The sequence below is a fragment of the Coffea arabica genome, chromosome 1e, assembly GCF_036785885.1.
Source record: "Coffea arabica cultivar ET-39 chromosome 1e, Coffea Arabica ET-39 HiFi, whole genome shotgun sequence".
NCBI lineage: Eukaryota > Viridiplantae > Streptophyta > Magnoliopsida > Gentianales > Rubiaceae > Coffea > Coffea arabica.
In genome coordinates this window covers 552,934-674,549 of record NC_092311.1, presented here as the reverse complement: position 1 = coordinate 674,549, position 121,616 = coordinate 552,934, and the positions used below count along the sequence as shown (strand labels likewise).

At 36.1% G+C, this 121,616-nt stretch overlaps 10 protein-coding genes and 1 long non-coding RNA gene across 23 annotated transcripts; 10 read left to right on the top strand and 1 right to left on the bottom strand.

Annotated features, from left to right (window-relative positions):
- Nucleotides 1–41,570: 41,570 nt before the first annotated feature.
- On the top strand, nucleotides 41,571–42,722 carry LOC140007330 (uncharacterized). Its single transcript, XM_072050062.1, has 2 exons — nucleotides 41,571–42,257; nucleotides 42,448–42,722. Exons 1-2 carry the CDS (start codon nucleotides 42,000–42,002, stop codon nucleotides 42,655–42,657), a joined length of 468 nt encoding a protein of 155 aa, XP_071906163.1. The 5' UTR covers nucleotides 41,571–41,999; the 3' UTR covers nucleotides 42,658–42,722.
- Nucleotides 42,723–44,706: 1,984 nt separating this feature from the next.
- On the top strand, nucleotides 44,707–47,973 carry LOC140007318 (protochlorophyllide-dependent translocon component 52, chloroplastic-like). Of its 3 annotated transcripts, XR_011814701.1 has the most exons (3): nucleotides 44,707–45,987; nucleotides 47,215–47,282; nucleotides 47,839–47,973. XR_011814701.1 is itself a non-coding variant. In XM_072050048.1 (2 exons), the coding sequence occupies exons 1-2, from the start codon at nucleotides 45,427–45,429 to the stop codon at nucleotides 47,863–47,865; spliced, it is 588 nt and encodes a 195-aa protein (XP_071906149.1). In that variant the 5' UTR covers nucleotides 44,707–45,426; the 3' UTR covers nucleotides 47,866–47,973. The 3 variants fall into 3 exon arrangements, 2 of the variants coding, with proteins under 2 accessions (XP_071906149.1, XP_071906152.1); XM_072050048.1 differs by lacking the exon at nucleotides 47,215–47,282; XM_072050051.1 differs by lacking the exon at nucleotides 47,215–47,282 and having other exon boundaries at nucleotides 47,751–47,973.
- A 1,024-nt stretch (nucleotides 47,974–48,997) lies between these two features.
- On the top strand, nucleotides 48,998–52,268 carry LOC113687924 (protochlorophyllide-dependent translocon component 52, chloroplastic-like). The gene is made up of 3 exons (XM_072050055.1): nucleotides 48,998–49,133; nucleotides 51,099–51,260; nucleotides 51,835–52,268. Exons 1-3 carry the CDS (start codon nucleotides 49,126–49,128, stop codon nucleotides 52,088–52,090), a joined length of 426 nt encoding a protein of 141 aa, XP_071906156.1. The 5' UTR covers nucleotides 48,998–49,125; the 3' UTR covers nucleotides 52,091–52,268.
- A 10,350-nt stretch (nucleotides 52,269–62,618) lies between these two features.
- On the top strand, nucleotides 62,619–65,274 carry LOC140007317 (uncharacterized). Its single transcript, XR_011814700.1, has 4 exons — nucleotides 62,619–62,774; nucleotides 62,906–64,335; nucleotides 64,716–64,864; nucleotides 64,974–65,274. It is a non-coding gene; the product is annotated as an uncharacterized lncRNA (long non-coding RNA).
- Nucleotides 65,275–67,283: 2,009 nt separating this feature from the next.
- Nucleotides 67,284–73,092, top strand: LOC113697576 (flavonoid 8-hydroxylase 1, chloroplastic-like). Of its 4 annotated transcripts, none has more exons than XM_072050042.1 (4): nucleotides 67,284–68,444; nucleotides 72,021–72,208; nucleotides 72,609–72,698; nucleotides 72,805–73,092. In XM_072050042.1, the coding sequence occupies exons 1-4, from the start codon at nucleotides 67,884–67,886 to the stop codon at nucleotides 72,836–72,838; spliced, it is 873 nt and encodes a 290-aa protein (XP_071906143.1). In that variant the 5' UTR covers nucleotides 67,284–67,883; the 3' UTR covers nucleotides 72,839–73,092. The 4 variants fall into 4 exon arrangements, with proteins under 4 accessions (XP_071906143.1, XP_071906146.1, XP_071906138.1 ...); XM_072050037.1 differs by having other exon boundaries at nucleotides 67,288–68,444; nucleotides 72,798–73,092; XM_072050047.1 differs by having other exon boundaries at nucleotides 68,135–68,444; nucleotides 71,933–72,208; nucleotides 72,798–73,092.
- A 439-nt stretch (nucleotides 73,093–73,531) lies between these two features.
- On the top strand, nucleotides 73,532–74,800 carry LOC140020968 (chaperone protein ClpD, chloroplastic-like). The gene is made up of 2 exons (XM_072071642.1): nucleotides 73,532–74,231; nucleotides 74,360–74,800. Exon 1 carries the CDS (start codon nucleotides 73,744–73,746, stop codon nucleotides 74,227–74,229), a length of 486 nt encoding a protein of 161 aa, XP_071927743.1. The 5' UTR covers nucleotides 73,532–73,743; the 3' UTR covers nucleotides 74,230–74,231; nucleotides 74,360–74,800.
- Nucleotides 74,801–77,151: 2,351 nt separating this feature from the next.
- On the bottom strand, nucleotides 77,152–81,691 carry LOC113697505 (peptidyl-tRNA hydrolase, mitochondrial). Its single transcript, XM_027217156.2, has 9 exons — nucleotides 81,435–81,691; nucleotides 80,577–80,715; nucleotides 80,400–80,484; nucleotides 80,210–80,277; nucleotides 79,494–79,544; nucleotides 79,341–79,414; nucleotides 78,041–78,099; nucleotides 77,892–77,968; nucleotides 77,152–77,444 (listed from the first exon to the last, which is right to left on the bottom strand). The coding sequence occupies exons 2-9, from the start codon at nucleotides 80,682–80,684 to the stop codon at nucleotides 77,313–77,315; spliced, it is 654 nt and encodes a 217-aa protein (XP_027072957.1). The 5' UTR covers nucleotides 80,685–80,715; nucleotides 81,435–81,691; the 3' UTR covers nucleotides 77,152–77,312.
- A 1,238-nt stretch (nucleotides 81,692–82,929) lies between these two features.
- Nucleotides 82,930–86,925, top strand: LOC113697494 (uncharacterized). 2 transcript variants are annotated; one of them, XR_011814699.1, is made up of 10 exons: nucleotides 82,930–83,302; nucleotides 83,390–83,595; nucleotides 83,696–83,806; nucleotides 83,890–84,079; nucleotides 84,597–84,655; nucleotides 85,318–85,370; nucleotides 85,469–85,691; nucleotides 85,933–86,041; nucleotides 86,194–86,557; nucleotides 86,667–86,903. XR_011814699.1 is itself a non-coding variant. In XM_027217137.2 (9 exons), exons 1-9 carry the CDS (start codon nucleotides 83,062–83,064, stop codon nucleotides 86,454–86,456), a joined length of 1,455 nt encoding a protein of 484 aa, XP_027072938.1. In that variant the 5' UTR covers nucleotides 82,930–83,061; the 3' UTR covers nucleotides 86,457–86,925. The 2 variants fall into 2 exon arrangements, 1 of the variants encoding a protein (XP_027072938.1); XM_027217137.2 differs by having other exon boundaries at nucleotides 86,194–86,925.
- Nucleotides 86,926–91,366: 4,441 nt separating this feature from the next.
- On the top strand, nucleotides 91,367–101,912 carry LOC113697483 (uncharacterized). The gene is made up of 20 exons (XM_027217124.2): nucleotides 91,367–92,828; nucleotides 93,237–93,440; nucleotides 94,060–94,164; nucleotides 94,265–94,330; nucleotides 94,422–94,586; nucleotides 94,878–94,952; nucleotides 95,039–95,193; nucleotides 96,358–96,493; nucleotides 96,581–96,650; nucleotides 96,786–96,913; nucleotides 97,009–97,065; nucleotides 97,735–97,920; nucleotides 98,019–98,111; nucleotides 98,785–98,870; nucleotides 98,958–99,024; nucleotides 99,196–99,262; nucleotides 99,368–99,504; nucleotides 100,087–100,178; nucleotides 100,296–100,362; nucleotides 101,314–101,912. The coding sequence occupies exons 1-20, from the start codon at nucleotides 91,599–91,601 to the stop codon at nucleotides 101,476–101,478; spliced, it is 3,351 nt and encodes a 1,116-aa protein (XP_027072925.1). The 5' UTR covers nucleotides 91,367–91,598; the 3' UTR covers nucleotides 101,479–101,912.
- Nucleotides 101,913–106,376: 4,464 nt separating this feature from the next.
- On the top strand, nucleotides 106,377–107,553 carry LOC113688436 (ethylene-responsive transcription factor ERN1). Its single transcript, XM_027206253.2, has one exon. The coding sequence runs from the start codon at nucleotides 106,554–106,556 to the stop codon at nucleotides 107,451–107,453; it is 900 nt and encodes a 299-aa protein (XP_027062054.1). The 5' UTR covers nucleotides 106,377–106,553; the 3' UTR covers nucleotides 107,454–107,553.
- Nucleotides 107,554–110,700: 3,147 nt separating this feature from the next.
- LOC113697431 (uncharacterized) lies at nucleotides 110,701–121,412 on the top strand. 7 transcript variants are annotated; one of them, XM_027217094.2, is made up of 8 exons: nucleotides 110,701–110,848; nucleotides 113,718–113,851; nucleotides 116,463–116,568; nucleotides 118,616–118,798; nucleotides 119,531–120,016; nucleotides 120,189–120,248; nucleotides 120,327–120,406; nucleotides 121,213–121,412. In XM_027217094.2, the coding sequence occupies exons 2-7, from the start codon at nucleotides 113,816–113,818 to the stop codon at nucleotides 120,389–120,391; spliced, it is 936 nt and encodes a 311-aa protein (XP_027072895.1). In that variant the 5' UTR covers nucleotides 110,701–110,848; nucleotides 113,718–113,815; the 3' UTR covers nucleotides 120,392–120,406; nucleotides 121,213–121,412. The 7 variants fall into 7 exon arrangements, with proteins under 7 accessions (XP_027072895.1, XP_027072865.1, XP_027072854.1 ...); XM_027217064.2 differs by having other exon boundaries at nucleotides 119,531–120,022; nucleotides 120,330–120,406; XM_027217053.2 differs by having other exon boundaries at nucleotides 119,531–120,022.
- Nucleotides 121,413–121,616: the final 204 nt, after the last annotated feature.

Genomic DNA, 121,616 nt, shown 5'->3' with positions numbered 1-121,616 from the left:
TTCTTGCACATCAAGAATACTACACCTATCAGGGTCTATGTGGGTGAATGCTATAGTTCCCCCTACATATTTTGTTATTGCTCTCCTCACCAACATGCCTCCATGATGGATTTTGAGTACAAATTGAGTATCAACCATGTTTTCTGCATGCAAAGACACACACAACTGAAAACAGTAGCTATGAAAACTATAATTAATATACTTGTTTATGGTTCCAAGTCCTTGATTACATGATCAAATCATAAAATATTATGCTCACGGGACACATGCACAAAGGAAACATTATCTACAAGAACAATAACTTTTTTTTTCATTGGACCATTGGTAAACCTATAACCAATGCATGAAATCAAAAAATCATATTCCCAACACATATGTCTAGATTCACAGCAAAATCGCTTAATCCAAAGCGGTAGCTTCATGCAGACACCATGCATGAAATCAAAAAATTGTATTACCTTTGTCTTGCCTTTGTCTTGATTTCAACACTACTCTTTCTCAGCCTTTGTCTTGCCAACCGATCAAGCTATTCAAACACAGTAAGATCTAACATTTAAATAATAATGCCTTTTTTTTGTTTTTTGATAAAAAAAAGTAGTATTTGAGCATCCAAGAGAAATAAGCGAGTACGACAGAAAACCATAAATACGAATAAGTTGAGGCGGGATAAACTATAGGGTTTCCTATAGATTTGGCTGCTATGGGGTAGTTTTGGAAGTTCAGAAACAAATTTTGGGTAAACCGGTCACATCGTTTCTTTTTGTCTCCTGAGTTAACATGATTTTAAAATGTGCCAAAAATGGATAGTTGAAGGCACTAGATTGCTGCAATTAAAAGTTTAGGGCGCACACTACCATTTGGTGATAGTTCGAAGGTGCAAATTGTTATTAACCCTAAAATTTATGACTGCTGGACTGACGAGGAAATGTGACAGCAGAAGAAGCTTATCACCTAGAAATAGGTGTAGCCACGGTTTAGGTTCAATTAAACTGAAATCGGAATCAGATTTTGAAATCGAAACCAGGGCCATAACTATAACTGAAGGTTCATGTACAGGTTCACCAAAAATTATAATCGAAATCAGAATCGAAGATTTGGGGCCCATTCCAACTGTCTGGAAAACATTTACTATCTAAAGTTAGTTTAAAATTCAATATCTATAGTTAACATTCAACACCAACAACCCTATTTCTAACCCATCAATTCATTATCTCATCTCAACTGCAAGTCTAGACCCCATAACTAATATAAGTTCAAGACGAATCCAATCTAATCAATAATTGGGTATTTTTTTTATAAATTTTGCATCATTTTTCTTTTTCTTGCACATGATAATACAATAAAATTCTTATTATTTTATATATTCATTATCATTTTTCTTTAGAATAAACTTTATAACAACAAATATTTAAGCATAACCAAACACTACAAGAAATTTGACCTTTTGTGACAACATTCACTGTGACAATACAGAAACTTGTCACAATTGAAGACTTTAGTGACGAAAAAAAAATCGTCATTATTGATCGTGGGTTCATCCGTCAACAGTGACAACAAGGAATAAGTCGTCACGGTATGGATGGCGCGAAACTGTGCAGTTTGGCGGGAGATCACCATTGTGATGACTGGAAAAGACGTTGTCACTGTAGGACCAACTTCAGTGACAACGTTTTAATATCGTCACAAAATGGTGATACGTTCTAAATTAGTGACAACGAATAGTCGTCACTGTACAAAGCGTTTATTCTCATCCCACTTTCACTAATTCTACTATGTCACCCTAATATTTTCAATATGGCCCATATGTTGTAAATAAATTTTATTAATTCTAGTAGGACACCCTAACTTTTGCTTTTTGATCCCATATATACCACCTTAATATTTTCAATATGGCCCATGTGTTATAAATAAATTTTATTAATTCTACTATGACACCCTAACTTTTACATTTTGACCCCACATACCGCCTTAATTTTTTCAATATGGCCCATGTGTTGTAAATAAATTTTATTCATTCCACTATGACACCCTAACTTTTACATTTTAGCCCCATATACAACCTTAATTTTTCAATATGGCCCATGTGTTGTAAATAAATTTTAATAATTCTACTATATGACACCATAACTATTACATTTTAGCTCGATATGCCACCCTAATTTTTTGTATATGGCCCATATGCTGTAAGTAAATTTAATTAATTATGTTATTTCGCTGAACTTTTATATTTTAGGTCCGTATTTGATAAACTAATCTCATTAACTCTACCATGACACCTTATCTTTTGCAATTTAGCCTCGTATGTGATAAAGAAAGGTTTTATTAATTCTATTATGGCACCCTACGCTTTTACACTTTAGGTTGTGTTCATCATTAGCAAAATGAGGAAGGTATTGTAAAAACAATGTTTACCTATTTTTTAATTATTCCAAACGTAACTAATACCTAGTTATAAAGTTAAAAAATATCATGAATTCATTATTTAGTTCTCTTGAAAACATATGGAAAATTACTGATTAACATAGTGTGAAAATAATGGTAGAGAATAATAAAATTTAATATGAAATTAAGTAAAAATCTTGACAATTGCATGACTGGAGTTTGTTATGTATTACAATGTACAATAATCAAATTGGAACTATAGTTTATGAATCAATACTTGTATCAAATAGATTTAGTGTTTCATGCATGTATTAGTAAATCATTTTGGTTATTTGATCAACTAAACAGATTGTTTGGTCTTATCAGACCACAATTCGTGCATAATTGATAAAATTATTAAATTGATACAAAAAATATTTGCATTAAAAGATCTTTTTTTGAATCATAAACATATTTTTAATAAGTGTTTTAGTTTTTGAACATTATTTTTGGTAGAGATCCTAATGTTGAGATGCCTTGAATCAATTTTTCGACCTTTGCTGAGCTGTTCACTTGTTTGGTTGCATCTGTTATAACTATTTGGATCAAGAGTTTTTGGAGTGTTTTTAAAAAATTAGTTTTTCTAATATAATAAAAATTTTTAAAAAGTACACTAAAAGATAATCTAAAAATTAATTTAAATTTTTGTAAAATTTTAAAAAATATCTCAAAAAATATTTTAGAAACTCTTCTATTCTTAAATATTCCAAAATATTTTCTAAAAATATTTCAAAATATACTCTAAAAATTCTGCTACTGCAAAGTTTTTCAAAAATACCCCAAAAAATAGCTAATATATGTGTAGCAAATGTTAGTAAAAAAAGAAAAAATTCAAAAATACTAAATTTTTATATTCCAAAGTTTTAATACAACTTGTGAACTAAAAAAGCTCAAAATAATAAACAATGTTAATTGCGCAAACATTGGGAAAAGAAAAAGAGATCGAAGGCGTTATTTCTATAAAAAAAAAGGTTCAACAATTTAGAGAGGCAAGGTGTTCTTTTTTAATCTGCAATAGTGGAAGCAGGAATCTGAAAATTAAAGGAGTAGAGGCGGGGTTCTAAATTAAGCAGAAACGACGTCGTTTGAAGTTGATTTGGAAGAAAAGCACTCAACAACACTTAACCAAATTTCAGACAAAACTCATTTCCCTCTTTCTTTGCCTTCGGACACCATCTTCTTCTCCTTCTCTCCACTGGTATCTTGCTAAAATTACTAAGATAATCACTAAATTGAGCTACCCAAACTGAAATTGCAGCTTTAGTAGGTAGCAGATAGCAAATATCCCTAAGTTGAGCCACCATTTGCATCCCTAAATTGAGCAACCCAAACTGATAGGGCAGTTTTAGTAGAGTGGGAGATAACAAATATCCCTAGGTCGTCACGGCATTTGACCATGAATTTTGGGGAAAAGCCAGAGTTTGAAGACTGAATCAGAAGGAAAAGAAGACCTAAGGTTGTGACGGCATAATTTGAGGTAAAAAATCTAAATGTTTTTCATCTATTTTCGAACAGTTCTGTCTAACGTAGGTCGTGTGCGCTGAATGTTGAGTTGTGAGAGTGAAACGAAGTGGAAGGGAGGGTTGTGAGCTGCATGTTGAGCTGAATCTTGGATTGGGGAGGGGTTGTGAGCTGAATGTTGAGCTGAATCTTGGAAGGGAGGAAATTATGGAGGAAATTTTAGAAATTCTGTGCCTTTGCTTTCAATACTACTATTTGGGTTGAGACCGTACCTGCTGAAATTTTTCCAACTTCATCCTAGAAAGGGAAATGAACATGCATGTGAGATTGGGTATAAAATGAAGAGATTATTGGAGAATTTTCTTGTTTTAAAAGCTGTTGGCTGCTAAAGCCTTTCTAATATGGCCGAGAGAGAGAAACAAAACTTTGTTTAACATTAACTTCGAATCTCTGGCTGAAAATATTATCTTGCAGCTTAAAATACTCTGAGATAAGATAATCATTCCTTGCGTGTTGTGTTGGAGTTAAAACTGAAGAAAATGTGAAGAAAGAACCGTATTTTTAAACTGTCATATGGCTGAAAGTTATAGTTAGCATATGACAGAATTATTTTGAGGTTCATGGTGGAATTACTTGCTTAAATGGTGGGTTATCTGCTATAGTTCAGGCTAGTCAGATAATATGTTGAGTGTTTAGTGTTTAAACAAGTAGAATATGAAACTTTGGGAAAAATTTTGAAGTAGTGTTGCTGGAAACTTTGCCTTGCTGACTGAGAGAGTGAGGAATTGAAACTCTTATGAGATTTTCAAAAAAGAATTGAAAAAAGGTTTTGTTTCTGATGGTACATATCTACTCCCATTAAACGGGTTGCCACACTTGGTGCATTATGTTTGGGTATCTATTTTCTATATATTTCTTCACTAATCAGCTTTTTCATTGGAGCTTTTGTTCAAAAATGATTCTCAGTTTTTTTATTGCCTTTGTTACAGCTGCTTTACACTGGACTAAAGAGACAATTAGGCCCGTTTTTACCGCTGTTCTTCTAATTTCTCATTACGTGTCAGGTAACTTGTTTAAATTATGCTTTAATAGATTGTTTTTTACTTGTGTCCTGGAAAGTGTGTAATTGTCTCTTGAAGAACTGACTTGTTTTTGCTTTAATAGATTGCTTTAAGAGATTTACAGCTTTCCAGTGTAAATCTATTGCTTCATAACTAGCTTATCTATGCTTTTTTGTGGTTGTAATGTGTAGATAAAAATTTGTGACTTATGTTCTGGATTTGTAACTCTAGGAAATGGACAAAAATTGGATGAAACTTGATAATAGACAAGACGAGTCTTATAAACTTGAGGTGGCTGTTTTCTTAAATTTCGCATATTCTGGAAAGGCAAAACATCTTACGATAGCTTGCCCTTGTAAACAATGCAATAACTTCTGTAACCATATAAAAAGTGTGGTGGAAAACCACTTATTTACATTTGAAATTAGAAAAAGTTACACCAGATGGATACACCATGGTGAACAATTTCGACAGGAAATTAGAGAGGATAGTAATCTGGGCAGTGATGAATAAGGGGATACTGACAGTGAGGATTTAAACCATATGCTCAATGACATAGGCACTGCACAATGGGGGGGAAATTGGTTTAGTAGGGAAAATGATGGTGAAGGAAGTTCTGTTAAAATTGATATGTGTTAGTAACTATTAATTCAACCATTTTTTCACGAGACATACCTGACATGAATAATGGATGTTGATGTTCATATTGATGTTGAAAATCAATTGGCTCTGGCGTATAATTAAAGTTGGAGTTATCCCACTATCCTTGATCATACCTGTTTGAGTAAGGGTCATACCACATTTGATATTGAGGTGAAAAATCTCCAAAAGTGTCGATTGGAGCACTCAGGTCATCTTAAAATGTGGGGTATATGTCGGTTGAATGATTTGAGGCAAAATAACTTTCACAATTTGCAACAGCCAATTGATCATTAGAAAAAACATGAGTCTCATAACCCCCTCTAGAAATAAAATTCAGTCCATCGCCAACATGGCGAATTCTTCAGAAAAATTTGTGTCTTCCACAATGGAATCTGATAAGTGAGATTTCGAGTAAGTGTTTACATAATCTTCTTCTGTCCGAAGAAAGGATTCATCGAAATAAAAATAATGAGTCACCATTGATATCGACACATCTGAGATCGCCAAATGTTCGGGAGTTCCTCTATTCAACCCTATCAGATCTCCCCTAATTGACCATGATTGAGCCTAGATTTTTTCTTTGTTTAACAGCTCATTTTGTCACCCTTAACGCCATTGTGTTTGAACCCTCTTTGTTTTTATCCCGTGTCAAAGGAATACCTTGATTTCATTGCATGATAATTTCGAATTGTGTTGAAAGGGGATGATTGAAGTTAGCGAGTGTGTCTATATTCCCATGTAGTTGTGCGTATTTGAAAAAAAAAAGAAAAAAAAAAGAGGAACAAAAAGAGAAAGAATAGGGAGAAAGGGAAGAAAAGTAGCACACCAAGAAAGAAAAAAAAAAGAGAGTTACAATGTACTATTGTCAACATGAGTAATGTTGAGATAGTGGAGTGAATCCCTTGGTTGTGCTTTCACTTGCTAATTTTTGGAAAAATTTATGGGAATGCTTTGGAAAGATCATTGGAATGAAGAAGAAAATTGAAATTCATGCAGTGGGTCAATGATAATTTTTTTGACATAATGAGCCTAAATTACCTATTTGATCCAATCCGTGCCTGAGCCTCATTACAACCCGCATCAAGACCCTTTGATTTTTCCATTAAATTCGGTTTCAGTAGTGGCGATATGATATATTAGCAAGCATATGGTAGCATCATTTTATCGTATGGTGAGAGTGACCCCTTTGTATTTCATGTCGGAGTGGTGAGCAGTCTATACCATTCTATAAGAGAGGGTTAAGTTTTAAAATTTCTGAATTTGATGACATTGTTAGGAGGATGGGACACTTGAGCTCGCATGTTGAACTGTTATGTGTGTGTAGCTGTACTTGTATCTATGAGTTTTGAGATGCTTGAGGACAAGCATTGTCTTGGTATGGGGGGATTTGATAGTGAGACAATTGTGCATTTTATTGAATGGTATTTCGTTTCAATTTTGGCCATTTATTATGCAAAGTAATGGGTTTCTATTCATAATTGGTATTTGTGTCAGTTGCAGATGATTGATGGCAAAAGTGGTGAAAAAAGGCAAATTTTTAGAAAACTATTCATTCTAGAACGTGCCAACGCCAGAGATCGCAGAGTAATATCCAAAAGACGGACCGCGAGACTTATCCCTAGGAGCTTGCCGCTATCCTTGTAAGACATGTTTTGAAGTTGTGTGGGATTAGGAAATATCTTCAGAAGATACCTTTGGCAACAACTCAAGGAGGAAAATAAGGAACCTATCCTTTATGGAAACAAACTCTCGGTTGGCAAAGAGAGAGACAGCACAAACACTTTAAAAGTGGACAACAATAGATTAGGATTTTTTTAAGGTGAGTCAAACATTAGTCGCTCTACTTTCTTTTCATCAACAAAAATTCCATTAAAGCTTTGGATTGCGTCAATGGCATGAAGACAGGCTAAATTTCTTTATCTAATTGAGGAATAATCAATGCTCGGTTCACTGTCAATTGTGAGATCGTTTTAATTGTTTTGCTCTATTTTAAATTCCGCGTTCGTGGATATTTAATTATTGTTTGTTTTAATAGCCTATTATTTTTGGATTTTTTGGATCAATGTGGTCAGTTGTTCAATTATCTGAATAGTATACTGCCAATTAGGACAAGAGTGCGCATCACTTAATTGTCTTAAGATTAGTGGCAAATGGCACAATTTCATCGCCTCGCAAGTGGTTTGATGTGTCGTAGGAATAGTTAATATAGTTTAAATGAACCCGCATGCGTGTTTGTTAACTAGAATTGAGTCTCTCTAATTCCTAAAGTTGTGAATAGATTAAATCTTTCAAGCGTCTCTGGGGTTATCTATTTTACACGGGGGGGAGGGGGTAGTGTAAGAGCGTCTCTGGACTACCATATAATTAAGGAGAGATTAGTAGTTTGGCGGTTGCTAAATTGTTAGAACCAATTTATTTGCGAACGTGTGAATTATTCCTATTATCTATGATCAATCACGTGAGCCGGTGCCGAGATTATCTCTTTGACTAGGTTGTGTCAATTAATTGTTAATTATATTCTTTAGTTACTGCACTGCTTGTGAGTTTTAAGTTCAGTAATCTTACCTCCTCTATTTGTGATTTTGTCTTCCCTCTTAAAACCTCCAAATTATTTGTGTAATAAATCTACCAGTTCCCTGAGGAGACGACCCTACTTACCACTATAATCATTCAGTTTTGGGAGTAGGTCTTGATATAAATTTTATTTTTGGTAGTTTGATAGCCACCAGTCGACCTGGTGCCCGAATGAGTCCTCGGAGTGTAAACCGAATCGTATCATCGTCCCGCTCTATAACTCCCATTTTCTCAAGATAGTCCTCATCCAAAAACTCCATGTCAAAAGCCAGATGGAGATCGTGGTCGTGCAGATTAAGAACCCCCAATTGGATTGCTAGGTGCGTGATATACGACACGAGTATCAAAGGTTTGTTCTTTTTGGCTAAAATGGTCTTGAATTGTGATGCCAACCAACACCCCAAATTCACCTTGATATTGTTCTTCATGCACCAGATAAAGAAGAATTCGGGTCGAAAAAGTATACCCGAGCTATCTTTGTGACCCGAGTAACTATAAGCCAAGAATCGTTGAACAAAACGGGCACTCGGATCCTTAAGGTAAGAACTCCTAGATCGAGATGGGTCATAACGGTCCCCGTCGATAGACATGTCCTTCCAAATATCGGGGTAGTAAGAGAAAAATGGCTCTATATAATCACAAGCACTCTCAGCGTACTTTCTAGTCTCAGCATACTCCGGAGTAATGAATCTAAAAGCTAAATTAAAATGAGTGATAGAGAAATTGAACTCTTGACCCATGAGGCGGAAGTGAATCACATTTGGGGCATCTACAGTATATCTCGTAGGCAAGTCGAACTCAGCAGTGGAGTAAAACTCGCGAACTAATTTGACAAAAGCGGGACAAAAAATATCTAGATGAGGTCTCCAACCAATGGCGGTAAACATCCGCTCAACCTCTTCTCTTATTCCCAGTGCAATCATAGTAATTTTGTCACAATATTTGCAGGGTATGATACGTCACTCACAACACTTAGCATATCGCTGCTGATCGGCAATCCTAGTGAAGTTTAAATGCCTCCCAAAGTGGGAGGGTGTAGCCACATGAACACCTCTACCCCTACCTAAACATGTTCGTACACTCGAGGAGGAGGGTTGGTTGGTAGGTTCATTCACAGGAATGGTGGGTTGGGGTGAGGTAGGCCGAGATTGAGAGGTTCTAGAGTTAGAAGTAGACTTTGGCCTCACCATTGTCGCTAGCAGTCAGCCCAATCAACAAGAGACAGAATGTCCAACAAATATAGCAACCAGCAAATGGAAATTAATAGCAAATCAATAGCCACAGGTGTCTCCCAATTGTCAACTCAATTAGCAAGAAACAGAGTGTCTACCAAGTATATAAAGTAGGGAGACCAGAAGTAGCAGCTATTTCCAATGCAGCAATCAACCCAATAGACACTATTATCCCTCAATTGAACAATGAAACGCACACTTCTAGCAACCCTAAATACCAGCAAATTCCCTAAAATGCAACAGGTCAAATCAACAGGCAGATGACCCCCAAGAATTCGGCAATTTCTAGCAATAGCAATTCAGCAATAACAACTCAGTCACAAACTTTGAGCTATCAAACAAGTACCCAACGAAACAAACTTAACAACCTCTAGTCTAAACTAACTCAACCAGTACCACTAGTGCACCATACAGTGAATGAAAAATCTCAAACGGCTAATCCAAATTTTCGAAAGACCCAGAAAACAAGCGATAGGACCTAGTGCCACTATGATCCAAACAGCACCAAAAATGAGAAGTGGTGAGTACAAATACCTTCACCGTTGTCCGAATAGAGATAATGGAAATGGCAGCGGCGTTCATCAGGATGGAGCAGGACAGCGGCGTGCGTCGACGATGGCCGGCGGACTTGGTGAAGCAACGGGTAGCCATGGGTGCTAGAGGGAGAGAGAGAGTGTGTGTGTGTGTGTGAGGGTGACAACTGATGGGACGATGGCGGTGCGCGGCGAGGGAGAGATCGACGGCGGACGGCGGACGGCGGTTGTGGATGGCAGCGCCGGCTTGCATTTGGCCCGAGTGGCGTCGACGTACGGTGGACTGTGCGAAGAAGAAAGAGGCACGCGGCTAAGGTCACGTGTGTGAGAGAGAGAGAGAGACGTGCTGGAGAAAGAGAAAGGGAAGGCAGTGGAGCGCGGAGAGGCAGCGGTGGATGTGCACGTGTTTTGAAGATGGCGGCTGCGGCTAGGTGGACGCGAAGAGAGGGAACCAAGGGAAATAGGGGAAAAGGAAATGAAGAAAAAAAAGAGGTAGCTTGCGATTTTTGTTTTTTGAATTCAAATGTTAAAATTTTGAAATTCGAAAACCAAAATTGAAGATTAAACGGAGATTTTTTTTTTAGATACCTTTCACTCGAACATAACGTGGACACGTCAAGAAGGCAAGAACCCTTCTGATAAATGTCCGTTGAGTTCCAAGTTACCACGTGCCTGGATGATGTGGACGCATCATAAGGGTGGAAACCCTTCTGATGGAGAGCGCAAGAATTGATCATTACCACGCGCCCTGTTGACGTGGGCGCGTCAAGTCAGTAAGTCCGCTTCAGGATCAAAGGAAGAACTCTCCAGGCAACTCGACGCAGGCGCGTCATGAGGGTAGAAACCCTTCTGACGAAAGATTTAAGAGTTGCACATTATCACGCGCCATATTGACATGGGCGCATCATGTCTGAGGAACACCTACCAATTATCAAAACTAAAAATTAAACCAAGAATTTGGGAAAATCTTAAGAAAACACACTGAAGCGACCAACTAAAACTGAACAAACAACTAAAAGAAATTGGGTTGTCTTCCAATAAGCGTCTTTCTTTAACGTCTTTAGCTAGACATGCTAGGTGTCGTCAATTGGAGCAATTTGGGGTGTCCAAATGGATCATCTCTATTTCTCCACTTGGAAAGCTCTCGTAATAGTGTTTAAAACGATGTCCATTCACCACAAATTTGTTGCCTGTCTTAGTACTCTGGATTTCTATTGCACCGTAGGAAAAAACGTGAGTAACAATAAAAGGACAGATCCAACGGGAACACAATTTATCTGGAAATAGCTTAAACCTGGATTGGTATAAGAGAACCTTCTGACCAATTTCAAATGTCGTTTTAGAGATTTGCTGGTCATGGAACGCCTTACTTTTCTCCTTATCAATTACTGCGTTCTCATACGCGTCGTTTCGGATCTTCTCCAATTCTTGCAAGTCCAACTTCCGATGGGCACCGGCCTCCTCTAAATTCATATTACACTGCTTTATCGGTCAAAAGACCTTGTGTTCAAATTCCACTGGGAGGTGACACGGCTTCCCGAATATCAGTCTATAGGGTGACATTCTTCTAAGGGTCTTATACACAGTCCGATAGACCCAAAGTGCATCTTCCAACCTTTGATTCCAATCTTTTCTATTGGGGCGAACCATTTTTTTCAGTATCAACTTAATCTCCCTGTTCGAGACCTCCGCTTGACCATTGGTTTGAGGGTGGTACGATGTTGAGATCTTGTAGAGTACAACATACCTTCGAAATAGCGCAGCTATGGTCTTATTGCAGAAGTGCGTCCCCTTGTCACTAACAATAGCTCTTGGCATTCCAAAATACATAAAATATTGGATTTAATAAAACCTGCAATCACCTTCGAATCATTAGTCCGGATGGCTTTAGCCTCCACCTATTTGGAAACATAATCAACTATCAACTATATATATATAAGAGCAAATTATCCGGTTGGTTACTAACTTTTTCAATCGTCGAGTTTTGGTCACTCAACTATTAAAAGTCTGGTTTTGGCCACTAAAATGTATAAAGTTAAGACTCAAGGTCATTCTGTTAGATTTAGTCGTTAAATTCTCCAATCTGTCTGTCGGCATGATTTTCAAGACAAAAAAAGGGTCAATTTAGGAAGTTCAACATGCATCTTCTGGATGGCAGAGAGGGGCAACAACCTGCCCCCAAAAACTCCCAACCTCCTTCCCCAAATTACACTGCCTCAATCGATGGAATCTCTCCATGTCTCAAAGACTCAGCAAATGGGTGGCAGAGATTCAAGAGAAGGAAAAATAAAAAGGCCAAAGAAGACGAGAAGGCTTTCATATCATATGCAACGGGTGGGTGGCAGAGATTCAAGAGAAGGAGAAGGAAACAATAAAAGGCCAAAGAAGACGAGAAGGCTTTCATATCATATGCAACGGGTGGTGGTGCTGAAATTTGGAGAGGAAAGGAGAGGAGAGGGAGGTAACCAGAATGAAAGGCAAACTCGAGGGAGGAGATGGCTATGGATGGTCGAAGTTAAGCACAGGTCCTTCGGTTGCTTTGATAAGATATTCCTGATCTACTATTGAAGCTGTACAGAGTAGTATTAAAAGATAAAAGGGATAATTTCAGAAACCTCAAGAGATGTACAGGGTTGTTTGTTTGCATTGAAATGAAATCATCGGCAGCAGCGTAATTACAGAGAGGAGCAACAACCCATTCCTAAGAACTCCCAACCTCCACGCCCCAAATTACGCTGGCCTCAATCCAAGGATCTTCACTACTCTCCCAAAGGATTAGCAATTTAGGGTTCATTCCAGAAAACCCCCTATGGGAAAATGGAACTTGTTGGCACGGCCCTTGGTAGCTTTGAGCTTGGTCCTACTTCCTTTAATCCAAGCTAGACTTCTTCCATTTTCTTCTCTCTTGTAGTTTCTCTGGTACTCTGCCTTCTTTAGGTTTATACAATAAGAAGAAGAAGACGCATATTGAACTTCCTAAATTAACCCTTTCTTTTGTCTTGGAAATTGCGATGACAGACAGATCAGTGAACTTAACGACTAAACCTAACAGAATGGCCTCGAATCTTAACTTTATACATTTTAGTGGCCAAAACCAGATTTTTAATAGTTGAATGACCAAAACTCAACGATTGCAAAAGTTTAATGGCCAACCAGATAATTTGCTCCATATATAAAACCAAACGATGTAGGAAAAGACCCCATAAAGTCTATACCCCAAATATTAAAAATTTCTACAAAAATCACCGGGACTTGGAAAATATGGTTTCTACGGACTATATTACCTACCCTTTGATATCGATCACAGTGTAGACATCAAATTTTAATTTATCTTTATTTTATTTTATTTTATTTTTATTGATAATTATTATCTATTTTTATTTATTAATCTCATGATTTTGTTTTTAGACATTTTTTTAGCATTTGAGATACCAAATTTTTAATTTAGCTTTATTTATTGTTATTTTCATTTTTATGGATTAAATGGTAATTATTATTCATTTTTGCTTATTAGTCTCTTAATTTTTATTTTTAAGACATTTTTAGCATAAAAATTTATCGAAAAAAGAAAATTGTTCACAAAAATATGCTTTATTTCTTTTAGATTCAATTTATGAAAGTTATTGTTGGTTTACCTAAATTAAGTGAAAATTAGGAAAAGTCATCAATCAAAATCAAAATTTTTTTAGCATTTCATTTGATTTGGTTAATCTTGTTTTATTTTCATTTTTGTTGTTAAAATTACTTCATTATTTGTTAAAAAAAAAAAAAGAAAAGGAGAAAGCAAGCTCACGCATGTGGGAGCCACACACGATCTAAGCCCTTCCCCCGCTTCATATCAGAAACCAGATACGTGCAGTACAGAAAAATTGCAGCTGGCTTTTTCTTCCCATTTCATTCGTTCCTCCAAAGGATTCTCAGTACAAGTCCAGCTCACTCCATTCATGAACGGGATCAAAGGGGCAAGAGCAGGCCACATAAACCCATTTTGGGGTTTGAGATCTCAGCCTTCCATCGTAGGTTTAGATTTTGGGTTCCTTTAAATGCTTGAAAACGCAGCTAGCAAAAGGGGGACTCTGGTGACGGCGGAGAGGACAGAAATAGAAAAAAGGCTTTCGGCCAAGAGAGAAAGGGGAGAGGGTGTGACTGTGTGAGGGCAGAGGAAATTTTGGAGAAGAGAAAAGGTGTGGCGGTTGAGGCAAGAAGGGAAAGTGGCAGCTGAGGTTGAGAGATAGAGTAAAAGAGAGAGAGAGACCGAGAGGGAGCTAGAGGGAGAGATAGACTGAAAATCTGGGTGGCGGCTGGAGGGAAGGAAACTGAGAGAAAACTAGAGAGAAGAGAGGGAGTCTTCGGCAAAAAGAGAGAGCAACAAGAAAGGAAAAGCAAGGGTTTTCGGTTGAGAAAAAAAAAAGTCAAGAAAGAAAGGAGGATTCTTGGTGGCTAGGAGAAAAGGTGGAGAGCTGGAACAAGAGGAAAAAAACGAGAGGGAGCTTCGGGATCTGGAGGAGATTGAGAAAAACACAGAAAAGAAAAAAGAAAGCCAGGGGACAAGTTTTTGGGCTGAGAAAGAAACTGGAAAAACATGGAAATGGGGGAAGCAAGCAAGAGGAAGTTTCGGGCAGCGGAGGAAAAACTGGAAGAGAAAGGAAGAAACTTGAGCAAAAGGGAAGATTCTGGTGGAGGAAAAAGAAGGAAAGAAGCAAAGGAGTCGGCGGCTAGGAAAGAAACGGAGGAAAAGGAGAGAAACCAAGCTAGGTAGCTACGGCTGAGGGCGGCTTCCTCAGGTATCATTCAAAATCAATGTCCCAACCAGGGACGGAGCCAGAAATTTATTTTTGGGGGGGCTGAAGTGTATTAAAAAATTTTTTTTGTGACGAAATAAATATATTTAATAAGTAAAATTTAGAATCAATAATTATAAAAATAATAAAAACATATAATTATACATACCCAAAAATTTGTTCTGAATTTTTGGGTATGTAACTTACCCAAATCTACAAATCTACAAAAGAAACAACGAAAACAGCAGGCCTATCAAGATATGTATAGTACTCGGAGGCATAAACCGCTCAAAAAAATAGTTTAAGAATTGCCCATCGCATACTAAAATAGTTTAAAAATTGCCCATTTCATATGAATTTGATAAGTTCTTGGAAATCTCAAAATGCTCCAAAAAAATACTCTAAACTATCAATAATCTATCACTCACCCTGCTTATTGATTTCATGATCAGAATTCGAAATAAAATAAAAAACTAAGGCGGTCAAAAAGCGAAATAGCAGGAAAACTTTGATAGTAATTGCAAATTTAATTCTTCTTGAAGTGCAAGGGATGTCATAAGCGTTAAATCAAGAACTTTTCTAAATTCCAGGAAATACATTTACAGCATTCTTTGTTCCAGAACATACATTTAAAACAGCACCAACAACTATTGTTGGCAAGCTTCTTGATCAACAAAAGAAAGCCCACTCCACCATATAGTTCATGACAGCGATGCACAAAAAATACTTTGCCAACAACCAAACATCTGAAATAAAAAAAAAGGCTATGTTTCCCAGGCTCTATGTTTCCGAGTCTCACAGGCTCTAACAAAGTCCAGAATATATGATGAATAACTACAGAGTTCAGACCTGCTCAAAACATTTTAGGAAAATCCAAGTTATTACATCACCAGCAGGTGAAAACATAAATAACTATTGAAAATTTCAGACAATAATACCAGTATCCTAAGAGACACATAGGAAGAGAAAGGTAGTACCTACCTACCTACCTAGTTACCTACTGCATTTTAGAAGCAAGCATTTGGAATCCCCTATATATAGGGGGTTTTCCGGCGGCTTGGGGGGGGGGCTTAAGCCCCCACCAGCCCCCCCTTAAATCCGTGCCTGGTCCCAACTCATTTCATTTTCATTTGCTTTCGTGTTCCTGGGCCTTGTTTTTTCAGTTTTCTTGCTGTTTTTCTTTTTCCGTAGCCTGCAATCTGTCCGTTTGTTTTGCAATCTATCTTGTCAGAATTCATTGCATGATATTGGGATGGATTTTTGTCTATAATTTGGATATATAAGTCTCAGGCATTTGGGCTTGAAACCTTGAGAAAATGGCCGCAAAGTTGCGGTAGAAATATTGCAGCAGAAAGCAACCCAACGAAGAAGATGAAGTCTTCGTCGGCTTTGCATGCAAATTTCTGAAAAATTACAATTTAACCCCTTAATTTTTGCCTAGCTTCACAGTAGCCTAAAATCTGGAAAAATTGAACTAATTTAGCCCTTTTAAGTTTAATCGTCTGTTTGCATATTTTATGTGACTTTTTGGATAGATTAATTCTGGGATTTAATGCATAATCAGAGCTTGATATTTTTTAGTTGGGTTTTTCTCTTGATGGGTTTTTCATAAAATAAAATGAGGTTTGAGTTGGAATTGTTGGTTGGGTTTGACTAATGGATCGATGAATTGTTTCCTGGGTTGTTGACATGGGTTTGAGGGATAAAGCCCATATATTTTTAGTTGGGTTCTGCTTGGACTTAAGATAAGCTAGCCCGTCTATTTTGCTTGGATTTCAGTTGGGCTAGGAGGGTTTTTGACCCAAACAAATAAAGTAAAGGGCCCAATGGCCTGTTAAGTCCAGAAGTCTGGTGACGATTTTTCATTCTAGCCCCTAACTTTTGATTATTTTCACTATGGCCCTAAAATCTTTTAATTTCTTTCTATTGGGTCCTTAATTTAATTGCAAATAGGTTCCTAAACTTTATTTTTATTTAATTTTTAACCCCAAATATTTGTGATAATTATAATTGAACCCCCAAACTTTATTAATTCTTGTAATTAAGTCCTCATTTGTTTTAATTTCTTGAATGTAGGTTATTTACATGACTTAGTTGATTCAATTTTGTGTTATTTTCATTCCATGTGATTATTTGTTAATTAAAGTGATGCCTTGACATTTTCTTTGTTTTTTGGAGGGTAAATAAGTAATTTCGTTTCATTATGGCACAAACTCAAGGGAGGTACACTCTATCCCTTATTTTGACCTTATTTGATCATATGTGCCCTATGTGACTTTATGTGTTTAATTGCATGCTTTTTGAATGTTTTCATTTTATTTATTTATTCGTTTTATTTGTTTTAATTTTGTATATTTATTTTAGTTCAATTTTGATTATTTGGGAAGGCAATTAAATGCCAAAGTTGTAATAGTTAGGTTATTATTTTATTTATTTATTCCTTCCCCCCCTTAAATTGTAGTAGGGCCTCCCTAATGTAATAATTAGGGTTTTATTTGTTTTATTTGTCTTGTGTGTTTTTGCATGCCTATGTGTTAAGTGTTTACCGCTTTCCTAGGATTTTGCATCTAGATATCATGCTTATGTGTTATGTGTTTATGTGATATTATGTGTTTACATGTTTTTATTAAATTTACATGATTAAATTAGTTATAATTAATGTATGACGTGATATCACACTAGTCCAACGCTAGTTGTGATCCATTTCCCGAATCCACACTAGTCCAACACTAGTTGTAACCCTTTGTTCCGACTTTTCTCACTAGTCCAATGCTAGTGAGAGTTCATAGACATTGCTAGTCCAACGCTAGACCCTTAGGAGCCCTTCGCCCGTTAGATCATGATTGTATAATAAAATCACTTTATCTCATGCATATTTTTCTATTTTTAGGGTTTTTATCATTTTTGTATGACACTTTCCTTTTATCCCTTATCCCATGTTCCCCCTCATATGTATATCCCCTATCCTATATTTTCCTTATATATATGCCCCTTATCCCGTATTTCCCTTTATATAATCCTATGCATAAGACATGACATTAGATTTGCATTTCATATAGGAAAAATTAGAGATAGGATAGTACATTTGCTTGATTAGATTAGGAAAACAACCCTTTGAATATGAGATATGAACGAGTTTGGCTTTTTAACCTTAGCACGCTCGTATTCACTCTATTAAAAGGAAAAATTGAGTCACGAACATTAGTTCCCCGTACCCGACATGATGCATCCCTTTAGAACATGTATATTTGTATAATTATAATTATTTTTTATTATTTTCCTTTCCTTTTCTTAGAGTATCATATTTTTGTATTATTCGTGACTTCTTCGAAAAGTCTTTATTGGGCGTCACAATTAATGTACTTGGTACCAAGTAAGTTTTGAAGATACATTTCGACCCCCCGACACCCTCCTAGGTCTAGGGTTTGCATTCATATAGTACATCCAGATGTGATAAATCTTTAAGTTAAAATAAGAAAATCTTTGACTAAATCGCGCAACTAGCCTTGGTTAGGTCGAAAGGGTGCCTCGGATTTTTATCCTTGCCTTCCCTTTCTTCAAATGTGACTCCCGAACCTTTTTCTTTGATTTACGTAGATTTGGAGTCGTTTAAAAGGGATTTTTCTACTTTTTTCTTTGAAAAATTCATTTTTAGGTGATTTGGTACACCTAACTCAATACCAAGTGGCGATTCTGATTTTTTATTCAAAAATCCTTTTTAAACTATTATTTTGGGTCAAATCGTCGCATTTTCAAGTCCCATTTAGACCCACATTTCCTTTATTCATTTTCTAAAAACAAAATCGTCCACGAAAATTTCAATAATTTTCTCAATATATTCTGAAAAAATGCTCACCATACATCTCTGAAATGTCGCAGGAGCATTACACAACCCGAATGGCATCCGTCTATATGCAAAGGTTCCAAACGGGCACGTGAAGGTGGTCTTCTCCTGATCCTCCGGTGCGATTGCAATTTGAAAATACCCTAAAAATTCATCCAAAAAAAATAGTAAACTCGAGAAGCTAGTCACTCAATCATTTGGTCAATAAAAGAAAGGGGAAAATGGTCCTTTTTCGTGACAGAGTTTAATTTCCGGTAGTCGATATACTGTCGCCACCCGGTGGTTTGCGTACTGGCATGAGCTCACCCTTCTGGTTGACCTCCACTGTCACTCCTATTTTCTTTGGAACTACCTGTATTGGGCTCACCACGGGCTATCTGATATTGCGTATATGATCCCCACATCTAGCAAGTGTAATATCTCTTTCTTTACCACTTCCATCATGAGGGGATTGAGCCTCTTTGAACTTGCCGTACAGGTTTGTCATCTTCTTCAAGCTTTATTCGGTGCATACATATAGAGGGGCTGATTCCCTTAATTTGGCGATGGTCCATCCTATAGCCTCCTTATACTGTTTAAGAACTCGAATTAACATGTCCTCCTGGGTTTCCGACAGTCCTGTTGAGATAATTACAGGGAGTGTTTTTTTTCTCATCCAAATATGCATATTTCAAGTGTTTCGGCAGAAGATTCAATTCTAACATATGTGCCTGTACCGTAGACGGTAGTATATCTTGGTGAGATTTGGGTATGAAAATAGGTACAAACTCATACCTTGTCGTCGTAATTGACAGCGATTGCAACGCCCCAATCGTACACTTCAACTCTTCACTCAACTCTACCTCAGGAGTTGTTTCCAACTCAAGGTACTTGGTTAAAACAACCTCCAACTCATCTCTACCAACAATTTCAAACACTTCCTGCACCGCAGGGTCAATAACACTCACAGAAAAAATAGAATAAAAGTTAGAGTTTGAGGGATATTTCATTGTCTCGAAGATATTGAAATGAATAATTTTCACATCGAATTCCATAGACAAGGTTCCATTATTAACATCAATTTTAGTCTGGGTTATGCTCAAAAAGGGTCTACCTAACAATAAAAGCGAGGGCTCGGGGGAATGATTATCATCCATGTCAAATATATAAAAATCAGTTGGAAATACCAATTCATTAATTTTAACTAACACATTCTCAACCAACCCATCAGGGTATGCATTTGTTCGGTCAGCTAATTAAATTATTATCCCAATTTCTTTTAACGGATCTAGGTTCAGAGAAGCATAAATAGATTTAGGCATTACATTGATCGATACTCCTAAGTCCAGTATAGCATTTCTAATCAAAATATTACCTATCCTACAGGGGATCGTAAACATACTTGGATCCCCGCACTTCGGTGGGAGATTCCTTTGCAGAACCACTGACACGTTTCCCGCCACAATAACTTTTTCGTCTCCCCTCAGCCTTCTTCGATTGACGTATAAATCCTTCAAAAACTTTGCATACTTTGGCATTTGTTGATTGCATCTAGCAGGGAAATGTTGATTTCTACCTTGCGGAATACCTCCAAGATCTCTTTCTCCTTGTCCTACTTTTTCGGTTTCTCTAACCTGTTAGGAAAGGGAGGCGGATTAGTTTTAACCTCAATGATTGGGTCAGGGAGTACTACCGGATTTTTGCTGTTTCTGTCCTCCTCTTCAAGCCCTTTCTCGATCTTTTCTTCATCCTTATCCTTTTGAGTCACGAGTTCGGGTCCCTAAATTTCCTTCCCGTTTCTTAGGGTCATTGCACTTACGTTCTTCGGGTTCAGTTCAGGTTGAGACGATAATTTTCCGTAAACTTGGGATTCCAAGCAATTGATTGCTATTGCCATTTGACTCATCTGACTTTGCATTGCTTGCATCTGACCTATTTGACTTTGTAAGTTAGATTCCGTCTTTTGTTGACTAGCAATTAATTGTTTCATCATTTTTTCTAAAGACGGGCCTGAGCTTGGAGGAGGTGCTGGCTGCCGAGGTTGGTATTCTTGTTGAGACCCTTGCCGTCTATTCGGTGCAAAATTTGATTGCTTATTTCCTCCATAACTAAAGTTAGGGTGATCTCTCCAGCGTGTTCAAGTACGGATCATATGGCTTTCTTGGCGCGGGCGCATGACCAGCCATGTTTACTTGCTCCGTACTCTCTTGCTTATACTTATTTGAAACATTATTTCAGTGCTCCTTATTTTGTTTGCTTTCTGCAGAGCATCATGCTAGTGAGTCTAATTGGATATAGTATTATTTGAAATAATTATTATAACATTTTTTATAATTTGATGTATATGATATAAAAAAATTAAAAATATAAAAAGTAGATTAAAAAATGTGTTTATGATATAACTAAAATATTATTTAAAATAATTGAATACCCAAAGACCCCGGGAGTTCTCTATTTCCGTGCTAGCAATATATTTTGCTTTTTTGCCTAGTTCGGAATAGCTAGAAATTTACAGTGGATGCTTTTGGTTGCTCTCCAGCCACTGGTAAAAGTGCTGCAGTAGTACATTTTGACAAACTTTGATGCCATTAATTGCCATGGAGAAGTTTGCTTGGCAATTTCACTTGGCTTTATTGATCAATCCTTAGCTAGGTATTTCATCTTTTTCTGATTGAAAGCTGGCCGTGGCCTTTGGTTGTGGAAAATATTTCAATGGTTTGTTGGAGTTGTGGTTTGACCCAAATATGTCCCTCCCCCGCCCCCATCCCCTCCCCACCCCAACCCCTACAACCCCCAAAAAAAAAGGTCAACTACAGACTACGCAGCTTATGGATAATACACATGATTTTATTTTGTCTTTGGCAACACTTGAGTTATGCTTCCACTACTGAGTAATAGACATTTCAAAATTGAGTCATTTCACTTCGCACTCTTATAAGCTTTTCAACTGTGCACCTCCAATCTTTACATTCAAACACACTGTCCCCATATATTTCTTTTTCTACTCTTTGCTGGCTCCAGTAGTTAATAGAGCCCATAGAGTTAAATGAAAACCAGCCAATTCTGTCCTAGCGTAATTCAGCCTTTGCCAATTAACGCTTCTGCTTAACAAAGGAGGGGATTGAAATTGTGTGAAACAAAGCACATAAAAGCCATGAAGGCCTATAGCTCCTCGGTTATGCAGTTTTTTGGTATCTTAATGAATATTAGAACCTATTGAATTACAAGGATGATAAAGCATTCATGGAAACTCTGAGCTCCATTTAAGCTCAATCCTTATCCAACTCTATAGACTCCATCAGGTATTGGTCCGAAACACAAGGATGACAAGCAAAGTAGAAATTCCGCGAAACACTAGTTGGTAAACTGTACTTAGTCCATTCAATTTCAAGGAAAAAAAAAGGTCCCTTTTTTCACACCTTATTGAACTATAGGTTGTTCCCTCAAAAGGGAAAAAAAAAAGTACACGTTGGCTTGCGAAATTCCTCCCTCTCTAATTGTAGAATCTAGTACTACTACAATTCAATGACATTTTTCAAATTAAGTCCTTGCAATCCTCAAAAAAATAACTAGGAAGAATAATGGATTGTCAAAGTCCTCGTAATAGGGTAATAATTAGGTTTTGAGCACAATTTCACCATAGCAAGTAAAGTTCCCAACTTTCTTAAAGAAATTCAAAGAACCCTCAAGTATTTGCCAGAATATTAAAAACCCGCAAAAAAAATGAAGTCTTGGATCGGCCCAGAATACTTAATCGCACCAAAATCCATAGAAAAACCAAAATCACACGGCAAATATGAATGCAAATGAGTTGAGCATAAAAACGAAGAGGGCAAAAAAAGTGAAGAAAATGGAAGCATAGTATGGGGACCAATAAGAGTAGCAACCCAGTCGTAGAGATTGTCGCCTTTTGGGCTAGCGACAATGTTTTGAAAATTGGGCTAGACCAGCCAGTTTGACCATGAATCGGTCAAGTTTTCGGTCTAATTCATTACTAGTGTTAACTTATTATAAAAATCAATCAAAATTGTAAAAAAAATCGGTCGGATCGTTCAACCGGATTGAACTGTGAACCGCGGTTATTTCATTTTTGAATCTTTTTTTTCAAATGAACCTAAAGTTTTCAACATAAAACTTATCTATCGAATCTTTTGTTTTCAACCCTAATTTCTAAACGAGTAACCAAACTCTCTCTATTTTTCACCATCAAACTCAAAAATCACTGTTTTCTTTTGTAGTTCTATTAGATTTTGTTTAATTTCAGAAGTTCCAATGCATTTTGTTTAATTTCATAATACGGTTGTGGTTTATGTAGGATTTAAGAATTTTTCCTAGTAGGTAAAATTGAAATGAATTTATTTGTTTGAATTTGCAATTTTAAAATTTGATTTGTGTTTAAAAATATTTAACTTTTTATCAAGTGATGTCTTAAACTGATCCATGGGATAATCTTATTCTGTGCATAAGTGTGTGTGTATGTATATATAATCATCGAATCGAGCTTGAATCAGTCTGACCGGTTGAACCTCGATTCGATCACTTCATCGATTCAATTAACGGTTTGAGTTTCGAAACATTGCGGAGCAATAAGGAGGTGGGTTCATGTTCAGCTCCACCATCTCCCTCTGTATTCTCTTGCCTAAGGTAGAGACCAAAGTTGTTGGCGGCCAAGACCTCCCTCCACCTCCGCAGCGTTGTTGACCGCCAAGACCTCCCTCCACCGGAACTTTACGTGGCCATACCTCCAACGCTGATGCTTGTATTCAGTAACACAGCAAATCTCGAACTCCAAAACTCCTACAGTTTTTCATGTATATCGTTACAGTAAAGTTTTTGAAAAGCATCCCAAAATAGCTAATTCATATAGAGCCCTTTATTTTTGAGTATGCCCACCAAACTATTCTTAACTGAGTAATTCAAGCTCCAAAACTTCTCTATTTTTTTTATAAGCAACAGAAATTTACAAATGTTAAGGACACAGTAACACCCAATGTGTGTGCAATTAGGAAACAATTGAAATGAATAAATTTTGTTTGTTACATACAAAAAATTTATATAAAATTTTCATGGAAGAAATTTGGTTTACATACAAAAAAGCCTCATACCAAAACCAACACTCACACATGGGAACCAGGCAAAGTAGCAGGATGACCAAAATTAGCTCCGCATTTGCTTAGCCACTGGTGTATTAGTTAGAAAAATATTCTGGTAAGAAGACTTCCAAGAACTACGCTTGTACCCCTTGAGGCAGCTAAGTGTGCCAATAAGCACTCCTTTTAAATTGGGAAGTCATCACAAGCAGGCTATTAGATGCTGATATTCAAGGATAAGTAAGAATTGATCTCAGAAAGTTTATCTGTTTGACTAAAATTGTTAGAGGCAAACAAAAATGTTCTATTTAATTACTCATCTAGATGATGCATTGTTGGGTAGATAACAGATTAATATAAGAAAACAGAAAAGAGATTTAGTCTGTCCAATCAACCCAAAAGCGCCAATAAGTGATCATGACTTGATGTGAATGATGATTAAATTAAACTAGAGAGATTAATCACACTTATTAGGCTTGTTGACCAAGCACTACCTACTGATATAATTTGAAATCACTTTCGTTTGTTTTTTTTTAATTCCTACAACGAAAATAATGGAATTTTTAAAAAACTAAAGGCCGCCACAATTGACCAAACTCCTTTCATGATCCAATTTTTTACTCTTTCTTCTCGGCTTCCACACAGATTTTACTTATTTGCTGCTAAAACCTCCCTCCCTTCCTCTGATCTCAGAAAACTTAATCTTAATTCCAATTTTAAGCAAGAAAAAAATGGCTGCTGCTGCTGATGATGATATAACTAGTGGTTTTGAGTTTTGGAAATTGTGTATTCGGATGAAAAACAAATTGGTTTTGACTTATTTATTGATATTTTCCCCTACAACTACGGACTACCCCACCATGATGGGCTTTTTTCGAAGCTAATTCTACGTGTTACAAACACGTGAGATATACATACAATGTAGGACCATTTTGCCTTAAAAGTTAAAATGGAGGACCCCAAATAATAGTCACATGCCCAAGACCCCAAATAATAATTCCGTAGACCCCAAAGAATAATAATTCATTCTTAACTCAACGATGCGTACAATCCAGGAGTGGACCACTTTGTCTTAAAACATGGGACCAGGAGTCTAGGACAATGAAAGCGCAACATCGCTAAACAATAATAAGACAAATAGTTACATGCCGTGGACCACAAACAATAATTCATATTTAACACAGACCAATATGAATAGTCACCCGCATCATACCCAGACCAATAATGATAAACGTTGCACCAAACGTAACCCAACCTTGTCATACTAAATATATATATATATATATATATATATATATATATATATATATATATATATTTATATCAATATTTCTAGTTACTTCTTTTGGTTTTCCTTTTTTTTCATGAGAAATAAATTAGGATAATGTCACTGAAATTGTTTATTTTTAATTAGATATATCAACAAATTTTTTTATTTTTCTCCTCGAGTTGGATGACCTAAATTTGTACGGTGGGAAAAAATTAATTATTTGTTAATCATTGCAATAATAACTATGCAAACAACATTAACAATGGAAAGAGGGAGTAGAAGTTTCAATAATTTAATGATTATTATCTACTTCAAAAAATAAAGGTTCGATTAACTTGAGATCACAAGCTTGATTTTTGAGACACTGAGAAAATTATCATTATGCGCCACTATTTAGAACCAAGAAACGAAATAGCTAGTCTTAAAAGAGGAGGTGTGTTTCTGTTTAGTGATGATAAAATAAACTCAAGTGGGCAAAGTGCGACTTATCCCTAATAACATTGGAGATTAGTGCTAAATTGACCCTTTACTAATTTATTTCAATTTGATTGCAAGGAGCCAAAAACAGTTTCAATTTGTCACAAGTTGTCACAATTTCAACTGGAGTTAGAAGCAAAATCAACCTTTAGTTCATAATATAATTATAAACTTTGACTGAATTTGGATGTTTTGGGAAGGAGGAAATGAGCGCGTTCTTGTGGATTTCAATTTTTACAATTGAATTATTTGCCTATGATATGATCACAAGTTTAACTTAAATGGAGTTGCAATAATAGAAGATTCTCGAAAGAAGACTTCGAAAGGTGGAAATTGAAAATGAGTGGAAATTGATGGGGAATTAACTAGTTATTTGGATACTTGAGTTTTACCTATTTTTGTATCCGATTATTTTATAATTAGTTTTTCTTATAGTTTTTACATATATTTGAATTATTTATTCTTATGGTTCTTCTCTCTTCTAACAATACGATAAATTTGTATAATTTTTTTTATCCATATGGACTAACTTAGTGTTTAAAAACTTTAACTATTAACTGATAGATTTATCAATATTGCTAGAAATTGAATATTTGTTGATGCATAAATAAATTGCTAAATTTTTTTGTACTTAATTAAGTAGGAATATGTAACTATGTCTATGGTTATTATAAAAATTGTAATCATCTAAAAAATATCCATACACAAAAGGATAGAATATCTATTGATTTTTTGATATGTGTTATAATATTTGATGAATATCATTATATTATAATAAAAGTATCTAACGAAGTTTTTAAAAATTAATATGACAGTTAAGTATAATTATTACATTAATTTTATAAAATTAATATGGATGAACTTGTAAGATCATCATTAATTTTTTATTTAAATTATTCATGCTTGCACGAATTCATAATAAATTTTTAAAAAATAAACCATGCCAAGGCACAGGCAAAATAATGCTAGTTCAGATTAATGTTGTACATGTATAGAGTCACAAATCGGTTTGTTGCACTAGCAAATAGAAGGGAACATTTAAAGTATTAGGACAAGTTTTACATTAAAGTGGGAGATTTGTAGAGCAATTGAGGTTGAGGAAAAATTTATATCAATTGCAATACAATCATAAAGCCTGTGACACATTCGTTAAAATGAGAAATATTTATTAATTTGGGGCAGTCTAATAGCAAATCAAGGGAAAAAAAATATGAATGATCCGTAAGGAGGAAAAATGTCATTTTACTTTAAATAAAAGTATGATTGGATAGGGGTTTAGTTGAACAAAAAAATTAGACTAATATCGTAATTTGGTGCAGTCTAATAGCAAATCAAGGAAAAAAAAAGTACTGAGTACCTGGGTTTGGTGAAGCCAAGAAATAATGAGAAAGTGATTGGCTGGTCCATGCACTTGTTTGTATTAGCGGTAGGGTCGTGCAGTACGCTTTTAGCACATTGTTTGTATTAGCAGCACGCTTTTAGCGGTGTTGGAAGAAGGGAGAGAAATGACAGGGCGGTACCATGTGAGCCAGCTACTAGATTGAACAGACTCTTCTTTTTTCCGGTAAATATTTTAGTGGAAAATTTTGCACGAAAATATTTGTCTGACAAAAAAATTTACACTGACAAACAAACATAATTGTGAATTTGTTGTTCATGTTTCTTGGGTAATTATGGTAGGGTGAAAGCGTTCATTGTGGTAGGTGAAGGCGTGCCTCTTACTATCAATGAATGGTTGAAATTTTAAGAGCTACCATCGCCTTGAGTCTTGTTCAGGTGCAGAGATTTGAAAATGTACATTTCATTTATTTTCATGGACCCGCCGGTGGGCATGAAAGCTGCCATGAAACTTGGATGCTATTGTATTAATTGCCAAAATGTTCCCAAAAAAAAAAAAAAAAAGGAAAATGACAATCTACTTTGGCTACATTGTTCAGCCCATTTTCTAGTTCTTGAGAAATAAAATGAGAACATATATCATATTTGGAAGTTTTCAAGCACATCAAACCCAAAGGAATTTAACAACCCAAGAGCAATTAGTTTCTATCCCCGCAGAAATGCACCTTTCTTTATCAATGCTTTGCTGAGGCCTACGTCTGTTTCTGATTGACAGATCTTAATGGCTGGGTTGGAATACTGGTCTGACCCAAGAGGCACACGAAAGTGTTGTCCTTAACTATAAAAATGTACCAAAAAATTTAATAAGTAAAAAGAAAATGACAATCTACTTTGGCTACGTCGTTCAGCCCATTTTCTAGTTCTTGAGAGATAAAATGAGAACATATATTAGATGGATTAATATTTCCTATACTGTCAGTGTTGAATGAATGATAATTATGCAAAATTTGAATTTGAAATTCAATTTCTGCACATATGTCATGAATTCAATGGTGATAATGTATACACTGTCAGTATATGTAAAATTTATTCATATATATTTGGAAGTTTTCAAGTACATCAAACTTAAAGGAATTTTAACAACTCATATCAAGACTATACTATTACTCCAAATTTGAATGCCTTTTCTAATGTCATTGAGGATATTTGTGTAACAACAATGTTGCGGTTTGATATTAAATAGAGAATCAATTGGATTAGGAAGATACTACATAAATGTTCATTTGTAAAAAAGAAAAGTAAACTAAACAAGAAATCTCAAAAACAAGAAAGTTGGTTTTATCTCAAAAAAAAACGCAAAACAAATTTGTGTTAGAAAACATTCATGATTCTAAACTTCTATGAATCTAACTATAACGATGCAAGAACGGATCAAGTCATCAAACATCTACTTGGGGCCTTTCTTGTGAATTTAGACATTTGGTCCACTGCACCGCATTGGGCCTCTCTTGTTTATCATCTTCTTTTTTTTTTTTTTTTGACTTTTCCCTCCTCTAAGAATCAAACATCTACTTCTTTTTTTTTTTTTTTTTTTGGCTCTTCCCTCCTCTAAGAATCATCTCTAAGAGTCACGAACCTGATAGTAGTAGGAAAGACTGTAAAAATCCTCTCTTAACCATTTAACTAGTTCGAGTGATTATCTCTTTGTTTATTACCATAATGATCATCATGCAGTTATGTATAAGCATCGGATGTTAAATAAGTATGATCTTTTGTATAATTAAAGCACTACAATATCACAACCCCACTATTCCATGTTAATTCACTCAAAACAGCCTCTTTCCAAGTTTTTATTTAGTATTATGCAATTCCTGATCTTAGAGCCACCTGTGAGCTAGGATACTCAATCAAAGTAATGAATTGTATGTATTTTTTTCTTATTATTCCTTATGTTATAACAACTCATTTCAAGGCAATTTATGTCTCCCTTTTGAGGATATTGTTTGTTGAATATTTTTTGGTTTAATTGGGTTTAGTTAGGAAGCTCCAAATTCATATATTTGCATAGAAAAACTCAGGTGGAGCTAAAATTAATAACTTAAGATGCTACGGTAGCACTCTCAAGGGTATGCAACTTGAAATTCTGAATTCAAACCTTCATTTGCTTCACCAGTAGAACCAATTTCTACTTCTTATCTCACAATATATGTTTGCAATTTATCATGATTGACCCTTCTTTCTTAATGCAATTCAAAGTCTTTTTTTTTTTTAGCTTTACTCTTCGTAGAATGGCTCAATTAATAATTAACACCACCATTTTATTGCCCCATTTACGGAGCATGAATGCCCGAAGAGCTTTGCCTTGATACAGCTTTTTTGATTGCTAAGGCTTCCTCCACTGTTGGGTTTCCGTCCCTCCTTTCACCTCCTGCCCAAGCTCCAACTATCTTTCCATCCTCCCTTCTGGCCACTACCCCCCCAGCCTATTCTCCTTTCCTTTTGCTCCAAAGCTGCATCAGAGTTTAACTTGATAACCCCCTGTGGGGGTGGATACCATCTACTCGATTCTGCCACTTGTTTTTTCCCATTTTCCTCTGTTTTGTCCTCTCCAACTCTCACTCCGTTATATTCAGCCCACTCATGTACAACTTTATTTGCAGTTCTTTCTGGACAGTTCCTAACTCCATTAAACTGAACTTGGTTTCTGGACTTCCATATCTGCCAGAGGATATTCACTGTCAATACAATGTGATTCCTCCCTTCTAGTATTCCCTTTACTTCCACCAATGCCAAAAATTGTGCCTGAAATCCTTTAACCCATCCCAATCAATTGGAGCTGCCTTCCAGATGTACTCTGCATGACTGCAAAAGAAAAGCATGTGCTCTACCTTTTCTGTCATTTCCCCACAGCACCTGCATTTAAGAGTTCTGATAGTTTTAAGAGTTGTTTTCCTCAATTTTCTTGCGTTTTGTGAACATGCCAACACTTTTTCTTCCCTAAAATATCACCAGAATTTTTAAACAGCCATGTGTTGCATATCACTTCCAACTGGTGTTGCTTTGTATTTGTTAGTAACAGATCCATGAGGATTAGACTAATAACATAATCATTATTTTGATTAGAAAAAAAGGGCTATATTTAAACGAGAAATTAAAACGTGTTTAGACTTTATCAACATGACAAATGTTTTGAAATATTCCAAAATGAAAAGTATGACACTTTTAATGGGATGGAGGGAGAATTAACTTCATATTTTTGACATTTATATGTCACAAACCTTACAAATTTTAATTTTGCTAGATCTAATTCATGCAACTATAAATAGATGTAGGCTTCTTGTTCTCGTCTTAATACATTTTTTGCGCTAACATGTTAAACTAAAAGTCAGTGACAAATACTAACCATTCACTTGGGCATTCTTAAAACTACAAAAACAGTTCTTTATCGATGTCTTTCAAATCAAAAGGACAATAAATAACATAAACAATGTATACTACTTGGTCTAGAATGTTGTTACAACAAATATTCATGGAGGCAAAAACTTGTATATAAACTACTATATATTAATAACCGCTTGATCCACAGAATGACCTTAAGTTTATACGATCATTCATGCATATAGATAAGTTCTTTTGCTATGTATGTTGAAAAATATTTTTATCACTTTGGTTTCCTTATTCTTTTAATGATGAGAAGAAATCTATAGGTATTTGAATTTAAGTATGTAAAGTTATAGGAATTTTCCGCTAGGCGCATATCTCAAATAGTTCAAGCTCATATGGTTTGAATTAACATATACTAATACTACTACATCTTCTATTACTTCTGTAAATATTAAATTCTTTATCGAATGATATGATGTTATTGTTTTTTGTAGGTAAATAAATCGAAAATAAAAAACAAATACAAAAAATTGCATTGCTAAAGAGGAAAAGAGAATTTCCATATGTCAACCATATATTTATCCTAGCATTGAATTTTTTCCCCCGGTTATAATAAGTGCAAAATTTGAAACTAATTAGATAATAATGTCTTCTTTAACTTTACTACAATACTTCCTTCAAAAAAAAAACCAAAAACCATTATTAGCGATACTTTGCAATTGAAAAATGATGAGTTTGTGGGAGAAAGAGTTAAAATTTATACTTAGAAAATGTGGCAATCCTATAATAGCTGAATTTTTAATGGTAAATAAAAGTCTAACCAAAAGCTATCCTTTCTTGTCTACAAATGGGTTCTCCATCCTTTACTCTAATTCCCCATTTTAGTTGTAAGAGAAAATGTAAAGTCTTGAGCTGTGCTTGTTTGACAAATTTGGATGCTTTTGCATTAGCATTTTCACTTTAACTTTCTCAACCATTGTTGTTACTAGGGTTTCATGTTTTGTGATTGAATGCTGGGGCTTTCAACTTTTTTGATTGCGGACAATATCTCAATGGTTGTTGCATCTGCAAAGGACAATTATTAATTTTCCAAGATGAAATTGTTAAAAGCAAAATGAGAACTATAATTGCTCTTTGGAAACGTTAATTTCATTGGTTTATCCTTGGAAAATGAACTTGAAATATAATTTGGTCTTAATTATTGATCCTCGAGAATTAGAATTAAAATGGACATCTTATTTTCTTTGGTTTTCTCAAGAGTTGGGGCCGAAAAACCTTATTTGAATTGTATATATGAAATTAATTGACTAGACCATTTTACTTCGAGTATTTTCATCAGCCAAAACTATGTTTTGTTTTGTTTCTTGGCTCAGTAATCAGGCTTGTGATTTCAAATTACTTTAAACTTAGTGTTTAATCAAAACGAAATCATTTGGCCTTCTAAATGATTATAATAGGGTGGATTTGAGGCGGGGAAGCCCTCTCCATCCCTCACCCGTTTTCCAGAAAGCTCCCCTGCCCCTGCCCTGATACCTCGCCACCCCTACTCCTGCCCCGAACCCGCCCCAACTTCTACGATTTCTTGGCCGAAGGACACATGAGCATATTTGTCAAAGAAGCCCAACTGCCAATTCAGACCGACTGACAAAAAAAATGCTCTATAAATTTGATTCTGGCCCAAGGCCCAGTAAACCAATCCAGTAAATTTGATAGCCATTGGTGTTCACCCAGTGAAATGTAAAATTGGATCCTGGACAATCTGAAAGAAGAAGAAATGATTCCATTGCTTAAACCTGAAAGCGATTTCCTATGCTCAGACATACATAGGTATAAAGCTTCATTTCTTTTATATAAACTCATTATTTTCCTTTGTTAGCAAATCAGCAACCAAACTAAACTCTCCCTCCAAGACGCCTTTACACATTGGCAATTTTAGCACGTCCAAAGCAATAAAACATTCAATTCCAGCTATACATATGGCGGCTGGTCCTGAAGAAGTCGAATAATAAAAATTTAATGCCAAGAATTGCTGATCCCAATACGCATGAAAGATGAATTAGATGGCAATCAGAGAGAAATGTATACACTACCAACTACATGTAATGCGGTGAAATTGGATAGAAAATGGCAACCATTTCAACCCATAGAACCAACTAGCATAAGTAGCAGAAATATGATGAAGGAAGCTGGACTGAGACATACACTTAATAAGCATCAGATAATATAATTCTTAAAAGCTCTTGCAAAATGGCAACCCAAGAAAATTTTGTGCAAAATAAGGCGTGACAAAGTCTGATTAATGCGCTACCAAAGTGAGTTTATCATTGCGATTCAATCATTATTTGAAATATTATTTGGAATAATTAATGTAGCACCTTTTTATAATATGATGTATGTGAAACAAAAGGATGGTTGGGAATATAAAAAGATATATTGAAAAATATATTTATGATACAAGCGAAATATTATTTGGGATAATTTGCTATCCAAACACTCTTAATAGAAGTTGTGGTAGAACTGGAGTTTCTAACATTTGTGGTCTTTGCAAATGAAATTTCACACTCATTAGCAATTAGGTTTAGCGTACCATTATTCTGGGAAGATTGAAGCAAATGCATATTTCAGAGTAGGGTAAAGTACACTTGTAGTAACTAAATTATTCAAAAATTTTAATTAGCCCACTAAACATTTTTTAGTTGTTAATTTGCCATTTAAAATTCTGAAACTTTATTATTTTGGAACAATTTTTTTTTTTTTGGCTTTTGTGTTAATGGGCTTGTGACATAGTTAGTCCGATGGACTTGCGGAAACCGAGCAGAATAAGATGTGCATTTTAATTCTAATTCTCGAGGATGAGTAATTAAGTCTAAATTATGTGTCAAGTTCATTTTCCAAGATTGCCCATTGAAGTAAACGTTGACAAACAGCATTAGATTTATAGTTCTCATTTTGCTTTTCAGAATTTCATCTTGGATGGATATCAATGGCTGTCCTTAGTGGATGGAACAACCATTGAGATGGATCCAAACACAACCAAAAAAGTTGAAGGGCTCAGCATTCAATCAGAAACCCATAACTTCATTTGTCTATTTTCACAGGCGCTGAACGGGCACTAAATTCTCTCATGCTGATAAACTTTAATAAATTTTACACGTTACTCTAATTGAAATTACAAATTGGAAAGGTTGCATTACTTTCCTTTCGCTTCCAACAAATATTTCAGTACTGTTAATGTATAACACGAGAAGTAACCAGAAAATATTCTTAGCTAGTATAAGTTGTTTCTTTTCATACCTTTTTTTCTAGTATAAATTGGAAGAACCATATCCAAGAATTTTTACTTACACTCTCTTCTTTTATACCACACAATTCATCCTTCCCTCGGTATCAGCGGTTTACGAAGGGATAAGTTTATTTATCGAGCAAATATTTTCATTGCGTTTCTTAAAGGGGGAGAAGACTACTTGTTTTGATTATAGTTTTTTATATATTTTTTGTATACACATTTCTCAATTATATTTTAACCTCACATAGATCAAATTGCTTGGCCATGCTTGGATTACTATTTACTAAGGAGAATTTTTGACGTTTTTCATGAACAAATTTTTTTTAATCACTTTTTTACCTCACATATATCAAATTCGTACGACACATTTTTGAATGAAAACTTGAAAAATTAGCAATCCAAACAAAAAATTCTGTATAAAAACTTTAAAAAATAGCAAAATGGTACCTAAGAGCAATTAGTTTCGGTCCCCGTAGAAGTGCACCTTTCTTTATCAATGCTTTGCTGAGGCCTCCATTTTCTGAATGACAGATCTTAATTGCTGCGGCCTTCGGCTGTGGAACAAATCTCAAAGGGTTGTTGGAAAAGTGGGCTGGCCCAAGAGTCACAGGAAACTGTTGTCCTTAACGATAAAATGTACCAAAAAATATGATAAACAAAAGGAAAATGACAACCAACTTTGGCTGCATCGTTCATCCCGTTTTCTAGTTCTAATTCGATTCAGTTCTATATTTTGAGGTGTATATATTTATATGCCAATCATATCCCGGCACTATTTTATTTGGTAGCTTTGCTTGGTCACTGTTCAACGCTTCCCTATATTTGTTCCCGTCATTCAAGAAACAAGGGAACAAATAATCACAACAAAGAGAGGAAAGCAACCAAATTGATCAAAGATAGCGGACCGACTGATTACAAATAATTAACGCCGTATTGCCGCATATCACTACAGGCTTATTACCATTACACAGGCAAAATATTTGTACTTTTCAATTTTCTATTAGGAGGTAAGGTCTAATGTCCCATGTCTGCTAAAGGGAGGGCATTACGTTGGCTGTTGAAGACACTACCTTTGCTTATTGCATGGGTCTTATGGCGGGCTAGAAACACGGCTCGATTTGAGGGTCCGTGTATGTCCGTTAATCAGGTTCAGGAATTAATCATTAATGAGGTGCGATTATTGATTTGGGTACACTTCCTGGATATTATGGGTTTGCCAGTTCAATGGGTGGGAGTCCTTGATTCTCTATCTTCGGTTCAAAGGTCTTTATCATCAACTTTGGTGCTTTGGGTATGTTCCACCAATGGTTTCTTAAAGTTAAACACAAATGGTTGTTCTACAATTCGAGGTGGGGGAGGTGGTGGAGTGATTAGGGATTCCTGTGGGACGTTCATTCTTGTGTTTGCTGATTTTTTTTGGTCCCGTAGATGCATTACAAGCAGAGGCGCGCGCAGGGACGGAGCCAGAAATTTATTTTTGGGGGGGCTGAAGTGTATTAAAAAATTTTTTTTGTGACGAAATAAATATATTTAATAAGTAAAATTTAGAATCAATAATTATAAAAATAATAAAAACATATAATTATACATACCCAAAAATTTGTTCTGAATTTTTGGGTATGTAACTTACCCAAATCTACAAATCTACAAAAGAAACAACGAAAACAGCAGGCCTATCAAGATATGTATAGTACTCGGAGGCATAAACCGCTCAAAAAAATAGTTTAAGAATTGCCCATCGCATACTAAAATAGTTTAAAAATTGCCCCTTTCATATGAATTTGATAAGTTCTTGGAAATCTCAAAATGCTCCAAAAAAATACTCTAAACTATCAATAATCTATCACTCACCCTGCTTATTGATTTCATGATCAGAATTCGAAATAAAATAAAAAACTAAGGCGGTCAAAAAGCGAAATAGCAGGAAAACTTTGATAGTAATTGCAAATTTAATTCTTCTTGAAGTGCAAGGGATGTCATAAGCGTTAAATCAAGAACTTTTCTAAATTCCAGGAAATACATTTACAGCATTCTTTGTTCCAGAACATACATTTAAAACAGCACCAACAACTATTGTTGGCAAGCTTCTTGATCAACAAAAGAAAGCCCACTCCACCATATAGTTCATGACAGCGATGCACAAAAAATACTTTGCCAACAACCAAACATCTGAAATAAAAAAAAAGGCTATGTTTCCCAGGCTCTATGTTTCCGAGTCTCACAGGCTCTAACAAAGTCCAGAATATATGATGAATAACTACAGAGTTCAGACCTGCTCAAAACATTTTAGGAAAATCCAAGTTATTACATCACCAGCAGGTGAAAACATAAATAACTATTGAAAATTTCAGACAATAATACCAGTATCCTAAGAGACACATAGGAAGAGAAAGGTAGTACCTACCTACCTACCTAGTTACCTACTGCATTTTAGAAGCAAGCATTTGGAATCCCCTATATATAGGGGGTTTTCCGGCGGCTTGGGGGGGGGGCTTAAGCCCCCACCAGCCCCCCCTTAAATCCGTGCCTGGGCGCGCGCACTCCTTTTGGGTCTTCAGTTGGGGCGTCAACAGGGGATATTGCACTTACCTATTGAGTCTGATTGCCTAGTCATGATTAGTTGTTTAAGGGGTGGATGGGGAGTTCCAGCTGTCATTCGTCCTATCGTTCGAGCAATTCGAGATGCTGTTCCAGAGCATTATCAGTTTATTCACTGCTATCGGGAGGGGAATTCTGTAGTTGATTCACTGGCGTTTTTCGGTAATGCGTGTGGTTCATTCACGATATTCTCTAGGGTTTCTCAATTACCATGTCACACGAGAGGGTTACTAGCATTAGATCAGCAATATTTTGTAACTTCCGGTTTTCGTTTCGGAGGTAAGGTTTATGTCCTCCTCCCTGCACTGTACTCCTGGTCAGTGTTCATGATAATAAAAGCTCCATAGTTTTTTTTTTTTAAAAAAAAAACTAGAGTTAGAAGTGAAATCGACATTTAGTTCACAACATAATTATAAATTTTGACTAAATTTGGATGTTTTGGGAAGGGGGAAATGAGCGTGTTCTTGTGGATTTCAATTTTACAATTGAATTATGTGCTTATGATATGATCACAAGTTTAACTTAAATGGAGTTGCGATAATAGAAGATTCTTGAAAGAGGACTTAGAAGGTGGAAATTGATGGGGAATTAACCGGTTATTTGGATACTTGAGTTTTACCTATTTTTGTATCCGATTCTTTTATAATTAGTTTTTCTCGTCCTAACAAATTTATCTATCTCTTTAGATAAATTTGAATTATTTGTTTTTATGGTTCTTCTCTCTTTTAACAATACGATAAATTTGTATAATGTTTTTTATCCATATGGATTAATTTAGTGTTAAAAAACTTTAACTATTAACTGGTAGATTTATCAATATTGCTGGAAATTGAATATTTGTTGATGCGTAAATAAATTGCTAAATTTTTTGTACTTAATTAAGTAGGAATATGTAACTATGTTTATGGTTATTATAAAAATTGTAATCGTCTAAAAAATAGCCATACACAAAAGGGTAGAATATCTATTGATTTTTTGATATGCGTCATAATATTTGATGAATATTAATAGATTATAATAAAAGTATCTGAAGAAGTTTTTAAAAATTAGTATGACAGTTAAGTATAATTATTACATTAATTATATAAAATTAATATGAATGAACTTGTAAGATCATCATTAATTTTTTATTTAAATTATTCATGCTTGCAGGAATTCATAATAAATTTAAAAAAAATAAACCATGCCAAGGCACAGGCAAAATAATGCTACTTCAGATTAATGTTGTACATGTATAGAGTCACAAAATCGGTTTGGTGCACTAACAAACAGAAGGGGACATCCAAAGTATTAGGACAAGTTTGACATTAAAGTGGGAGATTTGTAAAGCAATTGAGCGTAAACAAATCAGGTTGAGGAAAAATTTATATCAATTGCAATACAATCATAAAGCCTGTGACACATTCGTTAAAATAAGAAACATTTATTTATTTGAGGCAGTCTAATAGCAAACCAAGGGAAAAAAATATGAATGATCCGCAAGGAGGAAAATGTCATTTTACTTTAAATAAAAGTATGATTGGATAGGGGTTTAGTTGAACAAAAAAAATTAGACTAATATCGTGATTTGGTGCAGTCTACTAGCAAACCAAGGAAAAAAAAAAATACTGAGTACATGGGTTTGCTGAAGCCAAGAAATAATGTGCGCGGACCAGCTAATACAATCAATGTGTGCGGATCACATGGTACCGTCCTGTTACTTCTCTTCCTTTTTTCAACACCACGCATGCTAAAAGCGTACTGCACGACCCTATCACTAATACAAACAATATGCGCGGACCAACCTCCCTTCTTTCAACACCGCGCATGCTAAAAGCGTACTACACGACCCTACCGCTAATACAAACAATGTGCGAGGACCTTCTTTCAACACCGTGCATGCTAAAAGCGTACCGTACGACCCTGCCGCTAATACAAACAATACAAACTGTATTGTTTGTATTAGCGGCAGGGTCGTACGGTACGCTTTTAGCATGTGCGGTGTTGAAAGAAGGAACCAAGGTGATTTGTTTGTATTAGCGGCAGGGTCGTACGGTACGCTTTTAGCATGCGCGGTGTTGAAAGAAGGGAGAGAAATGACAGGATGGTACCATGTGAGCCAACTACTAGGTTGGACAGACTTTTCTTTTTTCCGGATAGAGGAGTGATTACATAGACTATTTAAGCTAATATATGTTCTAAAAGAATTTTAACAAGCACAAGAAAATTTTCTTAAAATGCCCAATTATTTTAGTGGAATTTTTTGCACGAAAATATTTGTCTGACAAAAAAATTACACTGATAAACAAACATTATTGTGAATTTTTTGTTCATTTTCTTGGGTAATTATGGTAGGGTGAAAGCGTTAAGGTGAGCCTCTTACCATCAATGAGTGTTGAAACTTGAAGAGCTACCATCACCTCGAGTCTTGTTCGCGTACAGAGATTTGAAAATGTACATTTCATTTATTTTCATGGCATGTTTCGGCATGAAACTTGGATGCTATTCTATTAGTTGCCACGGAAGTTCGTTGGGATTTTGACTTGACCTTCTTAACCAAATGCTTTGCTGAGGCCTACACCTCTATCTGATCAGCTATGAGGCAGGGACGGTCATTCAGAAGGACCGTCCTTGCCCTGAACGGTTCCTCACAAGCTCTAATAAGTGGCTCTCATGCATTCACATTGATAGAGATAAAATGCTCTTGTTTTATTTAGTGAACAAGAAAAAAAATATAAAATAAAAAATAAAAACTTACTGTAGCCTAATAGATTCAGCTACCGTTAAAAACTCCGTTTTAAAAATATCCCGCCGAAATTGATTTTGCATGACTGTTCATTAAAATTCAAAGCCTAAAACTCTCTTCAAAAATCAATCTCTTACTTTCCATCCAAAATTTGTCACTATAACTCCATAACTTCAAAACCAGGGCAAAATAACATTCAAGGACAAGAAAGTTGCTGACGAGAAGTGCCAAAGAAGAGCCATGGAAATGTACTATCACACATCAATCATTACACTGAGGAGAAGGAAGAACTATTTGCCGAAGGAAAAGATGTTGGAGATCTGATAATAGAAGGTGGTAAGATTTGAGATAGAAAAAAGCCCAATTGCATCCACATAAAACCTTCAGTAACAATGTTGCAAACCAATGACTTAATTTCTATTTTTTGGTGAATGATATCCATCTATTTTACTTGTAGCTTCCATGGAAATCCTTTGAATAGTAGAAGTTAAATTAGTTGACGGACTACACAAAGGAGGAGGGTAAAGAAAAATTTTGCACGCCAAATGTTCGCAAAATAGAAAAAAGAACTTTCAAACCAATTAGTAAAAAGAGCTATTATTAGGGGATATGCAAGGACATTTGTCTACAATAACAACAACAGATCAACAATATAGTCAAGGTTTCATGCAGATAAAAGAAACAAAAATTTTCAAGTTATATTTTTCATTTGTGTCGGTTAATAGGGACATTTAATGGTACAAATAGAATTACTGGGTGTTTATGAGCGATTACAACGGAATTGGCCAAGTACAATTTTCACATGCTTGATAAGTCCTGCAGTTTCTCAAATCTTATCTTTCTTACATATATAAAGCGTCAATTGATTATGAATAGTGCAGAATGAGCCGGTTATGCCGTTATTTTTGTGACTTTGAGGGGCGTTTTGGTCTTTTGGCATTCGGTGACAATGGCTCTGCTGGAATTTCCCGCGGACAATTTTGGTATTCGGTGGCAGTGGTGAGTGGACTGGTTATCCAGTAATTTTCACCAACTTTGAGGGCATTTGGTATTGTTGGTGGGGCAAGAAACTTTTTGGAGTGGTTGGTGTGCGTTTACTTTCCTTCTTCAGGTGTGCGTTTCCTTTTGCGAGCAAAATTCATAGATAATCAGGCTAGCTTGTGGTTAACTACTTAACTGTCCGATTGTACAAAATATATTACATTCAAATTAGCACCATCAAATTAAAATTAACTCCTCTTACTAACAAAAAATAAATAAATTAACTCCGCTTGCGAAGTTTATTGCATGGAAATTAAGACCACTTCACAAATTAAGATCAGTGGTAAGTGGGCGATGTAACCTTGCACTTTGCTGCAAGCTGCTGCCCAGTTGTTTCTTCAGTTAAAATGGTTAGAAGGTCTTTCTGTTTTGATATATATATATATATATATATATATATATATATATATATATATATATATATATATATATATATATATATAAGGGTCCCATGTAAACATTTTTTTTTTGGCAAAAGGATAAACTTTCTTCATAAAAAAGTGTAATTTAAGAAATGGATTATAGTTTTTGAACTTTTACAGTAGGCCCAACTTTTTTCTTTTGAGCATGAAAAAATGATTCAATAAATACATATTTTCTAACCTTAAACACGAGTTTATTACCCCATTTGGTAGAATAGTTCCACCAGTTATTTCTTAGCATTTTATTCTAACATATCCTTAAACGCAAGTTGATTTGGAATTCACTATTTAAAGTTTCCAACTATCCCTTGATTTTGAATACCAGTTTTATTAAAAAAGAAAAAGAAAAGAGAAACTCACCTATTTTAGCACATGATTTAAGAACACAAAATAACCTATAATTTTGCAGCTTATGATACAGATTACCAAAAAAAAAAATCATCAACCAATTAAGAGAAAGAATCATCAAATAAGTAAGAATTATAAATCCAAAGAACCTAAAAAGTAGAAAAGAAAAATCTTAAACTTAAGAAATTATTAGATATTGTATATATCTAAGCCATTATCTTAGTGAAAATTCAAAGAGCTTCTTCCATGCTCCTCGTACTCACCACATAAAGTGTTGCCTCCCATACAAATTATCAAAACCAAAATCATCAAAATCTCCAAAAAAAAAAGAAAAAGAGATAGACAGCCTAAAAAAGGGAAGAAAGAAAGAAAAATAAGAAATATGTATATTCACCCTTGCAAGTTAAAGTTGTTCAATATTGAGAGTCCAGACTCATTTTCAATAAATGATGTCCTGTCCAAAGAAACCATTATTGCTTCCTTCATTCTTGAACACTCTTAATCTATCAATCAAACAATCATCTGAATTGTAACAAAAAGAATAGGATCCAATATGAAATCCTGATTAGGAGACATGTATAGCCATATGCCTTTTAGTTCTACCTAAATTTAGGCATTACTTACTGATTAATGCTATATTAAGAATGTAAAATAATCTGATTTCAAAGTCATGTTTATTTGTGCAATTAGGAAAAAACACACACTCACACACATGACTATTATATCTAATAAAAGAAAAAAAAAACACACAAACATAACAACAAAATAATGAGTTTTAGCTAGCTGACATGGCTTCAGGGCTAAAAAACTAGTCTTATCTTACATATATAAAGCGTCCAAAGCCTTATGAATAGTGCAGGATGAGCCGGTTATGCCGTGATTTGTGTGAGCTTGAGGGGCATTTTGGTCCTTTACTGATGGGTGGCAGTGGCACTGCTGGTATTTTGCTTTTGTCCGCTGGCTCTCTTGCATTGTAACCTTGCTCTGTCCGCGTGGCTCTTCATTTTGGTAGTCAGGAATTACTATTAAGTTAGTGGGCGGTTGGGCGGTCAGCAAATGTCTTGAAAAGCTTTCTAGAGTCTTCATTCTTTCTAGAGTCGTTGGTCGTTGCTGTCCGAAGCGGTTTGTGGGTCTGCATGGCTCTTATTCTCTTTTGCTCATTCTCGGTCACCAATTTGCTCTCATTATTTTCTTGCTTGTGTTCTCAGCTGTTCAGCAAATATAACTTGAGAAAGTTTCTTTTGGTTTTGAAGTGCTTTACTATTCAGCAAACTTAGACCGTGAGCTCAATCTCTTTTTGGCTCTAATTTTTCTTCTGAGTTTTCTTTCGCAGCTTCGGAAATAACTTGAGAAAGTTTCTTTTGGTTTTAAAGTACTTCACTGTTTGATTGGCTTCGCTGGAAATTCATTTTTGTTGTTGTGGTTCTTTTGTATGGTTCATTTTAGACGTTTGTTTGGTTTCCGCTTGAGCTGTGTATAATATGCTTTGAGAATGGGTCGAAATAGAGTATATGGAAGTTTAGAAGAGGCTCGTGCTGAGAAAAATCGAAGGAGCCGCGAGCAACGTGCTGCTGCTCGGCGTGGGACAAAGAATGATGCGCCATTAGGAGTGTGTACATTAGCTGTCACGGCTTTTAATATACATGACTCAAATGCTGTGAATCAGCCAAATATGGGCGTCGTTGAATCTTCATTAGGTTCGGGCTCAGTATTGCCATTTGCAGAGAACAATGCAGAGCACCTTCGAGCTGTATGTCTGTGCTTATTTTGAGCATTTTTCATGCAATATAAATTGTTGTTTAAATCTTTTGGAATAAATGTTAAATTATTTATGTTAACAGTGGTTTCGCCTAAGCATGTACTTTGGTAAGACAAACGAGTTTGACTTAGTTAAGCATACTAAACTCACAGTCTTTAACTATGCTTTGGGTGTTTTAAAGGAAAATCAAGGAGATGTATCTAGGTCTGCTGGTAATGGTGCTAGCGAGGTTCCAACAACTAATTCAGATGCGGGTGAATCATCTTTGCATAGGCGACGTCGGCGTACAAGACGCTCTGTGACTAATCCATTGACCACAATAATTACAGAGCCTGCAGTATTGCTCAATAATGTAGAGCAATTTCCAACCGTATGTTTGTGCTTATTTTGAGCATCTTTCATGCAATAAGATTGTTGTTTAGACCCCTTGCAATAAATGTTAGACTACTTATATTACCGGCTAGACTAACCAGTGGGTGAGATATTAGTTTTTGTCTATTATAAGTCAGATTGACTGACTTAGGCACACTGAATTCATGGTCCTTAAGTACGCTTTGGCTGGTTTGCAGGAAAATGAACAAAATGTCTGTGCGTCTATTGCTGATGGTGCTAATGAGATTCCATCAACTAATTTAGATGCTGGTGAACCACCATTGCGTAGGCAGCGTCGGTCTAGAAAACGAGCTATGACTGATCCATTAACTACAATAGCTACAGAACCTGCTGTATTGCCTGATGTTCCAAGTTGTCCATATTGTCATGCAAAACGATTTTATCAGGAACCACCTGGTTTTTGCTGTGCCTCCGGTAGTAAATTAATTACTCCTCTCACACTCCAATTTTCTAGACTAATACCCATTATAGTAAATTAAGAAATCCCAGCTACCTGACGCACAGCGTCAGGGCAAAAAACTAGTACATATATAAAGCGTCAATCGCTTATGAACAGTGCAGAATGAGCCGGTTATGCCGTTATTTTTGTGACTTTGAGGGGTATTTTGGTCTTTTGCTGATGGGTGGCGTGGTTTTGTTGGAAATTCGCTCCTGTCCGCGTGGGCAAATGGTCTGGTTACTCTGTAATTTTCATGAACTCTGGGGGTGTTTGTTAGTTGCATGATTTTTGGGTGGCTTGAGGAAACGTGGGTGCAGATAGCCTCGTTGAATCGGTGGACGCTTTTTGCTTTACCTTCTGTCTCTCTTCCTTGCTCTCAATTTCAATCATTGCTCTCTTCTAATTACCACTTTCTCTCCTGCTCTTCTGTCCGCGTAGGCCTCTTGGATGGGAACATTTTGGCGGTCAGCAATTTACTCTTATTCTATTCTTAGTTCTGTTCAATCTGTTTTTGGCAACAGGATAAACTTTCTTTTAAAAAAATGCAATTTAAGAAATGGATTATAGTTTTTGAACTTTTACAATAGGTCCAATTTTTTTTCTTTTGAGCATGAAAAAATGATTCAATAAATACAAATTATCAAAACCAAAATCATCAAAATCTCCAAAAAAAAAAAAAAAGATATAGACAGCCTAAAAAAGGGAAGAAAGAGAGAAAAATAAGAAAATATGTATATTCACCTTGCAAGTTAAACTTGTTCAATATTGAGAGTCCCATGCTCATTTTCAATAGATGATGTCCTGTTCAAAGAAACCATTGTTGCTCCCTCCATTCTTGAACACTTTTAATCTATCAATCAAACAATCATCTAAATTGCAACAAAAAGAATAGGATCCAATATGAAACCCTGATTAGGAGACATGGTAGTATATATAAACCGAGGTCATGGTGGGATAGAGTTGAATAAAAATTATGTGTCATGAATATAGACCTATTAATGTAAAACAAAAAAGCCACTGAATATATAAAAAATATTAATTCAATTTTACATTGGTTTGAAAATATTTTTAAATATGTTTGAATGCTCATTCAAGTCTAGAAAACAAAAGAAAATGACAAACCCATTTTATAATTGTCTTTCTTTATTTCTTTCTTCCAAAGGATTGTTAAGTGTGAAGTACTAGCAAATAGAAAGTGTCAAAAAAATGGAAATTGTCAAATTGCTTGTCTTAGAGAAGTAACGTAACTAATAAGCAAGGCTACACATTACATGTATAGCCATATGCCTTTTAGTTCTACCTAATTTTAGGCATTACTTACTGATTAATGCTATATTAAGAGTGTAAGATAACCTGATTTTAAAGTCATGTTTATTTGTGCAATTAGAAAAAAACATACACTCACACACATGATTACTGCATCTAACAAAGAAAAAAAAACACACAAACATAACAGCAAAATAATGAGTCTCAGCTACCTGACGCATGGCGTCAGGGCTAAAAAACTAGTACGTATATAAAGCGTGAATAGCTTGTGAACAGTGTTTGGTGGGCAGGTTATACTGTGATTTTTGTGAACTTGAGGGGTGTTTTGGTCTTTTGGCATTGGACGGCAATGGTCTGATGGAAATTCACTTCTGTCCGCGTGGGCCTCTTGGATGGGAACATTTTGGCGGTCAGCAATTTCCTCTCATTCTGTTCTTGGTTCTGTGCTGAATCCAGTGCGCACCGCTTCAGAGTTTTGGGAGCTGCTTCTTTTTCTTTTCTTCGCCTTCTTTACCAGGTGTGTTTTTCCCGTTCCTCATTCTTCTTCTTAGCTTTTCTCTGGCCAGTGTTTTTTCCTTCCCTTGTTTTCCTATTACCAGGTCCTACCTACCTGACGCATAGCGTCAGGGCAGAATACCTAGTACATAATAATGTGGCCAAGTCTTTGTCTGGAAGTTCGTACTATCCCCACAAGCCAAAAACGACACACACACACACACTCAGCTCCGTCTTTCAGCTGTAAATACATCCATCAAGACAACCTCTGTTTGAAACGTGCGGGAGTCGCAAACTATTGCCATTAAAGAAGCTGCAATGGGAACTTTGACAGCTACTTCCCTTTCATCAGCATCATCGCAAAATTAGCAGCTGATGCACCCAAAAATTAACAGTTTCAATGATGGGGGCTCTTTCAGTCTTTGTCTGGAAGTTCGTACTATCCCCACAAGCCAAAAACGACACACACACACTCAGCTCCGTCTTTCAGCTGTATATACATCCATCAAGACAACCTCTGTTTGAAACCTGGGGGAGTCACAAACTATTGCCATTAAAGAAGCTGCAATGGGAACTTTGACAGCTACTTCCCTTTCATCAGCATCATCGCACCTTAATTTGATCCCAAGAAGACCCTTTGGAACAAAGATTAAAAATCCAATCTTGCATAATCCGTTTAGCTATCAACACCCCACCAATTCACATCTCCCTTCATATCAGTTCAAGAGAGCAAAATTCGAGCTTTCCACAGCCATCTCTTCCACTGACACTGTGCCAGCGGCTGATCAATCATCCAAAGACGCTTCGTTTGGTCAAGAAACTGAGAAATCAGAAAAAGATGAGAAATTTGATTGGTACGCACAACGGTATCCTGTGATGCCTGTTTGTGATCTTGACAAAAGGAGGCCACTTGGGAAGAAAGTGATGGGAATTGATATTGTTGTGTGGTGGGATAGGAATGAGAATGAGTGGAAGGTGTTTGATGATACTTGTCCTCATAGGTTGGCTCCTTTGTCTGAAGGAAGGATTGATCAGTGGGGCAGGTTGCAGTGTGTTTATCATGGTTGGTGCTTTGGTGGTTCTGGCGATTGCAAATTCATTCCTCAAGCACCCCCAGATGGTCCTCCGGTAATTGAAATTGCTAACAAGTTCATTTTCATGATTGTGAAGTATGCGAAGTATGCGTCTTTCGTATCCGCTAGTTCTCCTTTTCGATGCATTGATTTTCAGTCAGTGTCATTGTTACTGTTTGCTACATCCATATTTGTTTAATCACTGTGCAAGTCACATGCTTTCTTTTTGCCTTATCATCTGTTATATCTAAATTTTGAGTAACTTTCTTGAGAGCAAATTATCCGTATAGCCAATGAACTTTTGGAAACGTCGAATTTTAAATCACTGAACTATTGAAAGTCTGATTTTAGCCATTGAACTATCTAAAATTTAGATTCTGGGCCATTTCATCAGATTTAATCGTTAACTATGTCCTTTTCTTTTGTCTCGTGAATCATTAGACCACTCATATCTGTCATGTTTAATGATGAAATCTAACGGAATGACCTACAATCTAAACTTGAGATAGTTCAATGGCCAAAACCAAACTTTTAATAGTTCAATGATGTAAACTCGATGATTCCAAAAGTTTGGTGGCCATCCAGATAATTTGCTCTTTCTTGAAGAATGTAGTAGCTGAAAGATTAAAGCTATTATAGCACATAAATGGCAATAGTGAAGGTAGGACCGTTATCAATAGCAGACTAGCTGTGGAAAGCCAATTTTTTGAGGTATATAATCAAGTTTGGAAGAAAGCTCCAAAGTTTTATATGCCTATTTGAATAGCACAAGATTGTCTTTGAATTTGAACATAGGCAGATATTCATCACCAGCACTGAAGCAGGCAAAACACTCTAGATATGATGGAAACTTCTCAAGTATAATGCACACTTTACCTAGCCATTGCATGAAGTTATTTATGTCTTATTCGGATACAACGATAACTTGTTGGTGGCATTTAAGGCCAGGATCATTGAATGGGGATATTCAATGTTTAACTGACAATTAGTCATATGAATTTCGGATTCCTCCACCAGAAATTACCCAGAAACTATATATGCAAACCACGAGCTACAAATCTGAATCTAGCAGAGGAAGTGGATGAGAATTCGGTGAAATTGGATTGGTGAAATTTTTATTTGATGTAGGCTTGATCTTTATGATAGAATGGCCATAGTGTCTTTTATACCTTAGGATTAGATGATGGAATCCAATTTAAAATATTTAATAACTTCCACATCTAATACACTTGTAAGCTTTCACATACATACATATCTGTTCTGAACTCGAGGCCCTTTGTAGATAGGGAATCAAGAGTAGCTGGGGAAAGAAGCAGAACTCATTTGACCAAACTCGCTGAAAATTTTCAGGTTTTAGTAGTCTTCCTACTGTCCGGTCATTCCAGTACGACATTTCCGCTTGTTTTTAACTTTTCATACTCAAAATCTCCTCATCTAAAAAGTAAAAAGAACTTTAAGCATTCATCAGCCATTATGAACTTGAAATCTACAAAAAATTTTGCCACTTCTCTTTTTCCATTTTTTTTCAATTAATTCTCCACCAAGGCTCTATGGGAAGATGCATAATATTCTGATAAGCAATTTTTCTTTATCTACCAATCAAGCTTGGCTTGGTTCAAAACTTGAATTACCTCTATGTCGGACAGTTATTCAATGAATATTGTTTCCAGTTGTTGTGAATATCTTTTATGCAATACTAAATTTAGAATTTTTGAATATTGCCAATAGTTTTCTACTGTTTAAGTATGCCAGTTTGGAGCTTCATTCTGATACTTGATGCTATGGAAATGCATTTGCTTACTTTGTTGTACATAGCAGATACATCATGTCTAAACATGCAAATCTTGCCATTTCCATTGTACCTAAACCAAAGCATGCTGGATTGACATTTTGCTTGGAAGTTCAGATCCATACTCTAGCAAAGCATGTGTAGCTGCATATCCAAGTTGTGTGCAAAATGGCATTCTTTGGTTTTGGCCTAATGCTGATAGTCAGTACAAAGACATATTTTCGAAGGAAAAGCCTCCATACATTCCGGAAATTGATGATCCGTCCTTTACCAGTCGGATGATCACTAGAGATATACCATACGGGTAAGCAATTAGTTGCCCCCTTTATTATAGCTTTTGTGGTTGTTGTTGTTCCACGCTCATACTAGGCAAATCTTCATTTGCACTCTAATCATATTGAAAAGGCTGCTATCGCTATGGAATGCTAAAGTAAATTGCTTTTACTGTTACTTGTGTTAGTATTCAATACATGCTCTGGGAAATGCAAAGGAAAAAGAAAGAAATTCATTAGTTTCCTTCAAGAAGGGTGAGAAAAATGCGGGAAAAATCAATAAAGAGAAATAGGTAAAACTCAAAAGATGGTAAAACTAAAAGGTTTTGGTTCTTGTGTTCATGTTATGAAGTTTAATAAGAAAAACAGAAAAAGTGATTGAAAAGTTATGTCAAATAATGTTTGTTTTATTCTTAAGTTGCTTCTGATAGCCAAGCATTTACAGGTACGAGATTCTGATTGAAAATCTTATGGACCCTTCTCATGTTCCATATGCACATTATGGCATACTGAAAGTCCCACGGTCCTCAGAGAGATAAGAGCCTTTACCTTATAATTTGAGAATGTTTGCTGTTCCTAACCTTTTATATGGGTTCCAAATTACTAATAGTTTCTTTTCTGCATTTTCCTGCACTGTTGAGGCTGACAGGGAAGGAGGGAGACCACTCGAGATAAGGGTAAAGACATTAGACGTAAAGGGTTTCACTGCAAAATCATCGACAGTTTCAGATCACATATTTATTCCACCTTGTGTTTTTTATTCCTGGTCATTAGGAGGTACTCTAGAGAATGTAACTACTTCACTATCTGGAACCACAGAGGTAATTGATTGGTAATATTGAAGTTAGTCATTGTTTCTTAATTATTTCTTTTCTATAATATCGACCTATCATTGTCTAATTGTCCATTTATAGCACTCATATAAGGGATAACTATATGCAGAATCCATCGACACCTAAGCCGGTGAAGAAGGTACTTTTGGTGTTCCTATGTATTCTGGTTAGCCCGGGCAATAGCAGAATGATATTTACCTGGCCAAGGAATTCTGGCGTCTGGTTAGATCGTATTGTTCCGCGCTGGATATTCCATGTGAACCAAAATCTAATTATAGATTCAGATATGTATCTTCTCCATGTGGAGGTACTCCCTGGAACCTTTCCTCTTCTCTTTTCTACAACAGGGGTCCTTGTACGTGTCCAAGTCTTCAGTCATGGTAATTTGAGCATCAGAATGTCAAGGTTGCAACTCTATAATGAAATTTTCAATTCTCCAAAGAAAATCTAGAGCATAAGGGCCATTATGATGAAATGAGAACGTGCATGGTGGCAAATACATATGAGCTGTGTATTCTGGAGTACATGATTACTAGAATATTACGTTTTAGTCATATTGGAAGAGTTTGGAGGCTGCATAGCACTATCAGAAGCTTTTAGGACCAATGATCCTACTTTTGACATATTATGCTGAACAGTCTTAACAATTACGACGGGCAGTATTAACAACTAAAGGAACTCATTCTCTAGAAAATTACCTTTGTGTTCAATGTGAACTTTTAAATGCACACCAACTTAACCAGTTTAAGCACCATAAACAAAATATTAAATTATCATTTTGGTGTTACGTATTCAAAGAACTGTAATTAAGAGATGATAGCCACACACAAATTTTGATCAAACAACTGTAGTGTGATACTCCATAATATTCACTTGGTGTTTTGCAAGGCCAGAACTGCAGGACTTGAACGGTGACAATAAATTGGATGGCCACAAACATTATCCTTTGCATTGACACAAATAAAACATATCCAGAATTGAAAAGAAAAGGAAAATATGATAGAGTTCATAGCTAGGGTTTCTGTGCACAGGGACGGAGCCAGAAATTTATTTTTGGGGGGGCTGAAGTGTATTAAAAAATTTTTTTTGTGACGAAATAAATATATTTAATAAGTAAAATTTAGAATCAATAATTATAAAAATAATAAAAACATATAATTATACATACCCAAAAATTTGTTCTGAATTTTTGGGTATGTAACTTACCCAAATCTACAAATCTACAAAAGAAACAACGAAAACAGCAGGCCTATCAAGATATGTATAGTACTCGGAGGCATAAACCGCTCAAAAAAATAGTTTAAGAATTGCCCATCGCATACTAAAATAGTTTAAAAATTGCCCCTTTCATATGAATTTGATAAGTTCTTGGAAATCTCAAAATGCTCCAAAAAAATACTCTAAACTATCAATAATCTATCACTCACCCTGCTTATTGATTTCATGATCAGAATTCGAAATAAAATAAAAAACTAAGGCGGTCAAAAAGCGAAATAGCAGGAAAACTTTGATAGTAATTGCAAATTTAATTCTTCTTGAAGTGCAAGGGATGTCATAAGCGTTAAATCAAGAACTTTTCTAAATTCCAGGAAATACATTTACAGCATTCTTTGTTCCAGAACATACATTTAAAACAGCACCAACAACTATTGTTGGCAAGCTTCTTGATCAACAAAAGAAAGCCCACTCCACCATATAGTTCATGACAGCGATGCACAAAAAATACTTTGCCAACAACCAAACATCTGAAATAAAAAAAAAGGCTATGTTTCCCAGGCTCTATGTTTCCGAGTCTCACAGGCTCTAACAAAGTCCAGAATATATGATGAATAACTACAGAGTTCAGACCTGCTCAAAACATTTTAGGAAAATCCAAGTTATTACATCACCAGCAGGTGAAAACATAAATAACTATTGAAAATTTCAGACAATAATACCAGTATCCTAAGAGACACATAGGAAGAGAAAGGTAGTACCTACCTACCTACCTAGTTACCTACTGCATTTTAGAAGCAAGCATTTGGAATCCCCTATATATAGGGGGTTTTCCGGCGGCTTGGGGGGGGGGGCTTAAGCCCCCACCAGCCCCCCCTTAAATCCGTGCCTGTCTGTGCAGACCATCCACCATTTAAGGTTTCCTTAGCTTGGGTATCATGTCCTCTATCATATTTCTATCTGGAAAGATGTCAAACTTTGTAAATCTTCGCGAAAAGTAGTAGCCTGATTTACTAATTATTTTGTTCATTCTATTCTTTCGGAGCGGAAAATAAAGGAATTTGGGTCATAAAGCTTGCTTTGTTCCTACAAAGGCAGATGCCCTTGTGGTGGGCTTCAGAAGGTGGTTAAACAAGTATAGCAATGGTCAAATTGACTGGGGAACAAAGTACACTGGAGCACTCCCACCCACTCCGCCTAGAGAGCAGCTTCTGGACAGGTACATCACTTCCAGTTTCAGGGAAATATTGGCCTTTTCTTCTTTTTATTTGTGTTGATAGAAACAGTAGAGATGATCACTCTTCTATACAGAAACTTCAAAATAAGTTTCTGTAACCCAACGTTCCATGTCGTGCTACATGCAAAATACAAGCTTACATAGGTAAAAAGCTCTAAGAAATTCTTAAATTTCAACTTTATTTCATTCCTAATCCAGTTTTTGATCTGTTCCTCCCGCGCACCAAAAAAAAAGAACCCCTGTACCGTGTCTCTGGAGGACCAAAGTTTGGCAGCTAGGATGGTTGTAAGACAGGAAGGAACTATATGTTGAAAGGAACTATGGAGCCAATCTTAAGACCAATTGGTCAGGAATCAAGAATGCCTTCGATTGCTTGGTTGAAAGACCAAGTGTTCTTCATTTCTTTATTTACTAGATAACATACATGTTCTTTATCAACCTGAGACATTGTTCTTATCTTCATGTTCTCTTCAGAATACGTGACGTACGATAGACTTAGAAAAGTTAACGCGACCAGGCATATTTTTCATGATTACATGTTGACCTATTCCTTCAGGTACTGGAGTCACACAGTCAGCTGCAGGAGTTGCAATCTAGCATATAAAGGGCTCAATGCACTAGAGATTGTGTTGCAAGTCTTCTCTCTTGCTTCAATTGGAATTGTTGCTGCTGCAAAACAGGGTGCACCATCCGCAGCAGCAGAAAGCACTCTGGTCTCAGTGGCTATTATCAGCTTTTTGGTTTCCAAGTGGTTATCCCACTTTGTTTACAAAAGCTTCCATTTTCATGATTATGATCACGCATCGCGCTGAGATACATGTGTCAGCTACTTAACCAGAGTTTTAGATGAAAGAGATGACAGGAAAAATATTTATCAGTGTCTTTGTACGTGTATCGCTTGGAAGCATTTAGATACATAATTCTAAGTACACACATTCGCGTAGAGTCTGGTGCAGACATTAATAAGAAAGACCAAAGGTTTTTATATCATCCTGTAATTTAATTTCTAAATTATATGGCTGTACGTTGTGCAGAATTTCCTCTACCAGAATCATGCAACAGAACAAGGAAAGGATGATGGTCCAAACATTATGAGAGTTATGCCATACATATTATGCATATAGTGGATGTATAGCACGGGTTGAGTTAAAATGGAATAGAACCGTAGTTGGAATATACAATTTCCATAATGGGAGTTATGCTATCCATCAATGTAATTTGAAAAAAAGAAAATTACAATAACTGACAAACTACTTGGAAAAAATTTCAAAACCATTCTCTTCATTCACTGTAATTTCTACCTATTGTTTTTTGGTCTAAATCAACCTCGGTGTATTTGTTGATATTAGTATCAGATAATCTTGTTTTCATTAGTATGACATTGGATAAGATAGGTACTTTAGAAATTTCTTGGAACATTACCATACATGCATGATTTTCTTCCAAACATAATAGGCTATAAAAGCTTGCAAACCATTTTTTTTTGTTCAAGTCTGTCATGGTTTAGCAGGTAATCTAGAACACAGGGCATAGATTAGAACTATGACTTGTCTTGATCTTTTACTCAAAAATCAACATCACCTGTGATTTTAACTATGTTCTTATTTCTCTAGCCCCAAATGTGGCGGTTCATAAGCCAGTTCTGGGACATTGCATGCCGTTCTAGTCACAGATACAAGGCATCTTGAACTTGCTTAGACAAAGGTTCTGTTTGATAAAGCTGAATCTGAATTCTGAAATCTAAATACTGAAATAATTAATTTACTGAATTTTAAGCACTGAAAAGAAATATATGAATGTTCGAATTTTAATGCTGAATCTATTTATACTGTTTGATAAACATTTATAACTGAATACTTAATAAGCTAAATTTAACAATTTTGCCCTTATATCTTTTCATCCAAAAAAGAAATAGAACCTATGATTTAATTAGTTTAAAATTTTAGGTATGAAAATGACAATATTTATTTTTAAATCAAATTAATATAAAAGATTAAATATATTATATGATGAGTATGGAGAATATGTAAAAATCATTAGAAAGGCAGAAAAGAGAAATAGAAAATCATTAGGTAGAGAATATTAAGTTGTTTAATTAGACCCCTTGAATTTTGTTAATTCTTAATAGTTTTTCATATTTTGTCATTCCTCTATTAATATAACTTGGAAAGCAGCATGAAAGGAAAATTTGGTACAAATTTCTCATCTCACTCCTTAAAAAAATTTTTAATGTTAACTTTTCTGCCATGGACTGAATTTGCAACACAAACCTTAAGTTCAAGGGTGGTAAGTGCTATTTTCTAAACTATAAGGGAGGTGAGTGCTAATATCAGAAATCTTAGGGGAGGTTTCTGCAATTGTCCCCAAAATTATATCATAAGAGGGCGCCCACAAAAATGTTTGTCTAGTTTTTGACACTAGTGCCTGACAGTTCTACACTTTTCCTAGTTACTTATGTTTGAATAGCAAATTTTTTTAAAAAAAATTTTTTGCTTGCATCATAAACATATTTCCTAATCCACCTATTTATATTTTCAATCGTTTTTTTATCTTATATATATCACATCACAAAAAGTGCTACGATAATTATTTTAAATAATTATTTAGCATAATACTCTATCCACACAAAGCCAATTGGCTAGGTATTTCATCTTTTTCTAATTGAAAGCTGGCTGGGGCCATTGGTTGTGAAAAATATCTCAATGGTTTGTTGGAGTTGTGATAGGTCCTCCTCCCCCACCCCGAACAACACAAACCAATGCCCCCATCCCCAGCACCCACCCAAAAAAAGGTCAACGATCAAAATGTAAAAGAGAAAAGGAAATAACAACCATAGCTGGTGACTTTGCAACATTAATTACCTCAGTCATTAGTCCTTGGGAAATAGACTAAAAACGAAAAAACTGAAAAAATAACTGCTGGTTCACTTATCAAAAACATGGAGTGGACTTAGGGGGTGCTTGGTTCATGCTCTGGAATTGGAATTGAATACGGAATGAATTATAAAAATCAGTATGCGTATAAGTTCCAGGTATCATTGAAATCACTACTGCTTGGCACAATTTTTAGTGGAATGGGTATCAAAATTATTATTGCATTTTGCCCTATTTTTTTTTTGTTGGGTTCAATCATACTGGCCTTTAGCATCAATCGCCAGCCATCGTCAGACCATCCCCAATCAAGACCTTTTTTTTTTTTTTTAATATTTTGTTCTTTTCTCTCCTACTTTCAGACATAACTCATATGATGAAGCAACGCCACCTTTTCTTTTTTCTTGTCAATTGATACAATCCAAATTCAGAACTTGTCAATGGCTTGCAAACAGATTTTTTGAACTTTGAGTGGAGTGACACCAGACTCAAGTTGACGTGGTTTCCTTCTCAAGTTGAAGCTGAATTCCTTTGAGATTGCGGCTGTAAATTCTGGTACTGATTCAAACTCAGAGGTGAGGTTGTGCAGGAACTTGTTGTGATGGATGAAATTTCGGAGGTCTAGCGTTTGGATTATGAGGGAGAGAAAGGAATGACACTAGTGAGGGGGAAGTTTTTGAGATGTTGAGTGATGGCAACAAGAAAAATTTTTAGATGCCATGGAGGAGGAACCAAGTGGTGGGAGGTGATGGGGAAGACTAGAAGGAGGATGACGGGATGAGGGTGAAGGGGTGAGTGGATGAAAGAAATGTTTTATAAAAATTATCTTGGAATCAAATATAGGAATTAATAAAACCCACCAAATCACTCAGGAATGGAGAGTTGTTAACTTTTTAGAATTCATTCCAAAATCTACAATCCCACATCTATTATCCAAGCATTTAAAATGGACATCATTTCAAATCTTGAATCCCATACCCTCAAACCAAGCACCCTTAGTAATCAGGTTTGGCATGTGGTGATAAGTGATTGAGTGCTTTTTTAGCATTTACGCTTGTGAAATTGCCAATATAGTCACTCGGAGTTCCACAAGTTTTCTAGCACTTAAAAACTTCAGACATTTTGTGTCAAAATGTCTTGTTTATATAAAATATACAAAATTTAAGTGGTGAAAGTTTGAGTAGTTTCTTTATTATTATTCCTTTTTTTTGAGAGTACAATATACAATCAACTGGAGTTAGAAGTGAAATCGACCTTTAGTTCACAATATAATTATAAACTTTGACTGAATTTGGATGTTTTAGGAAGGGGGAAATGGGCATGTTCTTGTAGATTTCAATTTTTACAATTGAATTATTTGCCTATGATATGATCACAAGTTTAACTTAAATGGAGTTGCGATAATAGAAGATTCTCGAAAGAAGACTTCGAAAGGTGGAAATTGATGGGGAATTAACCGGTTATTTGGATACTTGAGTTCTACCTAGTTTTGTATCCGATTCTTTTATAATTAGTTTTTCTCGTCCTAACAAATTTATCTTTTTAGATAAATTTGAATTATTTATTCTTATGGTTCTTCTCTCTTCTAACAATACAATAAATTTGTATAATTTTTTTTATCCATATGGATTAACTTAGTGTTAAAAAACTTTAACTATTAACTGATAGATTTATCAATATTGCTGGAAATTGAATATTTGTTGATGCATAAATAAATTGCTAAATTTTTTGTACTTAATTGAGTAGGAATATGTAACTATGTTTATGGTTATTATAAAAATTGTTATCATCTAAAAAAATATCCATACACAAAATGGTAGAATATCTATTGATTTTTTGATATGTGTTATAATATTTGATGAATATTATTATATTATAATAAAAGTATCTAACGAAGTTTTTAAAAATTAGTATGACAGTTAAGTATAATTATTACATTAATTTTATAAAATTAATATGAATGAGCTTGTAAGATCATCATTAATTTTTTATTTAAATTATTCATGCTTGCACGAATTCATAATAAATTTTAAAAAAATAAACCATGCCAAGGCACAGGCAAACTAATGCTAGTTCAGATTAATGTTGTACATGTATAGAGTCACAAAATCGGTTTGGTGCACTAGCAAACAGAAGGGGACATCCAAAGTATTAGGACAAGTTTGACATTAATTTAAAGTGGGAGATTTGTAGAGCAATTGAGCGTAAACAAATCAGGTTGAGGAAAAATTTATATCAATTGCAATACAATCATAAAGCCTTTGACACATTCGTTAAAATAAGAAATATTTATTAATTTGAGGCAGTCTAATAGCAAACCAAGGGAAAAAAAATATGAATGATCCGTAAGGAGGAAAAATGTTATTTTACTTTAAATAAAAGTATGATTGGATAGGGGTTTAGTTGAACAAAAAAAATTAGACTAATATCGTAATTTGGTGCAGTCTAATAGCAAACCAAGGAAAAAAAAAATACTGAGTACGTGGGTTTAGTGAAGCCAAGAAATAATGTGAGCGGACCAGCTAATACAATCAATGTGCGCGGACCACATGGTACCGCCCTGTCATTTCTCTCCCGTCTTTCAACACCGCGCATGCTAAAAGCGTACTGCATGACCCTACCGCTAATACAAACAATGTGCGCGGACCAGCCAATTACCTTCTTCCTTCTTCATAAACGCAAAGAACATCTTCCTCACTTATCTCAGGTACGTTCTTACCAAAGAACAAGCATTAGATACAATTAGGAACATCCAATTCCCTATTTCTCCCATTTACATATGAGTTACTCAAAAAACCTATCAAGATGGATTTCCTCATCTACATTATCTACATACGAGAAAGTGATTGGCTGGTCCGCGCACATTGTTTGTATTAGCGATACGGTCGTGCAGTATACTTTTAGCATGTGCGGTGTTGAAAGAAAGGGAGAGAAAGACAGGGAGGTATCATGTGAGCGGCTACTAGATTGGACCGACTTTTCTTTTTTCTGGGTAGGGGAGTAATTACACAGACTATTTAAGCTAATATATGTTCTAAAAGAATTTTAACAAGCACAAGAAAATTTTCTTAAAATGCCCAATTATTTTAGTGGAATTTTTTGCACGAAAATATTTGTCTGACAATAAAATTTACACTGACAAACAAACATTCTTGTGAATTTATTGTTCAGTTTCTTGGGTAATTACGGTAGGGTGAAAGCGTTCATTGTGGTAGGTGAAGGTGTGCCTCTTACCATCAATGAGTGGTTGAAACTTGAAGAGCTACCATCGCCTTGAGTCTTGTTCAGGTGCAGAGATTTGAAAATGTACACTTCATTTATTTTCATGGAACCGCCAGTGGGCATGAAACTTGGATGCTGTTCTATTAGTTGGCACGGAAGTTGGTCGGGATTTTGACTTGACCTTCTTAATCAATGCTTCTTTGAGGCCTACACCTGTTTCTGATCAGATACGGGGCAGGGACGGTGATTCAGAAGGACCGTCCTTGCCCTGAACAGTTCCTCACAAGCTCTAATAATAGGCCCTCATGCATCCACATTGATAGAGATAAAATGCTCTTGTTTCATTTAGTGAGCATGAAAAGAAATAAAAAATAAAAACTTACTTTAGCCTAATAGATTCAGCTACTGTCAAAAACTCCGTTTTAAAAAAATCCTGCCGAAATTGATTTTGCATGACTGTCCATTAAAATTCAAAGACTAAAACCCTCCCTCCAAAAATCAATCTCTTACTTTCTATCCAAAATTTGTCAATATAACTCCATAACTTCAAAACCAGGGCAAAATAACATTCAAGAACAAGAAAGTTGCAGATGAGGAGTGCCAAAGAAGAGCCATGGAAATGTACTATCACACATCAATCATTACACTGAGGAGAAGGAAGAAGTATTTGTTGAAGGAAAAGATGTTGGAGATCTGATAGTAGAAGGTGGTAAAATTTGAGATAAAAAACACACCCAATTGCATCCACATAAAACCTTCAGTAAATTATAATGTTGCAAACCATTATTATTTGGAATAATGTTGGAATATATTATTTGGAATAATGTTGCAAACCAATGACTTAATTTCTATTTTTTTGGTGAATGGTATCCATCTATTTTACTTGTAGTCTCCATGGAAATCCTTTGAATAGTAGAAGTTAAATTAGCCATATGAGATTTTTCAAAAGGGATATCATACAGTGGAAAAAGGTTCTCCTAGATAACGCATCGTACCTGGTCCTCACAGGTTGTTGATCCGTCATAATCAAAAGACATCCATGAACAACAGCCTTAAAAGAGCTTTTCACAGCTTTTCTCTTATCTTCACTTGTCTTCATTCTTAAATTTCTGGTCTAGATCTTAGTATGAAAAGATTGCATCAAAGTCGTGTCTTCTACGCAGAAATTACGTGAATTGCTTGAATGGTATGAATACCGTGGTCCACTGCACTCATTTTCCAGTCATTGTCAGTGTTTTAGAAATCTAAACAATTCGAACCTTGAAAACCGCAGGCAAACTTTAAACTGACTCATCATCTATTTTCAGGTGGGGACGGAGGGTGTTGGTCTGTTTTTGTCTATACGGAGGACGTTAAATGCTACAAAATTTCTGGGCCATGAAATTGCTATTGACAGTATCATAACACTCAGCGTAATTGTGAGTCAGCGAGGGAAAAGACGATGATAAGCACGCACTAATAAGCAGGAATTCCCAAGCAGAATCTCTAAAATGATGCAGCAGAGGCACCTGTTTTTCTCTCGAGTGCATGATTTACAAAGCATTGGTGCCCGGTGCAAAAGGTACCATGATGGCCAAAAACTAGCCAATGGACTACATTTTAGGCTAAAACGTCCGACTTCGTCATAAAATCGTCCAAAACCTTGAACCCAAATGACAAATTCAGAAGGGGCAGCAAATTATGCCCACATTTAGTACAGAGAAAGGTGATGGTGCAGTGCCTCAAATTGTTCTAAAAGATGCATTGCAGTTCTTTCATTTTTCATGTTCTTTACAACTTGCATATAGGATAATTAAAGTGAAAAAAGAATAATTTAAATGAAAATGAATTAGTAAAAAGAGCTATTATTAGGGGACATTTGTCTACAATAACAACAATAGATCAACAATATAGTCAAGGTTTCATGCAGATAAAAAAAACAAAAATTTTCAAGTTATATTTTTCCTTTTACAGTGTTATTCAGTCATGAAGAAAAATTGCTGACACGATTCTCTTTTTGCATCATCCTTACATCACAAGATTTAGAATGCCTGGTAAAAAAAATTCCGTATCACATCCCATTATATACCCACTAGTATATAATATACAAACTAAACCAATTTTCTTTTACAGATGTTCCCAGGAAATAACCCATCTCACCTCCATGTAAATAGAGACGACACAATCACCTGCAAATGTGATAGAAAAACTTTGACATTTGACATCGAAGAGCCATATGTTACAACTGGCTGGGCTACACTTACTGACAAACATTTTCTAGGAGAAGGAAACTTAATATTATTTATGCTTCTAGACGACAATAGCTACTACATACAAATCTTTACTCCCAATCTCATTGAAGAATTTAGAACTTGCTCATGAAAAACCTGTTCATATTCTTAGATCACATTATGTTAATTGTTAATCACAAATTTCAATAATCATATTATCTTCACAATATATTATATATCAATCACAAAAGCCATTAAATATATACTACAAACGTTCAACAAAACATATAAACAAAACCATTAAAATTACAAATTAAAACAAGACAAACAAGAAACAAATAATTCCATTGATCAATCATTTGATACTGCAACTTCGGATACCCACCACACAAACTTAGAGCTCAAAAACAAACACTGCCAAGTCCATCGAAAAAACAAATGATGACATTTGTTTATCATAAGATAAACAGTAACATCCTCGAAGCAACCAAAAACCTATTTACATATAATCAAGACAAAAAAATATTATATACATTGTAATTACCACTACATTTAACAAAAAAAAAATAACAAACGCAATTCTAACAAAATATTTTACAAACTTCACGCTGAATACACAATACAAAAAAAATTAATTTTCAACAAATATACACTGCTTAATTAAATGCACACAAAACAGACAAACCCGACCATAAAAATAACCACCCAAACTAAAAAAAATTGAACAGAAAATAACTCAAAAACCAACACTACTTCCATTAAATTATATCAAATTTATAATGAATGATTACAATAAACAAAAATAATTCATAGACATATAAAAAAAATACGACCGATAACCCCTAATAAGGGCACCTCGCGTCAAACGCGGGGTCTCACCACCTAGTCTTACATATATAAAGCATGAATCGCTTATGAACAGTGGACAATGGACCGGTTATACTGTGATTGTTGTGACTTTGAGGGGCGTTTTGGTCTTTTGTCATTCGGTGGCAATGGTTCTGCTGGAATTTCATGCGGACGATTGTGGCAGTGTGCAATTCCTGCTGGTCTGTGGGCGGTGGGCAGTCAGCAATTTCCTTTGTTTTCTCTTAACTTTCTTCTTCTTCTTAGTTTTCTTTGGCGGCTTCGGAAATGACTTGAAAAGTTTTCTTTCGATTTCGAAGTAGTTCACTGTTTAATGAAGATATAACCGGTCAGTGCATTATTTTTTATACTAATGAAAAGTTGCAGTACTATGTTATAAAAGGGGTCCACGAATTGTCTCCTAACAACAGCATGTCAGAATCTTGTTGGGGCAAATTCATGGTCACGACATTTTTTTTTTGGCAAAATGATAAACTTTCTTCATAGAAAAATGCAATTTAAGAAATGGATTATAGTTTTTGAACTTTTACAATAGGCCCAACTTTTTTCTTTTGAGCATGAAAAAATGATTCAATAAATACATATTTTCTAACCTTAAACACGAGTTTATTATTTCAATTGTAGAATAGTCACCAGTTATTTCTTAGCATTTTATTCTAACCTATCCTTAAACACAAGTTGATTTGGAATTCACCATTTAAAGTTTCCAACTATCTCTTGATTTGAATACCTCTTTTATTAAAAAAGAAAAAGAAAAAGAGAAACTCACCTATTTTAGCACATGATTTAAGAACACAAAATAACCTATAAATTTGCAACTTATGATACAGATTACCAAAAAAAAAAATCAACAACCAAGTAAGAGAAAGAATCATCAAATAAGTAAGAATTATAAATCCAAAGAACCTAGAAAGTAGAAAAGAAAAATTATAAGCTCAATAAATTATTAGATATTGTATATATCTAAGCCATTATCTTAGTGAAAATTCAAAGAGTTTCTTCCATGCTCCTCGTACTCACCACATAAAGTGTTGCCTCCTATACAAATTATCAAAACCAAAATCATCAAAATCTCCACATAAAAAAAAAACAAAGAGATAGACAGCCTAAAAAAGGGAAGAAAGAAAGAAAAATAAAAAAAATATGTATATGCACCCTTGCAAGTTAAAGTTGTTCAATATTTAGAGTTCGAGACTCATTTTCAATAGATGATGTCCTATCCAAAGAAACCATTGTTGCTCCCTCCATTCTTGAACACTTTTAATCTATCAATCAAACAATCATCTGAATTGCAACAAAAAGAATAGGATCCAATATGAAATCCTAATTAGGAGAAATGGTAGTAAATATAAACCGAGGTCATGGTGGGCTAGAGTTGAATAAAAATTATGTGTCATGAATATAGACGTATTAATGTAAAACAAAAAAACCACTGAATATACCAAAAAGATTAATTCAATTTTACATTGGCTTGAAAATATTTTAAAATATGTTTGAATGCTCATTCAAGTTTAGCAAACAAAAGAAAATGACAAACCCATTTTATAATTGTCTTTCTTTATTTCTTTCTTCTAAAAGATTGTTAAATGTGAAGTGCTAGCAAACAGAAATTTTCAAAAAAATGAAAATTGTCAAATTGCTTGTCTCAAAGAAGTAACGTGACTAATAAGCAAGGCTACACATTACATGTATAGCTATATGCCTTTTAGTTCTACCTAATTTTAGGCATTACTTACTGATTAATGCTACATTAAGAATGTTAAATAATCATGCCTTTTAGTTCCGCCTAATTTTAGGCATTATTTACTGAGTAATACTATATTAAAAATGTAAGATAACCTGATTTCAAAGTCATGTTTATTTGTACAGTTAGAAAAAAACACAGACTCACACACATGGCTACTATATCTAACAAAGAAAAAAAACACACAAACATAACAGCAGAATCATGAGTCTCAACTACATATCTTACATATATAAAGCACGAATAGCTGTGAACAGTGTTTGGTGGACCGGTTATGCTGTGATTTGTGTGAGCTTGAGGGGCGTTTAGGTCTTTTGTTGATGGGTGGCAGTGGCTCTGCTGGTATTTTGCTTTTGTCCGCTGGCTCTCTTGCATTGTAACCTTGCTCTGTCCGCGTGGCTCTTCATTTTGGTAGTCAGCAATTACTATTAAGTTAGTGGGCGGTTGGGCGGCAGTCGGGCGGTCAGCAAATGTCTTGAAAAGCTTTCTAGAGTCTTCATTCTTTGCTTTATGTATATTTCACCTCTCACGCATGTTTGGTTTCCTAAGCTCTTGTGTAATTGCAGTTGCTTTGCCTCCGATGGTGAGTAGGCAGTGGACGGTGTCTCTAGTGATCTCTGGTTTTGCAAAGTTTTCTAGAGTCTTCACTCGTTGCTTTATGTATATTTCGCCTCACACGTATGTTTGGTTTCCTAATCTCTTGTGTAATTGCAGTTGCTTTGCCTCCACTGGTGAGTAGGCAGTGGACGGTGTCCCCAGTGATCTTTGGTTTTGCAAGGTGAAATCTTCATTGTCTCACTTAGCTGATTTTCTGAGCAAGCTGATCTTCTAAAGTCTCCACTTTTTGCTTTATTTGCGCCTTTTGATGGTTTGCTGTAGATTAATGTTTTGACAATGGGCCGGAATAGAGTCTTGAGTGGTGTTTTGGTCTTCTAGCACTGGATGGATGCACTTGGGATCCTCGGTGACATGTATCCAATGCCACCTATAGTATTGCGCCACTTGGCCTATTATTATTTGCACTTTAATTTTTTAATAATTCAACTTGGTTTGGTTTAACACAAATTTTCTCTATCCTCTAAAACTTTGAACCAAATTAACCAACCGGTCTAATTCCATTACCAATATTTTTGTACAGCAACCACTCAAGATCGGTTGCTTTGGGAAAAAGAAAAAAATAACCCTAAACAATTGCCTCCAAAGTCCAAGCCTTTTTATCGTTGATTGCTTAGAACAATCAACCGTAGCCTAATAAGCTAAAACTGCAGCGGCCGACTATTGAAGCAAATTGACTACAAAGAGTACCATCTTACACGATTAAAAGCAGTAAAAGTACAAGAAAATCAACTAACCTACCTTGGTTTGGCAAAAAATCAAAAGGGAAGTTAACTTGTGAGCTTGAGATTCAGAAACACTCGAAACCGAATGTCTCAAAATTCTGGGAAAAAGCACAGAAAGAGCGGAAGAGCTCGATCACAGATGGGGAGAAGACGAGAGAGAAAAGAGGGACGGAGACAGAGACTCGCAACAGGGTGTAGCGTGCTATTGGGTGCTATTGGGTGTATGGGAATTGGTATTAAAATCGGCAGTGAAGATGCCTTTGACGGTGAGGCAATCGGCAGTGAAGATGATGCCACGTGGAATGGCGGAGCTGGTGGAGGAATCAAAAAGACCTCATCGGAGGAAGAAGGAATGGGCAGTGAAGTGTGGACCTTATCGGAGTGGGGTGGAGAGTTTGAAGATGATGAAAGTATTGGTATATGAGTTAGATCGATCGGTTAATTTTGGTTCAAAGGTTTAAAGGGTTAAAAAAATTTGTATTAAATCAAACCAATTTGAATTATTAGAAAATTAAAGTGCAAATAATAATAGGACACTTGGCGCAATATTAGAGGTGGCACTGAATTGGCATTGGATTCATGTCACCGAGGATCTTAAGTGGGATGGTAGTGGTTTTGGTGGAAATTCACTGCTGTCCGCATGCTATTATTGGATAGGAGCAATTTTGGCGGGTGTGCAATTTCGGCCTTGTTTCCTCTCTTCTTTTCTTGGCTTTCTTTACCAGGTGTCCAAGCAATTTTGGCTTTCTTCAACATTCCCCACGTGCTGTTCTCGGACGGCAACAAGTTTAGCAGTGATTTGAGGTACAATGGAACCACCACCGCTTGAAAGCTCTGCAATCTCCATTGCCCTTTCTCGTTCTTCTCTTGGCCTTCTCTGCCAGTTTTTTTCACTCATCATCTTCCTATTTAATTGTTCCCTACACCACGTCTTTCTCCATAATCTTATCTAGAAATCTACAGTAGATTCCCTCTCAATTTTTCCTACACGCACAACAAAAATGTAAACACCTTTTCCAATTAATCCCATCTCCGTAATTCCATTTTTGAATTGTTTTGCCTCTCTTTCTTCTTATTTTTTTACTTTTAAGTGTTCTAGGTTTTATCATTGCATGGGATTTCAATTTTCATGTGAATGGTTGGATTTTTTCTTGAGTTGGGGTTGACTAAATATGTCATTAGAGGAAGTGGAGAAGTGGGCGACAAAGGAGGAGAGCTCCTTCCATTGGCATTAGAGGGAGATTTATAGTTGCATAGGACATTGGAAACCACAAGGCTCCGATTGGAGTTCAAAGATAAATAGGCATATTGAGCCAGTCCCAAAAATCAGAGGGTAAAAGATAAAAATAAACTTCTCTACTCTAATTCTCACTTTTTTTAATGCATTTTGCAGAGCTCCCACGAATCTTCCGTAACTTTCAAATTTAATTTTCCTAACCCAGAAAAACTACTCGGGATGTAATTTGAGAACTAATCTTTCTGAAGTGGCGTTGGACGCTGAAGAGTGCTGCTGGAGGGGAATAAACAACATGATCGAGATTCGAAAGAACCGTAAAGAAGAAAGCTTGCGGAAGAAGCTCCGCGAAGGCCTGCAGAATGCATTTACTGTTCAATTGGATACCTCTTCTGTCGAAAAAAATGTCTAAATAAATTAGAATTTATATTTTGTTCCTTTGAAGTTGTTGCTGCAGATGGCTTTAAGTAGGGTTGTGATCAAATTTAAATTTGCGATTGTGTTGTTTTTGGGCAGGATTTTTACAATTTTTTTTGTACAGTTTCCTTGTGTTTGAATAGAGCTAGGGCTTGAAATTCAGCTCTTTTCTTGAAAGTATGTCAAAAAAAAACACACACACATACACACACAAAAGTAATAAAAAATATACCACAGCAGAAAAAAAAAATAGTCCAAGCTATCTGACACATAGCGTCAGGGCTGAAAAAACTAGTACATATATAAAGCGTCAATCGTTTATGAACAGTGCAGAATGAGCCGGTTATGCCATTATTTTTGTGACTTTGAGGGACGTTTTGGTCTTTTGCTGATGGGTGGCGTGGTTTTGTTGGAAATTCACTCCTGTCCGCGTGGGCAAATGGTCCCGTTACTCCGTAATTTTCATGAACGCTAGGGGTGTTTGTTGGTTGCATGATTTTTCGGTGGCTTGGGGAAACGTGGGTGCAGATAGCCTCATTGAATCGGTGGATGCTCTTTGCTTTGCCTTCTCTCTCTCTCTCTTCCTTGCTCTCAATTTCAATCCTTGCTCTCTTCTAATTACCACTTTCTCTCCTGCTCTTCTGTCCGCGTAGGCCTCTTGGATGGGAACATTTTGGCGGTCAGCAATTTCCTCTCATTCTGTCCTTGGTTCTGTTCATTCTGTTTTTGGCAAAAGGATAAACTTTCTTTTAAAAAAATGCAATTTAAGAAATGGATTATAGTTTTTGAACTTTTACAGTAGGTCCAATTTTTTTTCTTTTGAGCATGAAAAAAATGATTCAATAAATACAAATTATCAATATCAAAATCTCCAAAAAAAGAAGAAGATATAAACAGCCTAAAAAAGGGAAGAAAGAAAGAAAAATAAGAAAACATGTATATTCACCCTTGCAAGTTAAACTTGTTCAATATTGAGAGTCCTATTCTCATTTTCAATAGATGATGTCCTGTCCAAAGAAATCATTGTTGCTCCCTCCATTCTTGAACACTTTTAATCTATTAATCTAACAATCATCTGAATTGCAACAAAAAGAATAGGATCCAATATGAAACCCTGATTAGGAGACATGGTAGTATATATAAACCAAGGTCATGGTGGGATAGAGTTGAATAAAAATTATGTGTCATGAATATAGACCTATTAATGTAAAACAAAAAAGCCACTGAGTATACAAAAAATATTAATTCAATTTTACATTGGTTTGAAAATATTTTTAAATATGTTTGAATGCTCATTCAAGTCCAGCAAACAAAAGAAAATGACAAACCCATTTTATAATTGTCTTTCTTTATTTCTTTCTTCTAAAAGATTGTTAAATGTGAAGTACTAGCAAATAGAAAGTGTCAAAAAAATGGAAATTGTCAAATTGCTTGTCTTAGAAAAGTAATGTGACTAATAAGCAAGGCTACACATTACATGTATAGCCATATGCCTTTAAGTTCTACCTAATTTTAAGCATTACTTACTGATTAATGCTATATTAAGAATGTAAGATAACCTGATTTCAAAGTCATGTTTATTTGTGCAATTAGGAAAAAACATATACTCACACACATGAGTACTGTATCTAACAAAGAAAAAAAACATACAAACATAACAACAAAATAATAAGTCTCAGCTACTTGACGGATGGCATCAGGGCTAAAAAACTAATAATGATGCAAAGTAATATACAGTTTATACGAGAAGGTCTTTAGGGTTAATTCCATTTTATCCCCTCAAATATACACTGAAATTCCACTTCAGCTCTTAAGTTTTAAAATGGAACATTTAAACTCCTAAATCATAAAATCCATCCCACGTTACTCCAGTTTTTGACTGAATGCATAATACCTAACAGAATGGTTGCCAATTCCGTTAGCTTATTACTGCAATTAATGTAAACCAAATCTAATAGGTATATAAATGAAATTTCATGAGATCCAAAAGAAAAGCCTTAAAAATTTGTAATTAAGCAAAATATTTCTTTTCTTCTCTTTTTTTTTCCTTTTTATTTCTTCTGTCCTCTTCCTCCTTCGTTTCCTTCTTCCCCAGAAGCACGTCATCAAAAGTTAAAAGAAACTCGTGTTCTTCTTTCCTAGGAACACGACACTAGATTCTTCTTCAGATTTTTCTCAACGGTCATAGTCATAGCGTAGATGGTGCTATTCCCTTCTCCGCGATCTTCCCAAACCATGAAAGCCATTAGATGCTGCCATCACTATTGCTAACTATGGTTGTGTCCAACTAGATTCCATCACTCTTGCTAACTAGATGGTGTGTTTTTCCCGTTCCTCATTCTTCTTCTTAGCTTTCTCTGGCCAGTGTTTTTTCCTTCCCTTGTTTTCCTATTAGCATAGCGTCAGGGCAGAATACCTAGTAAATAATAATGTGGCCAAGTTCTTGAAGATTTTTCCCACCTTTCAGCTTTTTACAGCTAATGCACCCAAAATTAACAGTTTCAATAATGGGGGTGATGCGCCTCATCCACAAAGTTTGGCGCCCTCTTTCAGTCTTTATCTGGAAGTTCGTACTATCCCCACAAGCCAAAAACGACACACACACACTCGGCTCCGTCTTTCAGCTGTATATACATCCATCAAGATAACCTCTGTTTGAAACCGCCGGGAGTCACAAACTATTGCCATTAAAGAAGCTGCAATGGGAACTTTGACAGCTACTTCCCTTTCATCAGCATCATCGCACCTTAATTTGATCCCAAGAAGACCCTTTGGAACAAAGATTAAAAATCCAATCTTGCATAATCCGTTTAGCTATCAACACCCCACCAATTCACATCTCCCTTCATATCAGTTCAAGAGAGCAAAATTCGAGCTTTCCACAGCCATCTCTTCCACTGACACTGTGCCAGCGGCTGATCAATCATCCAAAGACGCTTCGTTTGGTCAAGAAACTGAGAATTCAGAAAAAGATGAGAAATTTGATTGGTACGCACAATGGTATCCTGTGATGCCTGTTTGTGATCTTGACAAAAGGAGGCCACTTGGGAAGAAAGTGATGGGAATTGATATTGTTGTGTGGTGGGATAGGAATGAGAATGAGTGGAAGGTGTTTGATGATACTTGTCCTCATAGGTTGGCTCCTTTGTCTGAAGGAAGGATTGATCAGTGGGGCAGGTTGCAGTGTGTTTATCATGGTTGGTGCTTTGGTGGTTCTGGCGATTGCAAATTCATTCCTCAAGCACCACCAGATGGTCCTCCGGTAATTGAAATTGCTAACAAGTTCATTTTCATGATTGTGAAGTATGCGAAGTATGCGTCTTTCGTATCCGCTAGTTCTCCTTTTCGATGCATTGATTTTCAGTCAGTGTCTTTGTTACTGTTTGCTACATCCATATTTGTTTAATCACCGTGCAAGTCACATGCTTTCTTTTTGCCTTATCATCTGTTATATCTAAATTTTGAGTAACTTTCTTGAGAGCAAATTATCTGTATAGCCAATGAACTTTTGTGAACGTCGAATTTTAAATCACTGAACTATTGAAAGTCTGATTTTAACCATTGAATTATCTAAAGTTTAAATTTCGGCCATTTCATCAGATTTAATCGTCAACTATGTCCTTTTCTTTTGTCTCGTGAATCATGCGACCACTCATATCTGTCATTTTTAACGATGAAATCTAATGGAATGACCTAAAATCTAAACTTGAGATAGTTCAATGGCCAAAACCAAACTTTTAATAGTTCAATGATCAAAACTCGATGATTCCAAAAGTTTGGTGGCCATCCAGATAATTTGCTCTTTCTTGAAGAATGTAGGGCTTATTTGGAACTCGAGTTTTTGGCCAAATTTTTTAGTTACTAGTTTTTTAACAACTTTAATTACAGGAAACCAAAAAGACTTATCAAATTTTTTAACTTACACACTTCAAAATATCTAATACACAAAAAACTTTCTCTTTTCTTCTTCTTTCTCCCCTACCCCGATCCACCACACCTTCATCGCCGACCACCACCTCCGCTGCTGCTTCCGGTGCCGGCCTCCCTTTTTTTTTTTTCCCTTTCTCCCTCACCCTCCCTCTTTGACCGATCTGCAACCCCTCTTTTGGCTATTTTTTTTCTCTCCCCCCCTCTCCTCCTCTCCTCCCCCTCCCCTCCCTGGCCACCCTCCCCATTCCCCTAGCTGCGATCTAGTCGCGTGACCGCATTAGGCAAAGGGGGAAGGGGAGGAGAGTAGGAAAGGGGAGAAGGGGGGAGAGGGAGATGGAGAAGAGGAGGAGAGAAAAAGCCAAAAAAAAAAAAAAAAAACCATGGCTGCTGCCTGCTGGTTTTCTGGCTTCGGGAGGGTGAAGGGGAGTAGAGGGGGAGAGGGGAGCAGAGAGGGAGAGGGAGAGGGAGAAGAAGGGAAGAGAAAAAGAGAAAAAATTGGCCAAGTTCATGGCTGCTGGTTCTTCAAAGTTGGAGGCAGAGGTGGCGGGGGAGGGAAGGGGGAGAGGGAAGGAAGAAGAAGAAGAAGAAGAAGAAGAGAGGAAAGAAAAGAAAAAGGAAAGAAAGAAAAAGAAAAAGAAAGAGAAAAAGAAAAGAAAAACAAAATTGGGACCATCAGATAGTTCTTCAATGTCGGAGCAGAGGTGACGGGGGAGGGAAGGGGGAGGGGGAAGGAAGAAAAAGAAGAAGAAAGAGAAAAAGAAAGAAAAAAAGAAAAGGAAAAAAAGTTATTCATTTTAAAAAAATTTTCTAAAAACTTCTACAATGCACTATAGTAAAGTTTTAGACAAACTTTTAAAAAACTCAGATTCCAAACGGGGCCCCGTAGTAGCTGAAAGATTAAAGCTATTATAGCACATAAATGGCAATAGTGAAGTTAGGACCGTTATCAATAGCAGACTAGCTGTGGAAAGCCAATTTTTTGAGATATAATCAAGTTTGGAAGAAAGCTCCAAAGTTTTATATGCCTATTTGAATAGCACAAGATTGTCTTTGAATTTGAACATAGGCAGATATTCATCACCAGCACCTGAAGCAGGCAAAACACTCTAGATATGATGGAAACTTCTCAAGTATAATGCACACTTTACCTAGCCATTTCAAGAAGTTATTTGTGTCTTATTCGGATACAACGATAACTTGTTGGTGGCATTTAAGGCCAGGATCACTGAATGGGGATATTCAATGTTTAACTGACAATTAGTCATATGAATTTCTGATTCCTCCACCAGAAATTACCCAGAAACTTTTTATGCAAACCACGAGCTACAAATCTGAATATAGCAGAGGAAGTAGATAAGAATTCAGTGAAATTGGATTGGTGAAATTTTTATTTGATGTAGGCTTGATCTTTATGATAGAATGGCCATAGTGTCTTATACAGTGGCGAAGCCAGAAAAAATTCTTAGTGGGGACAAAAGCAACACTAAAATTTTTTACCTACTCTTTTTCTAATTTTTTAAGCAGAAAAAAAAAATTTACCGACAAATACAACTGATGCATATATTCCATGAAAAACATAAAAAGATAAATTCAAAATTATTAATATAATAATAATTTATTTAAAAAACAAACTAAACTATTTACAATTGCTCACTGCGAGTTTTTATATTTTGATAACTAACTTGGTTGTGGAAGTAAGAATGGCTCTTGATTGTGGAGGGAAAATGGGGGACTAGTGGAGGGAAGGGAAATTGGGAAGTAAGGACAAAGGAAGTGAATGATATGATTGGGTGAATTGATCAAGAGAAAGAGTAGCTAGCTGCTTGGTTGTGGAAGATAGTGGTTCTCGGTTGTGGGGGAAAAATGGGGGACTAGAGGAAGGAAGGGAAATTGTGGAGTGGGGTTCAAAAAAAGTGAATGATATGATTGATACTTGCTAGTTGAAATGAAAAGACTTTTTTTTTTTATCTTATTTCAAATGGAATTTGTGCCCCACGTATCTTTTCAGAATTTTAGTTTATGAACTATCTTAAAAAATTACGTAATTTTTTCACATCCTTTCTAAGAAAACTCCGGGGACACACTTAAAATTATATCAAAATTGTATAAGTATTATAGGAATTTAAGGGGAGCAGTGGGGCCCGTGCCCTCACCTTAAATCCGGCCCTGCCTTTGGATTAGATGATGGAATCCAATTTAAAATATTTAATAACTTCCACATCTAATACACTTGTAAGCTTTCACATACATACATATCTGTTCTGGACTCGAGGCCCTTTGTAGATAGGGAATCAAGAGTAGCTGGGGGAAAGAAGCAGAACTCATTTGACCAAACTCGCTGAAAATTTTCAGGTTTTAGTAGTCTTCCTGCTGTCTGGTCATTCCAGTACGACATTTCCGCTTGTTTTTACCTTTTCATACTCAAAATCTCCTCATCTAAAAAGTAAAAAGAACTTTAAGCATTCATCAGCCATTATGAACTTGAAATCTACAAAAAATTTTGCCACTTCTCTTTTTCCATTTTTTTTCAATTAATTCTCCACCAAGGCTCTATGAGAAAATGCATAATATTCTGATGAGCGATTTTTCTTTATCTACCAATCAAGCTTGGCTTGGTTCAAAACTTGAATTACCTCTATGTCGGACAGTTATTCAATGAATATTGTTTCCAGTTGTTGTGAACATCTTTTATGCAATACTAAATTTAGAAATTTTGAATATTACCAATAGCTTTCTACTGTTTAAGTATGCCAGTTTGGAGCTTCATTCTGATACTTGATGCTATGGAAATGCATTTGCTTACTTTGTTGTACATAGCAGATACATCATGTCTAAACATGCAAATCTTGCCATTTCCATTGTACCTAAACCAAAGCATGATGGATTGACATTTTGCTTGGAAGTTCAGATCCATACTTCTAGCAAAGCATGTGTAGCTGCATATCCAAGTTGTGTGCAAAATGGCATTCTTTGGTTTTGGCCTAATGCTGATAGTCAGTACAAAGACATATTTTCAAAGGAAAAGCCTCCATACATCCCGGAAATTGATGATCCATCCTTTACCAATAGGATGCTCACTAGAGATATACCATATGGGTAAGCAATTAGTTGCCCCCTTTATTATAGCTTTTGTGGTTGTTGTTGTTCCACGCTCATACTAGGCAAATCTTCATTTGCACTCTAATCATATTGAAAAGGCTGCTAAAGTAAATTGCTTTCACTGTTACTTGTGTTAGTATTCAATACATGCTCTGGGAAATGCAAAGGAAAAGAAAGAAATTCATTAGCTTCCTTCAAGAAGGGTGAGAAAAATGCGGGAAAAATCAATAAAGAGAAATAGGCAAAACTCAAAAGATGGTAAAACTAAAAGGTTTTGGTTCTTGTGTTCATGTTATGAAGTGTAATAAGAAAAACAGGAAAAGTGATTGAAAAGTTATGTCAAATACTGTTTGTTTTATTCTTAAGTTGCTTCTGATATATAGCCAAGCATTTACAGGTACGAGATTCTGATTGAAAATCTTATGGACCCTTCTCATATTCCATATGCACATTATGGCATACTGAGAGTCCCGCGGTCCTCAGAGAGATAAGAGCCTTTACCTTACAATTTGATAATGTTTGCTGTTCCTAACCTTTTATATGGGTTCCAAATTACTAATAGTTTCTTTTCTGCATTTTCCTGCACTGTTCAGGCTGACAGGGAAGGAGGGAGACCAATTGAGATAAGGGTAAAGGCATTGGACGAAAAGGGTTTCACTGCAAAATCATCGACAGTTGCAGATCACATATTTATTCCACCTTGTGTTTTTTATTCCTGGTCATTAGGAGGTAGTCAAGAGAATGTAACTACTTCACTACACTACAACAAAAATGACTTTTCGTGACATGTCTATAAGGACACTTGCTGGTTTGTGTCATTATAACACATCTATTATGACACTTGTTATCAACTCAATAATATACACTCTAATTTTTTTTTATTTTATCTGATATAAAAATAATAATGTGCCTTTAGATTACCTATCATGACACTTGAGAAAATGTGAGATATACTAAAAAAAAGGAAAGGCACAAAACAACATCATAGTGAATTGGCGGAAGATTCATTTGCTGTGAAATATTCAAAACTTTCAATTTGCCGGCCAAAACACTTAGTCAAATTTTGCTTCTTCTGATCTCTCTCACAAAAAACACTCTCTCCGCAAACTAACTCTTGGCAAATTATCTCTCAGCCAAGTAGGGGCGTTAAGACCGGAGTTTTTTGTAGATGGCGCAAGACGATTGCAGATGGGTAAAGGAAACCTGGAAAATAATAGACCACTGAAGTACTAAATGAAACTTTCTTCCACTTTCTTTCCTTTCGCTCTTTCTGGCTCCCATGACCAATTAAAGTAAGGAAGAATCAGCCATGGGATTGATCGTCTCCGCTTTCAGTTCATTCCATTCCTCAAGCTCACCGCCGTCTTTCTCCCCTCAACCGCCACCACCACCGCTGCCGGAATGTTATTTCTCTTTTCCCTAGCTACCCTCCTACAATCACCAGCAGCTGTACCAGTACCAGCACCAGCACTAGCTGTTCTTCCTCTTCTTCTTCTTCCTCCTATTTTGGGATTTCGATTTCTGACAAAACTATGATTTCTGTTGCGTCTGGAAAAGCTAAGTCAAACCGATCGTTGTATATTGTAGCTGAGGTGTTTGAGAAATTTACTGAGAGAGCAATTAAAGTGGCTATGTTTTCCCAGAGGGAGGCAAATGCTTTGGAGGTAGAAATGGTGTATACCCAGCATCTTTTGCTAGGACTTATCGCAGAAGATAGTGCTTCCGGTGGGTTTTTAGGCTCTGGAATCACAATCGAGATGGCTCACCAAGCCGTTAAGAGCATTTGGCATACCAATTCTGATGATAAGGAGGAGAATGGTAAGGGTAATGGGAGTGGTCTTGGTCCTGAGGGGGCAGAGGTCTCGACCATGGATGTGCCATTTTCGCTGAGCACTAAGCGGGTTTTTGAGGCTGCCGTGGAGTATTCGAGGACTATGGTGTATAATTATATTGCGCCGGAACATATTGCTGTTGGGTTGTTCACTGTCAATGATGGAAGTGCTGGCCGTGTACTTTAGAGGTTGTACATTTTAAATTAGCATAATTTTATCTATGAATGCTTTACTCGCTGAGAATTGCAATTTTTTTAGTGCTTTATATTGGTCTTATATGGACTGCTGAAACTATTGTTGCAACTTGTGATCGAAGACAAAACTAGGAAGGGGTGGCAAAACAAGTCAACTGGGAGGTAAAAAGAATCACCCAACTCTGACTGTACATCCTGCCCCTGGGGCTTCCTTTGGCATATCTTCTGCCTGCTCTTCCCCAAGATCACCTGAGAGCTGCAAGCCTGCAACACCGATGGAAATGCCCATGAACCCATGCTCCAGAACAGCTATCACAGCACCCGAATGCATATGCACAGGGTCCAGAGCTCACCTACTGTCTGCAATCTTATAGGTCTTCAGCAGTAGAACAGTGCTTCTAGTCTTCAGCTGTATCCTCAGAATTACTACCAAACCATCAGTCTTTTTGGTGCGCAAGAAACTTCAACTTGTTGGAGTGACAGCAATGCTTCTGGCTTGCAAGTATGAAGAAGTTTCTGTTCCTGTCGTTGAAGACCTCATATTGATTTCTGACAGGGCTTACTCCAGATCATTTCTATCATGTGAAAATGACACACTAAAAATTGAAGGGTATGAAAATTGTTAAGAAGTCTTTCTAGTTTTGACACAAGGTATCCCAATAATATATAGGATGGACTTGTTCTTGATTGATTATTTTAACTGATTATAGATTTTGATTGTTTTATAATCAAATTTTGTGATATTTTAGATTGCTTTTATATTGTGATTATAGATTTTTAAATTTTTTAATGAACGTGAAGGCTAAAGTTTATAATCATTCAGAGAGTAATTTTTTATGATTCTGATTATTCTCCATGATCAAAGTGAAAACCACATTATTTACCGACTCCACCCAACCTTCCTAAGTTTTTATAGATTTACACTCCACTTGTGATTTCTGTTACTGTCAGCCCAATTTCTGTTGTTCTTGAAAATTACATGAACTTAACGTCAATAATCAGAATCACACCTCAGTTTGTCACAAATATTGTTGCAGAGTTGGGCATATCTTTAACTTGATTGGTCTTTAGCTACTTAAGGTTTAATTTCAGTTTCAAGTTCATTGACATTTCGTTCGGTTTGTCTTTACTGTAGAAGTTTTTTAAAAATTTTTTAAAGTGTGTGTTTTTTTTGAATATTTTGAAATTTATAGTTTAAAAATTTTGAAAAATTTTTTGAGGTTACTGCAACTAAAAGTTTTTAAAAAACTTGTAACAGACAAACTTGACAAAAAACTAGGCTTCCAAACAAGGCCTTTATTGTTGGTTGAGCCCATGCCAACCCTTTTTGTTGTAACTTTTTCACTATTACCATTATTAAGAACAAACCCTCAATGTATCCTCCTAAACCAAGCAAATCTTAAGACTTGGTTTATCAACTTTTTGCAAAAATGTATGAATTAATAGATAAAATACGTAACTTAGTATGTGAAAAACTTTTACTGTAACGGTGTACCTGAAATTGTGCATCTCTTTTAAATTGTTTTTGGAGTGTTTCCGGAGACTCCAAAGACAAAAAGAGTTTCTTGTGAACCCAACCTTCACAAAACAAGTCCGAAGATGAAAGGCAACTCAATACTTTAAGCACAATAAATAATCATCTCAAACAAAGCCCCCCATTCTCATATTAGGCAGGACTTGAAGAAGCAGCTGCTGCTTTTGCAGTGCCTGCACAGACATGTGAGAAGAACATCATAAATTTTGTAGACCAAAATCCAGAAGAATTAAGCAGATGCATGGGTGAGGCAAAACAATGAACACACAAAATAAATTGCATAACCTAACTGATCACCAAATGCAACTAGTCTATAAAGTCCTATACTGTAGTTTGACGTGTAAATTAAGATACCAAATAAGCAGCAAAGTCACCCAATAATTTGCAATTCTTGGGGAAAAGAAAACAAAAGCAGACGCTTGTGAGAAGAAAAAAAAGGAGCGCACGTTTGGCTGGCTTCAGTTGGTTTTCCTCCTTCAATAGATCATGCATCATAAGCCACCCTTCCTCAACCCTTGTCAGCCATGGTTGAACTCTTCGGTCCTGTTTCTACTTTTCTCCTTCATCAATAGCTAAAGACAGCTGCTTAAATCACGGTGAAAGGTCCTCACATTCCCTCCAGATCCTCCCACGGACCATGCAATCACCACGGATGGTGGGTGCCTGATCATAAACTCGTCTTCTATTTTTAGTAGGGCTGCAGGCAAGCCAAGTTTACTTGGTCAAAGACTCAACTCCAACTCAATTTCTCAATATATATATATATATATATATATATATATATATATATATAGCAAGTTGAATTCGAGCATCAGTATTTAGTACTCAAGTACCCAAGAATATTATGAAATAACTATTATAGGTTCATATCTTAGCAAAAATCGAGCTCGAGCTTCCAAAAGGCGCACAGTATTCTTGAGCTCAATCGAGTCAAGTTCAAGCTTGATTACAACGGCCTTAAATCGAACTCGGCCTTGAATCGAACTCGAGTTTAATGTTATATACTCATTTGAGGTCAAATTCAAATAGTATTGGCATTGATCGAGTTCAAGTTTTTAGTAGCAAGAAAAGCATTAGCCAAATTGGTTAGTGGACATTGGTTTTTGCCTCAAAAGTTTCAAGAAAATAGGTGGAAACGAGTTCTGAGTAAAATTAGTCTTATAAAATCTTTTACATTTCCCTATTGAATATTAACTAACGTTACATTCATATTTCTTTTCTGATAATACCTTACATTTATGCAGTATCTTGCAAGGCATCGGCAATGTGTCTAATCAAGACCAAAGCAATTCCAATACCTACCGTCTTTAAAAAGAATTAACAGGTGCCTCTTCTATTTAATTATCATATTTCTAGCGGTAATTTTTGGATTGAAATACATACAGTTTAAGAGGGGTAAATGTCTATAGAGGATAGGCTGCCAAAGAATGTTGGTCACCTTAAATTCTGATACAGATGTAGCTAGTAAACTGTCTATGCACTGTAACTCTGTAATAAAAGTCACATGCTACTCGGGAAAAAGATATTGGTACAGGGACTTGTTATGTAGGCATAGTCTGCAATCTTATATGCTTGTACTTCTGATCTGTGTTGAAGCATCTTGCTGTTTCTGTGAGGCCTTTAGACAAGACTTGTTCCAATGCGTAAGCCCCTTCCTTTAGTGCAGCATCAATCTAGTGAACCCAAAAAGTGAAGAAGTCAGCTCTTTCGCCTTTCCCTTTTGTGTTTCAAAAGTTAGAAATGAAAAATATTGCTCAGAGAAATTCATTTGGGAAGCATGGTAGAAGTAAATGTCATCAACGATCGCCAAAATGAAAAAGAATACCCACAAAAAAAAAAGAAACAAACTGCAGCCAGCATAAGGAGACAAACAAAGTCAAATACAGAATGTATCCTTTTCATGAAACCAAATCTGATGACAATTGTCCCTTCCAGGACATCTGATGAAATTAGAATCTGACGGAAATCAAGTTGAACTAATCATCAACTTCATGGCTGGACCATGGCATTACATATGGCTCCAAAATAAGTCTTAAAAAACAGCTTACAGGCTGCAGAATTCTGTATTAACAATATAAGAAGGGTAATTGAAGAGAGAGGGGCCTTTCTGAATGACATACCCGTTCCCTAGCAGCCGCATTAAACTTTTGCAGCAAAAATGCTTTTGGATCCATTTGACCAGGAGGCCTGCCAATACCTAAGGTGCAGAAATAATGGTTGTGCTCTTCACACTGTAATGCAAGGAGTAGGATAAAGGAAAGCAACTAACCTATTCTCAATCTAGGAAACAGCGTATTTCCACGAAAATTATGTATTACACTCTTCAGCCTGACAAAATATCAAAACAAGCAAGCAGGTCAGACGTCCTGAATTCAACAAAAACAGAGACCATTTTGAAAGTAAAATTTCCAATTTCTATACAGTGACCGGTGTATTTATTTGCATGTGCACAATATTGCATTCTTCCATTTCAAAAATTGTACCACTGGTAACACTTCCAGCCAGGGGGCTCAAGATTTAGTCTTTTTGCTTTTTACCTTTGTGCAATGTGTTGGGGAGTTAACTTCTTCTAGTAATTGTCATACAGAGCAAGGAACAATGGAGAAGACTGACAGGTCTGGATATCTACTGGGCACCAATTCCTTCTATAGGAACGATTAGAATTTACTCATAATGGAGGGTGGGCAGTATCCTCTGTAAGCCTATAAAACGTTAACAAGTACAGACTAATCTCAGTTTTCCTGTACAGCTATACCAAATCGAATCTTCTGCAAGCCCACAAAGTCCCACATAATCTGAGTATGCATGTACTCAAGCATTTATGCATGTGTTTGCTATTAAAATAAAAACTGATCAGTTCCAAAAGGTAACTTTGTGAAATAATGTCTGATCCCAAGACAAACCACTCCAAATAACTAGTGTGTACCTGATAGATGGCAGTATAAAAGAGTAATAGCTGTTTGCACAACTAAAGGAAACTAGGGGGTTGTGTGCCAGCTCAATTTTCATAAGAGAGTTAAAATAACGATAAGTAGACTCCTTCAATAACCTTTCAGAAAAAATTGTACAAGTTAGAAACTGAGAGATCTCATAGGGCAAGAAAATAAAACATTGGAAAGAAAGAATTTAAGGCTGCTTCATTGCAGTTTATTCAGAAGATACTAACGCAAAGCTTTTGGATGTACTCCCAAGAGGATAAATTTTAAGAACTCCTTGTCAACCAGCTGCATGCTCAATTTGAGCGGTGAATACATGTTTGTGGGAATTCAGTGAAAGGGAAAAGATACAGAGAACAGGAAGGAGCAAAGAACCCTCTGCCAAAACCATAGATGAAGTGCATCTTGTCAACCAAGCAAATTAAAATACGATCAACAAATACTGAAGTCGGTGACCATCAAGATCATGCAATGGCTGTTTAGTCAAGTTTCACTTGCATTACATAACTAGATAAATAGAATCAAAAACATTATTATCACTTTAGGAGAGGGAGGTTGACAAGGACAACAACTTGTCAGGACAATGGAAACTAATCTTATACAATATCAACACAGAAAGTTGTTATTTCATACCCATTATGACTTCCATGGCCCCCGTTGTGATGAAGACGAAGTACGCCACATGGCAAGTTCATGTCATCATGAAACTACAACCAAAAACATGTCTTTACAATACATCCCTTAACCCAAAGGTAAACATATATCAGTCAAGATTGAGCTACCTACCACAATGACACGATTGAGAGGAAGCTTATAATACGCTGCAAGTGGACCACTCTGAGCCAAAAAAAAAAAAGGACACATGGAAGTAATCATCAGAACAAATTGAAATGAATAGTTTGCATGCTGAGCAATATCAAGTGAAAACACGAACAAAAAAAAGATTTTCTCAAAAAGTAATTAGCAAGGGAAAAAAAAAAAGTTTTAGACAAACACTTTCTGTGAAACATTTTGATCTTGACCATATTCCATATCTCCAACTAGTTTATCAATAGAGTTATCCTTTAAAAAGCAAATAAAAATGCTTCACAACACTAAAAACATATAAACTATGTGAGAAAGGAAACTTTTTGCCACAAACTGAAAACAAGTACCAGATTAAGTCATCGTTGCAACAAATTGTAGCAAAGTTCATTTCATTGGCAGTCAACAAAAATTCTCTAACACTCTTTTGTTCTTTTATTTTTTTTCTTGTGTGTTAGTTGATCATTATTCATTTGCTCAATCTAGATTTTGGAAAAGGATTGAAAATTATAATACTAATTTTGCAGAAAAAAAGAAAAGGAAGAAATAGAAGGACAAACATAACTACTATCTCATATAGTATATAATTTCTTAAAATGGAAGAGCAGCTAGAGCTATCACAGGAACATAATTTATCATAATAAGCATATTCAAAATTGTCAACCTTGGAGATGTAAAGGAAATATTGAATCACTTACAGATTCACCACTGAGATTCATGTATGTTTGGGGCTTTGCAAGGAAAACAGGGATGCCATTTACAAAACCTGAAGATCAATTAATCAACTCCTGTTGTCAAACTTGGAATGAAAAGCATGCTTATTGCAAATTAGGTTCAAACACAACAACACATGCACTTGGTATACATAAGTCAAGTACCGCTACATGCCTTTTCCAAATACAGCTTTGCAGTGAACCGTGTCCATTGGAATCCCTACTGACTCTGCAAATGCATCAATCATTTCAAAACCTACCTGTTTCAATCCAACAATGGTAGGGCAAAGTTAGACCTTCCAACAAACAAAAGCATACATCATTCTCGTAACAAGAAAATCCTCAGACATACATTATGTCGTGTTCCCTTGAATTTATCACCAGGATTCCCCAAGCCCACAAAGAGCCATGGCTGAGGTGAAATGCTGCAAAAATAGTGCCTTGACAACCTGCTAAGCATCTATTACTATTTCATCAATTCCCCTGGTTATCTGTTGAAAAAACACAAATTACTCGCACAAATAGTCATGCAATACAGTAAAGTCTCAAGCTTTTCTAAACAATGTGCTAAAGTAATGTCACAGAACCAATTGAAGCAATGAACTATTCATAATTACTATCAACAGTCACTTGCAGCTTTCAAAAATTCTTTTTTCTTTTACATATATATAACTAACAAAGCACGAAATTTTGTCTTCCCTGCACCTTTTTCCTTCATGGGGATGCAATCCCCCAAAAAAAAATACTCAAGAGAATAAATGCAAGTGATTTAGATTGTGTAACTCAAGAGGAACCCATATTTGGGCTGATGTTCAAAACCATGGCTTGCTATGAGAAAGCAACATTGTCCAACATCATTGAGAAATTAAAAAAGGAATCCTTTTGGGTCAGAGTCCCCAAACATCAGCAGAACAGAACTATAGCAGCATGAAGTTTGCATTCAATTGCCAGATAATTCCATCATTTCATACTCAGGAAGCAAAGCATAACAGTAAAATATGAGCATAACACCCAGAAGACATACGCATAATAGACCTAAGTTGGAGGATTTTCTTCTTTTCTTCTATCAGACGAGAAGAAAAAAATCTTTGAAAGTTTTGAAGAAAGAAAACTTAACCCCAAACAAAAAAATTCGAAAGACCGTAAGAATATATATATAACCACTCCACTTCTATCTATGAGAGTCAAATGATGTTGCGTATGTACTTACAATTTCGTTGCTTGGCTGGTTATTGTTTGGGCTGAAGCTGCTTCGGCTCAGAGGAGTGGGCAGCATCGGGCATGGAACTGATGCGCCTGCTGGGATTGCTTGTTACCTGTTTGATTAAATGTGCCCCTTAAGCATACATCATTCATGCATGTGTTTTTGATTCTCAAATTTCTCAAAATTAGATGCAGTACTAGGTTTTGTTTGAATAGGTGGTCATATCTCATAAACACGTTTTTTTCAATTCAATTATTTTTTGATCTTTTCAATTATCTTTTCATTTTCACAAACATCAAATCACCAAAAAAAAATTAAAAAACTATAATTTTATTTTAAAATAATTTTTTCTTTTCAAACTTGAAACTTGAAAATTTAATATATGAAAGGGAAAATTGTCAAATTGGTCCCTAATATTTGCCAAAAAAACTTTTTTAGTCCCTAACATTTAAAATCAGCTAGAATTGTCCCTAATATTTAAATTATGATCCATTTTGGCCCTAATGCTCGTATTTGCTCATTTCTCCGATTGAAAATAGCACGCCTCTCTCACGTGAGCATATTTTGATCTTTTCAATTATCTTTTTTAATCTTTTCAATTATCTTTTCATTTTCACATACATCAAATCATAAAAAAATTTAAAAAAAACTATAATTTTATTTTAAAAGAATTTTTTCCTTTCAAACTTGAAAATTTAATATATGAAAAAAGTATCATCAAGTATTGAGAAAGTTGTTACAATAATATATGACCTGTGTGATATGAAGTCTAGTCTAGTTCGTGTATTGCCATATTCAAATTTGAACTCGATACTTAGTAGCAATACTCAAGTTCGAGCGAGTTGCTTAAACGAAATTCAACCTCGACTTGACGTAATATTGGGAAGCTCCAAAATCAACTCAATAGAATTCTAGCAAGCTCGACAAACGATTAGAGTCGTAAATATTGCAATTAATCAATTAAAAAAAGTAATTTAATTATTTATAATATATTAATTAAATATTATACCTAGTACTTGACAGGGCTCAATGAGCTCTCAAATACATGATATATATACTCAAGTTTGACTTGAAAACTCAATCAAGCAGCTTGAAATTGATTTAAGCTTGGCATTGATTAAGGTCGAGTCGAATACTTAATTGAACTACTCGCAAATTCGAGTCAAGATGCTTCACTGATTTGCCCATCTAAAGGCGACTTCCAATTAAAGTAATAAATACTAACTTGAAAATGTATAATATGCAAAGTACAATTGAATGACAAAAAAAATTAAATCTAAACTCTTAAGATAAGTATTACGAGGAATTTCCATTATCACAAAATCAAATAACATATATTATCACAATTTGTCTTTACGAGTTTGTGTAGAAGAATACATTATTACATTAAAATCATGGCTCAAGAGAGATTGTAATCATATGTAAGGCGAGATTAGTCCTTTGGCATCTTTAACCACAAAAAGAAGAGAGGAGGAGTTTCCACAAGAAAATTTTCCACAAGCATATGACGCGCGAGGCGCGGCTCGTGCAGGCCCCCATTGCCCGCCCACCTCGTTTTCCACTGATTTCGTCTTCCCCACCTTCGCATCCTCCTGAATTCTGTAGCTGCAGCAGCCGTGAGTAGGACAAGAAAATGTTGAGAAGAGTAGCAGCTCAGGCTTCCGCTAATTATCGGCGCCTTCTCGCGGCACCATCATCTTCTTCACCGGGCATATATAACCCATTTCGCCAATGCTCCACTTCCACTCCTTCCTCTTCTTCACATTCACACACTCCTAATAGTACTTGCGTCGAACACTTGGAAGACTCTCCCTGCACTCCGTCGCCATCTACCAAAATCTCCATCGACCGCTCTGGCTTGTATAAGCCACCTGGTGCTTGTTACATGCTTAGACAATTTTCAATGCGAATTACTTCAATTAGCTTAATGACCTAAATAATTGGCTTCCGAACTTTGGCAGAACATTCCCATGGCCCGACTTCTGATTCTGAGCTTGTTAAGAATCTAAAAGGAATCATCAAATTCAGGGGTGGACCCATCACGGTGGCGGAGTACATGGAGGAAGTCTTGACGAACCCAAAAGCTGGTTTCTATATTAACCGGGATGTTTTTGGAGCTCAAGGGGATTTTATTACCTCTCCTGAAGTGAGCCAGATGTTTGGGGAGGTGATTTTTTTTTAACCTTGATATGGTCAAAAGCATGTTTTTTAAGATGGGTTGTCTGTTTTTTCCTGATTTAGTATTGTTCTTAAACTACTTATGTTAGATGATTAGTGTATGGGTAATGTGCGCTTGGGAGCAAATGGGACGACCGGAAAAGGTGAATTTAGTTGAACTGGGACCAGGGCGAGGAACTCTCTTGGCAGACCTTCTAAGAGTAAGAGAGAGTGCTGTTTTTTGCTGGTCCATTGATGAATTGTTGGGTATTGTTTATTGAATTCTAAAAGGTTGCAATTGTAGGGTGTTTCCAAGTTTAAGAACTTTACAGAATCTGTGCACATACACATGGTTGAATGCAGTCCAGTGCTGCGGAAACTCCAGTATCAGACCTTGAAATGTGAGGGTGAGGATGGGGAGAAACAAATAGTCAGTACTATGACTGGCAGTCCTGTATCTTGGCATGCTACAATGGAGGAGGTTCCTACTGGATGTAAGAAGATATTTTGGGCTCTGCATCTGATAGATATATTATTAAAAAAAAAAAGAGAAGAAAAAAATAAACAGGCATACCAATGATGGGAGCTGAGCTTGACTGCTGCTAATATGTTTCATTCACTGTATTTACTTGTTTGGAATGCAATATGCCTCCAAAATGGACTTTTTCTGTGCAATGTGCACGTGAAGTTGTACAGTGCTATGTTTTGTGCTCGGGCATTGATGTCTACTTTTGATTCTCCTGTCTCCTAGTTTACTTACGATTTAGCACAGTCAGTTTGATTATCTGTTTTCAGTGAAATGTTTTCTGATGCATACATGCTTGAGAAGTATATCTAAATTTTGTCATAACGGCTGTTCAGTTTCAGTTTGGAAATCCTTGCCCATATTTTTTCTGTAAGATCTCCTGTGCTTAGGAATCAATGTCATGGCAGTCTAATGTGTTGATGATGTTTTTAAAAGCCCTGAAACTAAGTACCCAGGCAATGGTTTTATGTTTTTTTTTTCTCCAGTGCCGACGATCATTGTAGCCCATGAGTTCTATGATGCCCTTCCTGTTCATCAGTTTCAGGTGTGTATAGTAGAACTGTTGTTTTGACACTTTTGTTCTCTTATTTTGTTGCATCATTTATATGTGAATGCATGTGAATGGGGCTAACCTTAGAAACTTGATGCTGAAAAGTTCTAGATTTCACGCATAGCTGGAAATTTTAGCAACTATAGATTTTTCATTTGAGCTTCTGTTAAGAAAAAATTTAATTGCAAAATCTGGTAGGTTGAATAAACTTAGGTTACTGAATTCTTGCACTTTATTAATTGAGTTGTAGAATTTAGTTTTCTTAGGGGCCATGTGATGTGATTTTTGTAATTTTGGGACTCATCAAGTTTTGGCTGCTTTGTTTCTGAAACTCTCTTATAAGCCTTTGGAACTAGAACACTGTTCCATTAATTATGGTACCATTCTGGACTTTCATGCTGATAACACAATTCTTCTGTTCTTCTGTGATTCTCTGACGTTTTTTCTCTTGGTTCCTCTGTTGTTCTCCATCCACTCATAGAAGGATTCTGAATCAAGAAGAGCAAATCTTCTAGGGCTGTTCTTTTGATGTAACAGTCATATCTCATCTGAAATAAACTAACAACAAAAAAAACCCAAAAGGGAAATAATTGATCATCTTATGTTGCATCTTGTTATTCCCTTTCACGTTTACCCTGTTTGTGATTTGTCTGCAGAGAGCTTCTCATGGATGGCATGAGAAAATGATTGATGTTGACGAAAACTCATCGTAAGTCTTAGAATCATGTCAACTTTTCTTTGTAGGCATAGTTTTAACTAAAAGGGTTGAATTTCCTGATGATAAATGGTGTGTGGTTTGTTGTTTAGGTTTCATTTTGTTTTATCTCCTCGGCCTACACCTGCAACTCTGTATTTAATCAAACGCTGCAAGTGGGCTGAGACTGAAGAAATAGCAAAGCTTTCGCAGATTGAGATTTGCCCAAGAGCAATGGATTTGACTCAAACAATTGCTAAAAGAATAGGTTCAGATGGTGGTGCAGCTCTCATCATTGATTATGGAGTCAACGGAATAGTCTCAGACAGTCTTCAGGTTGTTGCCTTGGTTTGTCATTGCACTCTACACGCACTTGGTTGATTGAAGCTGTGTTTCGGACTTCGGAGTTGCTTGATATTTTCTTTTTTTGTGTAAAATTAGGACTTTTACTGCATAAGGTTTGTTTTATTATTGAATCTTTCCAAACTGGTGCCCCATGTTAATATCAATTGTTCTGTTGAGATTCACTAGCTAATATAGGAAAAATTATTCCAGGACTCATGATAGCTTTTTGCAGGCAATTCGAAAACACAAATTTGTCAATATATTGGATAATCCTGGCTCCGCTGATCTCAGTGCATATGTTGATTTTACTGCAATAAGGCACTCTGCTGAGGAAATTTCAGGTAACCTCATTCTCATCTTCTGAGATTTTTAGTTAAATTATTTTGCTTTTGGAGATAGAAATCTGAAAAAATAAATAAAAACCTACCTCAAAAATACACGGAGAATGTGAAAATTACTAGTTTGCAAATGCTGATAGGGTGATGTTTTGCAGAAAATGTGACAGTCCATGGCCCAATCACCCAGTCTCAGCTTCTTGGCTCTCTTGGCATTAATTTTCGAGTAGAAGCATTGCTAGAGAATTGCACAGATGAACAAGCTGATTCCCTGAGGACAGGCTACTGGCGTTTGGTTGGCGAAGGTGAAGCCCCATTTTGGGAGGGTCCTGATGAGCAGACACCTATAGGAATGGGTACGCGGTACTTGGCTATGGCTATCGTCAATAAGGAGATGGGTGTTCCAGTGCCATTTCAGTAAATACGCTTAGCCGGAATACTCAACTCTTCAACTTAGAATATGCTACCACGGATTTGTCTGTAATTCAATGACCCACGCCAGGATGCTAGTCATATTTGAAGGTCAGAGTTCTATCCATGTTAGTTCTTCCCTGCATTTCTTTCAGAAATCAGAATGCTGTTTCCTGCTGGATTATCAAGAGCATATTGATCAAGGAGGTGTGCTGTCTAGGGTAACATCTCCATGGAGAGCTGATTGCACAAGAGCTTCACTGGTAAATGGTTCAAATAGCAGATTCTACAAGATTGTGCAGCTTCATTTCAGGGAAGTTTTGGGTTCCGAAGATAAATAGCAGCTTATACTACTGAAAATAAAGCTTTTCTTAAACAGACTCAGTATGGATGCTAATTAGGTGTTCGTATTGTCTTCAGACTGACTGTTCAATCTTGGATTTTTGACCCCCCACAATGAACGTCCTAGTTATATGCTCTTTTAGAAGTCAGCATAGGGCCAGTTAGTAAGGTATCTAAAATGGGATGGTGTTCTCTGTTTTGACAGAGATTAACCAGACTTTACCCTCTGAAGAGGCTTACAACTCGTAGTTGGGAATTAGGTATCATTTCAACTCATTAATTCCCAATTGTGAGGGATGAAATAGGACCACACATGTTCAATTGCGAATTGTACTACCTTTCTCTTCCTTTTTGACTCATTTTACGCATAATTTTGAACTGTATGTCAGTTTGCAACCAAAACAATGCAATGTAGTAAGACCCCGTTTGATAATCTAATTCAACACTTAAACTTAATAGATTTAGATTTTAACATATTTAGATTGTTTGATAATCAGATCTTAACATATTCAGACTGTTTGATAATCAAAAATTGAACATCTGAATTAATTAAATGACACTAAATTTCTTAGGCAAAATTTGCTCTCAAAATTAAGTGTAAACTATTTACTGAATGTGATATGCACTTAAATGTATTAGATTTAATACTTAATAATTCAATAATTTAATTGATTCAGATTTTCGATTTCAAACTTTAATTTTATCAAACGCACCCTAAGCATTAATATCACTCGAGTTCCATTAAAGGAAAAAATGAAATGAGACAACTCACATTAAGCTTTTAATCTACATACAAATTTTGATGGAAAACAAGAAGGGATTGACCTGGCAATTAAGTGTCTAGAAACCTATGCTAGTGATCATAAATACTAACAACATATGTTAATTAACACGGTCAACGCTACGTATTGATTTATAAGAGGGTGAAGTGTAATTAGCCATTATGGATATGTTGTTGGTTTGTTGCTGTACAGCAAGCAAGTGTTAGTATAGCAAAACCCTTGACTTCTGATTATTGAGCTAATACATGCAACGCTATTAATTGAGATTAGGATCACTAGCTGCATTTAACCTTGGTTTACAATTTATTGAGCCATATCCTTGAGCGTGCTAACCTTAGAATACAATTTTTTTAAAAAAAAATAGTACTCTTTCGGTCCCACTTTGATAGTCCTGTTTTCCTTTTTCGTCTGTCACAAATTGTAGTCCACTTTCCAATTGAAAAATGTAGTTGTATTTTAATTTTCCTAAAATACCTTTATTCAAGGTAAGTTGTTGTTACTATAAACATACCCCATTTAACGAGAGTTGATTCTTTTTTTACCATCAATTCAAATTCTCATAAAGTTGTACTCTAATTAATGTGAGGTTATTTTAGAAAAATAGCTACCTAAATTGATTGTTCCAACAAAGTTAACTACTTTTTATTAAACTGTGTGAAAAAAGAATCAGGACTATCAAAGTGAGACAGATGGAGTATATTTTTTCTGGGTTGAATGGAGGCCAAAAAAAAAAAAAAAAAAAAGCCAGCTACAATGAAACTATGCTGTAATTCTTTATAGTGATCAAAAGGGTTTTAGGGTTGGCACACTTCCATTGTCATCCCCAAGTGTACTCATGAGTCTACTTCAGATGTTGAGCATAAAAGAAAAGAGAATTTAGCAAGAGTTGTTGTATACTACTGTCACAAAAAAGGAAAATGAGTGACAAATTGAAAAGAGAGTATAAATCTAATACTACAATCATGTTCTTTCCTCAAGTTTGGAGCTTGGATTATTGTGTACATTTAATGTTTTGGAGCTGAGAAGAGAATAATAGCATTGAAACCAAGATAGTTGTATACTCCCTCCGTCCCACTTTGATAATCTTGTTTTTCTTTTTTGTCTGTCCCAAATTATAGTCTACTTTCCAATTGAAGAATGTAGTTGTATTTTAATTTTTCTAAAATACTCTTATTCAATGTAAGTTGTTGTTACTATAAACCTACCCCATTTAATGAGAGTTTATTCTTTTTTTACCATCAATTCAAGTTCCCATAAAGTTGTACTCTAATTAATGTGAGGGTATTTTAGGAAAATAACTACCTAAATTGATTGTTCTAACAAAATTAACTACTTTTTCTTAAACTGTGTGAAAAAAGAATCACGACTATCAAAGTGGGACAGATGGAGTATTTAGTAGGGTAAAATTTGATAGGTGAAAAGTTTCTTTTGTTAGAAACCACGTCATTCATTATGGTTGGTTTTTAATCATTCTTGTCAATGCCAAAAGCATAAAATTTTAGGTTTTATAGATTTTTAAAAGTCAATCAATTGTAAAATCAATGAGAACATTATTGATATTGTCTTTGTGCACTTGATCTTCATAAAAAACAAATCAATAAACACTTTCAATGGTGTAAACAAGGAGTATTACTGATAAGTAGCATGTCGAATTTTGGTTTAATTGGATGAGGCAATGAAATAGTGAGTGAGTAGATTTTAGAGATTAATAAATGACATCTTCTTCAACGGTTTAGAGTCCGTTTGAATGGATATTATAATTTGTTGATGTATGTGAAATAAAAAAATAAATAAAAAATATGTTTACGATAAAATATAAAAATATTTTTTATTATTTCAGTTTCTCCTTTCAAAAGCCAACAAAAGACAGTGAGAACATTTCCCTCCAATTCCATCCCAACAAAGTCCTGTGCCACTTGGGATTCTGGACCATAAAGACTACCTTGTACCCACATGAAATGATGAAAGGATACCCTCCAACTTAATTGTCCCTAATAAGAAGCTCAGCCAGCTTGCCCTCGCCCAAAAAAATGGAGAAGGACCCAAATGGCCAAATCACGCCTAATGTTGAATTTCATTGCAACATTATACTATTGCATTAGCTAATAGGACTAGGCTCAATAGCTTTTCTGATTCCTTAACTTGGAAAAGATAGAAAGGACTTTTTGCTAATAAAAATAAAAGCCTTCTACTGTTCCAAAAGTACTAAATACTCTTACTTGTCAATAGTATATATACTATAATAAACTTTTAGACTCTTCTCAGGTGCGATTGATAAAACTAAAACCTGAAATTTAAAGTTTGAATTCATTAAATTATTGAATTGTTCAGTATTAAATCTGATACACTTAAGTACATATCACATTCAGTAATAAGTGAATAGTTTATCACTTAATTTTGAGAGCAAGTTTTGTCCAGAAAATTCAGTGCCACTTAATTACTTCAGATATTTAATTTTTTGTTATCAAACGACTTAAATATGTTAAAATTTGAATCTATTAAATTTAAATATTAAACCGAGTTATAAAAAACGGATTTAGTTCTTCTTTTGTTACTAAAATTCCATATCCGCACAATACTACTAGTCTACCACTTCTACTGCATGACACCCAATGACGCAAAATCACATCTAATCTTGAATCTTCCCACCCATGCCCTTTGTTTAGCCCCACCATTATCAATTTCCCCCCTACTTTATCTCCTCTCATTCTTTTTAAAGTTTCACACTCATTTAATCAAATATTTTCTTTCCAATCCTAAAGGCACTATTTGTTTTGCAAGAATGGAAGGGAAAGAAAAGGAAACGGAGGGATAAAAGGTTTTTGACGTTTGGTTTGGTTTGGTGTTTGAGAAGGGAAAAAGAGAGATAAGATTCAGTTATCTTTTATCCGCCTACTTTTTCATCGAAAGGGGACAGAAACGGAGAGAATGCGACACCAAGATTAATACAAATTTCAAAATTTTTTCTACAAACATCTGTTCTGTTATTATAAATTAGACTTTTAAATTATGGAAAAAAATTCAACTAATGCATCATAATTCCATTTTCCTTTCCTTCTGTAATTCAAACAGAGATAGATTGACTCAAATTTCCTCTTCTCTCCTTTCATTTCTTTTCCATTAGAGTTCTCTCATTTCCTTTCCTTCCCTTTCATTCAATCCAAACGGTGCCTAAATCTTTTTTTCCATCTAAATGAATTTTAGAATAAAATAGAAATCAAGAATGAAAAAGAAAATCAAATAGTGTATCAAATGGAAAAGAAGAGGAAACGGAGGGATAAAGGCTTTTGATGGTTTAAATTGGTTTTTGAGGAGGGAAAAAAGGGGATAAGATTCAGTTATTTTTTGTCAGCCTACTTTTCAATCTAAAAGTGGACGGAGATAGAGAGAAGGGACATCAATCAAAATGAATGAAAATTTTCTAAAAAATATGTTATGTGTTTTCTTTCCTTCCCTTTCATTCAATCCAAACAGTGCGTAAATCTTTTTTTCCATCTAAATAAATTTTAGAATAAAATGGAAATCAAGAATGAAAACATAAGAAAAATCAAATAGTAGTGTATCAAATGGAAAGCAATCAATCAAAGCATAAACCCTCCTTGATGAATATGAATAGTAGTAGTAGCATCATGCCGGTGGGTGGCTCTTCTTCTAATCTCTAATTCTTTCTTTCTACTTAACAGCAAACAAACAAGGCACAAATGTGGCCCTCTCGTCCCTTCCTCCGAAGCTGAAACGAGCGCGCGCTCACATTAGCCGCGCCTATAAATTCATGCTTATAAGCACCCATTCGAGCGTGTGAGTGTGTGCAATCGAATCGCACGCCCCAAAAAAATATTTAACAAAAAGAGGAACACAAAAACGACAGAGCGCGCCTCCACTCACTCACACGCACACACGCACCAAAACACGCACTCAACTTCACACAAAACACCGCACATTTCTCACTCATAATTCTCTCGTTCCATTCAATCATCATCAACTGCACCCCCCACTGCCCCAAAAACCCTAACTCGTTCCGCAGAGCCATGGCTGCCGAGTCAACTCAGATGCAGCAGGCCCAACTCGCCGCGATTCTCGGCCAAGACCCTGCCCCCTTCGAAACCCTAATCTCCCACCTCATGTCCTCCTCCAACGAGCAACGATCCCAGGCCGAGTCAATCTTCAATCTCATCAAGCAGACCGATCCCAACTCCCTGGCTCTCAAACTCGCTCAGCTTCTCTCTTCTTCTCGCCACGTCGAGGCCCGAGCCATGTCCGCTATTCTTCTCCGCAAGCAACTCACTCGGGACGACTCCTACATCTGGCCCCGCCTCTCCCCCGCCACTCAATCCGCCATCAAGTCCGTGCTCCTGACATCGATTCAGAACGAGAATTCTAAGAGCATAATTAAGAAGTTGTGCGACACGATTTCCGAATTGGCCTCGTCGATTCTACCGGATAACGAATGGCCCGAGATTTTGCCATTCATGTTTCAATGCGTCACCTCCAGCGACGCGAAATTGCAGGAGTCCGCCTTTTTGATCTTCTCCCAACTCGCCCAGTACATAGGGGACACGCTCGTTCCGTATATCAAGGACTTGCACGCCGTTTTTCTGCAGGTTTTGAATCATTCGGCCAGTTCGGATGTGAGGATTGCGGCGTTGAGCGCTGTGATTAATTTCATCCAGTGCTTGAATAGCGCTAGTGATCGGGACAGGTTTCAGGATTTACTCCCTGCCATGATGAGAACGTTGACCGAGGCTTTGAACGGGGCGCAGGAGGCTACTGCTCAAGAGGCGCTGGAGTTGTTGATCGAGTTAGCTGGGACCGAGCCCAGGTTTTTGAGGAGGCAGTTGGTGGATGTTGTGGGATCCATGTTGCAGATTGCCGAAGCCGAGACCTTGGAAGAGGGTACGAGGCATTTGGCGATTGAATTCGTGATTACTTTGGCTGAGGCCAGGGAAAGAGCTCCGGGGATGATGAGGAAGTTGCCACAGTTTATTAGCAGGTTGTTTGCCATTTTGATGAAGATGCTGTTGGATGTTGAGGACGATCCAGCTTGGCACACCGCGGACGCAGAGAATGAGGATGCTGGGGAGACCAGTAACTATAGCGTTGGACAGGAGTGTTTGGATAGACTATCAATTGCGCTGGGTGGAAATACTATCGTCCCTGTTGCTTCTGAGCAGTTGCCGGTATATTTGGCTGCTCCTGAATGGCAGAAGCATCATGCTGCACTTATTGCTCTTGCCCAAATTGCTGAGGGCTGCTCGAAGGTAAGACCTTGCGAGTGAGTTCATGTAGTGCTGTCTACTTACTTTAGAAGGCTGAATATGTAGCTTGCTTATTTTTCAGTTGTTGGGTGGTATTTGCTAATTGAGATGTTGATGCGTACATTGTTCTTGGCCCCTTATTTGTTGTCGTCTTGCACAATCACCAACACGAATGGTTTGTTTTATTAGTTAGTAATTGCTTAGACGTGTGATTTTGTATTCTTTTTCTTAAGGTGAACTTTTGTTCTTGCAGCCGTTAATTGCACTGTTTAAAAATTTGACCTTTATCGACAGCTTTGTTTGTGTATCATTTAGATTAATTCTGCATTCTGTTCATGTATTACCAGCTGCTATGCAGCGGGAATGGTATGGAATTCTTCTCTGATTTGACATTTTTTCTTTACATTGCAGGTTATGATTAAGAATTTGGGGGATGTACTGAATATGGTCTTGAATTCATTCCAAGATCCTCACCCTCGGGTGAGATGGGCAGCTATCAATGCAATTGGCCAGCTGTCAACTGATTTAGGCCCAGATTTGCAAGTTCAGTATCATCAACGTGTACTGCCTGCACTAGCAGCAGCCATGGATGATTTCCATAATCCCAGAGTGCAGGTTTGATAATATGTATTTTATCATTCCCGTTAGACAATGCAAGTTGTTCTTGGGGGGTAATGTTGTTTCTGGAGCATTTGCTATTTATTTGGTGACCTTTGGGTCTAGCCATGTCAATGCTTCAGTGTTTGATGGTTCTACATCTTCATGCAGCTATGATATTTGCTTTATTAGTTGTTTTTTAATTAAACGTCTTTTTTTTTAAGCTTTGGCTCTCTTAGAATTGTACATATTCTCGAGATATTATGATGTTCGCAAATGTTTTTAGGTCCCTGAGATCCAAGCTACTTTGAACATTTATTTGCATGCTAGAATGGAATATTTATGCCTTGCAATTATAAGTTGTAGGATGTTGAATATTTGTACTTTGAACCACTTATTTGAATGCTAGAATGGAATATTTATACCTCGCAATTATAAGTTGTAGGATCTTGAATAGCATGTCAAAGGAAATACCTTTTTTAGCTCTTCTGAATTTCCTCTTTTCGCGTATGACATTTAAGCATGTGATGAAAGCTTTGATTCTGCTTGAGTTACTGCTTAATACTCGAATTAATGTATCAAAGTGATGTTTGTACAGCAGCTGTATTTCCAATATATTTGTTTGGGAATTTTGCAGGCACATGCTGCTTCAGCAGTGCTCAATTTCAGTGAAAACTGCACTCCAGAAATTTTAACACCTTACTTGGATGGTATTGTCAGTAAATTGCTCGTACTTCTGCAGGTATGAGGGCGAAAAAGGTTCTCATTGGTGCTTAGAAAAGAACTTTGACAAAAATATTAAGATTTACTTTTTGGTTATTTTGTTCTTATCTGAAATGTAGAATGGAAAACAAATGGTGCAAGAAGGGGCCTTAACGGCCTTAGCTTCAGTTGCTGATTCATCACAGGTAGACATATCTTAAGATCATTTCTTTTACAATTGAACATTGATTTGGTAGTATTTCTGCTTTGCAGTCTGATGAATGTGCGTAATTACAGGAGCATTTCCAAAAATACTATGATGCAGTCATGCCTTACTTGAAAGCCATATTGGTTAATGCCACCGACAAGTCAAATCGCATGCTTCGTGCCAAAGCCATGGAGTGCATAAGCTTAGTTGGGATGGCTGTTGGAAAAGAGAAGTTTAGAGATGATGCTAAGCAGGTAAATAAAATATTAGGAATGTATTGCAACAATTGTGTTGCTTTTATCTGGCATCTTGGTAAATTCGCATGTTACTTAACAGGTTATTAATTATGACTAGTGCTATCACTTGATTTTTTTTTTGAATTGAAATTTGATTACACTTTTGTTACTCTTTGGCCTGTCAAAAATGAGATGAGGCCGTCATTGTAGCTGCTTTCTGAACTATCTTTTGGAATGTAATTTGGGTTATCTTTAACTGATTCAATGATCATGACATAACATAACATCTGAATCTTCCATTATGCAAAGGTTATGGAAGTGCTGATGTCTCTGCAAGGATCTCAAATGGAGACCGATGATCCAACTACTAGCTACATGCTTCAAGTATGTTACCATCCTCCCTTTCCCTTTAATCTGTTTTAGACGCTGGAGCTTGTTCAAATGCTAATGAGCATATAACTCTGTGGCAGGCATGGGCCCGACTTTGCAAGTGCTTGGGGCAGGATTTTCTTCCTTACATGAGTGTAGTTATGCCTCCTTTGCTTCAATCAGCTCAACTTAAGCCTGATGTGACCATAACATCTGCAGATTCAGATAACGAAATTGATGAATCTGATGATGAAAGGTCTTATTCTTCTTGGAATTCACCCTGACGATGAATCATTTTCACATTATTTTTGAATTCTGTTTTCTTTTTTTCAACATTAGTTAATTACAGTCAATGCAGGTAGCTTTTATTTTGATCTTTGTGATTTTTTTCTTCTATCTATTGGTCCATCTAGCTCTGATGGCATTGGTTGTGGTCAATGTTCTTTATTTCTTGTGATTGAGCTTTTATGAACTTGGGTAGTTTTGCTATCTGAGTGGTAGTGCTCGAATTAGAGCATAATGTAGTTTGCTAGTTGTGCTGCATAAGATCCCTTATGTTTGGATTGGGGAAGTTTATTGTAGCACTCAGGTGTGGAATGTTATCAAAGTTATGATTCTTTTGAACCATGTCTAGGTTTGATGTTTGTCTTCACCCCATCTCCAGGAGGAAAAGAGATATGAGTTCTTCCATATGAACTTACCATGGTCCTGGGATGGTTGTGTTAGTTTGAGTTTGCCTCATCAGACTTAACTTTATTAACCCTTTGGAAGCTGCCAACCTACCATTCTTGTTGCTACTCCTATGGGTGTAAAGTGAGGCTTGCAAGCGGCTAAAAGAATTAGTTTATTAAAGATGTCTGAAGTCATATGCTACCAAGTAACTCATCTGGTGTGAGCTGGGAAATTTACATTTTTGCAAAGCAATTTGTACCCACTTGTGTCCACGGTGTAACCAACTTGACTTTTCATGTCAAACATCAAGCAATCTCCACAGAAGCCTTCTAACTCCTCATAGGATGTCAGTTCAGTGTCTTGAGATTTATATTTGTGCTCTCAGAAAGCTTTTGAAAACTTCGAACTAAAGTTCAATAGCAGCTGCTCAGCTTGATTGGTGAATAAGAGGCTTTATCGGTCCCTTTTTTTTTAAAAATGTTTTATGGTTACTTAATTAGTCTGGCAAACAAAGGCATGTTTGGGATTAAATTATTGCAAGGTATTTGAATGGACAGTTCTTGCCTACGTTCGTTGGTCTGTTATGAATATAAATACTTGCGTTTTCTACTTGCACCTGCTTTGGAATCTTGGCAATTATAATGCTTTTTCTCATTGGTATTGCACTCTCAAGGTGTCTTTTAAAGTTGCTTAAGGCTTTTTGTTACTTGGAAGGCTCTGGATCTCACACAGTTTTTTTGTCTTGTAGTATGGAGACCATTACCCTTGGGGACAAAAGGATAGGGATCAAGACTAGTGTCCTAGAGGAGAAAGCTACTGCTTGTAACATGCTATGTTGTTATGCTGATGAGCTGAAGGAAGGTTTCTATCCGTGGATTGATCAGGTACGTGTTCAATGTTTTAGTTTAGGTTTTTATCTGTTGAAACTGTTCAGTGCTAATGGTGCTCTTACTGGTCTTTTTGTTAAACAGGTTGCTCCAACTTTAGTTCCGCTTCTAAAATTTTATTTTCATGAGGAAGTCAGGAAAGCCGCTGTTTCAGGTGAAATGAATTACTGTCAGAGATTGTTATTTCATGGATATTCGAAATTTTGCATTCTATTTATCCTTCCATTTTCTTGTGTTGCTTTGCTAATTAAAAGTTTCATGCTCTTTGAAATATAATCATTTGTTGCAGCCATGCCTGAGCTGTTGCGCTCTGCAAAATTGGCTGTGGAGAAAGGGATTGCTTCAGGTCGTAATGAAACATATGTCAAACAGTTATCTGACTATATAGTGCCAGCTTTGGTGGAGGCTTTGCATAAGGTGGTTTTAGTTGTAAATTCTTCTATTTTGACATCCTTGTATCTCTATAATGCTTCGTGTGGGATACTGAGATGTATTTTTTGCAAGTTGTGCAGGAGCCTGATACGGAAATTTGTGCAAATATGTTGGATGCACTGAATGAATGCCTCCAGGTTGGTCTGTGTTCTTGTTGATGTTTATGTTACATTGGATTTTTGCAGTTGGCAGTAGATTCCTTATCGTATGTATCTTTTCCTGTGATTTCAGCTAGTAGAATAAACAGTTATACCTGATTGCAACTGTCCTTAGCTGTAGTATCACTTTTAAATTTTCTCCATTTTGGTTATTGTGATTACTTACTACTGCTATTCATCTTTCTGTTTCCTTGCGTGATTGATCTGCATGAGCTGGAATGGCTTTTTTCTGTGTCTTATGCCTTCATTTCTTGTCATTTTACTTATATGCATCTTCAGATCTTGTCCTATGAGATTTTGAAAACACTTGGATATAAGTCCTATTTTACTTGATGCTCCTGTTTTTGGCCTAGCATGTAAATCAGCTAGGTGTTGAGTAATTAATTGTGTCATTGCAAGTAGTTGACCTAGTCAAATAACAAATCAGAGCAAGCACGACTGGTAATTCTTCTCTATGTCTGCTTGTATGGGAGAGATAAGAATGCTGAAAGGAAGGTTGAAACAGATAAAAGAAAAAATAGGGAGGGAAAAGGGGGTTGCATGTGGAGATTATTTCTGAATTGATTCTCTTCTTTCTTTTTGAGGTATCTGAATCTCTCTTGGGAGTTTAGAAGAGCCTGTAATTTGCTTTTTTAACTTTGTTTTTAGATTTCTGGACCCCTTCTTGATGAAAACCAAGTCCGAAGCATTGTGGAGGAGATAAAACAGGTGATCACGGCAAGCTCAAGTAGAAAAAGAGAACGAGCAGAGAGAGCTAAAGCTGAAGATTTTGATGCAGAAGAAGGAGAATTGCTCAAGGAGGAGAACGAGCAAGAAGAGGAAGTGTTTGATCAGGTTTGTCTTTCCCTTCTTTGGTTGTGTTGAGATGTAATTGGCACAAAATTACCTTTTGCCGTAATCGTTTGATCATCTCTTTCATCATTGTTGTTCAGATTGGTGAAATCTTGGGAACAATGATCAAGACATTTAAGGCTTCTTTCTTGCCTTTCTTTGACGAGTTGACATCATATTTAATGCCTATGTGGGTAAGTTTTGCCTCGTGACTTCTTCAACTCCTAATTGTTGGGAATATGGTGAAATTTTCAGATGAGATGCAGAACTTTTACCTCATCTGTTTTTTATTTTAGCGCCTTTTAGCTTTTAGTAGATTAGTTTATTTGAAAAAAGAGTTAGCGAGTGAAGAATCAGAAGTTTTTAGTTGTTGTATTAAAAGTACCCTGTGGGATGTGCATCAAGAGTCAAATCTCTGGCATTCATCCATTTGGCTATCGTGATAGCCCCTTCATATATGTTTTTTTTTTTGGGTTGAAGAAATCCAAATGCAAATATACTTGGGTTAGTGGGTATTATCACCTTTAAGTGATGAATATACAAAGGAGATAATGATTGTCCTTTGTGTTGGAGTTAGATTAGTTACAAATTAAGGAGTTTAAGGTTGTAAAATCACTTATTGCCACCATTTTGCTGGAAATTTGTCAAGTTCTGGTGTAAGCGATGGAGGCTAATGATAGCTAATTTACATAAGAAGAAACACATACACACACAATGGGAGGTTCTAAGAGAAGGGTGTTTGTTCTAAATGGAGGTTGTTCCATGACATAGACTGAATACAACATTTTTCCAGCTGCTTTACATTTTTACAGCTGCCTTCCATGACATAGAGTGAATACAAAATTTGTGTGCGCTCTTCTAATGCAGGGAAAGGATAAAACTCCTGAAGAGAGAAGGATAGCAATTTGCATCTTTGATGATGTTGCAGAACAGTGCCGTGAAGCAGCTTTGAAGTATGTGTCCAATCTGCAAATTGTATTTTAATTTACTCTTGCTTATGACAGGCATCAAATTTCATTGTCTCTGAGCATGTCAACCAGGTACTATGACACACATCTTCCGTTCCTTTTGGAAGCTTGTAATGATGATAACTCAGATGTTAGACAGGTTCGTAGAAATATGGTACAATTTGTAGAAAATAACTTCCAAGTCCTCTTTTGGGATATTTGGTTCATTACATGCTATTGTAGTTTTTAGGATACGTGGGTTGCCATTCTATAGAATACTTTTGAAGTTGCTTTTCTACTAGTCTCTGAACCGTGTTTTTGATGTACACAGGCTGCTGTTTATGGACTTGGCGTATGTGCAGAGTTTGGTGGCACTGTTTTCAAACCTCTTGTTGGAGGTATATTTCTGGACTTTGACGTGATATGGTCCGTTTCCTTTTGGCTTTTGTTGGTTTATGACTGGCTGCTAAATGTCATTGATTTGTTGATTTGACTTCATCCAGAGGCTTTATCAAGGTTAAATGTGGTCATACGGCATCCTGATGCCCATCAGCCTGATAATGTGATGGCATACGACAATGCTGTTTCTGCACTTGGGAAGATATGCCAGTTTCATCGAGATAGTATCGACTCGGCTCAGGTCTGCATGCTTCATTTTCTCGCCATCCTTTGTTTGTCCCTGCTTAATCATAAAGAAGTGTATATATATATACACACACACATATAAGGGGGCAAAAAGAAGACAAAAAGGGACAAATGAATGAGGATGTTTGCATGCTTTAGAGGATGATGATATTTTAAGTTAATTAGGCTCAAAGTAGCGGGTAGAATTTAATGATTGTGTTTTATGGAATGTTGTTTTCTGCAGATAATTTCAGAGAAAAAGTATGATACTGTGTCTTGAAGGTTACTAATTAAGCGTGTCAAGCACCAACTTCTTTAAAGTTTAGTCTATAAGCAATTTCAACAACTCTTGTTGCTTAATTGAATTTGGAAACTCCTATAGGTTGATATGTCAAAAAGCTACAGTTGACTTTGTTGTTGTCTGTTTACTTTTCTGCCTGAAAGAAAGACTACCTTTTCCACCTAGGTAAATAAGAACAATAATAATAATTAACAATCAAATTCTCTTCCAGATCCACACTGGCTTAGGGTGTGCTTGCAGCCCAGAAATTCAATATTTCTTTTCCTACAATTTTTACCACTTATTCATTCTTTCCAGGTTGTTCCTGCATGGCTGAGCTGTTTGCCAATAAAAGGGGATCTAATTGAAGCTAAAGTTGTTCACGAACAGCTTTGTTCAATGGTTGAAAGGCAAGGGATTTAGATTTTGTTGTGTTATTCATGCTGTTAAATTAATTTGTGATCTTTTCCTCCTCCACTTTCCCAGCTTAGTAAATGTCAAATGACTTGTCACTTTTCCTCCTGCAGATCAGACAGGGAACTTCTAGGTCCCAACAATCAATATTTGCCTAAAATTGTTTCAGTGTTCGCTGAGGTTGGTTTTGTACTTTCAATTATTCATTTTACTTCCAATTTGAGCACTATATGTCCAATATACATTTGGATGATGCTAAAGCTGTGTAAAGGAATGTGTCTTGACTTGTGATCCCTACCATTAGTGTCCATTTCATCCAAAAGGCTGCTTTCTTATTTCATCTTCTGGCATGCAACTGTGTTTAATTTCTCTTTCCACTTGTATGGAGGGTTATCATGATGTTGGATGAGTTGAATCTTTTATTCAGAGACTGGCTGAGAAAGAAGCCATGAGCTATGGTCGTCGAGTTGCAAATGCACCTCACCACCACCAGGAAATCTTTTCGTTCCCATAGCAGTTTAAATGATGTCTTCTTTGGTTTTTTTCATGTCTTCTTTGGTTTTTTTCAACAGCTATTATTTTCCTCTATATTTTACCAATGATCCGTGTCTTCCTGCATGAAAAGAAGGAAAAAGGGCTCACTGATCACTGACAAACTTGCTCTTATTCTGTACAAGTTGCCTGTCTGGTACTCACCAGATTGCAGTTACATTACGTCTGAAGAATCATATGCGCATTTGTCTTGTCTTGTAGCCTCATCTTTTTGAGGGTAGTTGCAGTAGTTTGGGGTATCTTGGTGGCGGATCATAAGGTGGTTGGTGAGTTTGACAGATAATTGTGGTATGTTACTGAAGGTGGCACAGTGAATTGGAGGTGTGCTGCGGGAATGGTTTGACTGGTTTATGTTTGTGGTTGGGGTGAGAAGTGAGTGCACGCTTCTGTGGTGTTCAATTGAATGCATAGGCATGGAAAGTTTCAAGTGGCCTGCTTTATATTTTCATTATTGTAGAGTATGGAATCTGAAAATTAGGAACAACTTTTAATCTCTTCCGTAATGCTTGTGGTGACCTCAGACACTTTATGCATGCCGCATTCGGGATATTCTGTGATTCCTATTTACTTGTGCTGCAGGTTCTCTGTGCGGGGAAGGACCTTGCTACAGAGCAAACTGCAAGTAGAATGGTTAATTTATTGAGGCAGCTTCAACAGACGCTGCCTCCTTCCGACCTGGCATCAACTTGGTCATCTTTGCAGCCTCAGCAGCAGCTAGCTTTGCAATCCATCCTGTCATCATAGCAAGTTGGCTGACAGTAGAACTATTGTTCATGGCTTTGGGGTTGCCTTGTGTCAAATCATATTTTTCCTCAATTCTTTGCATGCCATAAATGTTCAACCGCATTCAATTTTGCATGAAATTATGCATCGACCTCATGTTGGTTGCCTGGTCAGAGTGTGAAGCTATGCGAGTAAAGTACAGACCTTTTTCCTGTAGAATGTGTATATCGAGTGTTACAGTTTGACTTGGTAGGAGGGGAGGTTTGGTCATTGTGGCTTGAGATTTTGTTTTAAGCAGGGGATGTAAGAATTGTCAGTATGACAATTCTTGTCACAGTTTTGGTCGGGTCCACTTGTTCTTCATGTTGTTGATTGTCAATCAAATACATGGAATTCATTATAAATGGTTATATTCTTTTGTTGTTTTGATATCAATCCAATCGTATTGTGTACCATTCCTCATCTTATCACTGCTTGTTTTCTTTTTTGTATTTCATATTCCGGACGTGTTTGTCTTTGTTGATTGATTGATCATTTGATTGAATGATTATGTTTGAAAGCAAATAGATAATGCGTGGTTTACCATATTGTCAGTTTTATTCTTGGATGGACCATTGATTTGCTTTGAACATCCATTTTGTCAATCAATTGCTTCGAGTCTGTACCAGAATCAGACTATATTGTAGATCGTGGTGTACCGTCTCTGATACATGTTACAGTTTTACTCTTAGAATATGGTCAGCCGTTGCAACCATTTGAAAAAACATATGGTACCAGCTTATTGCTTTTGATCCGTTCGTAGGAATCAACTAACTTTTACTCCCAGCACTCGGGCTAGAAATCCAAAATCCACCACACTTGGTTGATTGTTGGATGAGGGAATGTATATTACAGGGTTGGGGTGCGAACGACTGCATTAGAGTTTGATGTATCGAAGTTTCGTCAGAACTGGAAGATTTTTTGTGATAAAACTTTTCTCTTCTGGTTGTGGAGATATTGTTCGCTCCTCCAGGCCGCAACTTGGAGGAACAGACGACCGAATATTCACTGTATTGTGAAGGGTCTTGCCGTCATCAGGGTGCCCAACCACCGGTGCTCAATGATGATCCCATCAAGAGGATGTTGACATTTACACTTTTCTATGGTAAGCCAACATTTGTCAGCTTGTAAGGAAAGAGATTCTATGAAAAAGCTAAAGAATAGAGTATGCAGCCAAATTTGCTGACTCTTGCTCCACTCCAGTTAAGAAAAAGTATGATGCCTGGGTTCTACTTCTAGATGAAGCCTACACCAGTAATCGAGTAAAATGGATTCCAAATAATTCCATTTGGGGGTTTTTTTTTTTTTGGGGGGGGGGGGGGGGGGGGGGGAGTGGGGTGTGGGTGGGAAGGGGAGGTACAAGTTCTTGGTGATTACTTGGATAGACATCTTCTCTGTCTAAACAAAAACTTTATGGATAAGAAGAACTCCGTTACATAGCGTAGCTAGATGATACTCCATTACTTAAAAAAGTTTTTGTCATCAAGAGTGTCCTTAGAAGGCACGTAGTAGTAGTGGTAACGCGGGAAGATGTAGACAACTCCCAATTATCCTGCTCAATCTTAATTCAGCTTTTCCCTACTCTTAAGTTTCGAGGGAAATCCAACTTTGCCAAGGTTAAACTGAACGTCAAGCTTAGGTTTCTTGTGTGTCAAAAAAAAAAAAAAAGAAAGCAAAATTTATTTGCGTAGTAGATGCCTTGTTATATATATATATGCCAAGAAGTGTTGTTTTGGATGACTTAGAATTATGCTGAAAGAAAAGAAAATTGATTGTCTCAGGACTAGGAAGTAGGGGGCAGGACAACTTGTGAATTAGTTATTCAAAACAACGTCATTGTTCTAATCAAGCACCCATAATTAAAAACCCAATTTCTACCAGCCATCGCCCTTTATTTTTTTAGGTGAGGGGACGATCACATCCACATTAATGTTCTTGCATAGTAATTAATCACTATGTTATGTTTATCTGCGGACTAACGCAGCAACAAATGATGCCAGCCAAAAAGGTAATTTTTGTCAGCTTGTAAGGAAATAGATTCCATTCAAGGCCAAGCTGCCTGCTATGTATCTTTACTAACTTGATGCTTATCAGCTTATCTTGTATGTATGGATAATCTAATGCAGTTGATGTTTTAGGAAACATTTATTCTCGTGAACAGCAAGCAGTAATACTACTGCTATTAACTTCTTGGTCAGTCATAAACATCTCGTGCAGTTTTTTAACCAAGAAATCCACAAGTTATGTTCCTACCATAGTTCAAAGTCACGGTCGCGATCGTGATCCGGACCGTTTCACATTGGTTTCGGCATACTAGTCGTGGTTTCAGCGAGACGTAAATTTTTGAAATATTTAATATTCTAAAAATTGTAAAAAAATATGATAAACAAAAATAATAAAAAATTAACAAAAATAATAATAATTCAAATTAATTCGAGATGACTTAGGGCGACTCGCTGTTTCTATCCGTCTCGAAGATGTCTTGGTCAAGTTTTTAGTGACTCGACCGAATTATCAGTGATTTATTATCTAGGAGTCATCTCATCCGGATATCAAATCGAAAAATCCCATTCCAGTCACGACTTAGCCAAGTCTTTGAACCATGGTTCCTACTAGTTTGGAATGTATTTTGGTTTCTGCCCAAGAATTGAGGTTAAATGTGTCTTATCTGCAACTTAATGGTCGATATATAACATAGGCAGATAACTATACAATACACCCCATTGTTTGTTCTTTATTATATGAAAGGATTGCAATTCTCATAAATTTAACTCCTTGAGCTTTTCACAGCAGTATGGGGAACAAGAAGAATTTAACCATGCCTTAAGACACTAGTCTTGAATGATACTAGCGTTTATCTTTGATTGAGACAATGAATTAGATCAGTTAATAGAGGAGAAACCAATTCCAAGCTGCACCTTCCATTTGCCTGGTAAACCAACTCTTAGCTAGAAGTTAATCTGATCCCTCCTTTAAAAAAAAAAAAAATTCCCTTGTATCATAACAATAGGTAGTAGTGTTATGTGATGGTTAATTCACTGTGTAAAAAAAATGAATCTCTTGCTGCCCTCCATCGGCATTGCTTCATATTGTCGGTGGCTGAACTAGGAAGGATGGATTATTGAATACTAATTACTACTAGATCCCAGATTCAGAATACAAAGTCATTTTTGAGTTCTCCTGTAACTATTCCAACCACTCAGAGGGCCCTTCCTTTTGGAGGAGGAGAAGGAGGAGATGATCACCCCACAAGGCTTTCTTAATTAATCAGCATTTTTGTCGATTAATACTACTACATGTACAAAAACCAATGATGCAAGCGGTAAAGTTAACCTTTGTCAGGTATTGATGAAAAAGATTCGAACGAAAGGCTAAGCAGCAGCGTGCTTTAATTCGATTCTTGAAAACGTAAGACAAAAAAAGGACTTGTGTTTGTTTTACTAGTAAGTAGTTCTTATCCAAGGGGCAGATGCCTGGCGTGCATCCAAATGGCAGCCTTGCCTGACGCCTAAACATTTCAAAAAAGAAATGAACCAAAAAGAAAAGGAATATAATGGGGGGGCAGGCCCTCTACCGTGATTGCTACTTTGCTGCTTAGACAGGTTCAAAGTTGACCAAAGTGAGGGTGAATAAGAGAGAACAAATTTGTATTTTGTTCTCGAATATGCTTGAGAGGAGGGGCCATCTTTGACTTGCTGCTCATAATTCAAGGGTTTCTTGCCTTTATCTTTTGCACCATCTTTGCTTTGCTGTGTATGATGGATGGCATTTTGGGGGCTTTCTTGAATTTGAAATTGCCAGGTGGAGATACCATGCTCGAGATTTGTCCAATTGAGCTTATTGTATTTTGAAAATTAATCTCATGGGGACTTCCATTTGTTTCTGGTATATATCTATCTATTAACAGTGCTGCTGCATTTTAACTATTAAAGTTCGGAGAATTATCTTGCAATCACGGTGATGATGAAGTCAATTCTCCTGTATTGGATTCTTTCTTGCGAGTGCTGCCAGCGAGGAAAATGAAATACTAATACTTTGCAGCCAGAGAAACATGGTCAAATGGTTTCATTTCACTCCTATAGCCTATTCTCTGTTGCTCTTCTGATTGAATTATCATTTTGACTTGTAATCCTTGGCAAAAGAACCTGTTTAATATTTAAACTGATGCAACCATGATTAGCAATATCAGCCGATACCGATACGTATTGGCCAATTCGTAACCGGAACAGAGAGGACCGCTATGATACCGATCTCCTAATCGTGGATATTATTGTATCCACGGCGACTCGCTCTGACTCGACCGATATTGGCCGATTCGAATTCATGATGCATGTCATCAGCCGATATATCCGAGTCAATTCGGAGTTGACTCGGATATTTTTTCAAATTATACCTTTTTTGGTATTTTCTAATTTTAGTAATTTTTTCAAAATTTTTGGAAACTTTATATGCTATAATGTGCGTATCACCCGATATTCAATCGATATGCCGCGACGGATATGGAACAACCGAGACCGTGACGCGACCGCGATCCGTGACGGCGAACCATGGATGCAACTAATGATTGGCAGGTAGGTGTGTGTGTGTTGCTCCACCGATATAAAAACAAGGGAGATTTGTTTGTTGGAGTAGTTGATAAATCCTGCCAGTTTTGCTAAGAACCTAAAGAAAGAACGTGTTAGGCATAAATGTGCAAGCATGCCCTGCAGGAGATCAGGCAAATAATACCAAAAGCAAATAAACATTTCCAGAGAGCTGTGTGATAATATGTGTGCGAGCATTGGTCATGCTAACCAGTCATGGTTGATTGACATTGTCCGAACCCTTTTCATTGAAAAATCAGTCAAACATTTATAAAAGAACAAATTGAATTTTATAAACAGACAACAAAAGCAGACGAGGTTGCCCACTAATGTCATGACTATATAAGTCTCTGTCGTCTCCATTTGTGAAGAATCAAGGAGCATACTCAAGGCTCCTCTGTCTATTTACTTCTTTTTTGTACTTTGACAAAATTTTATAGCTGATTGAGCTTGTTCTCTTGGGCGGGGAGGAAAATGGAACTTCAATTCCAAAAACAAAGCACGTATATGGTGGATAGAAACAGAGGTAGCAGCAGCAAAAGGAAGTTTGTTGGGGTGAGACAGAGGCCATCAGGCAAATGGGTAGCAGAGATCAAGAACACTACTCAGAAGATCAGGATGTGGCTCGGGACATTTGACACAGCTGAAGAAGCTGCTCAAGCTTATGATGAGGCTGCTTGCCTTCTCCGAGGCTCGAATACTCGAACCAATTTCATGAATCATGTTCCTTGCAATCCAGCTCTGTCCTTGAAGATCAGAAACCTCCTCAATCAGAAGAAAGGGCGTCTCAACAAAATCGCCTCTCTCGCTTCCACAGCCTCCAACAAGACAGCCACAGAGAGCAGTTCCAGAACCATTTCGCGTACTAGTAGCAGCAGCAGTACTTCTCAGAGTAGTGCTAGTGGAAGTAGTTTTAGCAGCAGCAGCAGCAACAATAATGATAACTCTGCAGCTGTTCTCACGACAATTCAAGCGCAGACAAAGCTGTTTGATGATGCATATAAGCCGGACTTGAGCTACTTCATGGCTGCAGGAGGATATCAACCGGCATCATCTTCTGATCAGTTTGATTATACCACCGGCCGTGATGGCAGCTTAATTTCAACATTTGCATCCGATTTTGATAGGATTCTTTTAGGTCAACAGGATGCAGGTTTTGAATTGCCCAAAAAAGATACATCCGAGATGATGAGTGATCATCAAACTCAATACCATCATCAGATTCCAGACTTCGAACATATGAAGGTTCAGAGACAGATATCTGCATCCCTGTATGCAATGAATGGTGTGAGTGAATATTGGGAGAATGTTCATGATTGTAACGATTCTTTCTGGGATCTTCCCATGCTCTACCAGATGTTCTGCCCCAGCTAATCCAGTAGTTCATACAATGTATCCCCCCAAGTTTTTACCATATCAGATTATAAATTAGCAGGCCATTTTGATATTTAGAAGAAAAACATTCGACTGAGTAGCATTTATACTTCTGTTTTCTTCTTGTTTCATCAGTTTCAGGATATGCCCTCATATTAGTACATAGAACATTCTATCTCTTGCTAAAAATTCCCCTAGTCCATAAATTAATTCTGACTCTACCTATCCCGCCAGCATTTTGCACTCGAGATTCTAATTCTAGTATCTGAAGTTTGAAGTCTGAACTGAACCAAGGGACAAACTATAATTCACAATACATATAGACTTCTAATTATGGTTCAAAGTTGCGGTCGAGGCCCGGACCATTCCACATCGATTTCGGCATACCAGTCATGGTCGAGGCGAAACGTAAATTTTGCAACATTTAATATTCTAAAAATTATGAATAATATTCAAAAATATGCTAAACAAAAATAATAAAAAAATTAGCAAAAGAATATCTGTAAAATATAAATTTACAAGTTGACCAGGAATGACTCGAACCGACTCAACCGAGACTATCCTTATCGGAGATTTCTTGGCTGAGTTCTCAGTAACTCGACTGAGTTCTCGACGAGTCAAGTATTTCGGAGTCATTTAGTCCCGATATTATATCGAATGGGATCCGTTCCGATGACAATTCAGCCGAGTCATCTCGGTCTCGACCGAGACTTTGAACCATGCTTCTAATCCTGGATCAGTGAAATCATCACCGTTGGCTTCTGCCAAACAACCCATAATAAACGAGGCAAGTTGCCTTGTTTGGATTGCGATTTTTCGTCGGAAAATTACGTCGTTTTCCGTGATCACATTTCCCTATTACCTTTTTTCCTCACATACATCAAATTGCTACAGTAATTTTCCCATGAAAAATCATGGAAAATGCAATCCAAACACAACCTTTAATTTTATTTCTTGAGCAGAGCGATAGGCTTTCAATGCCATGAATAGAAAATATACAATTTCCAGTCCATCATCTCTCTCTGTATCCATATTTCTAGTGTTGATCTGCTCAAGTCCAGTAAGCGTGCAGCTTGTGACGTAAGTACAGGTTCATGGTCACTGCACATGCTGTTGAGTGCATGTTCATGGTCGTAGCACATGCTGTTTACCTTGTTGGACTTCTGAATAGAAGACACTTGTGTCATTAGCAACCTCTTGTTCAGGTTAGAACGGTATACAACCTTTTTTTTTTTTGCATTTAGATCTAATTAAAGAAGGACAAAACCATTTTCAGCAAATCAAAACTCGATTTCAGAGAAAGATTGAAGGACTGCTGAATTGCTACACTCTTTAAGTCATTACATAATCAGTAATTGGGGCAAATGAACACAAGACTCACTGGTGACAAACTATTTTTAGGGTTGGTCAGTAGTTTATTATAAAGTACTTCACGTAGAGCTTTTGATAAAAGAACTTGTTCGGTATTTAAGTGTTTTTAAATATATTGTTTAGATACAGTTTAATAAGCACTTATTGTATTGGATAATGCATAATTTGAAAAATTTTAAATATATTTATCTCTTTATTTAGTTCATAATATAGGATAAAATGAACAAATTTAATATTTTATTTTTTAAACTACTAAAAAACTATTCTAAAAACATCAATTTTGAACTTTTGCTAAAAACATTTTTCACACCAAAATTTTCACTCCTAATTGTATGAGATGACGTTCACAAAACGTTTCAAAAATACTTTTTTTTATCAAAAACACCCGCAGCAGCAAACGTCATATTCTTTTTCATTTTCACTTATGCAATGTCCAACAAACTCATTTCAACTGATAGAACATTAACTAGGTACCTATTTTTCCTTTCTTTATAAAGCTTGAAATCCCCCTTTAAACATAAAAAATAAAAACAAAAACGATGTAAGCCCGCTTGCGCCCATTAGGCTAATAGGTTAAAGCAGGTAGTCCAACAATGGACTTGTGGTACCCACTAGTCCATGGGGGCCCATGAACCCACCAGCAGGTGGTGGCTAACAGCTGCCACCAAGTGGGGGCCTTACTGATTAAAAAGGACAACATATCCAGACGAATTGTTAAAACCAAAGACAATATCTGTTGGGCCTTGTCGCTGCTGTTGCCTGGGCCAATGTGGTAACTTCAGGACAGTGCCATCTTTGGACGGTCCAAAAATAACAAGTGTACGTCAAGGTACTCCCTTTGTGTGAGACAAAAATTTCAATTGTGAATTTTAATTGTAATAGTAGCTTTAATTTGAAAAAAAAAACAATTTATTTCCTTAAAAGAAAGAAGAATATAGTGAAAAATTGTAAATGTGCGTAAGGTAACATAATATATATGTAGAATAATGTATTCAATATTAGAATATTCTGTGTGAATTAATTTCTAGTAACTTCCACACGTAAATATTTAGACAGTAAATTGTTTTTAAATGACATTCTAAAACGTCTATTTTTGTAAATAACATACACAATAAAAGGGAAAAAATAACATTTTTCAAATAAAAAGACAACACTAATGCAATGCAAATGATTTTTCTTTTGCATTTCCATAATGCATGATAATTAAACACACATATTTAGCCCAAAAGATGAATAGAATAAAAGAAAACTTTTATTTTGGTCTCTAACCACTTATAAAAAAGATCCCAATATATACAACATTGTAAAACATCCATCGAGTTTTTGTTCATAACATACACAATAAAAGGGAAAAAAATAATGAAAGATAATTTGATACATATGAATTTACTTTTGCATTTCCATAATGAAAGATAATTAAACACACATATTTAACCCAAAAGGTGAATAAAAATGAAACTTTTATTTTGGTCTCTAACCAAAGATATATATACATATATATAAAGAACCCAAAAAAAAAAAAAAAAATATATATATATATATATATATATATATATATATATATATATATATATATATATATATATATCCTTGGCAAAGGATAAGAAAAGAAGGAGGAGAATGTTAAGGAATAAAAAGAAGAAAGGAGAATATTGAGGAAGTGGAATTACACGCATGAAAAGCACAAACGGTGTAATGACATTGTAGCCACGTCATATTTCCAAACTTTTGCATTCCTCTTTTCAAGAAAAAAACAAAAAAAGAAAAGGGGCACTTAATTAAGAAGGAAGTTTTGAATAAATTTCAAAGAAATTAAAAGCACAATTAAATCAAAAGATTCAACTGAAGGAAATATAATGAACGTAAGTAGAGCAGAGTTGTAATACTGGGAACTCCTTCTCCACTTCCACCTCTCTCTCTCTCTCTCTCTCTCTCTCTCTCTTTTCTCGCTCTTCCCAGAAATGCTCTGAATTACTTAACTCGGAATCTCTGCCAAGAACGAGTTAGCCAGTACTAATATTCAGGTAAATGAGAAAAAAATGCTAGCTTTATCTTTTAACTTTTTCAAGATTCTTTTTTTTTTCTTTTTAAAGCTGTGATATGATCCTTTTTCTTGTTATTTGTTGTGGGTTTTTGTTGTATGGTCAGAGAAATGGAAAAGGTTTTATTCTGTATGCTTCGTCGTTTTAGTGATCATGGTTTCTTTTCTTCATTTTCTGGGGGAAAATTTGAAACTAAAACCGTAGGTATGTGCATCATTATGTGAAGGATATTGAATTTATTGTTTTATGGGTGTTTTTGTGTGCGAGTTTGTTAAAGTTTTGATTTTTGGAGGATTAGTTAGATAAGAAAGAATAGACTATAGCAGTTTAAAGTTCCTCTGTCTAGGTTTTTGCATTTGTGTTACCAGAATGGTAATGGTTTCTTGTTTTTACTTTTTTCTTTCTTTTTTTTGGTTTTAAGTTTTTGGGTCTGTTCTACTGCTAGGAGATTGAAGAGTTCAATACACCCTGTGCAATCTTGCTATTTCTTCGATTTTGTTGATTCAATCATCATTTGCATAGTGTTGTTTTCCTTGTTTATTTGTCATTGCATTCATTTCTTAGCTACTATACTTTCACCTTGAAGACCATAAAATGAAACGGTTTGGTATATTATCTCTTAAAAATGGTTGCTTGGTTTCTCGTTTACTTCTTGCAACTCTGGACAAACTATTCATATTCTTGTTCTTGGTATTAATGCTGTGTTCAATTCTTGGCTTAGGCATAGGTTTCAGGGCGCAGGAAAGAAGGGATAGAAAATAGAACTGTATACAGCTTGGTTATTCTTCTTTTTTTGGAATGAAATGGAAAATCGCAATCTCAATAGATTGTACTTGATTTTTTATTTTTTTTTGGAGAAATGGAAGCAAATTTGTTCATTTACTGAAAAGGTTTCCCTGCTTCCTTATGAGTCAGTCTTCTCTAATTACTCGGCACTCTAACTAAAGAAGGTAACTGATTGTATTGGTAGTTGCCTATCTGGAGAACTTGTCAATTGCTGTCTTAAGTTGGTTCTGTTTCATGTGTTGGTCTAATGGAGATTCCGGTATCAGTGTTGTATTTTTCCTTTTTCTCCTTAAAAAGAATCTACTTGTGACCTGACTGAAGTATATTTTTAGGTGTCTATTGCTTCGTAAGTCAGCAATGTCTTGTTGTAGAACACGTGGACTTGAACAGTCAGTGTGTGGGGTTACACCAATCACCAGTCGGTCTACCTGCATAATGAACATAATTGTGGTAGAACACGTGGACTTGAACAGTTGGCGTGTGGGGTTATACAATCACCAGTCGGTCTACCGCTATAACAAACATAATTAAGGTAGAACGCGTGGACTTGAACAGTCGGGTGTGTGGAGTTATACAATCACCTGTCGGTCTATCGGTATAACAAACATAATTAAGGTGTGCGTTGAACCCAAGCCCCAAGAAATTTCATAGGGTGATCTAAGTATGTGATTGCATCCACATGTAATACCGAAGTTGCAAAATTGCAACTACGCTGTGATGTAAAATTGCACCTCAATTAATTTCTGGACTCAGCATGGTTGATTGACCAGATGTTGATTGGTTCAAAGTTGGAGTTTGCTATTATATCCTGATTATTCGACATAACTTTACTTGTTCTTTTACCTTCTTGCTGACTTGTCCCAGTAGATGCTCCTGATTGATTTAGCCAGAGCATGTTATCACAAAGAGTGCTTGCTGCCATTCATTTTGGTGACATGCTAGGAGCACATCAAAGCTATCATATCCCCCTCCCCCCTCCAAACCAACCAAAAGGGGGGAAAAAAGACTACAAGATGAATAATTAAATAAAGAAGGCCCTCTTGAGTACATAAATGAAAACAAAAGGAACCTAACCAAGAAAGGAGGGCCAAATATCACACCTTAACAATTAGAAAGGTTACTATAAGATAGCTTAATTGTAATTGTCTTATCCTAACCGGTTTTGGTCCTTTGAGTCCATTACCAACTTGTTAAAGATATTAAATGGCTTCTCTGTGCATGATAAAGTTTGTGGCCATCTATTGAAGAAAGTTTGCTCTTTAACTGATGCAACTGGTTAAGGCTTCAATTTTCCACTAAAAAGGCCCTTTGAGATTTCCTTGTTTTCTCAAAAGTGTGCTTTTGAAACCTGTAGCACATTGGCTGCATGAAGTAAACATGAAGAATTCTTGTGTTGTTTTAAAGAGGTAATTTGGATAAATAGTTGCACGTTCTGGAGTGGCGATTATCCATAGTTTCAATGTTTTGTTTCTAGGTCTATATTTACTATGCCAAGCATGGTGAGAAGGACTGATTCAGGAGAGCAAGCAATTTCATACTTGTGCAGTCCCTAAATAAGGAAAGAGTTCGAATGCATTTTATGAATAGACACCTTTCTATGCCCATCTCAATCTTAAGATTGGCAAGTTTCATTGTATTATGTGAAATCCTTCAGAAATTTTTGAATTTGTTTACTTTTGTTGCTAGTCCTTTCTATAGATACTTGTAACTGATGTCTGTACCCTGCCTATCCACTTTTCAGCGTTAGTTGTGGTTTAAATCATGAATCCTTTTTTATGTAGATGGTTTACTACTTGTTACCCTACGCCAGTTGTGCCAGGGCCATTTTCTTTTGTTGCTAGTTCTTTCTATAGATACTTGTAACTGTTGTCTGTTCCCTGCCCATTCACTTTTCAGTATTAGTTGTAGTACAAATCATGAATCCTTGATATGTATGGTTTATGACTTGTTACCCTACGCCTGTTGCATCAGGGTCATTTTTGGCAAAAATTAACTGTCTTCTGCCCCACCCTTTTCCTTTTATTGGTTTTCCTTGTAAAGGCAACTTTTTCATATTTGATATCAGGTGACGTCTAGCTATCATAAAGCCTGGAAAATACAGTGGTCAATAGGTTACTTATTGATCTCCACCTAAGAACTTGACAAGTACTGAATCTCGACAAAATGTCTTCTGAAGATGGGGGAAAGCTCTTGACACTAGTAAGCTTTTGAATTATTACATGCCCATTTCCTGGTTGCTCATGTTAGTTTTTTGGTTGAAAATCATCTTTTCCCAATTTCAGATAAGGTGATCTTCAAGTTTAGCCTTTTGGCCCATGAATATGGTTACCCTTATATTGTATTACATCTGTTTGAATCCAAGATGTCTGAAGAATATATTTGTGGCTATGTTCTTCTAGTTCCTTTCTTTTTAATATTATGAACCTTTGATGTAAATAACTTCAGGGGACTTCAGTTGCCTTCATTTATTAGTAAATGAAAACCTTGTATTTGTTTATTCAGTTATATTGACTAGGCAAATATGAAAAAGCTTTTTCAACATACTGCAAAGTCTCGAATAAAATTCTGCAAATCAGTTTCTAACTTTAAGGACCAAAAAGTTTTTCAAGAAGCATCAAAGAAAAGGAATAGTGGGAACCGTTTTGAACATGCTTTGCAACTCCACTTTTAATGTCATACAATTTATGAATCATGGGATTATAAGTTTTCTGAAATACAAACTTTTAAAATAAAAATTCTGAATTGAGTTTTGTAATATTATGAAAGTAATGTATATTGCTTAGAATATTGAAATTGTTTTAAAAATATGTTTTTTGTGTGTTTGTGTAAAGACATGTATGATAGATGTTAGAAAAGCAGACAAATTAATATGCCACCATACACGTAAAAATCTGAGTTGCATGCACAAAACCCTACTCTGGTAAGTCAGGGAAAAACTTGACATCAAAAGAAGAAATGATAATAAGGTGATGAATCATGCCAGCAAAAGAAGTGGTCAAGGCAGAAGAAAAGGTTTAATCCATATTTCTTGAAATATGTTTTGAATTTTGGTCCAGTAAAACACAATCTTGGGCTATTTCATCTGATAAAAATTGATTCTATGCTGACTTTTGCATGGGAATGAACAAGTAGAGAAGATCTTTGGAATTCCAAGTAATGGAAAAATTTGCATTGATTTTCACTTTGTTGTTTTGGATGCTTATAGGTTCAGAAAAATTTGAGATTTTGTTGAATACAAAAGATTTCAACTTATGTTGGAAATAACTATTCGATAGAATAATAAATGAGCTGTAAAGAACTCAATGTATGCAATGTATGGATGTTAAGAACTACAACAACTTGAAAAATTAAATTAAAGAAATACTTAAGGAATTAACTTGCTTTTGAATTTAAAATATCTGCTATTTTATGTGTGGCTCAAATGACCTTAGAATAAATGGACTGATGAATTCCTAATTTATTCTGTCCAAGACAGAGTGCAAAAAAATCCTACCACATACTTTCTGCAACATTACTGCTGTAATAGTATGTGAATCATAGGTTCCATCCAAACATATGAATGAGAGACTTATGTCATTGTCAAGTTATTCTTCCTATTCAAAATTCAAGTGTACCTACATTGATACATACATACATACATACTTACATATATATATATGGATAAGAACAGCCATGTTTGATTGAATTTTGGCTGATGAAATTGTTTTATTTAATTACTTTAAATAGTTCAATTTCATTTGAAAAAGTGCATTGCACCAATATAACTCCAGTACCTATTGAGGAGCAAACGATGAATATATAAGACAAAAGATGAATAAGATTAATTTGAGGTACTAGATAAAGTAAATATATAAGAATTTAAGTTAGGCTGTAACAACCATCTCTTACTGTTCCAGGGAAATAGTATTGGGGGAAAGTGTATCCTTCCCTCAAGAAGGATCATCTCTAACATGAAGCCCACCTTGAGAGAGAGAGAGAGAGAGATTAGCTGCAGATATTCATGTTTATTGATTACTTAGTGGATATGAAAATTTTCCCTCCTTCATCGGCTCAGATGATTTAGTTGACTTTTCAGTCACTTGAAAAACTTACAGATATAAAAAGTGCAATCCAGCAAGCTTGACATCTTGTACAGAAACATCATTGAGTTCTGTTTATGTGTGTGGTTCTTGCAGTATTATGTGTGCTATTGAGTTGTAAATCCAATGTGTACCTGCTCTCACTGTGCAGTAGAGATGGTAAAAAGGTAGAACTGGAGCTATTGTAGCCACAACCTGTAGCATTTACAGCCAAAAGAAGAAAAAAGTTGTCCAGGCACCAAATATTTTGCGCTGCTTCTTTCCTCCCTTTTTTTTTATTGCATTTTCACTATACTATTTTCCTTCATCGGCAATTGACACATTAAAGTAGTCTTAGTGTTTTGGCATGGGAAAAGCTGCATAATTTTTTCACCGTGTGTTAAATCTTCTTTAGCTTTTTTCTGGCCATTGGGACAGGATATTATGGCTTTTCTTATCTTACAAAACGTTAAATGTGCTAGTTTTATGATTTCTTGCCAATTTTAGTAGTGAACTTTCTTTGTTAATCTGCTTCTGCATTAAAGCTAGCATGTAAGCCCTGTGATCAGTAATCAGACAGTACAAGTTTGCAATTTTAAAAGAGGTTTGATTGTCTTGGAGATTTGCTGATCGTATTGTTGCCTTATTTTACTTGAAAGTCTGATGAAAAGATAGGGAAAAAGCACAAGTAAATTATTTCCAGATATCTGTTTATTCATTCATTTTTCTTAACCAGTGTGCTCTCTTTGCAGGTGCAAAACCGCATAGAAAGGTGTCTTCGCCTTTATATGAACCAAAGGGAAGTTATGAACACTTTGTTCATTCAGGAGAACATAGAGCCACATATTACTGAAATTGGTATTCTTCTTACTAAACCCTGCATTATTTATTTCCAGTAAATGAGTGATCACTAACAGTAACTTTGTTTGTGACTCAAGCATTTCATAGTTCTTCTTACTTGTTTTAGTCTAATTTTTGTATTATTTTATCTGAACAATTAGCTAGTGAAGTAACATGTTTCTTTTTCTTTTGTTTATCGTTGTTAGGGTGGTAACTAGCAAAACTGCTGTGGCCAGTGCTTCATTAAGTATATTACTCTGTGTTTGTTGGTACATTAAAACTGGTTCAAGCATTCCAAGGCATAAATAGCAGTTGATATAAATACTGTCCAGATGTACTGTCTGAAACTTGCATGGAGTTAGGAGAAACTGTTGGTGTGTCTTCTTCTTCTTCCCCCTAATTTTTCTCCCCTTTCATTCACCAAACAATCTTGACAATCCCCTAGAATAATCAAGACCTTAGAAAAGAGAAAAGAGAACAAAATAGTTGTTTGATTGGTGTCCAATCAAGTGCTCGAAGTTTGAGCATGCTGAATTAAATTGAATCATTCTTTATTTTAATTTTTTTTTACATTGTTGTATGTGACATATCTATACTAAGATAAACACTGGATGTCATCTTTAAGGGCTTGATGATTCTGGGGGCTGCAAGCTGGGGGATATGGCATAAAAACAGAAGAAAAAGAATATTTGTCAAATTGACCTTTTATCAAAAATTCATAATAGCAATTTTTTTTAATCAACCTTGGAGTGGCCATGTGATAGAAGTAATCTCTATTTTGGTTTTAGAGGCGGATCAAGTTACATTTCAAAAGTTATTGCTTTCTGCTGTCCACATCCATAGATGCTGAATGATTCATGAATTGGATTAGCAACTCAATTCTTTCTTGTCATGCTCCAGTTGAATCAACTGGCTGCCTAGGGTAAAAAATTGTTGGTCTTGTACTGTGACTACAAATTTCCTTTTGCCTTCACCCCACCTGTCTGCACAGGATGTTTATTAGTTGATTGGCTACCTGAAAGTTTCTTTTTTTTTTTTTGATTTCCCATTCTTGAGCTGCCACCTTTTAGTTGACTATGTTTAGATCTTGTTCCTCATTTGGGCCTATGGTGCAAGTTGTCTACCAAATTTCCTAGTAGAGAGGCTTGCTTGCTTTTAGCTCTGAACATAATGGAGAGGTATTGCGAGAAGTTTGAAAGTGCAGCTACCTTATGTATATTAGATTTAGCTACTTCTGCTTCTAATTAATCTCTTTGATTTTAGAATATGATTATTAGGATGTTGCTTCTCTTTTTCCTTACCTCAAGTGGATGGTTATGTAACAGCAGAAGTTCTGGTTGTTAGTGGAATAGTATTTGGCCATTTGCTGAAAGTTCATCAACCAGTACCTTTGTGACTACTTTTTATGGCTTATGCATATCGACTGTAAGCTAAAATTTAAAGTTTAGGAGCATAAAAATTGCCTTAGTAAGGCAGATCAGTCTAGGAGCTAGTGGCAACAAATTAATAGGTTCATTGCATGTAAAGATATAAAGTTGATGGTTCCAGGGCCATTTAGCAACTTGCTGTTTGCGTATTAGTTGAGTTCCGAATTCTGGTTGTGTAAACATGTGCAAATAGAGATCACGCCATTAATTACTTCTTGTATATTCCTGATTTTTGCTGACAAATAATGGTTGTCTGACACACTTAAGACATTTTTTGGATTATTTGAATTTATATTAGCTTTAATTGAAATGGTATGTCAAGTCATGAAAGTAAATAACTTTTACTTTATTTAGATAAAAATTTTATCAATTCATGAGAATTGTTAGTTTAGAGTGATGAAATTGGAAGGGGAAGTAACTTTTCAGGTATAGTTGACCAAGAAGCATAGACTCGTCTAAGGAGATACTGTATATTGTTAGATTGTCTTTGGTACCTCTTGATTGGTATTATAAATTGAGATTGAGTTTGGGATGCCATCTCTTTTAATTTTGACTTTATTTGGTTGCTACCATTCCATTATCAGTCTGTAATTGTGTCGCACACCTTTCAAGGTCATAACTTGATACATGCATTTCAGTTTGGCAAAAGCTGGAAGAAGAAAATCAAGAATTCTTCAAGGCATACTATCTAAGATTGATGGTGAAAGAGCAAATCATGGAATTCAACAAGTTGCTTGCAGAACAGGTGGAGTTGATGCGTCGATTTGGATCAGCAGGGATTGCATCCATATCTATGTCTAATGGATCTCATATTGCACCAAGTATGATAATTTTCTGGTTTTAGGTTGATTTGGTGCACTCAACACTTAACTCTGTCTGAATGCATCAAAAGCCCCGTGAAGTTGTCAACTTTTATGCTTTAACATCTTCTGTTTGTATCTAAATTGATTATAGTGTGCTTTGTTATTTTGTGCACCTTTTGTTCCCTTTTTCATATATTAGCAACTCATTGGAGATCCATTAACTGTTGTTGAGCAACCTATTCTCTGGTTATATGATGATTATCTGGGACAAGAATTGGAGCAGAGATATTAGATTCTCTGTCCCTTCTCCTCGTCCTTCCCTCTTCAAAATTGTTCATCCCCGTCTCTTTTTCCCTTCTGTGTCAATTTTTCTGACTGTCAATCTGCTTAATACGTTTAATGAAGATTGCCATGGTGATTGTGTTTTTGGATTGAAGAAATTATTGGAAAATGTTATTGACCTATCGTGCATTCCTTAGTTTGTAAGGCCATCTCGTCACGTTGCTTGATTGTGTGGCATAATGAAGATAAAACCTTAATGAAAGTTTGCACTTAACTTAAATGATGCCTGCACTTCATGCTTATGCCCCGAACAGCCTTTCAGCTTTATACTTTAGTGCACCTTCTTCTGTCTAACCGAATATTTAGATGTTATCATAGTGGCTTACACGTTAAATTATTTAACTTGATCCAAATTCTGCTATCAACAAACCACAATATTGTTGTTCATTCTATCATAACTTTGTGCAGCACAACAAAACTTGGGTGTTTGTAGAGCTGCAGAAAATGTTGGCCCTACTTTGAGGGCGGAGAACATACACCAGCCTATTTCTGCCAATTTACACAACGTTTTCAGCAACTGTGGGTCATCAATGCAGTCATGCATCCAAACAGCTGTTAATATGGCTTCTCATAGCAGAAACGTTGATGTTTCTGCAAATATGTTGTTGGGTCAGAGCTCAAATAGGGCAATAACACCTGTAGTAGATGGAGGGATGATTAAATCAGAACCTACCTACGCTGGAAATTCTTCTTTTGAGTTTGGTGCACATAACAATCTTGTGGAGTCTCGTTCTGCATTGGCTGATGCATCTGTCTCGTCTTTCAGTAGTGTGGAGTCCAATTCACAACCCGTAAACGAAACTCTGATTGATGCTGACACTTCTTCATTTGGGTTTTTTGGGCAAATTTCTCAACATTTTGGTCTCTCAGACCTCGGAGCTGATTTTGCCAATGGTTCTGGTTTGCTCTCTCTCTCTCTCTCTCTCGAGCCCACCATCACAGACATCTCCCTCCCCTTCCCCCTTCCTCCTTCCCCATCTCCCCTCTCTCTCTCTCTCATCTCCCTCCCCTTCCCCATCTCCCCACTCACCCTCTTTCGCTTAACCCTTGTTTCGTTTCATGACAGACATGTACTCTAGCCCACCCTTCATGACAGCTGATTCAGGCAACTTTCTTGACCCCAATGGTAGGTTGAAACACCAAGGTAAAGATTTTTGTTGTTTTTTATGATTTCCAATGCTAAATATGTCACTTTTTCCTGAAGCAGAGATTGAAAGGTTGAATACTGCACCAGAAAGCTTGAGATACCAAGATCTTGGTGGTGACTAGCTAATGTGCTATTTGGTACTTTCATCCATCTTGTGCCTCTTGCTTTTAAACTTGACTATGTCCCTTTTCTTTACTTGATTATTTACCTGCTTGTTCAGAATTTCAAGAATTTTCCTAGTCTTTGGGCTATGTCCACGGACTATTGACATGTAGGAAAAGTCAGCTTTCTGAAAGCTATGACCTTTTCTAGTGTTTTGGAGTTAATTCCCTGCCACGTATTCATGGCATGAAGGAAAAGTCAAATTTCATATAGGTCATCTGCGTGTTTGACATACTTGTATTTGCATGTGAAAAATGAAGCATGGTGCCTGATTAAGTGTGTGATGCTCAACTGGATGTGTCAGCACCTGATTCTTACAATTGTCTTTTGCTTATGAAAGTGACATTGTACTACAAGAAGAGGGATGATTGCCCAGTTTATAATTGTTTTCTCACTTAAACATGCCAGAAGCGAAAGCAAAGAGGCAGCAGAGAGGCAGAGTTAGAAACTACCATCACTACATGAAGTAGTTTCTTGAGAGGACATTATAATCCGTCTGTCACGTTTGCTGCTTTCCGCTGCTTGTGCCAAGTCTTATATGAACATAAGTAGGTTATGGGTCCCTAGAAAATAGCAGTCTTAAATTTCTTCTTTTCCTGTTGTCTCACTGTGATTGGGACACTGTATCAAAACCTTTCTTATTGTATTCTTGGTAATGGTTTAAATCCCAAGGAATGAAGTATATATTGTGATAGAGTTTTTATTTTGCCTTTTTTTTTTTAGTGTGTCGATGTTAATCAGTGAGTGGATTGATTATTTCCTTTTCATTTGCTTTCTGCAGCTCCGAGATAGGCAGAATGAGGACCAAACTTCTTGTAAATAGCTTCTTATAGTGGCTTTGGAATTTTGCACTCTGTGAAGGTATAGTTTGATGTACATCTGATAGTACTAAGACGTGAACACCGTATTTTTGTAGAATGAGTTAAAAACAGGTTAGCATAATTGGTTTTTCGAGAGTAAATTGTTGGATCTTTTCTTTTCTGGGTTATGGTTTAATGGTGGTTAAAGTTGTTAGCAGGGTGCCGTAGCTTTATTCCCACTGTCCCTTAAAAGGAGATCGTCTCTTTATTTTGGTGATTTCGTTATTCCTTTTCAATTTGGCAGCTGATAGGGTTTCACATCAAGATGTTTCTGGGGATTACCAGAAATTGCTTCCTTTTCTACCACACACTAGTGATTTTGGGG

Bases quoted from the DNA above. Each gene is read 5' to 3' on its own strand.
- LOC140007330 (XM_072050062.1), top strand. From the start codon at position 42,000: ATGGGTCGAAATAGAGTATATGGAAGTTTAGAAGAGGCTCGTGCTGAG. The intron at 42,258-42,447 runs GTATGTCTGTGC...GGTGTTTTAAAG, and splicing joins ATGCAGAGCACCTTCGAGCT to GAAAATCAAGGAGATGTATC.
- LOC140007318 (XM_072050048.1), top strand. From the start codon at position 45,427: ATGGGAACTTTGACAGCTACTTCCCTTTCATCAGCATCATCGCACCTT. The intron at 45,988-47,838 runs GTAATTGAAATT...TTGGAAGTTCAG, and splicing joins CACCCCCAGATGGTCCTCCG to ATCCATACTCTAGCAAAGCA.
- LOC113687924 (XM_072050055.1), top strand. The intron at 51,261-51,834 runs GTACATCACTTC...CTATTCCTTCAG, and splicing joins AGAGAGCAGCTTCTGGACAG to GTACTGGAGTCACACAGTCA.
- LOC113697576 (XM_072050037.1), top strand. From the start codon at position 67,884: ATGGGAACTTTGACAGCTACTTCCCTTTCATCAGCATCATCGCACCTT. The intron at 68,445-72,020 runs GTAATTGAAATT...TTGGAAGTTCAG, and splicing joins CACCACCAGATGGTCCTCCG to ATCCATACTTCTAGCAAAGC. The intron at 72,209-72,608 runs GTAAGCAATTAG...AAGCATTTACAG, and splicing joins ACTAGAGATATACCATATGG to GTACGAGATTCTGATTGAAA.
- LOC140020968 (XM_072071642.1), top strand. From the start codon at position 73,744: ATGATTTCTGTTGCGTCTGGAAAAGCTAAGTCAAACCGATCGTTGTAT.
- LOC113697505 (XM_027217156.2), bottom strand. From the start codon at position 80,684: ATGCTTAGCAGGTTGTCAAGGCACTATTTTTGCAGCATTTCACCTCAG. The intron at 79,545-80,209 runs GTAAGTGATTCA...TTTTTGGCTCAG, and splicing joins TGAATCTCAGTGGTGAATCT to AGTGGTCCACTTGCAGCGTA. The intron at 77,445-77,891 runs GTATGTCATTCA...TGGGTTCACTAG, and splicing joins ATGCGGCTGCTAGGGAACGG to ATTGATGCTGCACTAAAGGA.
- LOC113697494 (XM_027217137.2), top strand. From the start codon at position 83,062: ATGTTGAGAAGAGTAGCAGCTCAGGCTTCCGCTAATTATCGGCGCCTT. The intron at 83,807-83,889 runs GTAAGAGAGAGT...TTGCAATTGTAG, and splicing joins TCTTGGCAGACCTTCTAAGA to GGTGTTTCCAAGTTTAAGAA. The intron at 85,371-85,468 runs GTAAGTCTTAGA...TTTGTTGTTTAG, and splicing joins GATGTTGACGAAAACTCATC to GTTTCATTTTGTTTTATCTC.
- LOC113697483 (XM_027217124.2), top strand. From the start codon at position 91,599: ATGGCTGCCGAGTCAACTCAGATGCAGCAGGCCCAACTCGCCGCGATT. The intron at 94,165-94,264 runs GTATGAGGGCGA...TCTGAAATGTAG, and splicing joins AATTGCTCGTACTTCTGCAG to AATGGAAAACAAATGGTGCA. The intron at 100,363-101,313 runs GTTGGTTTTGTA...CTTGTGCTGCAG, and splicing joins TTGTTTCAGTGTTCGCTGAG to GTTCTCTGTGCGGGGAAGGA.
- LOC113688436 (XM_027206253.2), top strand. From the start codon at position 106,554: ATGGAACTTCAATTCCAAAAACAAAGCACGTATATGGTGGATAGAAAC.
- LOC113697431 (XM_027217053.2), top strand. From the start codon at position 113,816: ATGTCTTCTGAAGATGGGGGAAAGCTCTTGACACTA. The intron at 118,799-119,530 runs GTATGATAATTT...AACTTTGTGCAG, and splicing joins TGGATCTCATATTGCACCAA to CACAACAAAACTTGGGTGTT. The intron at 120,023-120,188 runs GTTTGCTCTCTC...GTTTCATGACAG, and splicing joins TGATTTTGCCAATGGTTCTG to ACATGTACTCTAGCCCACCC.